Source organism: Pristis pectinata, chromosome 1 (assembly GCF_009764475.1).
Source record: "Pristis pectinata isolate sPriPec2 chromosome 1, sPriPec2.1.pri, whole genome shotgun sequence".
Taxonomy (NCBI): Eukaryota; Metazoa; Chordata; class Chondrichthyes; order Rhinopristiformes; family Pristidae; genus Pristis; species Pristis pectinata.
Window position 1 is genome coordinate 15,423,879 of NC_067405.1, and position 144,179 is coordinate 15,568,057.

Below are 144,179 nucleotides of genomic sequence, written 5' to 3' on the forward strand. Positions count from 1 at the left end.
TTGCTTTCAATGCTTCCCTGTTCAAATTAGTATAATTTGCAGGCTACATTGCAAACGATTATTTATTTAATTAAAACCCCCAATGGTTAAATGGTTCCCCTGAATCTGTCCTCATTGATGTTTGAGTTTGTTGAATTGTTTGTTAGTGTTGAAAGAAAAAGAAAATTATAAAAGATGCCTTTGTAATGTATCAGCTGATGTTTTGTAGGCAAAACTGGAAATTAATTTGTGTGCATCGAAGCTCCACAAAGAGCTTGGTGTTTTAATAAAAAAAATCTGGAGTTTAAATGAAATGTCAGTCACTGGCAATAAAAACAGAAAATGCTGGAAATATTCAACTGGTCAGGCAGCATCTGTGGAGTGTAGAGTTAATGTCTCAGGTCATTGATCATTCCTCAGATTTCCAGACTTTTTCTGGTCATGTCAGTACATTGGACTCAGACCTTGTGGGAAGCTAGCGCAGAAATTGCAGGGGCCCTGGCAGAGATAGTTAAAACGTCCTTATCCACGGGTGAGGTGTGGGAGGACTAGAGGATAGCTAATGTTGTTCCATTGTTCAAGAAAGGATCTAAGAATAAGCTGGGAAATTATAGGCCGATGAGCCTGACATCAGTCATGAGTACATCATTGGAAGGCATTCTAAGGGACAGGATATATAAGTATTCAGATAGACAGGACCTGATTAGGGATAGTCAACATGGTTTTGTGCGTGGTAGGTCACGTCTAACCAATCTTATAGAGTTCTTTGAGGAGGTTACCAGAAGATCCATGAGGGAAGGGCAGTGGACGTTGTCTCCATGGGCTTTAGCAAGGTCTTTGACAAAGTCCCACAATGGAGGTTGCTCCAAATCGCTTGGCATTCAGGATGAAGTAGCCAATTGGAATCAACATTGGCTGAGCGGGAGAAGCCAGAGAGTGGTAGTAGATGGTTGTCTCTCTGATTGGAGGCCTGTGTCTAGTGGTGTGCTGCAGGGATCAGTGCTGGGTCCATTGTCGTTTATCATCTACGTTAATGATTCAGATGATAATGTGGTAAACTGGATCAGCAAATTTGAGGATGACACCAAGATTGGGGGCATAGTGAACAGTGAGGAAGACTATCAAAGCTTGCAGCGTGACCTTGACCAGCTTAGTAAATGGGCTGAAAAATGGCAGATGGAATTTAATGAAGACAAGTGTGAGGTGTTGCACTTTGGGAGGACAAACCAGGGTAAGGCTTACACAGTGAATTGTAGGGCTCTGTGGTGTGCGGTAGAACAAAGGGACCTGGGAATACAGATCCATAGTTCCTTGAAAGTGGAGTCACAGTTAGATAAGGTCATAAAGAGATCTTTTGGTACTTTGGCCTTCATAAATCAGGGCATTGAGTACAGGAGTTGGGATGTTATGCTGAAGTTGTACAAGACGTTGGTGAGGCCAAATTTAGAGTATTGTGTGCAGTTCTGGTCACCTACCTACAGGAAAGATATCAACAACCTTGAAAGAGTGCAGAGAAAATTTACAAGGATTTTGCTGGGACTTGAGGACCTGAATTATAGGGAAAGGTTGAATAGGTTAGGACTTTATTTACTTGCAGGGGAATGAGGGAAGGTCTCATAGAGGTGTACAAAATTGTGAGGGGTATAGAACGGGTGAACGCATGCAGGCTTTTCCCTTAAGGTTGGGTGAGACTAGAACTGGAGGACATAAGTTAAGGGTGAAAGGTGAAATATTTAAGGGGAATCTGAGGGGGAACTTCTTCACAGAGGGTGGTACAAGTGTGGAAAGAGCTGCCAGTGGAAGTGGTAGATGTAGGTTCAATTGTTACATTTAAGAGAAGTTTGGATAGGTACATGGATGGGAGGTGTTTGGAGGGATATGGTCCGAGTGCAGCTAAACAGACTAGGCAGAAGATCAGTTTGGCATGGACTAGATGGGCTGAAGGGCCTGTTTCTGTGCTGTAGACTCTATGACTAAGTGTGTACCCAACCTTTTTTAATCCATATGTTGGTCTTCCATTCCTTCAACTCATTTAGTGTTGAGACACACCCAGGACATTTCCATTAAATTGAATTCTATATCTTCCACTGGAGACACAAGAGACTGCAGATGCTGGAACCTGGAGCAAAAAACAAACTTCCGGGGGAATTCAGCAGGTCAGGCACTGTGGAGGGAAATGGACAGACAACGTTTCGGGTGAAGACCATTCATCTGGACTCATCGACATTTCGGGTTGGGACCCTTCAGATGAAAAGCCTCGACCCAAAACCTTAACTGTCCATTTACCTTCTCAGATGCTGCTTGACCTGCTGAGTTCCTCCAGCAGTTTGTTTTTTGCAACATTATTTACTGATAGAATGCTACTAAAATGCAAAGCCGTATTTTGCAGCTGCTGAGGCACCTCTCACATATTTCTAACATTTTCGTTTTTATTTCAGACCTCCGGCCTTCTTTCTTACTTGCCAAACTATGAGGGCATTGTTAACCAAGCATGCAGCAATATGTAGGATCTTGACCCAAAACAGCAAACATCCCACTGCCTCCACAGGTGCTGGCTGACCTGCTGAGTACCTCTTATTCTTTTGAATTCCAGCGAGTACAGTCCCAGATCTTTCCTCATAGACCAACCCCCCTCATCTCCAGAATCAACTTGGTGAACCTCCTCTGCACCACCTCCAAAGCCAGTATCTCTTTCCTCAAGTAAGGAGACCAGAACTGCACGCAGTAGCTGTGGCCTCACCAGTACCCTGTACAGTTGCAGCAAACCAACCTTTTGTGATTCATGCACAAGCACTCCCGTGTCTCTCTGCACAACTGCATGCTGCAATCTTTCACCATTTAAATAATAATCTGATCTTCTATTTTTCCTTCCAAAGTGGATGACCTTGCATTTACCAACATTGTACTCCATCTGCCAGACCCTTGCTCACTCACTTAACCTACCTATATCTCTCTGTAGACTCTCCACATCCTCTGCTACATTTATTTCTTGGTTTATTGCCTGTGCCACTCTAATGTCATTATTTGGTGGCCTATAGACAACTCCCACCAGTTATCTTTTCCCTTTACTATTTCTAAGAGCAGGCACGGTAGTGTAGCAGTTAGCATAATGTTATTACAGCACCAGCGACCCAGGTTCAATTCCGGCCACCACCTGTAAGGAGTTTGTACGTTCTCCCCATGACCACATGGGTTTCCTCCAGGTGCTCCAGTTTCCTCCCACGTTCCAAAGACGTACAGATTAGGAAGTTGTGAGCATGCTATGTTGGCGCCGGAAGTGTGGTGACACTTGCGGGCTGCCCCCAGAACACGCTATGCAAAAGATGTATTTCACTGTGTGTTTCGATGTACATGTGACTAATAAAGATATCTTGTCTTACCTCCAGCAGTTTTTTTTTGCACGCAGCAATAAATTATGGAACAAGTTTGTGAGTTGGCCTTCTTGGAGGCTTGCTCAATAGAATAGCCAATCTAACAATAAAGGGAAAAATTAGAGCATCTAATCTGCCCATTTGTGTGTGTGTTTGTGTGTGTGCGTGTGCGTGTGTGTGTGTCCAGTTGTCTGACTAGCCCTCTTATTTAGTGAAGCTCCCCTAATTAAAAATTAGCCATGACACAGAATAACAGGTTTGCAGCTTCAACTAATCCTCATCTAATGTTGCAAGGTTTCTTAACATGACAATTTCAATTATCTCATTACATGCTTAAGTCTTGTAAAAAAAAATGCACGATAGCTTATTAGCTGCAGAAATTAAATGCTTAACTTTGTAAAACATGAAGTCGTACCAGAACCACTGAATCGACCCATTATAATTGGAGTGTGGATGACCTTTCGCCAAAGGATTTTCAGCAGTGGCAGAAGGAGAGATGAACAGATGGGGAACCACAGAAGTTCTGTAATGATGGGACAGACAAACAACAGACGAACAGAGTCACTACATTGCAGACTGCAGCTGCAGTTTTAGCCACCAGTAGAATTAAGCTTCTAGAATTTCATATTTTACAATAGTATTGGTTTTGCTCAAAATAAAGAAAGCTGCCCTCTTCCCCTTTAAAATATGATATGCCATGTTTAATTTCAACTAAGCTCTATCTTTGTACAAACTGACTCTGTGAAACATGGGATGGGTGTAACAAATGTCATTGACAAGTGGACAATGGACAAGTGGGACCATTCATAAATGTCATCTTTTCCATAGGATTTCTTTGGCCTTTCCAACTCACAAAACAAAATAATGGAAGTGCATCATTTTGATAGATGTAGAAAGAATACAGATGCGCATCATCCTAGAGTGCCGTATAACCTTATGTAAGTAACATGAATTAGACAAGATTTTTAGTGAAATGCAGTAGATTATACCACTGTGCTAAGATTTCTCTCAGTGTTAATAAAGATTTTCAGTAACTCAGTAACTCAGTGTTAATAAAGATTTTCTTTTAAATTGTGACTAGAAGCTGTCAGGATTTTGGCATTTGGGCATTTTCTTCTGATCTCAGCTATTTTTTGCCCATTTTCCACCAATCACAGTTCTAATTTAGGCAAAGTTATGGTCTTTGGATGAATTGTAGAAGTCTGAATCATCCAACTCATGTTAATCTGGATGAACTCTTTTTGTTTTCTCTCAAAACACAATTCTGAAGATGACCGATTTCAAGAGTAGTAGGAAACAGAATTTCAACAGAGGTCAAGTCCAAATTTGTATCTGGTCAAGAGTAAGATTAATCCCCTCAAACCTTTCCATCTTCAAGGCAGCACAGTGAGCTGGCACCCAGGAGAAGCTACAAGGCAGCATAATTAAGTAGTTCAGCTCCAAGCAGTTAACCCATAAGCTCACCTCTGCCCTTGTAACATAAACCAACTCTCAGCTAGTTCATCTTTGCAGAGCACATAGGCTTAAATTCAGGCCAGCAACTTCTTCACAAAGAATAACATGCCTACAAACTGGAATTCATTCTTTCTCATAATTATGTGAGGATAAGTAACAATAAATGCTATCCAAATCTTATCTGGTAGAATTGCTGTGTATGAGTCAGAATACTGTGAGTTCAATTCCCACAAGAAACTTGAGGGCAAAGAATTTAGGCTGATGTTTCAGTACTGAAAGAGTGCTACACTATCGAAAGTGCAGCCATTTGGATGACAATTTAAGCCATCCCTTTCTGCTCTCTCAAGTAGATGTGAAGAATCCCATGGCACTATTTTGAAGAACAGGGTATGTCACTGTAATGCTAATGATCTAATGTCACTAACACGGATTCAAACATTGCTGGTTATTACCCCATTGCTGTTCATGGGAGCTTGCTGTGTCCAAATTGGCTACTGCATTTATTAGAGTGATTGACTAAGTGAGTTGGGAATGACGGACCTAACTTATGTGAATGTACTGCAGAAATAGGATAGTTCCCCCTGGAACAGAATAGCTTGAGATGCAAACTGATAGAGATATTTAAGATCAGGAAAGGTACAGACAGAATAGATAGAGAGGAAATGTTCCCATTGGAAGAAATGTCATGAACCAGAAAAGATAGAATGAAGGTGATTGGCCAAAAAGCCCTACTGATATGAAAAAAATGCTTATATACAGAGTGTGTCCAGGATCTGGAATGAACGCCCTGGGTGGAAGGTTGGAGGATGAGACTGGCTGAAGATGGGGGTGGTGGAGGCAGTTTCAAACATGGCATTTGAAAGGAAGATGGATAATTACTTGAAAATAATTGCAGGACCATGAGGAGATGTCAGGGAATTGCTTCTTCTTGTGTTGCAACCTGTCTGTGACTCCTTTTGCATACAGTGGTTGTACAGTAATTTGGAGCCTCCTGAAGTGCACTATATGGAAGGGTACTTTGGTTTCAGTCAGTGACAACAATTTTCAACCAGTTTAGGACATTGATTCAATAGCAATCAGATATTAACTATGCCACCTTTATGTAACTCACAGTTCAATGTTGTTTATTTTCCACACTCCCCTGTTTTCATTCCTCTCCATCCATTTACATCTCACCCAGGTGGATCAGCTGGAATTATCAAGCCTTCATCAACCTCTTTCAGTCAACACCACCACCATTTATGTCATTCAGTCTCTTTTGGTGTCCACCATATCACAGAGGCTCTCTTTGGTCTGTCCACCCCTCCCCTTCTTCTATAACCAAAAACATGCTTGATTCCTAACTTTTCCTACTTCTGATGCAAAGTGTATTAAAGCTGGGAAGAATCGACAAGTCAGACAGCGTCTGTAGAGAAAGAAACAGAGTTAGTATCATCACTCTGAAAATGTAATTCTATTTCTCTCGCCTTGGATGCTGTTTGACGTGTCAATTCTTCCCTGCATTTTCTGTTTTTATTCCTTAGCTGTGTTTCTGTTAGTTCTTCATTTACAATTATCTTCTATAATCCTCGCCTACATTTTTCCTTTATAAATACCTTCCAGTTGTTTCTAGCCCAATGGCTAATTGTACTAGGTCAGTCCTTATTCCAATAACATGCACCATGAAAACTATTTTCCAACATATTTCTCTGTTCTTGAGTTCGTAATAAACCTTGTTACAAATTTAAACTTAATGATTATCAATGTAAATTTATAGGCCTGTATGCATATGCTAATAAGGGAACCTGCAGATACCTCAAGCCTAAAGTAAATGTAATGCCCTATCAAATGAGAGCAACATTTACATTATATAAATCAAAATTCTCAGAATGCTTGACTTGGTAAATTTGAATTTAATCAAGATTACCCTTCATGTTATCACTTCCCAATTTTGATACTTATGACGTGCTCATTGTTTTGGTGACTGATTTGAAATAATGCTACTCTGCAAAATTGTGATTTCAAAAAGGAAGCAGGATTTCTTTCCTTGAAAAAAAAACAAATGCTTGCACAACAAGGTACTAGGAAATCTAAAATTGGAAGAGAAAATGCTGGAAACACTCACCAGGTCAGGCAGTTTCTGCAGGAAGGGAAATAGAGTCAACGTTCCAGCTGGGAAAGAGGGGTACAATGGTTTAAAGATGCAGAGAAACAGGGGGAGGGGAAGAGAGGTAGATTGAACATAAGGGTAGGTCTGGGATAGGGTGGAGAGAAGGAAAGATTAAATGGCAAAAAGTTTGACAGTGCAGGTTGAAAGATGACGGTGGTGGGACAGATAAAGAAACAACGATTGGCTCATTGGAGAGCTAAATGGGAGGGGCACAAACAGTATCTGAATATACGAAAGGTTAATGGTCAGGATGCCAGAAATCTGAAAAAAAAGTCTGGTTATCTAAAATTGGGAACTCAGAATCAGAAAGTCCAGAAGGCTGTAGGAAGATGTTGGTGTTCCTTGGGCCTGTACTGAGCTTCATTGGAACAATGTAGAATGCTGAGGATAGTAAGATCAGGGCAGAAGTGGGGTGAAAATTGAAATAATGCCAACTGGAAGCTGTAAGACAAACATTTCAGAATGAATAAAACCAGGAAAATCCTGAGGTATGGCCCCAGTCCTCCTGCCTTCTTCCATAGAATGATTATCAAGATGCTGACTCACGATCTACCTTGTTGTGACCTTGCACCTTATTGCACTGCACTTTCTCTGTAGCTGTGACACTTTACTCTGTACTGTTTTTGTTTTTACCTGTACTACCTCAGTGCAGTCTGTACTAACTCAATGTATCTGCATTGTGTAATGAATTCACCTGTACGATCGGTATGCAAGACAAGTTTTTCACTGTACCTCGGTACATGTGACAATAATAAACCAATACCAATACCAATAGAAGAGATGGGAAATGCATATCAGTTCACTGTTCATGTGGCTGTTCCTGCCAAGATACTCAATCAATGATTCTTGTAGCCTAAACTGCTCCGGTCTGCCAGCTGCAGGAGTCTCCACAGTGATGAGCTAGCAATACCTGCAGACAATGGAGTCTAGATTCGACAAAATCTAGGCAACACTTGTGCTCCTGGGAGTGAAGAATGGCATGTACAAATGTTATCTCCAATACAAAAACATTGAAGCTCTTCTCTCAAAGGTTGTGAAACTTTGGAATTCTCTAACCCAGAAAGATGTGCAAGCTGATCCATTGAATATATTCAAGGCTGTGATAAAGTTTGTTAGATTAGAGGGGATTTGAAGATTAAGGGGAATAAGCAGAGAAGCAAAACTAAGCCCAAGATCAAATCAACCATTATCTATTTAAATAGCAGGTAGACTTGAGGGACTCAGTGGCCTACTTCTGCTTCTTTTTCTTATGGTCAAGGTTTATAGGGGAAAACTCTGCCTTCTGTTGCTACTATGTAAAAGTATTAGCTGGCTATACTCATGTCCATATATTGAATGTGCAGAGACAAGTAACCATTGGAAATGCTCCCATACTCATTTTGTATAAGCATCAAAGATGAATTTCTCTTACGGTGTCCACACAAATATATATCCAATCAAGTATTCTGGCTCGAAGAAGCGGCTCTCGTTTTCATAATCAAAGACCCCACCCACCCAGGTCATTCTCTCTTCTGTCTCCTTCCATTGGGTAGAAGATACAGGAGCCTGAGGGCACATACCACCAGGCTTAAGGACAACTTCTACCCCACTGTGATAAGACTATTGAATGGTTCCTTTATATGATGAGATGGACTATGACCTCATGAACTACCTTGTTGTGACCTTGCACCTTATTGCACTGCACTTTCTCTGTAGCTGTGACACTTTACTCTGCACTGTTATTGTTTTTACCTGTACTACATCAATGCGTTCTGTACTAACCCAGTGTAACTGCACTGTGTAATGAATTGATCTGTATGATCGGTATGCAAGACAAGTTTTTCATTGTACCTCGGTACAAGTGCCAATAATAAACCAATACCAATACCAATATTACATTGTCAGAGCAAAGGACATTTTATTCACCCTGTTTCATTGGTGTCAACATCAGATCAGTAATTGCTGTTCAAGTGTGAATTTTTTCCACTTTTCATAATTGCACATGGCAAATAACAATCACTTGATTATCTGAATCATTTGTGGCATTTGGGCAGTCACACCAGGAGGACTGCTTAAACCAAAGATTTGCTAAATGACATCATTGAATGGCAGAGCAGTCTACTGGCCCCACACTTATTCTTATTTCTTGTGATCTTATGTTCTATTGTCACAGAGCGCATCTATTGCCCTGACACATTGCCTTTCCGCGCCCAAAGAAAAACTCTTAAACCAATTAAAAGAGCAGTCAAACTGTTTCTTTTCCCCATCACCAGTATTTTTAGTGAAGAGTTCAAAGAAAAATTAGAAAAAAAGATCAGCATTTATGTTAATGCATCAGTGACCCTTCTCCTAGGATCTCGCACTATTCTAGAGATTAATTCTCAGTTTCTGGAGACTGCAGAAGAACCTTGGAAGGATGACAAACCTTCATTCATGTGTGTTTGGATGCATGCTATTCCACATAACGTTATGTAAATTTTGCTTGCGTCTTTGCAGGAGCTTAAATCATTCACTCAGGCATATCAAATATATTTCTTTTCTCAGGGTTGTATAAATAGCAAATGGGGGCATGGGGGTGGCTGTGTCAAAAATAACAATAATGGCAAGTAAAATGTCTTTGAACAGAATCAGTAACCATACCGATTAATGCTTTCTCTTAAAGTTATTTTCAAATTTATATCATAATGCAGAAAGACTCTCAGAGAGATATATTCAGTCATTGTGGCAGGGATTTCATTGTGCAACAGGGTGTTGTCATGGTGAAGTGAATGCGTCATTACCACTGAAATTTTAGTCCATTTGACACAGCTTTAAAGCTGTAGCTTCTTATTAAATGGCCACTTGAGTTACTGAATTGACTAATCATTTGCTATGTATTTTGAATTATCCCTGGATATGCCTCACAAAACTAATTTTGCATAATAAGCACATATCTTAGAGAGTTATCACATTTTATAAGCATTTTTACTCAAATAGCCTTCAGGAACACGATAACACCTTTTCCTTTGAATCTACTCACTTCTTCCAATGTAAAATGTCGCTATGGGAACCGATATGAATGCTGGCTTTTCCTGCGATACATGCAACTTTTTGTTTGGGGTTAGCCATAGTTTAGTCCATAGCACTCTTGGCTCTAAGCCAAAAGGTTCTGGGTTAAAATCCAAACTCAATATAAAACGCGGGGTAATACCTTCACTTAGTAACCAATAGACACTCAATGTTAAGTTTTAAGTTTATGTGTCAAGGCTTAAAGTAATGAAATGACAACAACAAGTGGATTCCTTGAGAAGTTTACAGATTTCAGTTTGAAAGGAGGATCATTGGTTCCCCTTGCATTGTCCAAGTACTTAAGGAGTAGACATTGATCCATTGCCAATCCATGCTGAGGGAATGCTTCATTCTTCAATTGACTGAGATGCCAAGCTGAGGCACTTTCTAATCTTTCAGGTGGATGTAAATGATCCCATGGCATCCAGCAAACTGTGACCCCCTAATTTTAAACTCCTTAACTAGGCCAAACATCTTCTTTGCATCTAAGAAGTATATGCATTTCAATGACATCTCCTCTCATTTTTTTAAACTTTCTTCATACAATGTATCTCCCATCCAAGATGGGATCCAGGGTAAGTTAGCAAACTGGACCTAAAATTGAATTGGCAATAGGAGGCACAGGGTGACAGCAGAGGATTGTTCTTGCAATTGGATGCCTGTGACTAGTGGTGTCCCACGAGGATAGATGCTAGGGCTCTTGTTGTTTGTAATCATGTGAATGACTTGGATGTGGATGTGGGAGGCAAGTTTGTGGATGACACAAGGATTGGTGGAGATAGTGAGGAAGATCGTCTTAGGCTGCAAGGAGATAATAATGTTTTGGTGAAATTGGCTAAAAAATTGCAGATAGAGTTTAATCCAGACAAATGTGAGGTGATGTATTTTGTGCACTAATGAGGCTAGGGCATACACCATGAATGGTAGGGTCTAAGGGAGTATTGAGGAATAGAGGGATGTCAGAGTACATCCATAGATCCTTGAAATTGGCAATGTAGGTAGACAATGTGTTAGGAAGGCATACAGGATACTGGCTTTCAATAGTTAGGGTATTGAAAACAGAAGTAGGGAGGTTATGCTCCAAATTTATAAAACCTTGGTCAGACCTCAGCTGGAGTATTGCTCGTAGTTCTGGTCACCAAGGCATAGAAAGGATGTGATAGTGCTGGAGAGGTTGCAGAGGAGATTCACCAGGATGTTGCCTGGGATGGAGCAGTTCGGTTATGAGGAGAGACTGGAGAAGCTGGGTCTGTTCTCCCTGGAGCAGAAGAGGTTGGGGGGGGGGGGGGGGCATGATTTAGATATATAAAAGTATGCGGAATTTGGATAGGGTATACTGCAGGAAACTTTTCCCCATATCAGAGATAGATAAACCTGGAGAACATAAGTTTAGAGCAAAGGGGAAAGGAATTTAGAGGGTGTATGAGGGGGAGCTTTTTCACCCAGAGACTGGTAAGTAGCTGGAATTCACTGCCTGAGAGAGTGGTTGAAGCTGGGTCGCTGACAGCATTTAAGAAGTGCCTAGATGAGCACTTGAATTGGTTAGGCATAGAAGGCCAAGTGCTGAGCGGCGGGGTTAATATGAAAGAGTATCCACTGGTCAGCGTGGATGAGTTGAGCTGAATGGCCTGTTTCCGTGCTGTAGAATTCTACCATTCTATGAAACGTCCGCCACTGCCCCTACCCACACATCAGACACACCCGTACACCGACGTTCTGAATAAGGAAATGGAAATTGCCACCTCACTTTGTTTAACTCTCTTAGTTTGAAGTACTATCAGAGAGACCAATAACTCTTGAGATAAGCAGCTTCAGGAAAAAGGGATTGGAAAGATGCATATTTGATTTCATTATTACTTTTGTTCAATGAATCATTTTACAAATTATTTAGTGGTCACGAAGAGTGCTCATCATTCTTTACAGAGGTGGAAAAGTTTTTTAAAACCCAAAGGGAATACTAAACCAAAGGTAATAATCCTGAGTGTTACTATTAAAACCACTGAGGTGTTCAGGACAAACCTCTCTCCCCCTCAGACTGATTAGATTGTGGAACTTGGTGGTGTTTGGATTAGTTAAGGTGAACAATATGTGTTGAACAGGAAATTAGATAAATACAGATTGGACCAAGGAATAGAAGGCTATGCTGAGAGTGTGAGATAGAGTAAGAGGCTTGTGTGGAATTAAACACGAGCAGAAGGTGATTTGAACAGTCAATTCCTTGATTATATTTGGTGTAATTCTACATAATTCATTTATCTCTTCAAATTCATCTGTTCATGATTTCTACTTCAACAGTCTATCATTTTGTATCAAATTAAAAATAAGGAACGTGCATAAAGCTTTAGTAGTGTGTACAGAGTCAGCCATTGAGGTGGGTGCACAAAATAAAAGAAAATTAATTTGCTTTCCCGGGCAAAAGAGTTTGGACAATTTGCTGAGACAGGGAAGGGGTTGATTTACTAAATAGGACCAACTTTGTCAGGTCGATTAGCTTTCTGTTATTCCAAAATATTCTTATTTCACTATCAATTCTTGATAAGCAAATAAAATATTCAAAAACAGATCATCTTCTCAAATTACCTGCAATTATATAAGGGACACAAAGAAAATGTTTAATAAACAGTTTTAAATGCAGAACTTTATCAGAATTTCATAAAACGGGATCAAATTTGCCTACTGTCTTGTACTAAATGATGATTAAAGAGTTTTATGTAACTTCGATCAAAAAGGGCAACAGTTAGTCACTGCAATGTAATTAAAAGTACAAAAAAAACTTAGTAATAAAAGACAATTATTTATGTATCTTTCTTGTACAAACTCATTGAAAGTGGCTACACAGGTAGACAGGGTGGTTAATGAGGCTTATGGAATGCTTGCATTTATTAATCAGGGTATTGAGTATAGGAGTCAAGAAGTTATGATGCATCTCTATAGAACTCTGGTTAGGCTGCATTTAGAGTATTGCATGCAGTTCTGGTCACCTCACTACAGGAAGAATGTCAAGGCTTCAGAAAGGGTGCAGAGGAGGTTTACTAGGATGCTGCCTGGATTAGAGGGCATGTGCTCTCAGGAGAGGCTGGACAAACTTGGGATCTTTTCTCTGGAGCGGCGGAGGCTGAGGGGTGATCTGTTGGAAGTGTATAAAATGATAAGGAGCACAGATGGGGTGGACAAGCAATATCTTTTTCCCATTATTGAGCGATCCAATACTAGAGGGCATGCATTTAAGGTGAGAGGGGGTAGGTTCAAAACAGACATGAGGGGTACATTTTTTACTGAGAGAGTAGTGGATGCCTGGAATGCATTGCCTGATAGGGTGGTGGTGGCAAATTCATTGGGGGCTTTTAAGAGGGGCTTGGATGAGCACACGAATGAGAGGAAAATGGAGGGATATGTGCATTCTGTAGGTAGGAGGGAATAGCTCTGTCAGCACAACATTGTGGGCCAAAGCACAACATTGTTCTGTGCTATACTGTTCTATGTTCTTAAACCATGCATCACATCAGGAGAGAAAGATTCAGTGCAATATTTCAAGTAAATTAGAATAATGTAAGACCACTAGAAGTATAACAGAGTAATGCTAATAAAATATTTGTATTTGTTCTTTGTTTTTAACTCTAAACTAAATAAGAATGGTGAGGAAAGAGTCCTGGTGGAGACAGATCTAGAATGCTAAAGAGAAGAAATGAGGAAACAGTGAAGGAAATTGAAGAGGGGAAGGTTCCAGATCTGCATGCAAAAAGCTTTCACAATGAGGTGGACACAAAAAGATGTTAACGGATATGATATACTTGTCACTACAGAGACATGGCTGCAGGGTGAAGCTGGAAGCTGAGTAGCAGAGGATATTCAATGCTTAGGAAGGACATGGTAAAAAGAAAAGGAGATTAGATGGTATTCTTAGAAAAGGATAAACATTGAGCAATAGTGAGAAACGGAAATCAAAAAAAAACTGCAGATGTTGGAAATCTGAAATATAAAAATCTCTGGAAGCATTCGGGATGTCAGGCAGCATCCATGGAAAGAGAAACAGCGTTAATGTTTCAAAGTGGAGAGCCTTTGACCTGACAAAGGGTCTTCGACCTTTCCACATGCAAACCGAGACGAAAGAAGTTTCAGATAATATTTGATCCAAAGAGGAGGCATATGAAGTCAACAGAGAAAAAGGTTGGCAGCAGTTTAGAATTCAGCAAGGACCAAGGGTTTGGTTAAAGAGGAGGTGTTAGAGGTCCTGAAATGCATAAAGGTGGATGAATCCCTGGGGCCTGACCAGGTGTATCCTAAGTTGTTATAGGAAGCAAGAGAGGAAGTTGCTGTGACTCTGGCAGAGATTTTTGTAACTTTGTTAGCCATAGGTGAGATTTTGGAAGACTGGAGGATAGCTGATGTTGTGCCTTTATTTAAGAAGGGTAGCAGGGGTAAGCCAGGGCACTACAGGCTGCTGAACCTTACATCAGTTGTGGGGGAGTTATTGGAAGGGATTTTGAGCGACAGGATAAGATAAGATACCTTTATTAGTCACATGTACATCAAAACACACAGTGAAATGCATCTTTTGCGCAGAATGTTCTGGGGGCAGCCGGCAAGTGTCAGCACGCTTCCAGCTTCAACATAGCATGCTCACAACTTCCTAACCTGTACGTCTTTGGAACCAGAGCACCCAGAGGAGACCCACGCAGACATGGGGAGAATGTACAAACTCCTTACAGACAGTGGCCAGAATTGAACCTGGGTCGCTGGCACAGTAATAGCGTTATGCTAACCGCTACACTACCGCATTTGGAAAGGCAAGGACTGATTAGGAATAGTCATCAGGGCTTTGTACATGGGAGATCATGTCTCACGAATTTGATTGAGTTTTTTGAAGAGGCGACCAAGAGGATTGATGAGGGTAGGGCAGCAGATGTGTAGACATGGACCTTAGCAAGGCCTTTGATAAGGTTCTGCATGATTGGCTGGTCCAGATGGTTTGATCACATGGGATCCAGGGTGAGCTAGATTGGATACAAAATTAGCTTGATGGTAGGAGTCAGAGGGTAGTAGCAGAACGTTGTTTTTCAGATTGGAGGCCTGTGACCAGCGGTGCATCACAGGGATGGGTGCTGGGTCCTCTGTTACTTGTCATTTATGTTAGTGATTTTCATGGAGAATGTAGATGGCATGATTACTAAGTTCGCAGATGAACCCAAAAACTGGTGATGTAGTAGACAGGGAAGAAGGTTGTCTAATGTTACACAGGATGTAGATCAACTGGGAAAGTGGGGAATGGAATGGCAGATGGACTTTAACTCAATCAAGTACGAAAGTGATACATTTGGTGAAGTTAAACCAGGCCAGGGCATACACAGTGAATGACAGGGCCCTGGGTAGCTTTGTTGAACAGAGAGACCTTGGGGTACAAGTACATAGTTCCCTGAAAGTGACAGCACAGGTAGACAGGGTGGTGATGAAGGCATATGGCACACTTGCCTTCATCGTCTGAGGCAATGGGGCTGGGACGTCATGTTACAGTAGTACAAAGGTTGGTCAGGCCGCACTTGGAGTACTGTGTGCAGTTCTGGTCACCATGCTACACAAAAGATGTGATTAAGCTTGAGAAGGTACAGAAAAGATTCACAAGGATGTTGCCTGGATTGGAGGGCTTGAGTTATTAAGGAGAGATTGGATAGGCTGGGTCTGCTCTCCCTGAAGCAAAGGAGGCTGAGAGATGCCATGATAGAGGTACATAAAATTATCAGAAATTAAGCAAGTTTCCCATGGTAGGGTGTCTAAAATTAGAGGCCATAGGTTTAAGCTGAGAGAGTGGAGGTTTAAAGGGGATTTAAGGGGTAAATTTTTGATACAAAGAGTAGTTGGTATCTGGAATGAGCTGTCAGAGGACATGGTGGAGGTAGGAACAGTAGCAATAGATAAGAGGCATCTGGGCAGGTACTTGAATGAGCAAGGTATTGAGGGATATGGAATTAATATAGGCAAGTGGCATTTACTATAGATAGGCATGATGGTTATCATGGATGCTGTGGGCTGAAGGGCCTGTGCTGTGTAGCTCTAAAAGCTCAAAAATAGAGAATGAAAATAAACTTGCGAAGAACATAAAAGTGAACTAAAGAAGCTTCTATAAATGTGTAAACAGTAGAGATTAATGAAGACAAATGTAGTCTCTTACAATCAGAAACAGGAAAATTTATAACTGGAACAAGGAAATCTCAGAGTAATTAAATGAGTACTTGATTCTGATTTCCAAAAGTGATAGGGAACCAAGGGTCTAATGAAAAGGAGTATTGAGAGGAATTTAGCGCTAGTAAAAAATCTGCAGGAGAAAGTGAAGGCACCAAAAGCCCAAATCCCAGGTCCTGATAATCTGCATCCCAGGGCACTGAAAGAGTTGCCATGGAAACAGTGGATGCATTGCTCGTCACCTTCCAAGATTCTGCAGATTATGCTACAGTTCCAACACATTGGAGGGTGACAAATGTAACCCAGCTGTTTAAAAAAAAGGAAGGAGAGAAAAAACAAAGAACGACAGAGCAGTTAGCCTAATATTAGTAGTTGGGAAAATGCTAGAGTTGGTTATTCAGGATTATTGAAAGGGGAATAATGCTTGAATGTAACTGGTAGAATAGATAAGGGAGAGCCAGATGCGGTGTATTTGGCTTTTCAGAAGACTTTTGCAAATGTCCCGTATAAAAGATAATGTTCAAAATTAAGTACACATTAGATTGGAAATGAATTGAAAATTGATTGACAAACAGGAAACAGAGAGTAGGAATAAATGGTCTTTCTCAGAGTAGCAGGTGGTAACTAATGGAGTATCACAGGGATCAGTTGTTGGGCCCCAACTATTCACAACATATATCAATGATTTGGATTAGGGAACAAAACATAGTATAGCTGACAACACAAAGCTAGATGAGATGGTCAGTTGTGAAGAGGATGCAGAGAGGCTTCAAGGCAATTAAGGCAAGTTGAGTGAGTGAGCAAAGACATGACTGAGGCAGTATTACATGGACAAATGTAAAGTCATCTACTTCAGGAGGAAAAATGGAAAGATAGAGTATTCTTTAAATAATAACAGGTGCCAAAATGTTGATGGACAAAGGGACACCTAGAACTGAGATGAGGAGAAATTACTTCATTCAGGGGTGGTGAACCTATGGAACTTTCTACCACAACAGGCTGTAGAGACCAGAATACTGAATATATTTCAGAAATATTCCAGACACAAAGAAAGCATCAAGGGATATGGGGGAGAGTGCAGGAATATGGTATTGGGATAGAGGATCAGCCATGATCATATTGAATAGCGGACCAAGGTCAAAGGGCCAAATTGCCTACCCCGTTGCTATTTTCTATGTTTCTATGTTTAAGATGTTACCTGGGCCCTTATTTGTCTTGTCGATTTGCAATGGAACCTCAGGTATCTTTTCTTCCACAGAACAAACCATCAGGTTCCTTACATTGAAAAAACTGGCTGACAAGTGACATGATGGAGGTCAAGACTATGAAGAGATTTGATAGGATTGATTTTTTAAGAAGATATTTATTTATTAGTCACATATACATTGAAACACACAGTGAAATGCGTCTTTTTGCAGTACTGAGAATGTGTTGGGAGCAGCCGGCAAGTGTCGCCACTCTTCTGTCGCCAACATAGCACGCCCACAGCTCCTAACCCGTACGTCTTTTGGAATGTGGGAGGAAACCAGATCACCCGGAGGAAACCCATGCAGACACAGGGAGAACATACAAACTCCTTACAGACAGTGGCCAGAATTGAACCCCGGTCGTTGGCACTGTAATAACGTTACGCTAACCACTACACTACCGTGCTGCCCCTAGTTTTGGTCTTTTCCACATGTAGAGAAGACCAAAACTAGGAATTATACATGTAAGATAACCATTAAAAAATCTTATGACTTGGATAACTCTATCTCCTGCAACAACAGACAATCTGCTGGAGGAACTCAATGGGTCGAGCAGCATCCGCGGAAGGAAAGGAATAGTAAACATTTTAGGTCAAAACTCTGCATCAGTGCCCCATGCAAAACGTCGACAATTCCTTTCCTCCAACGGATGCTGCTCGACCCGTTGAGTTCCTCCAGCAGATTGTCTGTTGCTCCAGATTCCAGCATCTGCAGTCTCTTGTGTCTCCAAACCTATCTCCTTCTGGAGTCAGATATAAGAATGCCACTAACTGAAGCACAGCTAGAATGAGTCACTGGGGCATCTCTTTAACACCAAATCTTGCGCAAGCAAATCTTACAGTTGATTTGCAATTATCTAGGAGACAAATTGAAGTAGAACTTCATCTTCTGTTAGGTGGAGTGAGTGAAAAATATCGTCAATGAAATTTCAGAAGTGGAGTTTGAAGTGAATACATAGCTATATTATGCACACAAAATAGTTATAATTCTAAATCCTAGACCTGCATTTTAAATATAATACCACTATCTATTTTACATGGAGAAGTGTAGCGGTTAGCGTAACGCTATTACAGCACCAGCGACCTGGGTTCAATTCCCGCCACTGTCTGTAAGAAGTTTGTACGTTCAACCCGTGTCTGCGTGGGTTTCCTCCGGGTGCTCCGGTTTCCTCCCACGTTCCAAAGACGTACGGGTTAGGATCTGTGGGCATGCTATGTTGGCGCCAGAAGCATAGCGACACTTGCGGGCTGCCCCCAGAACATTCTACGCAAAAAAAGATGCATTTCACTGTGTGTTTCAATGTACATGTGACTAATAAAGAAATCAAATCAATTTTAAGGAAACCTGAAGTTGCCTGTTTTCAATACCCCTGATTTTGCCACAGTTTGTAGCTTAGTCTAACCTCGTCTTACCTAAGCTTAGTCTTACCTAAGCTTGTAGCTTAGTTGCATGTTGGAACACGAAACAACTAATACACATTAATATTGAAACAAAAAAATTAAAGCTATTGGACATTAATTTTTTTTATCATCAGGTATCTCCTTGAGCTGAGAAATTATTTCCCTGACTGAGGAGGAGAGAAATCCTATTTTGAAAGCTTGGCACTTAAAATTCACCAGCAAATTTGACATTGAAGGAATTAGGTTTATCAAAGAACTTCTGCTAACATTCTCAGATTCCTGTAGTCTGCTTTGATGTGTAGAGTCCATGGTTTAATCGGTTCAGTCTGAGGAACCAGCCACAAGGGATCATGAGAAGAATAACACAGCCAGCCTGGAGCAGGAGTTATCCCCTGTGGATTTTCTTTCCAATTTATGTCTGATTCACTCATGCTTTGCTGTACTGTAAATTGCACTATCCCTTAGTGTGCCTTATTAGCAGCGCATGTTGACTGATTAAATTCATTTAGTTACATTACTTTTCAATAATTGAAGCTACAAGGCTTTATTCCATGGAGGTCTCTTATCACAGGTGACATCTCTACATTAACACAAGAACACACAGATGGTCTAACACCTTGTGAAAGTGAAGGAATTAGTCATGAATTGGGCTGGTTGGTGTGCATTGCTGAGAAGCGGCGTCACTATTATTTAATAATATAACAATGATACAATTCTCAGAACTTTCAAGCAATGTGAAAGCAAATGACAACTGCAGATGCTGGGAATCTGAAATAAAAAAAGAAAATGTTGGAGATATTCTGAAGGTCAGATAGCATCTGTAGAGAGAGAGAAACAGAGTTATTGTTCGGGTCAATGTCTTTTCATTCAATGACTGGAAGAGTGAGAAAACAAGTACGTTTTAAATTGGTATTGGTATTGGTTTATTATTGTCACTTGTACCGAGGTACAGTGAAAAACTTGTCTTGTATACTGATCGTACAGATCAATTCATTACACAGTGCAGTTACAATGAGTTAGTACAAGAGTGCATTGAGGTAGTACAGGTAAAAACAATAACAGTACAGAGCAAAGTGTCACAGCTACAGAGAAAGTGCAGTGCAATAAGGTGCAAGGTCACAACAAGGTAGTTCGTGAGGTCAGAGTCCATCTCATTGTATAAGGGAACCGTTCAATAGTCTTATCACAGTGGGGTAGAAGCTGTCTTTAAGCCTGGTGGTACGTGCCCTCAGGCTCCTGTATCTTCTACCTGATGGAAGAGTGGAGAAGAGAGAATGACGTGGGTGGGTGGTGTCTTTGATTATGCAGTCCTTGTAGACTGAACAGAACCACCCTAGTGCTTTTGCAAAGCAGTCATCCAATCTGCATTTGACTTTTCCAATGTAGAGGAGACCACATTGTGTGGACACTAAATTGGAAGAAGTGCAAGTGAATCACTGCTTCATATGGTATATTGGTCCCTTGATGGGACGAAGGCAAGAGGGAAAAAGGCAGCTGTTGCATCTCCATGATTGCATGGAAAAGTGACACGAGAAGGGGCTTGGTTCTTGGTGATGCTGGTAGAGAGACCCAGAGAGAACAATCCTGAGAGGGGAGAAGAGGGCAATGTGTGTCTGCTTGCAGAATCTCATTGAAGGTGTCGGAAATTACAGAAGTGTAGCTACCGCGGAATGAACACAAGACACGAGTCGTAGAGTTTCAGAACAGAACTGGTTTACTTTCCCGCCTTGTGCGGGCCTTTTAAGGGAGACTGTTCCCGCCCAATGCAACCAGCAATGACGTATATGCTACATCATCAAGTCTTTCCTGCGAGCGGGTTCTCCCTGTCGCTCGGAGAAGACTAAGGCCCACCGCCATCTTGGGCCTCACCGCTCCGACGCCGTGCGACCCAACTGCCGAGCCGGTTCGCTTGCCCGGACAGTGAGTCGCTACACAACCCCCCCCCCCCCCCCCCCCCAGAACCAGCGATACAGTCCCCAAGGTCCGCAGGCTGTGCCAGTCGCCGCTTAGGGGGTTGGCCTCTGCGTCGCGGTGTTGAAACCTCGACCGGTTGTTGCAGATCTAAATGGGCCGGTTTGAGGCGGTCCGTCGTGAAAACCTGTTCCCTGCCCCCTACGTCCAAAATAAAGGTGGATCCATTATTCCTGATGACTCGGAACGGTCCCTCATATGACTGTTGCAACGGCGCCCGAGGAGTGCCCCTGCGAACGAAAACAAACTTACAGTCTCGTAGTTCTTTGGGCTGACAGGATGGGGCTTGACCGTGCCGTGAGGTGGGGATCGGGGCCAAGTTGCCGAGCTTCTTGCACAGTCTTTGTAGGACTGCTGGGGGTTGTTCCCCCTGGTCTCGAAGGGCAGGTATGAAATCCCCGGGGACAACTAGGGGCACCCCGTACACAAGCTCAGCTGACGAAGCACGGAGGTCTTCTTTGGGGGCAGTGCATATGCCGAGCAGGACCCAAGGCAGTTCGTCAACCCAGTTAGGACCCTTCAGGTGGGCCATCAAGGCTGATTTCAGATGGCGGTGAAAACATTCCACTAACCCGTTTGATTGAGGGTGGTAGGCCGTGGTGGTGTGCAGCTGCGTCCCCAGTATGTTCGCTAATGCAGACCAGAGGCTGGAGGTAAGTTGTGTGCCTCTGTCTGAAGTGATGTGAGCTGGAACACCAAAACGTGAGATCCAAGTTGTGAGCAGCACCCGGGCACAGGAATCAGTTGTGATGTCAGATAGAGGGGTTGCCTCTGGCCGCCTCGTGAACCGGTCCACGATGGTAAGGAGGTACCGAGCCCCTCTTGAAACCAGCAGAGGGCCTACGAGGTCGACATGGATGTGGTTGAACCTTCTACGGGTAGGCTCAAATTGCTGTGGCGGAACCTTAGTGTGTCATTGGATTTTTGATGTCTGGCAGTGCTGACAATTCCTGGCCCACTCTCTGACCTGTTTGCGCAGGCCATGCCAGATGAACTTGCTGGCAACCAGCCAGACAGTGGATCTGATGGACGGGTGCGCCAACCCATGTATCGAATCAAAAACGCATTTCCGCCAGGCTGCAGAAACTATAGGGCGGGGTTGACCTGCTACGATGTCGCAAAGGAGGGTCTGCTGACCAGGACCAACCAAGAAATCTTAGAGCTGCAGGCCCGTGATTGCGGTTTTGTAGCTGGGCAGTTCGTCATCGGCTTGCTGTGCGACAGCCAGGGCCTTGTAGTCGATACCCAGGGACAAGCTGTGGATGGTTGGTCTGGAAAGTGCGTCACCAACAACACTGTCCTTCCCAGAGACATGCTGGACATCCGTTGTGAACTCGGAAATATAGGACAAATGTCTCTGCTGACGAGCTGACCAGGGATCAGAGGCTTTGGAGAAGGCGAAGGACAAAGGCTTATGGTCGGTGAAGGCGGTGAAAGGCCTGCCTTCCAAAAAGTACCGGAAATGCCGGACTGCCAGGTACAGCGCTAGAAGTTCCCACTCAAAAGCGCTGTATTTCAGTTTGGGTGGTCTAAGGTGCTTGCTGAAAAATGCTAAGGGTTGCCAACTGCCTTCGATTAGTTGTTCCCGTACCCCACCAACCACGGAGTTGGATGCGTCCACCATGAGGGCAGTTGGGATGTCTGTCCTAGGGTGTACAAGCATCGTGGCATTTGCTAGGGTGTCCTTGGCCTTAATGAAGGCAGCCGCAGCCTCGTCGTTCCAGGTGATGTCCTTGCCCTTGCCAGACATCAGCGAGAACAGAGGGCGCATGATACGGACTGCTGCAGGGATGAACCGATGGTAAAAGTTGACCATTCCCAGGAATTCCTGTAGGCCTTTGACCGTGCTGGGGCAGGCAAAATGGCGGATAGCGTCCACCTTGGCAGGTAGAGGTGTTGCTCCGTCGCTGGTGGTTCTGTGGCCGAGGAAATTGATAGAGTCAAGCCCGAACTGGCACTTGGCCGGGTTGATTGTGAGGCCGAAATCACGGAGACGGGAATACAGCTGGTGGAGGTGGGAAAGGTGTTCTTGGCGGTCACGGCTGGTGATTAGTATGTCATCTAAGTAAATGAACACGAAGTCCAGGTCTCAGCCTACCACGTCCATCAGCCGCTGGAAGGTCTGCGCTGCGTTCTTAAGGCAAAATGGCATTCGAAGGAATTCGAACAGGCCGAATGGGGTGATAATTGCAGTTTTGCGGACGTCATCCGGATGGACCGGGATTTGGTAGTATCCCCGAACAAGGTCCACTTTGGAAAAGATGCGGGCCCCATGTAGGTTCGCTGCGAAGTCCTGAATGTGAGGGATGGGATAGCGGTCCGGGGTGGTGGCGTCATTCAGCCTGCAGTAGTCGCCGCAGGGCCTCCACCTGCCGGTGGCTTTGGGGACCATGTGCAGGGGGGAGGCCCAGGGGCTGTCTGACCTGCAAACAATCCCCAGCTCCTCCATGCAACGGAACTCTTCCTTTGCCAGGCGGAGCTTGTCTGGAGGTAGGCGTCGAGCTCGGGCATGAAGTGGTGGCCCTGTGGTAATGATGTGATGTTGGACCCCGTGTTTGGGCATAGAATTCGTAAACTGAGGTGCCAAAACTGATGGGAATTCGGCTAGGAGCTTAGTGAACTCGTAGCCAGACAGGAAAATGGAGTCCAAGCGCGGGGCTGGTAGGCTGGTTTCTCCCAGGGGGTAGGTCTGGAAGGTTGTGGAGTGGACTAGCCGTTTCCCTCGCAGGTCAACTAACAGGTTGTGGGCCCAAAGGAAATCAGCTCCTAGGAGTGATCTGGTGATGGTAGCAAGGGTGAAGGTCCAGGTGAAACGGCTGCCGCTGAATTGTAACTGAAGTGTACCGGTACCGAAAGTCTGTATCATTGTGCCGTTTGCGGCATTGAGTACCAGACCTTGTTGCCTGTTACGAGTGTCGCGGCCGGTCGGGGGCAAAATACTGACCTCTGCTCCAGTATCGACGAGGAAACATCGCCTGGACTGCTTGTCCTGAACGAATAGGAGGCTTTGTCGGTGGCCAGCCACCGTAGCTGTTAGTGGCGGCTGGCGCTGGCATTTCCCTGACTTGCAGGGTGGGCAGCATCGACAGGCCTCCGCGCCCCACCTCTGATGGTAGAAACACAGTTGGTTGGCAGTGTCATCGTCTGTGTTTCTGGAGTGTGGTCACCCAGTTGCTGAGGCTGGTTCAGGCGGGCGTTGGGCTTGCCGCCTGGCGATTTGGCCGACGGATGAACCACACTTGCGTTTGACCTTCCACAGGACGTCTGCCCGGGCAGCCACCTCACGAGGGTTGCTGAAATCAGTGTCGGCCAACAGCAGGTGAATGTCATCGGGTAGTCATTCGAGGAAGGCCTGTGCGAACATTAGGCAGGGCTTGTGCCCCTCGGCCAATGTCAGCATCTCATTCATTAGCGCGGATGGGGATCTGTCCCCCAGGTCATCGAAATGAAGGAGGCGGGTGGCGCAGTCTCGACGGGAGAGGCTGAAGGTCCGAATCAGAAGGTCTTTGAAAGCCGGGTACTTATGTTCCTCCGGAGGGGACTGGATGAAATCGCTGACCTGGGTGGCTGTCTCCTGGTCCAGAGAGCTGACCACGTGGTAGTACTTTGTGGAGTTGGAGGTGATCCGCCGAAGGTGGAATTGCTCTTCGGCCTGGTGAAACCAGACACTGGGACGAAGCATCCAAAAGGTGGGCAGCTTGAGTGCCACTGCGTTGGATGCTGCATTGCCGTCCATTGTGCAGGTCCAAAATCCGTTTGGACCATCGGGGTCACCAATGTAGCGGTTGCTACCACGGAATGAACACAAGACGCGAGTCGTAGAGTTTCAGAACAGAACTGGTTTATTTTCCTGCCTTGCACGGGCCTTTTAAGGGAGACTGTTCCCGCCCAATGCAACCAGAAATGACGTATATGTTACATCATCAAGTTTTTCCTGCGCGTGGGTTCTCCCCGTCGTTCGGGGAAGACGAAGGCCCGCCGCCATCTTGGGCCTCGCCGCTCCGACGCCGTGCGACCCGACTGCCGAGCCGGTTCACTTGCCCGGACGGTGAGTTGCTACAGAAATAAGTTAAACTAATCTTTTGAATGTGGAGACTGATGCAGTGGACAAGAAGAATTCTATCCTTGCTCTGGATGGGAGAATGGATGAAAGTAGAAGTGCAAGCAATACAGTTGAGAACCCTGTCAACTATGCTTCAGAGGAAGCCACCGCAAAGGAGAAAGGAAGACATTTCAAACCTGTGGTATGGAAAGTCTCGTCGTCAGAATAAGAAATGTACGTTGTCATACATATTAAGATAAGATAAGATAAGATATTTATTTATTAGTCATGTGTACATCGAAACACACAGTGTAATGTGTCTTTTTGCATCACTGAGAATGCGCTGGGGGCAGCCCGCAAATGTCGCCACTCTTCCGGCGTCAACATAGCATGCCCACAATTCCTAACCTGTGCTTCTTTGGAATGTGGGAGGAAACCGGAGCAGCCAGAGGAAACCCACACAGACACACAGGGAGAATGTACAAACTCCTTACAGACAGCAGCCAGAATTGAACCCGGGTCACTGGTGCTGTAATAGCATTACGCTAACCGCTACACTACTGCGCCGCCATGCAAAGGAAATTGATGGTATTGCAGGGGGAAAAAATGTAGGTAGTGGCATTATTGAGCTCTGCAAAAAATATGTACTGATTCCAGAATAATTTGCATAATTGCATGTCTTCATTTGCAGTTTGCTTCACAAAGTACAGAACAGAGTATTGATGAAGATTTGGAAGTGTTGGTGATTTCTGTAATGTTCTTTCAGGCTGACAGGATCAAGACATGTTATTCACTTCACAGCTTAGTGGTATGTGAAATCAAGGTGAGGTGGGACTTGAGTATTTAATCACATGTGGACGAGAACCAAGGAAACAGGAACTTTCCTTTGCCTCCTGAGTTTTTAGCACTTGAAGTCAGCTCGAATATGAAGTTAAAACTTGATCCAACACAAGTATAGCCAATCCAAACTCAACATGAGCACAAAGACTTGCAATGTTTTGATGCCTGACCCAATTCAAATTGACACATATAGTTAGGTCCTGCAGCAGGTCAGGCAGCACCTGCAGAGAGAGAAACACAATAAATGTTCAGGTCATTGACCTTTCATCAGATGATAGATCACTGACTTGAAAGTTTAATTCTGTTTCTCTCTGTCCTACTGCATACTTCCCACATTATCTGTTTCCATTTTAGATTTCCAACTTCTGCAGCTTTTCTTGTTTTTACACCATCTTTAGACTAAAAAGCTCAGTCATTGTTGTGGACATTACCATAGTGAGCACACAATACTCCAGTGTGGTCTCAGTAATGCCTTGCACAATTGTAACATGACACCTCAACTCTTGTACTCAGTGCCCTGACTAATGAAGGCAAGCACGCCAAATGCCTTCTTCACCACCTTGTCTACCTGTGTCACCACGTTAAAGAAACTAGGTCTCCCTGTTCTACACATTCTCCAGGCCCTGCCATTTACTGTGCACTTCCTGCCCTGGTTTAACTTATCAAGATGCAACACTTCACGAGTGTCTGATTTAAACTCCATCTGCCATTCTTTGGCCCAGTTTCCCAGTTGATCTAGATCATGTCGTAATATTAGATAACCTTCTTCACTGTCCGGTATGCCACCAATTTTGGCTTCATCTGCAAACTTAATTACCATGCTAACTACATTCTCATAGAAATCATTAATATCGATGATGAACAACAGTGGAGCTAGCACCAAAACCAACAGCACACTGCTGGTCACAGGCCTCCAATCTGAAACACAACCTTCCACTACCACCCTCTGATTCCTTCCACCAAGGCAATTTTGTTTCCAGTTGGCCAGCTCACCCCAGATTCTATGAGATTTAACCTTCCAGACCTGCCTCTCTTGCAAGACCTTGTAAGAGGCTTTGCTATCCTTTAGTACATTACTCCCTTTCCTCTTGGACCAACAGCTTACTGTCGTGCACAAAGAATTAGATTTATTTCCCTTTCAACTTGTGGAATATCCATCTTCAACTAAGTCTTTCTGTGGTGGTGGCTTTAATTGTCTGAAGAAAATAATGTACAAGGAATTTAATGGTAAGAACCGAATACAAGTTGTCATGGTCAGGAATTAGCAGGTCCCAAGCAAACAAAATGTAATAATCTTTTCTGCGACAAAGGATATTAATTCAGCTTCAAATAACTAAAGAGATCTTTATTAATTCTTTTAGAAATCAAACACATGTCAAGAATTGTGATTCTTGCTAGAATTTTGATATTTCATTCTATTAACTTTGGGCAACCTTTTATTTGAGCAGTGATCGATGTTCCATATTGCACACTCTAATTTAAAGGGACTTGAAAGTCTGACTATGCAAAAAATCCAAATTAATGTTAACAGAATTGCAGCAATTAACCTAATGGCACTCCAACATTGATTGGCATTGATCAATGTTCTTGCTCTTGTTAATGCATGGGGAAATGTACTTTATGCTTCTGTGAACTTTCCAGAAAATTACCAGTGAGAAATATTTGTGTGTTATATATTAATGCTTAAGATTTAGCAGATTTTCCAAACCAGTGTTTCTGAAACTATTCTATGAAGAAAGAAAAACATAGTGTTAAATGTTGACCATATTTCTTTCTATTTAATATTAAATCTATTTGTTGACTCCACTAAAAAACTCATTTATTTTATAACATCCAGCAAAAAGATCCAAATCACATTTGCACATCAAAAAATAATGGTACATCATTTTATTCAAATAAACAAGTCTTTGCAGTTCTCCAGGATAAAACATCAGATAGAAAGGCAGAATAATATAGGAATGGTAAGGATAACTAATAATTTTAATCAAGGAAAAATAACTGACTAAGATTAATTACTAGTCCTTGTAGCATTAGTTGATCTCCGTTAGGGTTAATCTGCAATCAAAACTGCAGTCGAACTTTGGAGCAATCTCTATCATTTGGTGCACTACAAATGTAAGGGCAAGGAAAACTCCCAACTGGTGAGACTTGGGAATCAAAAATCTAAAATTACCATTTATTCTCCATGGCACACACACCCTGACAACTAGCAGGTCTCAGGTTATTCACATTTTGTGTCCCAAAGAGTTATTTTCTGAAAGAAGTCATTCGGTTTGCATTTCAACCTCAATGCTTACTGCTTTCATTGCTTTCCTCATCTGTCCGTACCAGAATCATTCATTCCATATTAAAATACTAGAGCAGAATATTTTCTTTAGACTCATTTGTTAAATGCATGTTGAAACGTTATAAGTACAGGGTGCAATACATTTACACCACTTTAGCGTTAACTGTTGAGGGTGATTTTCTGCTCCACAGTCTTTGGGGATTTATCTCGAACACACCCTCCTTCAAAGAGAAATTGCATACTCTGCTGAATCAGAATCAGAATCAGAATCACGTTTATATTATCACTGTTTATATGACATGAAATTTGTTGTCTTGCAGCAGCAGTACAGTGCAAAGACATAAAATCACTATAAATTACAAAATAAATAAATAATGCGAGCAAAGGAATAGAGGTAGTGTTCATGGGCTGTTCAGAAATCTGATGACGGAGGGAAGAAGCTGGATAAATTTCTTGCAAGCAGTGAGCTACCTGTGCTTCATGGACAGCTGACATTTTGGGATGAGACCCTTCATCTGGACTGTCCCTTCAAATGGCTATCAGTCCATTTCCCTCCATAGATGCTACTGACTCACTGAGATCCTCCAGCTCCTTTGTGTGTTGCTCCAGATTTCCAGCATCTGCAGTCTCTTGTGTCTCAATATTAACTGACTTGATAAGTGCACACTTACACCCAGTGCTGAATTCCCGTTAGAAACATGCTGGGCAAAACCATCTCACTCCTCATTAACAAGGCTCTTTGTTGCGATAGGGCCTTCACAGGAAGGGCAGAACAGACCTGCCCGTGAAAATCTTTGACAAGCAATGAAGCCACAGCTTAGTCAACTGATAAACATAGAACAGTAGAGCACAGAAACAAGCCCTGATAAAGCTCTATGAACATTTCAAAAAATATATAAAAACTTTAAAAACACTGATAAAATTGTTAAAAGATCAAGCATTCTAGAGAAATTTAAAAAATGCAAAACATTTAATAAATAAATTAAGTTAAGCAATTCAAATTTGTAACTGAACTTAGAAATTTAAAAATCACAATACTGGAAACACACAATCATCAGGCACAATCCATGGGAACGAAAACAAGTAATTTTTCTACTCAATGAATTTTCTTAGGAATCACGGTTATTGTGTTATATGACCTCATCTAAAAAGTAGCCGTGTAAATGTATGCAAATCTTCTGAGTAAAATGATACATTGACCACACTCAGAAATATAATTTCATGATATGGTAAAACCACATCCCACTACAAAAATGGAAAGGTTTGTAATGTAGCCAAAGTAATTGTCAATCCAAACAGTAAACTCATAATTGTTTTTTTGTATTGCAGCAGTTCCACGAATTCATAACCTCTCCATTGGATAAAATAACTTCTAGAAATTGTAATAAGAGTAAGTTAACAGAAACCCTTCCCAGTCTTCTTACCAGGTGTTGGCTGTCTCTGGTGTCCTAAATAACCAAGCCATTTAAAATAAAAAAAACTCAGAGCAGCTGTATGATTAGGTAAAGTGAATCAGCCAAATAGGCATTGGTTTTGCAAGATAAAGTGCTCACGATCAGAAAATCTCATGTTGGAACAATCACTAAACAAACCTTGTGAATTAATCAGCAATGCATTGTTTTTCTTTCTCCCAGGATTTTAATGATTACCCCACCGTAAATGATGCCCTTCCATCTGGTATTTCTATCAATAATGGCAGTTCAATGAATGACTTGTACATTTCCACTTGTCAAGCAAGTATGAGTTGCTCTTGATTTACCACATCCTTACAGGAAGGAGATTGACTCCCTTCAGGCTTTTCTCACCACCCATGACAGCTCGTAGCCAGGGGCAGGCACGGTAGTGAAGCGGTTAGAGTAACACTATTCCAGCGCCAGCGACCGGGGTTCAATTCCAGCCGCTGTCTGTAAGGAATTTGTACGTTCTCCCTGTGACTGTGTGGGTTTCTTCCTGGTGCTCCGGTTTCCTCCCACATTCCAAAGACGTACGGGCTAGGAAGTTGTGGGCTATGTTGGCGCCGGAAGCATGGCGACACTTGCGGGCTGCCCCAGAACACTCTATGCAAAGGATACATTTCACTGTGTGTTTCAATGTACATGTGACTAATAAAGATATCTTATCTTATCACTGATGAAGCAAACAGCAGTCTTACCAACACAATACATGATCATAGTAGGGAATTTATCAATACACATTAACATTAGCTTGTATACATTAACATTATTATTTATTACATTTTACATACTACACTTACATTTTTTTTACTTCTGTACTTAAGTAAAAATGGTAATTGCAATTTTCAGGACGTGGCCAATTCAGGAAGGCATCCACCATTAGAGCTAAGGGTTTAGACTCGTTAATGCAGAAATGTACCAATACTTGTCTTAGTCTCTTGAAGCCTCCATCTCCACTGAAATGAACAGAAATGATGTTTGTGGTCTGGGTCCAACCTGATGCAGGTTGGTCAATGTGAATTCATAAGCAAGGGAGACTTACAGGAACTCCGCACTTCTGCATTGGACAGCAGCTGCAGACCATGGAGGTGAAATGCTGGCTAGCAGCTTTCAGGAAGTGTCAGACTTGCTGGCAGCTTGGCAGGGAAGTGCCAGCAACTATCCCCAAATTTAGGCCCACACTTAATTCCCCCTTCCTCCTCCTGGTTGGATCCACTCACTACCCACATAATTCACCCCCAGGCATTTCCATACCCCCCCCCCCCCCCCCCCTACCATCTGATCCTGGTTTTGGTTCCATCTGCCATTCACCTTTCCCCTAATGGTTCCCATTATCACCACCTCTACTTATCAGATTCCAATACTGGTAGCCCTTTGAGTTCCTCCAACAGTTGTCTCCAACCTTCACCCTCCTCTCCACCCACCGCGCTCCATCTGCATTCGTTTGTCTGCCACAATCTAATTCCCCTTTTTTGCTTTCATTAATTGAGGTATTGAGTCATGAAGTTATGATGCATCTCCATAGAACTCAGGTTAGGCCGCACTTAGAGTACAAAAAAAACGTAGTAATAAAAGGCATAATTACTTATGCATCTTTCTTGTACAAACTCATTGAAAGTGGCTACACCGGTAGACAGGGTGGTTAAGAACGTTTATGGAATGCTTGCATTTATTGATTGGGGTATTGAGTACAGGAGTCAAGAAGTTATGATGCATCTCTATAGAACTCTGGTTAGGCTGCATTTAGAGTATTACATGCAATTCTGGTCACCTCACTACAGGAAGGATGGCGAGGCTTTAGAGAGGGTGCAGAGGAGGTTTACTAAGATGCTGCCTGGATTAGAGGGAATGTGCTATCAGGAAAGGCTGGATAAACTTGGGTTCTTTTCTCTGAAGTGGTGGAGGCTGAGGGGTGATCTGTTGTAAGTGTATAAAATTATGAGGGGCATAGATAGGGTGGACAAGCAATATCTTTTTTCCCATTATTGAGCAATCCAATACCAGAGGGCATGCATTTAAGGTGAGAGGGGGTAGATTCAGAAGAGAGGTGAGGGGTAAGTTTTTTACTGAGAGAGTGGTGAATGCTTGGAATGTGTTGCCTGATAGGGTGGTGGAGGCAAATTCATTGGGGGTTTTTAAGAGGGGCTTGGATGGGCACATGAATTAGAGGAAAATAGAGGGATATGGGCATTCTGTAGGTAGGAGGGATTAGCTATGTCGGCACAACATTGTGGGCTGAAGGGCCTGTTCTGTGTTGTACTGTTCTATGTTCTAACCACCCATCATCTTTCACCTCTCTTCAGTCCACCAATCACCTCATGTTCCTCTCTCACCACTCCCTCTCACCCCTTTATACTGGCCATCTTCCCTCTCCACTCTCAGTCCTAATGCAGGGTTTTAACCCAAAACGTCGACAACTACTTTCCCCCATAGATGCTGCCTGACCAGCTGAGTTCCTCCAGCAGATTGTTTACTGCTCCAGATTCCAGCATCTGCAGTCTCTTGTGTCTCTGTGTCAACATTTAATTCCACTAAAAACCTGAAAATACCAATTATATAATTTTTCATCCTCCTCATTTCCAGAGAGAATGTGTACAATTTAACATTCACACATAATCCATTTGCTTCATCCCTCCAATCAATGGAAGAAAACATCTGCAACATCTTACATTTATACTGCATCTTTGATGTAGTGAAAGCAAGCCAGGAGCATTATCAAAAGAAAGATAATCACAAAAGAAGATGTTACTGTAGGTTGTGCAGGAGCTTTATCGTTGAAGTGGATTTAGCAGTTGTCAAGAGAGATAAATATATAACATAAAGGTTTTTATGAAGCAACTCCAGAGCTTAGGGACATGGGAGCCTGAGGCATGGCCACCAATGTTGGAGTAACTAAATGCCCCAGTGCTCGAGAGACCAGAGCTGAAGGAGGTGCCAAGTGGAAGGAATTAGAAAGACAGGGAGGTGTCAGATAATGAGCGATTTGAAGTGTAGAATGAGAATTTTAAAACAGATGAACTAATCGCCAATGTAGTATACATTGTACGCGAGTATAGGGTTCACAAGACTGTGCAAGAAACATAGGCAACAGATTTTTGGATGAGCTCAGTGTCATGGAGAGTATAATGAGGGAGCCAGCAGAGTATTCATTGAAGTAGGCAAAGGTAGGGGGACGAAGATATTCAGGTTGGTTTGAGCAGCAGATCAAATAAGGCAGCAACAAACAATCTGCTGGAGGAACTCAGCGGGTCAAGCAGCATCTGCGGGGCGGTGGGGGTGGGGGGGGGCAAAGGATTTGATGATGTTTTGGGTCGAAACCCTGTATCAGGACTGAGAATGGAGAGGAAAAGTAGCCAGCATAGAGAGGGGAATTAAGGCAGGCTTGGAGTAAGTGAGATTATGGAGGTGGGAATAGGGATTCATAAATATAGTGGAGGGTAAGATGACGCCGGAGCGTGGTGACACGTTGCAAGCTGCTCCCTACAGATCTACTCATTACCTCTACTATAACCGTTCTACATTTTTAAATTTAAACTCTATGTCACTAACTATTACCTGTACTACATCAATGCACTCTGTACTGACTCAATGTAATTGCACTGTGTAATGAATTGACCTGTACGATCGGTTTGTAAGACAAGTTTTTCACTGTACCTCGGTACAAGTGACAATAATAAACCAATACCAATACCAATGAGGTCCAAAAGTCAGTTCAGGTCCGAATAAGATTAAGGTTTCTTTATTAGTCACATGTACATTGAAACACACAGTGAAATGCATCTTTTGCGTAGAGTGTTTTGGGGGCAGCCCACAAGTGTCGCCACGCTTCCAGCACCAACATAGCATGCCCACAGCTTCCTAACCTGTACGTCTTTGGAATGTGGGAGGAAACCAGAGCACCGGGAGGAAACCCACGCAGACACAAGTTGAACGTACAAACTCCTTACAGACAGTGGCCAGAATTGAACCTGGGTCGCTGGCACTGTAATGGCATTATGCTAACCACTACACTACCGTGCCTGCCCCTACACTACCATGAATATTACACCAGGTTTGTGAAAAATTCAGTTTCGGGCAGTTAACAGGGAGGGACGTAAGTCAGTGACTGGGAAACAGAGGTGAAAACCTTTATTCAGATTTTCTGTTTTCAATTGCCATTGACATTGGTATCCAGATACTATGGCTGGAAATTGTGCACACTTATCTATTCAAGAGAGATATAGGATTAGGTAGCTGGTACCATTCCAACAACCCACCTTCCCATTCATGAGAAATGGTCCAACAAACCTCACTAGTTCTATAGGAATTATAGTTCAGGTGAGAGAGCAGAGAATAACTCCAGCCTGCAAAATAAAAACAGAAAATGCTGGAAACACTCAGCAAGTCAGGCAGCCACTGTGGAAGCAGAAAGAGAATCAAAGTTTCAGGTCAGAGATCCTTTGTCAGAACTGGGAAAGGGGGATAAAGGAACGGTGGTTCAAGATGCCAAGAAGCTCATGGACAGGAGAAATCTGTGAAAGGATGAGGCTAGGCAAATAGGTTAATGGGGGCAGTTCGAGGGTGATTATGTTTATTTATCTGTGTCATGTGTTGCTAATAGCAGGGCTGTGGGACCACAGATAGCTTAGGGTGGGAATGGGGCAACCACTATAATTCTTCATTCCCACTTCCATTTTGCCACTTTAATTCTCTGTCCCATCCTCACTCTGGCCTATCTACCTGTGGCCTCCTACACTGTCACAATGAGGCCCAATGCAAGCTTCAGGAGCAACATCTCATCTTGTGTTGCAGCCTTCTGGACTCAATCCAATTTAGCTGACATCCTCCCTCTGTGTCAGAACTGGCCAATTCTGCTACTAGTCATCCATCTGTGATTTTAACTCGGTTTTTCTCTCTATGTTACTACAGCCTGATGGTTGGACATGCCTCACAACCCTGCAGTTAGCAACACAGACAAAGAAGCATAGTCACACTCTAACTGCCCATAATAAGCCGTTCAAAGTGGCCTCATCCTATCACTGATATTCCCTTTGTCCTATCCATCCCTTCTGCCACCACCTCTCTTTCCCAGCTCTGATGAAGGGTCCCTTATCTAAAACATTCATGTTTTTCCGCATGCTGCCTGAGCATTCCAACATTTGCTGATTTTATTTCAGATTTCTAGGAACTGCAGTTTATTTTTATTAACTGCCTTATCCTTTAACACAGGCTTCCGGAGAAGCTGAGAGGGGAAAATTAGCTCTTTGTTAATGCTTCAAGTCAACGATCAGTAACTAATACATGACAAGCCATAGAAAGTTACGTAATGCTGTGTCAACAAAAAACTCTCATGAGCAGTATAGAATTACATAGCAACAGACCATTCAGTCCAGCTCTTCAAGTGTTCATACTACACACAAATATCCTCCAATTCAACCTATCATCTATATGTTTAACAGAACATTAGAAATAACCTTAATTTGTTCCAATAACAATGAAAAATTGTTTTTGTTACAGTACTGTGCTACAGAGGCATTAGAAATTAAAGTAGAAGAATGCATGTAATTCACACAGAAAACACAAAGAAATTCATGTGCAAATTATGATTGAGGATAATTCTGTTTGTGGAGATGTTTTTGACTGAAGGCTACTGGAGGCAAATTAGATTGGTAATTTTCTATACACATTAGTCATGTGTGTAATGGTTGAGTTAGTTTTGGGTGGATATATCTGATCTGAATCATGCTACTAACAGCCTGTCAGTTTGTCTATGATGAGTCCTACTGTGCTATGCTATCTCTGGGTGGGGAGGGGTTATTCTATTCTTCCTAAAGCCATTGTAGTTTTCAGCTTGACAAAGTCATTTAGACCTTTGAGACCATGCAGGCTCTTTGTTAAAGTAAGGCAAAACAAATTCCAAACCTTCCCTGTAGCCCCTTATCATTTACTGCTTCAAATATTGATCCCAATTTTCCAAGAAACCATGCTCTCTCCCGTAACAACCTCACCCCATTGCGATAAAGCATTTTCTACACAAATTTGCAGAAAAGAAAATTCCTCCCATCCTTTCACCACACACAATTTTAAATCACTGGCCCTTTGTCAACAATATCCCAACCACTGCCTCCCTTTTTATTCTATCAATATACATGATAATTTTAAATAAACATCATTCACTCTTCTCTTCTGGTAAAAATATTTCCAGTAAATTCAGTCTCCAGTCATACTTTATTTATGGATCCACGGGATGAGGACATTGCTAATAATACTGGTATTTATTCCTGCCCCAAGCTGAACAAAAAAATGGTTAATGGACAACAGCATTATGAGACTGGAGTCATATATAGGCCATACTTTGTAAGGATCACAGACCTTCTTCTCTGAAAATATTAATGAGCTGGATAAGCTTTCAGGTTTTGTTAATTACCTGAATTTAGATTTCCCAACCATCATGTTGGGATTTGAACATGTCTCTCGATCCACAGTCTGAGCCCTTGGACACCAGCATACTACTAGACCCAATGTAATATTTTATGTCATTTAGGACCTTCAGAATCTTTGGTGAATTGCTGTATTGTGGAGGGTCGTGGCTGTCACATGACAGCACTGCCCACTACCTGGTCGGAAGACACACCACTGCCAATCAAGGTTTGGTCCCACCCCACCCATCAGCGCACACCTGACCATTGGTCCCTTTAAGTACCTTTGTACTTGGCCTTGGGCCATTGGCCTTTGTAATTGATTAGTCCTTGCTGGCACCGAGCCATTGGCCCCCTGTAAATTACCTGGGCTGGACCCCCCAGCTCTCCAGCACTATAAAGGGTGTCACGTGTGCTCAGCTCGCTCCCTTTGCCATCTTCGAGGGACCACCCTGCTTCACTCCAGGCCAAGCACTGTGGAACAGCACTGGAGAAACTGTTGGTGTGCACAACATATCAGCACTCTCACAATCTTCAGAAACTTTATCAACTCAACCTTCAGTCTTCTGTTTACCAAGAAATGTTCCCTATTATCATAATCCACCCATGACAAGCCCAACATTATCATCACTTCTTTATTCAAACTCATTGTCCCTAGTTATGATACAAAATGTATTGGTCTTTTTTAAGACTTTACATCAAACATCAAGGGAGTTAGGGAATTGAATTCGTGTGCTTTTCTGTTTATCTATACCCGTTGGTGTCCTTCCAATGAAATATATACACTTACCTTTGCTTTTTCCATTCAGATATATACATGGACACTAATTGAAAATTGCATTCAATCTGTAAGCATCTCCCTGGGGCAAATTACGTTAGACTTCCGCACACATTATCATACGTCCAAAGGTAACATCTTCCTGTCAAATTAGCCCTTCAAGTCTTCTCTGGACAAAAGTGTCCCAGTCTCAATCTTTCCATGTGGCATGGCATTGCAGCTGCTATCATTCTAGTGCGGTTTTCTTGCACCTTCTCCTCCAACTCTACAACAGGGACACTCTCCTAAAGTGATGTGGTAGGAGCTGGGGCCAGAGGTTCTAAAGAGAAACTATTTCCAGTGGCAAAAGTTGCAAATGGCACAAATTTAAAGGAGTAGCAGAATAACCAGATATGGCCTGACGAAAAAATATTCGGCAAAATAAGTTCTCATGATCTGGAAAACGTTTTCTGAAAAGCTAGTGGAAGTAGATTCAATAGCAAATGTCAATAGGAATTGTAACAGTACATGAAAGGGAATATATTGCAGGGCTATGTGAAACAGAAGGGGTATAGGACTAAATGAATAGCTCTGACATAAAGCTAACCTAGTCATAGGGGCTGAATCATCTTTCACTATGGTTCTAGATTTGATGGTTTAATGAGAATAAAAAGTTGCATTCATAAGAAAAAGAATAGCAGAAGCAGCCTACATGGTCTCTCGAGCCTGCTCCACCGTTCAATAAGATCACTGCTAATCTGATCTTTGGCCTCATCTTCTCTTTCCAACTTGATCCCCATCCCCCTTGGTCACACTGTAGCCCAAGAGTCTGACTATTTTAGCCTTGAGTACATTTAAAACCTCAATCTGTGATACTCTTGGATGGAGAATTCTAATGACACACAATCTCAGCTCCTTCTCCTGAGATTATATCCCAGGTTTTAAACTTCCTCCCCTTTGCCAACACCCCCCTACCAAGAGAAATATAATATCCTCACCTACCTATCAATCATCCTCAGAATCATATATATCGCAAAGAGCTTTCTTCTCATTCTTCTGAATTCCAGAGAGTAATAGCCCAATCTACTCAAAAATTCTTCAAAAAGCAGTTATTCCATTTGGTGTAAAGACCAATATTTTCCCTTCACTCTATAACACCAGAAAAAATGACTAGTTATTAATCTTAGTTGCCACTTTTGAAACTTTGTTGTTTGTAGATTGCCTTTGCATTTATCCAGGTAACAACAATGATCATAATTGATTGATTGTAACCCACTGTGATTAAGTGACTGCCCTAAGTTAATGACCTTGAGGTATGAATTCAAATCCCACCATAGCAGCAGGGGGTAATAGAATCAGTTAATAAGTCATTAATTTGATAAGTCATGGAATTAACTCATTACAGTCAGTAGTGGTGAAGATTAAATTACTAGGTAGCTATGAAAGCACATTCAATTCACTAATGTCCTTCAAGCAAAGACATCCTTAGATTTTTGTTCCTTTAGGGGAGGAAATCTATCAACCTTACCTGGCGTGACCTAGAGGTGACTCTAGATCCACAACAAATGTGGTTAACTTTTAACTGCTCTCTGAAATAAGTAAACCATTCAGTTCAAGACAATCATTGCTGGCTTTGCTAATGGTATTGGTATTGGTATTGGTTTATTATTGTCACTTGTACCGAGGTACAGTGAAAAACTTGTCTTGCATACCGTTCGTACAGATCAATTCATTATGCAGTGCAGATACATTGAGTTAGTACAGAGTGCATTGAGGTAGTACAGGGTAAAAACAATAACAGAATACAGAGTAAAGTGTCACAGCTACAGAGAAGTGCATTTCAGGTAGACAAAAGGTGCAAGGTCAAACAAGGTAGATTGTGAGGTCAAGAGTCCATCTCAACATATAAGGGAACCGTTCAATAGTCTTATCACCGTGGGATAGAAGCTGTCCTTGAGCCTGGTGGTATGTGCCCTCAGGCTCCTGTATCTTCTGCCTGATGGGAGAGGAGACAAGAGAGAATGACCCGGGTGGGTGGGGTCTTTGATTATGCTGGCTGCTTCACCAAGGCAGCGAGAGGTATAGACAGAGTCCATGGAAGGGAGGCTAGTTTCCGTGATGCACTGGGCTGTGTCCACAACTCTCTACAGTTTCTTGTGGTCATAAGCAGAGCAGTTGCCATACCAAGCCGTGCATGGCATCCATATCCCAAGGATGAATAAAGAAAACTTAAGAATAATGTATGTGTATAAATGCATTCTTTTTTCTATATATCATGTGATGTTGTTTCTGATTCTGATTTATATTTTTGTTAATATTCTATTGAGCATTTTCTTCAAAATTAGCACCATTGAAGTTATACTAAAAATATCAATCTTAATTCAACACAGTTGATCAAAGTTTTGAATAAGGAATTGGCTCGGCATTTGAGAGAGAATAATTTGCTGGGTTATGAGGAAAGAACAGAGGAATGGGACTGACTGGATCATTCTAGGAGATCTCAAGTTGATCCAGACAATAATCTGTTCTGTCCTTTACGTTAAAAAATAATGTCACCCAAAGCCAATCTTTAGTTCATAATGGAGTGCCTATTCAAACAATGAAAAATACATTTTTCCTGAATAAGGCATTACAAGGTTATGTTCCAATTTCCTGCTTCTATGGGGTCCTATTCAATGGCCTGGATTTGACACTAAACAGACCCCATTTTCTCTAATGTCTGCTCATCGCTGTGCCCTCTGATCTGAACATTGATCAGCTTTACATCTGTTCCCTGACCTCCCTCCAAGGCGTGAATATTTCTCTCCTGCCTCAGTTGCAAAACCACAAGGGTCAAGGTGGGATCAAGCCAAAACACTCTATAGTTTTAGCTGATCTTCTCCAACTTACAATCTGTGTAAATGGTAAAATGGTTCATTATTTTGTTTGTTCTTGGTACCTTGAGAATTAAGACTTACATTTTAGAATCAAAACTTCTCCATGATTATAATGAAATTGGCATTTACTTTCAGTCTTTTCTTGGTGGCTGGGTAACTATCCAGGAAATCCTCTCCTAGCAACATTGTGGGAGTACATGCATCAGACAGTGAGAGTTCAGTTCAACTTTCTGAGGGCAACTGGAGAAGGGCAATTAAATAAAATGACAATCACATCCTGAGAATGATTTTTAAAATGCCAGACGTGAATGTAGTTTCTTGCAAAGACCCAATTCCTCTACATCCTCAAGTCTCTGAGCTCACCGGCAGAATTTCTAGCCAGTTACTCTAGAAATTTTAAAGCTTCCCCCAAAATGTTTGTGGTTTCCTGCTTCTGAACATTCCCCTATCTCAGCAAGGTAGCTGGGAAAGGAGAAGGTATGCTGAGAATTGGTTCATTCAGTGGTGGATTTCTGATTTAATTTGGGAAATTGTGTAGATTTGGAATAAGGGAATTCCATAATGTAGAGATGAGTGAAAACAGGAGTTTTCCCTCTATCGCAGAACAAAGGGGTGTTTAAAAGGGAGGCTTCTGAGTTACGAATAGTTTTGACAGAATAAATAAAAAAAGCTTTCTGCTGACTGGAGGGTTGGTAATAAAAGAACACAGCTTTAAGATAGAGACACAAGAAACTGCAAATGTGGGAAACTGGAGTAAACAACAAACTGCTGGAGGAACTCAGCAGATCAGGCAACAAGTGTAGAGAGAAATGGACAGTTGTAGTTTTGGGTCAAGAACCAGACGGGAGAAGATTTTAATGGAATAAGACCTGCAAAGCAAGTAGAAGTTGATTCCTTAGTAACTTTAAACAGGCGTATGCTTGAAAGGGAAATGTACATTTGTGCATCAGGGAAGCAACAGATAGTTTAGCAGCTTTCCACAAGTAGCTAGATAGCACCAGTCGGCTCCAGAGGACTGACATAAAGATTATAGTAGTGCAAATGCGGGCTCATGTACATCCACACTGAAAGTCCAGGGAATTGTCAGACCTGCTTGAAAGCATGAGGAGCTTTAGGAAGTTCACTTCCATCCTTGCATCCAACATTGTCCAGGCCTGGATTCCACCATGGTGTAGCGGCTGATGGTAGACATCTCAGCTTCTGCTACAACGCAGGAAGAAGCCAGCCAATGTCTGTGTCAAGACTATTGTCCTGCAGGTTATGTTGCTGCAAAGCAAGCTCAAACTGCTGCCATTGTGGCTCTGGATATCAGTTTCTGGAGGGACTTTGAACATGTCACAGCATTGCAGCAATGTCAGCTTGCTATGATTGCTGATGCCATGCCTTGAAAAGTCACACTGCCTCCATTCAGTACAAACCTTCTGTCTTCTGTGTGGTTGACAGCACTTGGGCTCCAACAGTCCCATCACTGCTTCCTCTCAGCCAATTAGCCCAGACCACTGCTATGTATACCAAGACAGTGCAGTCCAGGTCTTCTAGACACAGTGATGCCCACAGTTGCTCCTCATATCCATCTGCAACCTCCTCCACAACAAGGCAGCAACCACCCCCAGCTTGGCTATAGCCACTCATTGAGGGAGCATCACATAGAAGTAATAGGTTAGGCAGAAGCAAAAGGTAAGTGCTAAGGAAATGCTTAAGAATGATTAGTCACTCATGTATAATTTTGCTATCAATTCAGTCGAAATTTCCCAAAAAGGCAGATGGAATACAGCATAAGGAAATGTATGGTCATGCACTTTGGTAGAAGGACTAAAGGCATAGACTATTTTCTAAATGGGGAGAGAATTCAGAAATTAGAAGTGCAAAGGGACTTAGTGCAGGATTCTTAAAGGTTAACTTGCAGGTTGAGTCAGTAGTAAGGAAGGCAAATGCAATGTTAGCATTCATTACGAGAGGACTAGAATATAAATCAAGGATGTAATGCTGAGGCGTTATAAGGTGTTGGTTGGACCACATTTGGAGTATTGTGCACAGTTTTGGGCCCCATATCCAAGTAAGGATGTGCTGGAGTTGGATAGGGTGCAGAGGAGGTTTACAAGAATGACCCTGGGGATGAAAGGGTTAACGTATGAGGAGCATTTGATGGCTCTGGGCCTGTATTCACTGGAGTTTAGAAGGATGAAGGGGGATCTTAATGAAACCTACCGAATACTGAGAGGCCTGAATAGAGTGGAAACAGAGAAGATATTTCCAGTAGTGGGAGAGTTCAGGGCCAGAGGGCACAACCTCAGAATAGAAGGACATCCCTTCAGAACAGAGATGAGAAGGAATTTCTTTAATCAGAGGGTGGTGAATCTGTGGAATTCATCGTCACAGACAGCTGTGGAGGCCAAGTCATTGAGTATATTTAAAGCAGAGTTTGATAGGTTCTTGATTAATAAGGGCATCAAAGGTTACAGGGAGAAGGCAGGAGAATGGGGTGGAGGGGGAAATATAAATCAGTCGTGATCAAATGGCAGAGCAGACTCAATGGGCCGAATGTCCTAATCCAGACCATATGTCTTATGGTCATATGGTCTTGGTATTGAACGTGAGTCACTGGAAGCTGTGTCACTGTGACATTTTTCTTCATTATACCTGGTAGGAGGTGGAAATCATGCCCACCACTGAAGACGGTGAGGACCCACCTTGTTGCAGCACTAATGACTCAGGTTCAATCCTGATCTTAGGTGTTACCTGTTTTCACGTTCTCCCTGTGACCTTGTGGGTTTGCTCCATCTTCCTCCCACATCCCAAAGACATGCAGGTTCGTAGGCCACTAAATTTCCCCTAGTGCACAGGTAATTGGTATATGGAGAGAATAAAAATGGGATTAATATAGGGTTAGTGTAAAAGGGTTGTTGATGGTCGGTATGGACTCGGTGGATCAAAGGACCTGTTTCTATGCTGTATCTCTGTATGACTCTATGGCTCTGATAATTTCAGAGTTAAGACAGCTGAACCACGATTTCTTCCTTTCCCGACGTTGGGGGAGAGAAATAAATCATCGTTGTACAAGAGGACAGAGGAGGAAGGATACGGTGTCCTCGGTGAGTTGTAGGACTAGAGGAGATAACCAAAATAGGGAGCTTGAAAGCCCGGACGTCCAGACTTAAGAACAGCTTCTTCCCCACTGCTATCAGACTTCTGAACCAATCACCACTTTCACACACCCCTTCCCAGCAGTGCTGCTACATTCTCATACACTTAATTCTACCTCCCTTGGTTACTCTATTATTGCCACTTTAGCTTTTCTTTTTGTAGTATTTCAGGATGCACTACAATCCTTGCACCATTCTGCTCTTCCGTGCTCATTGTTGTACTTACTGTTAGTATGTATTATTACCATGTATACTGTTTACTCTGTGAGTTTCATGTGAACAAGGAGTTTCATTGCACCCTGCTATATCTGACAATGAACTAATCTAATCTAAACTAAATTTGAAAACAAAGCTGTGGATATTATAATTATGTATATTTTTAATTGGGAGTAAAGTAGATAACAAACATATGAAGCTCTGTGTAAAATACAATGACGGAAGCATTTGGCACAGTATTAATTTCCCAATCTCTCTACTGGTTGCAAATGTAGCACCAGTTGTTCTGCACTTATCCTCACAATAGATTCCAGTGCTGAACAGTGCAAGACATTACCAAATTTTTCAAATGGTATCAGCAGTCCTAAGGTTAGGTACAGCAGAATTCAATCACTTTAGTTCTACCAACACCAGTCCAGTGGTATGTGCTCGAAACTTGCAATCAATCATCTTGATGCAGTCTACACATTGTGAGGCAACATATGTTAACTTGTTTTTGATCATTGTCACTGAAAACACCAACTGTTACATGACAGCACTGGAGTCCACAAGCTGTTTACCATGTAAAGTTACTTTCTAACTTTGGTTACATTTTCTTGTTTACATATGTGTAGGCTTGTGAAGAATTTCTTCATTATGAGCATGCGACTTTGATAGCACCTTCCAAACCCACAACCTCTACCACCAAGGAGGCAAAGGCAGCAGAAACATAGGCACACTCCTGCCTGCAAATTCCCCTCTAAATTGCACACCGTGCTGAATTGGAAATATATTATCATTCTTCCATTGTTGTTATGTTGAAATTCTGGAATTTCTTATTCTGTGGGACTACCGTCATCATCAGGACTGCAGTGGTTCAAGTTGGCTCACCATATCAAGGTCAATCAGGTTTCACCAATAAACCTGGCCTTGCCAGTGACACCCACATCATGCAGGCACGGTAGTGTAGTGGTTAGCGTAACGCTATTACAGCATCAGCAAACCGGGTTCAATTCTGGCCACTGTCTGTAAGGAGTTTGTACATTCTCCCTGTGTCTGCATGGGTTTCCGCCGGGTGCTCCGGTTTCCTCCCACATTTCAAAGACATATGGGTTAGGAAGTTGTGGGCACGCTATGTTGACACCGGAAGCGTGGCGGCACTTGCGGGCTGCCCCCAGAACACTCTACGCAAAAGATGCATTTCACTGTGTGTTTCGATGTACATGTGACTAATAAAAATATCTTATCGAATCTTAAATGAATAAGTGATAAATAAGTCTCCCAGATTATGCATGGCACTATTAGGTGTGGACTGGCATCCCCTCTATACTACTAATATCAACCACAGCCTCAGAAATCCATGCCCTGCTGCATCAGTACCCATTTCAATATCTACATCTGCTTTCTTCACTTTCTTTAGAATATTATTACTTTGTCAAATGTTCCTATTATTGTGTGGAACTTCAACAGACAATTCTCTGAGTCAAGTTTCTTGAGATAGCAACAATTACATTTCGTGCTGACATAAACTGCCTATTAATAGAAGACCATTCTGTTGGCTGCAGTATAAAAAAATGCCATGTGGTGTGCACTGTACACAGAAGCATGAGGGTATATGAAAAAAATAACTTGACGTAACACTCCAACTGATTCAGCCCAAAATGTATAATCAATTCATCTGTTGGTCCAGATTCCCCCAGAATGATGCCAAAGTGTGGGAGGTCAGATTTGATGAACAATGATTTTATTATTCTCACCCTTTTCAAGTCAGTCTATGGCTTCACTCCCCCCATCCATCCACTTCCAATCTCCTTCATTCCTCCAAGATATGTGCTCCTTCAATTCTGCTCTCTTGATCATCCTGAGTCTAATTGTTCCGCTACTGGCAGCCACGAATTCAGCTGCGGAGCTCAGGAATTCCCTCTGCAAACCTCTCTGACTATTTACTTATTTCTCCCTTAAGGCACTTTTTAAACCCTACTTATATGACAAAGCTTTGGAGGTCTTTTGCTACAAGTAATTGTATCTGTACTCCCTTGAGTTTAGAAGACCATTTGGAGGACTTGCTAACCAAAGAGCAACTAGTTCCCGCTGTTGGGGGTTTAATAAGAATCTGACATGATCTTAGAATTAGAAGCAAGCCAATCAGGAGCAAAATCAGGAACCACCTGTTTACACAAGGGATGGTGTAATTCTGCAGCTTTTTCCTACAAAAGCCTCTGGATGCTATGACAACAGGAGATCGACACAAGTAAATATATGGAGCAGACACAAACCAAATGAAAAGAGGAACAGCCCCAAAGGACTGAATAGCCTCCTCCTGCTCCTAATGTGCATGTGTTCCCATGTCACCTCCTGAAAGGAAAATTCTTCATCAAAAGCCAATGGTCAGAAACAGTTATGCAAAACTCCACAATATGCACCTACCTGTCCATCTCTTTCCTTTCCATCTCTTTCCTCCACAGTTGCAAAATCCACTCATATCCAAAAGAAGATTAAAGCCCATCCGTATATTAACAGGAACTGCTGCAAACAGTCAGCAGCTCATCCAGTGTCTGTTGAAGACCCTTCAACTAGTTGAGAGTCGTTCGACCTAAAATGTCAGCAAAAAACAAGCTTCTGGAGGAATTCAGCGGGTCAACCAGCATCTGTGAAGGAAAGTGGACAATCCAGATGAAGGATCTCAACCCAAAACATCTACTGTCCATTCCCCCCCACTCCCCCCCCCCAACAGATGCTGCTCGACCCGCTGAGTTCCTCCAGCATCTTGTTTGTTACACTAGATTCCAGCATCTGCAGTCTCTTGAGTCTCTGATTGGAAATGTTAACTCTGCTCCCCTTTCCATAGATGCTTCTTGACCTAAGGAGTGTTTCTAGTATTTTCTAATTTTGTTTCAGATTTCCAGCATCTGTAGTTTTTTTTGGATTTTCACCTGTCCATTCAACCTTTTTTCTGTTGTGGTACTTGTAGAGTGCCTTACTTAAAATATCCCTGGGTACAGCATCTGCTGCATTTGTTGACAATCATTACTATGTTATCATTTACTCAACAGCAGGTATGGAAAGTTCAAATGTTTCTCCTCTCTTTGATCTCCTCTATTCATTTATTTCCACCATTGTGATTAACAATATACTCTAGACAGATATGATACAATAGTAAGGTATAATATTAACGTATTATTAAGCATGGATACATCAAACAAATAGAGGGAGATACCATGATTGAATCAAACCAAAAATTTTTCCAGCTGGATTCACAATCATTTAATTTTGCAGAAGCCTTGTCTAGTGAGCATGTAATCAATTTCAGAAATAACTTGCATTTCTTGACAACACTACAATCAGCTTTCCAGTTCATGTGATACCTTTTGCAGAATCTTTCTGGTGTGGGAAAATGACAAGAAAAAGAGAAGCCATCACCAAAAATCACAACAAATTGCCAAATGATTTGCAACACATCATTTCCCTTGCAATGACAATTTCAAGAAATTGCTGAATGTTTGCACCAAAAAAATGAAACAAACTTACTGCGGAAAATTAGAGGTGGCACTGCACAATTTAAGGACCTTTTTAATGTGAAAGTTATGTTCCTACGATGTAATTTTGGAGGCCTAGAAAGGCGACAGTTGAAACTACAGAATCTCACTCTTGCTGGTACCATATTCTTCCTGGAGGATTTAACATTTTCAATATTAATAATGTTATAATTTTCTCCCTCTCTCTCCCTCTCTCCCTCTCTCCCTCTCCGGCTAAATTATTTCTTCCTTTATATTTCTGTGTCTATTTTATTTGGGATCAATTGTTTATCTCCCAAATCAATATAATTTCACAATAAAAAGCAAAGGAATAAGAAAATATGCTGAATTGCAAAGAATCCTTGAATCTGAACATCTTAAGAACATACCTAGTTTTGCAGAATTCATCCGGTTTTCTACAATTCACTCAAAAGTTCTATTTCAAATTTCTCTGGGTCATTTGTTACCTTCTCATTTCATTGTGAAGGAACTGATCATTGTCCCAGGTCTGCCATGGAAAACATATGCATTTGATGTTGTCTGATTGGAATTGGAATTGGTTTATTATTGTCACTTGTACCGAGGTTGCCTTGCATACCATTCATACAGATCAATTCATTACAACAGTGCATTGAGGTAGTACAAGGTAAAACAATACAGAATGCAGAGTAAAAGTGTCACAGCTACAGAGAAAGTGCAGTGCAGGTAAACAATAAGGTGCAAAGTCATAACGAGGTAGACTGTGAGGTCAAGAGTCCATCTTATCATACTAGGGAACCGTTCAATAGTCTTATAGAAGCTGTCCTTGAGCCTGGTGGTACATGCTTTCAGACCTTTGTATATTCTGCCTGATGGGAGAGGGGAGAAGAGAGAATGACCCGGTTAGGTGGTGTCTTTGATTATGCTGGCTGCTTTATCGAGGCAGTAAGAAGTAAAGACAGAGTCCATGGAGGGGAGACTGGTTTCCATGATATGCTGAGCTGTGTCCACAACTCACTGCAGTTTCTTGCAGTCCCAGGCAGAGCAGTTGCCATACCAAGCCGTGATGTATCCGGATAGGATGCTTTCTGTGGTGCATCGATAGCAGTTGGTGAGTGATCAAGCTGATCCAGTGGACGCTGGGCCAGTCTGTTTTGGAGACAAGCAATTGCAGATGCTGGTATCTAGAACCAAAGTTAAGCTGCTGATGGAACCCAGCATGTTAGGCAGCAACGACAGAGGGAAATGGACAGTCGACATTTCGGGTAGAGACCCTTCATCTGGACTGAAAGCAAAAAACAAGCTGCTTGGAGGAACTCAGTGGGTGAGGCTTTGGTCTGATTCTATTTTCTGACTTACACAAGCAGAATGTGATTCCCAAAGGGCAACTACGGAACTGCAGCAACAAAGAAGATGCTGGAGCAACTCATTGGGTCAGGATCTGTGGAGGGAAATGGACAGTCAAAATTTCGGGTCAAGACCCTTCGTCTGGACTGAAAGAAAGAGGGGAAGAGCCAGTATAAAAGGGTGAAGGGATCAAGATCTGGCAAGTGATAGGTGGATCCAGGTAAGGAGGGGTGATAGGCAGATCGAGGAGGGAAGAGTGGAGATAGTAACAGAGGGTAGGAGGTGAGAGGTGGAGGCAACAAAAGACTGCAGATGATGGAATCTGATCGGAGAGATATGGATGAGATGTGTCACAAACCAGCAACAAAAGAAACACACTGAGCATGATTCAGTGTTAAAAACTATTTTATTAATCACTACTTATGATAATACGTAAAATAAAAGTTTAAAAAAAATGTTAGTATGTTAGAATTCAAAAATGTTAAACCTCGAACGTTAACCCCAAAACTAAACTCTTCGTGTGTGTGTGTGACAAAGTCCAAAACTCCCAGTTCCTGAATGGTTCTTAAAGTTCAGTTCCGCAAGCCATAAGGTGAAACATGAGCAAGGGCTTCTTCAACAACCACCGTTGTCTGAAGATAAGATGTAGATGTAGAAAAACATAGAGAGAGTACATACGAAATCCAAATGTTCCACGATGGAACCCAAACGACACTTCAGTGTTTACTCGGTAGTGACTTCCTCACCCCGAAAAGCATCCGAACCGTGGTCGTCCACACACAAATACCTGTTTCCTTCTACAGGTCAGCAACAAAGTGAACTCCACCGGATTACTTCCAACTTCCATACATGGATTTCAGTGGCAAACACAGTTATTGTTTCTCATCCATCGATAGAGAAAACAAGCAGGCTGGTGTCTCTCTCCCTTCTCTCTTTCTCTTTCTCCTTCTTCTTCTGACTTCTTCAACAACGTCATTACGTCCTTTATCTTCTATTGACGTAAGCACGCCCCACACACACATACACACACACTCTCTATCTTAAAGGGACTTTCACTGAGTCCGTAACAGATGTTGAACCTGGAGCCCTCTGTTGGAAGAATATTATTTTTTGAGGTCTTCCAAAATTGTGTTGGTGGTATCTTGGGTTACACCAGGTCTTTTTCATCCCTCACCCCAGTGTTAACATTGGCCTCTGATTAAGCAACACCTCAATTTCAAAATTCTCACCCAGATTTTCAAATAATGCATGGTTACACCCTTCCCTTTTGACATCTCTGTATAATCTTCACCTACAAATCCTTTCTCATCTCTGCACCGCTTCCAATTCTGGCCCATTGCTCACCCAATCCCCTCAATAAAGGTGTATAAAATCATGAGAGGCATAGATAGGGTGAATGTACACAGTCTTTTTCCCAGGGTTGGGGAATCAAGAACTAGAAGACATAGGTTTAAGGCGAGAGGGAAAAGACTTAAAAAGGACCTGATGAACAACTTCTTCATGCAGAAGGTGCTGCGTATAAGGAACGAGCAGCTGGAGAAAGTGGTTGAGGGGGGTACGCTAACAACATTTAAAAGGCACTTGGATAGGGACATGGATAGGAAAGTTTAGAGGGATATAGGCCAAACTGAAGCAAATGGGACTAGCTTACATGGGAATCTTGACCAGTATTGGGCTGAATGGTCTGTTTCCGTGCTGTATTGCTCTATGACTCTAACTCCCTCATTAAACCTCTTCCCCTCTGCAACCTGAGACACACCTTTCCAAGCTTTTGGAATTGGAAGTGGAATTGGTTTATTATTGTCACTTGTACCAAGGTACAGCGTAAAACTTGTCCTGCATATCATTCACACAGATCAATTCATTACACAGTGCATTGAGGTAGTACAAGGTAAAACAACACAAAATGCAGAGTAAAAGTGTCACAGCTACAGAGAAAGTGCAGTGCAGGTAGACAATAAGGTGCAAGGTCGTAACAAGGTAGGTTGTGAGGTCAAGAATCCATCTTATCATACTAGGGAACCATTTGATAGTCTTATAACAGCGGGATAGAAGCTGTCCTTGAGTTTGGTGGTACGCGCTTTCAGGCTTTTGTATCTTCTGCCCAATGGGATTTGGAAGAAGAGAAAATATCCCAGGTGGGGGGTGGGGTCTTTGATTATGTTGGCTGCTTTACCGAGGCAACGAGAAGTATAGACAGAGTCCATGGAGGGGAGGCTGGTTTCCGTGATGTGCTGAGCTGTGTCCACAACTCTCTGCAGTTTCTTGCAGTCCCGGGCAGAGCAGTTGCCGTACCAAGCAGTGATGCATCCAGATAGGATGCTTTCTGTGGTGCATCGATAAAAATTGGTGAGGGTCGACGGGGACATGCCAAATTTCTTTGGCCTCCTGAGGAAGTAGAGACACTGGAGAGCTTCCTTGGCCATGGTGTCTACGTGGTTGGACTAGGACAGGCTATTAGTGATGTTTACTCCTAGGAACTTGAAGCTCTCAACCGTCTTGACCTCAGTACCGTTGATGTAGACAGGTGCATGTGTACTGCCCCCCTTCCTGAAGTCAATTTTTGGTCATCACCCTTAGATGTTGGGTCAGATTCTGTGTGAAAAGAGAGACACAAGAGACTGCAGATGCTGGAATCTGGCGCAACAATCTACTGGAGGAACTTAGCGGGTCCGGCAGCATCTGCGGGAGGGGTGTAGGGTTTCGACTCCAACCCTCCACAATTCTACCTCCCCTACCCCCCCCCCCCCCACACACACACACACACACATACAGATGCTGCTCGACCTGCTGAGTACCTCCGGCAGATTGTTTGTTGCTTTGTGTGAAAAGATTCTGTGTGACGCCTTGGGACAATAACCCCTCAGATAAGTGGAAATAGCTTCTGTTCCACTTGCCAGGGGTGAATTCAAATCCAGTCGATTGGGGAGGGGGAATGCAAGTTTGCTCCCAGGGCGAAAAGTGTCCGCGTTTTGAAGTAGATCACACAACGAAAACACGTTCACACGCAGACTTGACAGTGAAACCAGGAACTACCAACAAGGCTGACGTACGTGGGACTCGGCTGTGATCAAAAGCATCCGTCCGCCAGAGCCACGGCGCATTGCAACCATCGGTCACTGGAAACACAGGAAGAAAAGAGGGGGAGAGAGAGGGAAGTCCCAGCCCAGCGGCTCCTGTGTGTGAATCATTGTGGGAGATACAATGCAAACAGCGTTCTCAACCACCTGACTACTCGCTGGATCAGTCCATTTGCGAGTATAAGACTGTGCTGTCAGCATAAAAACCAAGGCAACAGGGGCAGGCGCAGCATTGAGGAGAACAACCTCATCCAAGCAAAAGCTGAGGGTAGCGGAGCTGGAAGTTGGACGCTCGCCTGCTATTTTTAGCACCAACTGTTGGAATATAAAGCACGGATTTAGAGAGTTAAGTCAGGGCATGTTGGCTCAGTGATCAGAAAGACGACGGTGGAGCTTTCTTTTGTATCGTAAAAAAAGGAAGGAGGGGAATTTACAAGGGCTGCGTGTTATAGGGGGAAATAGGCAGAGGGGATGACACAAAGACTGGCCCTAGGGGGGCTCACTACAGTCTTGACATGTTGACCAGCGAGGTGTAGCAAGAGGTGCGGCTTCAACGGCGGTAAGTGACCGGGTGAGTGCCAGTTCCTGCCTTGTGTATTAACCTCGCTTGACCCTTCACGTTGGATTTCACCCCTTTAACAAAAAAAATTCAAACTCTGTGCCTTTAATTCCTTTCTTTAACGTTCTTGTTATTTAATGCCCAAAGTAACCCAATAACCTGTTTCTGCTTCCACAGCCCTGACTCTGTTCCAAATTGCAATCGACATATTGTACAATACTAATAACACATTCGAGACACTGTACAGTGTGAAATGGGTTCTCAGAGATTAACGCCCATACTGTGTTTGTCTGAATGTGACATGGAATGTGATATTTAATTCATCAAAATTCAGTGGTTTGAAACTTTTTTTATGGCAAATCTGTTGTCTGCCTGAGTTAATTTTGATTTGGGAGCACTTTGCATTATTGAAAATATACTGCTTGTATTAAGAGAGGGCACTTTAAGATTCAGAAGTAATGGATTATTTCTGCCTGTTTTCAATCCAAGTCAGCAGTGTGTGAGAGAGAGAGATTTCTGCTGGAGGTCAGCTTTGCTTTCTGCTCATTGCAGTTGTCAGCCCTTTGGGGCCTCCATTTTAAGGCTTTTCTGATAATACACACAACTTTTTTTTTCTTTTGGCAAGTACTTCAGACTTTTTCTCACAGTTAACCAAGAACTCCTTGTGCTTCCAAACTTGCCCTACTTCACTTCAATGAGTCAGTAATAAACCCAAGGACACAGGGCTGATTTACACTGGATCTGTGCATCATAGAAACATACAGCACAGAAGTGGGCCCTATTGGCCCACCTCATCCATGGTGCCTATCTACACTAATCCCATTTGCCCACATTTGGCCCGTATCCCTCTGTTCCTTTCCTGTCCAAGTACCTGTTCAAATGCCTTTTTAAATGTTGTAATTGCATCCACTTCCTCTACTTCTTCTGGCAGCTCATTCCAGATATTCACCACTGGATGAAAACAAAATTGCCCCTCTGTTATCTGGTTCTACTTATATCCTCCTGCCTCTGTTTTTACCTCCTTCCCTCCTCCCACTTGGCTCCATCTGCCCATCATTCACCTGATTCACCTATCACCTAGCAGCCCCTGTCTCACCTCTCACCTCTCTATACTGGCTATCTTCCCTTGACACTCTCAGTCCTGATGACAAGAAACATCAACCTGCCCTCTTCCACCACTGCATGACCCACTGAGTTCCTCCAGCTGTTTATTACCCCTCAGATCTCCTTTAAACTTCTCCCCTCTCACCTTTGCTTCTAGTTTTAGACTCTCCTGCCCTGGGAAGAAGATTCAGACTATCTATGCCCCTCATAGTTTTTTAAACTTCTATAAGGTCACCCTTTGGCCTCCTATATTCCAATGAGAATAAACTGGTGAAGGTCCCGTTAAAATGTACACCAGAAGGTAACCTGACACTACCACATAAAACTGGATTTACTGTTAAAGCAAATCAGTCACGTTTATTATATATGGTGGCTGTCACTGTAATGCGCTGTGGAAATTGAAGAACTAATACTGATGATCCTGAGTTGTAAGATTGATAACCCTCTGTTGCTACTTCCCTCTTAGATTCTAGGGAGGGGCGGGCAAATCTATCAAGGGTATTCCCATTCCAGGAGGAACAATGAACTGAAAGAACACTGCCTGATTTGTATTTCAAATGTGAATAATGTAACAATGATTTATAAGATAGTGGTATGGTCTTGGGGTTCAGATAAAAAAAACCTGAGCCGTTCAGGTTTTGCTCATGCTTAATGATCTGAGGCCGTCAATTAGATTACTGTTCTGTGATTCAGTTATGGAGTTATCAATTCAAGATTGCTGTTCTTTGTGGCAAGTGAGGGTAAATGATCAGATTAGAGATTTTGTTAACTTCTATCTGGAGGAATTAGTCCAGCTCAAAATTAGGTCAAGGAACAGTAATACATCAATTGGATTCTGATTAAATTGTTCTGCTTGATATGGTAGTTAATTGACACTTAAATAACATAATACAATGAGCAATTGGGCAATGTAATCTTTTGTTGATTATCAACAATTAGTTATACAAAATTTAACACCTAATCTCTATATATTTATATTTCTGCTTATCTATCATGGAAAATTGAAAATTATATTCTCAGCCAGGCCAAATATTATTTTGTTTTTCCATCCACTTTGAAATAGAAAAAGGAAAGTAATATTTTTAAATATTTTCTTTGTTGTTTAAATATATTGCCACATCCTAGTTCTTTGTTTTCTTTAACCAAAGAGATCCAATGTGAATTAAGATTAGATTTTCTCTATAATCAGTAATCTTGGCCCCATTCAGTGACTAATTGGACCTGTTAAATTGTACAAGTATAAATGTTCTGTTTCTAAAATGAATGTGCAGAGTTTAATCACCTTTTCCTGGGTAAGGCAAAGGGAAAAGAGTATTCACCTATAGCCAAAATAAAAAGGCAACTGTTCTAACTGCAATGAGGGTACAATTGTGTGGTGATTATGTTACTGGATTAACAGCTAGAGTTCTGGACCATTGATTCAGAAACTTGTTTGAAGCCCACCCTGACGGCTGGGGAATTTAAATTCAGGTAATTAAACAAATCTGGAATTAAATCTACTATCAGTAATGATATCCACGAAACCATCAAATTGTTGTAAAAATCTGTCTGGTATTATTCAGGGAAGGAAATTTACCATCCTTCTCCAGTCTGACCTTTATTTAACTACAGACCCACAAGTGATTCATTTTTAACTACCTCCTGCATTCAGGAGTAATTAGGGGATGGACAATGAATGCTGGCATTGCAAGTGTCCACATCCTGTGAGCAAATACATACAGAAATGGATGCAACAGGATTGGCTTTACCACAAGTGACCAAACAAAGATCAAAGTCAAGTTTATTGTTACATGCACAAATACATGTATGCACAGGTGCAATGGAAAACTTATTTGCAGCAGCATCACAGGCACATAGCATCATACAAGCAGCATTCACAAGAAAAACATAAAGTAAACATAAATCATACACAATTTTTACAAGTAAGAACACAATTAGAACAAAAAAACCACAAAGTCCATTTTAGTGCTGCTAAACTATAGTGATTAGGGTTGTGCCGGTCGGTTCAAGAACTGAATGGTTGAAGAGAAGTATTTTTCCTTGAACCTGGTGGTGTGGGACTTTGGGCTTCTGTACCTCCTGCTCAACGGTAGCTGTGAAAAGATAGCATGGCCCAGATGATGGGGATCTTTGATGGCTGTTGCCTCCTTGAGGCCGCGCCTCCTGTAGATACTACTGGATACGATTGCAGGTAAAAATTGATGCTCAGTTTGGATTTCTGAAACCAGGCCAAATGAGTTATAAAACAGTGCAGCTTTGTGAACATCTCTTCAAATTCTGGTTTCAGATCAGCATTTAATTAAGGAAGAAAAATTCTTCTTTCGAATGAGAAAGGCAGAGTGTGAGATCATTGACATTCAGTTTTTCTGGGGGGGAAAGAAACAGGAAGCTGTCTTTTTCCGAGAATTGTAACAAGGAGGTTGGGGGAGGGAGTTGTTACTTTGGCCTACAGGATCATCTAAAGCTGCTTTTTTTTTTCGGCAGTTTGTAAGGTCATTTAGGGTCATTGTCTTTTCTGTATTGTCCATAGCTACATTTATTTGCCTTCAATTTTTTTGAAAAGGTCTTAACTGTTAAAAGAAATTATCTTTAAGCATAATGCTATGAATCATTATCAGACATAGAACAAAATGTAAAGTCTGCTGAGTCCTTCTCAGCTGTTTCTTTTACACTAGTTGTTTTTGCTTGACCAGTGTCAGATTTCACTGGTTAAAATGATGACTGAGTATTGAGTCATTGTGTGCCAAAGTATACAGTAGTGTATGTCTATAAAAGCTTCATTAAATAATGAAACAATGGTGCAGAAAGAAAAACAATCACCATAATAATTAAGACACAATATTCTGAATAAATTTCAGAGCCCACAGTGTTTCTCTAATCCACATATTCTGGATATTGCCATTAACATGGAATGTAGAGCACTGTGAAAGTCTGTCAAATTCAACATGCATCTTGTCAATCCTGACTGGAATGAAGACAGAATTCGACCAAACAGTGAAAACAAAATGCTGGAAACACTCAGCAGGTCAAGCCAGCATCTGTGGAAAGAGAAGCAGAGTTAACATTTCAGGTATTCGGTAATTTAAAATAAAATTAATCTTGACTAAAGACCCTTCAGGGGAACAAATCTGCTGTTCTTAGCAGATGTGGCCCATAGGTGACTCCAAGCAAACAGAAATGTCATTGACTTTTAACTGCCCTCTGAAATGGTCTGTAAGCTATTTGTAGCTTAACAACTATGTTTAAAATAGCCAGATGATAAAATCAGGCTGACCACAAAGCATGAAGTGAGGCATTGAAACTTGACACTGCAGCATTGCTCCCAGACCACTCAACCTTCCAAAGTCTTCCTGCAAAGATCTGGGGGCTGGAGTCTTGAATAGGGAGAGCTGTCCCATAGACTAGTCAAGCAACAAGCTGACACAGTCATGCTTGGAATCATTGGTTACAGACCATGCACCAAACTCTTCTTTCACAATCCCTGGGGTCGTCCGATCTCCGGGTGGTGGGACAGGACACACCTGAGGATTGGGCTGGAGCCACAACTGTACACAGGTGAAAGGAAGTAGCTTTGAGAATTATCTTTCAAAGAAACCTCCCCCCGATCACACTTGCTATCCTCCAACTGATGAATCAGTATTCTTCCACTTTGAGCATCATTTGGAAGAAGCATTGAATGTAGCAAGGGAACAGAATGTACTCTGGTCGGGAGATCAGTGTTCATCACCAGGAGTCATTTGAAGGCACCATAACTGACTGGGCTGACTGAGTCATGAAGGACACTGCTGCTGCACTGGGTCTGTGGCAGGCAGTGAACAAATCAACATGAGGGATGAACCTACTGGACCTCACCCTCACCAAACTACCTATGGCAGATCCATCTGTCTATGGCCGAATAGGCTGGAGAGACTGCTGGACACTCTTTGCAGAGACAAAGTCCCACCTTCAGACTGAGACCATCCTCCTTGTTACGTGGCACTATAATTCATGCTAAATGAGATAAATATGGAACAGATCTGGCTGCTGAAAACTGGCCATCGATGCGGTGCTGTGGACCCCCAGCAGCAGCAGAAGGGTACACCACCACAATCTGGAAGCTCGTGGCCCAGTATGTCCCATGCTTTAATCATTGGATTCAAGCCAGGAGATCATAAGAACATGAAAAATAGAAGCCAGAATAGGCTATCTGGCCCCACGTGCCTGCTCTGCTTTTCAATTCTGCTGATCAAGAATCGTGAAGGTCAAGGGTAGCTAGTTAAATTCTTTCTTGTTGGAGATGGTCATTATCTAGAAATTTTGAAGCCCTGATATTATTTGCTGCTTATTAGCCCAAATTGGGTAAGTCTTGCTGGATGCAAGGATGAGCTACTTCACTTGCTGAGGATGAATGGAATTGAACATCGTGCAGTCATTAGTAAACATCTCCACTTCTGACCCTATGATGAAAGGAAGGTCATTGATGAAGCAGCTATAGATGGCTGGGTCTAGGACACTGCCCTGAAGAACTCCTGCAGTGATTGACCACTGATAACCATAACCATCTTGCTTTGTGCGGGTATGACTCCAGCCATTGGAGTGTTTTTTCTTTGATGCTCATTGAGCTCAGTTTACCAGGAAGACTTGATACCACATTCTGTCAAATGCTGCCTCAATGTCAAGGGCAGTCACTTTCAAATTGCCTCTTCTCTTCCTACATCAGTAGAAGCTGAAATCCTTCAAGTGTTGTTTGTGTGTTTGAGTGAAGGCTTTCTGGTGTACTGGAAAATTGGATATTTGTTTGGTGTTCCTGTTGCCTGAAGTTCTGGCATAGAGGAGATTATATCCTTAACTTCCCCATTTTCTTTCAGTTAGGATGTACTGATATTAAACAAGTATATTTGAGGAACTCCCACACACCTCAAATAGATTGATATGCGTGATCTACAGATAGCTGCAGTTTAAAGCCCCAAGCTACGTTCTATCCTTTCAACATCTAAATTCCATCACAGGCAGATAGTCCCTGGCTATGTTCATAAATATAGGCTTGATTGCGTAACTCATTTCAAGTATTGTGTTGGAATAACCACTCTGGATATAATAGGCCAATTCCAGCCTATGCACTTTCAAAGAGTGTACTACTCTTCCAAGTGGCTGTTCCCATGAGATGTATCACATCGAGTGAATAGTTATCTTCGCTTTTTTTTTAAATAAAGGCAAGTTAGAGCAATGACTCACTGTTCTAATCTAAAATTATGTAAGAAAGCCAGCTGCCTATCTTCAGTTTAAGATTCTACTTGAAGGAAGAGAGATCTGTCCAGTATCAGTGTGCTATTTCCATCTGTGTACAGCAACGCCAAAATCAACTTGTACTTATGACATTTAATGTAGAATGTTCCTAAGGTGCTGCTCCTTCCATTACAAGATTCAATTTAGAATTATGTTTGATGCAAACCAAGAGCCTTATTTGCTTTTTAATCATTCCAATTATGAATCTATGGTGACTGATTAAATTGTCCCAACAGCAGAATAGGATGAAATTTGTGTGTTGAATAGAGTAGTTTATTATTGATTCTTGTTTCTTAAATTCTAGTTACTTCAGTAGCCTGATTTTATTTCAAAAGTCCTTTTTTTAAAAATATTCTGAGGTGCATCAAGGCACTGGGAGAAAAAGGAGGCAGCAAAAAAAGTCTAAATATTTGAAGACTGCAATTTTTTTTATATAGTCTGTGTAACTTTGTTCTTTGCATTCTGCATAATGGATGCAAGCCCATGAGATTCCTTTGTGCTGTGCTCCGTGGCTGAGTTTGCGTGCAATCGGCAAAATGGTTTTAAAAACATGGCCCCTCCTTGTATTACAAAGGAGGAGTTTAATGAGGAGGGGAATAGTAATTTGTAAAGTGCATGAGGAAATGAAAAGAAAACTGTCCCCCAATGGTAATCAACAATTTGTTTGAAAGCTTTGAGCAGGGACTGGGAGCACCAGAACTTGAAGGATGGCCAACCCTTGGGGAACCATATAAAAGTATCAGTCAATGCCTTCAGGAGAAGTGGGAGGTATGGGGTTATGCAGAAATAGGACTGTATTTATTTCCCCTGTTACAAAGAATATTCAATTACTTGCTAACATCTTCTTTTGCACATTTACAAGCTTGTGTTACCTGAGCAATGAATGGGAAGAGTGATTGTCTTGTTTTCTCCAGAAAATTAGTTTTCTTATTGTGATTAATCCTTGAATTGGTGTTCCAGGTCCTCTAAATGACTTGTATTTTTTTTCTTTCTATGTTATTGCAAGAGAAAGCTTATTACAGCTTTGTATGCAGTGTAACCTTTCTTTGGCTCATAAATTAACTGTTAAGGAAAACTCTTTTTATATAAGTTAGACTGATTGGCCTTTTTTGTTGTTAAGCCCATGGATGTGACACTGTAGTTTCTGAATCACTACAGTGATCTGCTTTGTTTTAAATGTGTTCGTTTTAGATTAATGCTGATATGTAAAGGTAGATTCTTCTTGGTATTTAACAGTACTGAAGAATTCTGAAGTTTGCTCGGAGCCAGTTTTTGATGCTTGGACATCCCAAACATTGTACATTATTTGCTACCTTCAAGTTTGCTTATTACTAATCGAGTTGAGTTTATTGTCATGTGCACAAGTATGGTGAGGTACAGGTACAATGAAAAACTTGCTTGCAGCAGAATCACAGGCTTGTAGGTTCAGACAACACAGAACATAAATTATACATAAATTACAAAAGGCTGCAAAGAGAATAAAAAGACTAGTGCAAAAAATACACACAATCAGAGACAAGTCCATTGTAGTGCAAAAGGTGGTCCATAGTGTTCCGTTGTTGAAGTAGGATTAGGGTTGTGCAGGTCGGTTCAAGATCCTGATGGTTGTAGGAAAGTGGCTGTTCCTGAACTTGGTGGTGTGGGACATCAGGCTTCCGTGCCTCCTGCCTGATGGTAGCAGTGACAAGAGGGCATGATCCAGATGGTGGGTTCCTTGACGATAGATGCCACCTTCCTGAGGTAGCACGTCCTGCAGATGCTGTCAATGGTGGGGAGGGCTGTGCCCAAACTTTGTACTATGAACAATCACTTACTATTTTTAGAGAGGTATTTAAAGAGAGATTTGCTTTTTGTATGCAACTCCTAACAATGAAGTAGTTCCAGATACTCAATTTTTTTTTCTAGTCAGAAACTTGTGGTCACATTCTGAAAAGAATTTGCTGCACCAGAAGTTCTTTGATATTCGTTATGTCAACAGTCACACTGAAATTATAAATTCTGACCACCAGGTGATAATGTCCGGATAGAGTGGAGGTGGAGAGGATGTTTCCATTAGTAGGAGAGTCCAGGATCTGAGGGCACAACCTCAGAATAAAGTGACATCACTTTAAAACTAAGATGAGGAGGAATTTCTTCAGCCAGAGGGTGGTGAATCTTGTGAATTCATTGCCACAGAGGTCTGTGGAGGCCAAGTCACCGGGTGTATTTAAGGCAGAGACTGATAGATTGGTAAGGGGGTTAAGGGTTACCGGGAGAAGGCTGGAGAATGGGGTTTAGAAAAAATCAGCTATGGTGGAGCAGACCCGATGGGCTGAATGGCCTAATTCTGCTCTTCTCTCTGGTCTTATGTGGAGTGAGCTTCTGAAATTGATTTGCCACCATTTTGTATTTATAAAGTGATTATGGGCAACCTTGGTCACAATCCCTCAAAATTCACAAAAATCACAAATGATTTTTCTCCTAATCTCAGCATCCTGTACATTTTCTCATGCACAGAAATGTATGAAATAGGACCGGAAAGGCTGGAAGTACTCAACAGGTCAGGCAACCTCTTTGGAGAGAGAGATAAACATTACTGGTTGATGGCCTTTCATCAGAACGCGGAACAGTTAGAAATAAAGCAGAGAACACAAAGAGAAACGTCTGCGATAAGAAGGAGACCCAGAGATTAAATGATAAGTGGTGGTGTTGACTGAAGGAGGAATCTAAAGGTTTGTCTTGAGGAGACGTAAATAAGAAGAAGTGAATGAACTGGGAAGCACCAGAAGCAGAATTAGAGAAATGGCCAGTGAACAGTGGAAACTGAGTGCTGTGAAGGCGAAATACAAGCAGTCAGCTGGCCTGACTGATTATCTGAGACTGTTGAATTTAATATTCAGTCTTGAAGGCTGTAATGTGTCAAGTCAGAAGACAAGCTGAATCTCATCGGATTGGTGTGAAAGGTCAGATTGGGAGTAGGATGGCAAAATTACAGCTATGGGTAGAATTCCTTTTGTTTTGTACTATTTATTTATTTTTGTAATTCATAGATTTTTATGTCTTTTCACTGTACTGCTGCAGCAATACAAAAAATTTCACATGAAATGTCAGTGACAATAATTCTGAACCGAAACAGAGGAATTTTGTGAAGTGGAAAACAAACTGCTGGAGGATGTCAGCAGGTCAGGCAGCGTCTGTGGAGGGAAATGGACAGGTCACGACCATTCGTCTGGACTGAAAGGGTAGAGGAGAGAGAGCCAGTACAGCGAGGTAGGAGAGAGGGGTGGGGTGAGAGCTGGCAAGTGATAGGTGGGTCCAGGTGAAGCGGTGGGAATGGCAGGTGGAGGGGGAAGGGTGAAAATAGTGAGATGCTGGGAGGTGGTAGTTGGAGGCAACAAAAGGTATCTTCAGTCTCTTGTCTCCAATTCTATAAAGTAGTCACCCATGCTGCATTTGTGTAGAGGAGACCATATCGTGAGCACTGATGATAGTAAACTGAAAGAGTACAGGTGGATCACCTAACCTGCTGAGTACTTCCTGCACTTTCAGCTATTTCAGATCTTGGCATCTGCAGTATTTTATTTTCAGAAACGTTTGAACTGGACTTCATAGTTTTATTATTAATTCTTAATATCAGTGCTAGGTCTCCAAAAGTTAAATTCTTAAAACCTTCATAAGCCAACCAAGCATCTGTAATGTATTTGGTTCTGCTGCTCTTTAAGAAAAAAACAACCTCTTTGGTTAGACTGCATTAATTCCTCCCAAAAGGGGTCAATTAGTTTCCTTTTTCAGGGATTAACTTGCACTGTCCTTTATCTGTTTGTGTAATTGTGTGACTCAAGTGTGTAACAATGGAACTTGTGACCTGAAATGGGAAGATTTAGCCGAGGAGTTGATGGAGTTAAATTTTAGGGAGAGTCCTTAAAGGTGGGGAATTCAGGGAAAGATCAGCATTTTTGGGAAGGGATTCCAAGTTCAAGGATAAGCTGAAGACACTGCTAAAGGAGAGGGACAGAAAAGTGGCTGAAATAATATAAACACAGGCGTTCTGGAGCCAATGAGTTGTGGGGCTGGAAGATGTGATAAGCAAAAGTGTAGATGATAAAGTTTGACAAGGTGGAAGATAAGTAGAGATCTTTCTTTCTTTTTCAATCTTTTTATTAGTTTTCAAATTAATATAGATTGATATATAGCATCAATATTTATACATGTAATACAAAGAGATCAGGGTAACAATCATAGCCTATATAATCATAAAGAACAATAAAATATTTTTTAAAAAGTCTGTAGATCCAACGATCTCTTAGTAAATGAATATAATATAAAATAAAGGAAAGAAAAAGATTTATTATATAAGTTTTAAAAAAACCCAAATCAATAAAAATATTTATAAACAATATAAACTAAACAAAAAAAAACTTTTGAAAAGAAAAACAAACAACAAAAAAAAAGGAAAAAAAACTGGGCTAAAATTTCTCAGTAGAAACAGAGCAATATTATGTCGTCAAGTCCGTTCCTCCAAGTTGGAAAGTTATTGAAAGGGAATCTACATCATGTGAAAATATTGAATAAATGGACTCCAAATATCTTCAACTATAAGTGAAGGATCAACAGTACCACTCCTAATTTTTTCCAAGTTTAAACATGATATAGTTTGAGAAAGTAGAGAACTTTATAGAGGGAATGCATGGACCTTGAAGAAATGGCAGACAGTGGTGGAAAACCAAGGATGTGCTAAAGGCAAAAGTTGTGAGGATCGCAGAGATCTGTGGGTTGAGGGGTTACCAGGGAAAGTTACAGAGATGAGTAGGGTGAGGCAGTGGATTGATTTTGAAAACCCCAGGGTGAGAATTTAAAGTTTGTTATGATCAACAAGCACCACTTCACAATGTTAACGATGGAGGAAAACTGTTTTCATTTTCTGGTTTCCTAAATGTCTTAACCCTTCAGATCATTAAAAAAAAAACTTGCATAAGGCACCCTTCATGATAGGTAAAGGTTTAATGTTGTTTTGTCTCTTTTCTTAAAACAGGTTAAATTGTGACATGGCAGCAAGTGCAGTACCAAGTGACAATCTCCCCACGTACAAACTGGTGGTAGTCGGGGATGGTGGTGTTGGGAAAAGTGCTCTCACCATCCAGTTCTTCCAAAAGATTTTTGTGCCGGATTATGACCCAACAATTGAAGATTCTTACTTGAAACACACAGAAATTGATGGTCAATGGGCAATTCTAGATGGTAAGTTGGTAGCATGTCAATTATACCTTTGACAAAGCTTTATAATCTTTTCCATCTAATGTGTCAAAGTTGCAGAAAGAGCATTGATGTATTATGTTGTTTTATATAGAGGAAAAGCTTTTTGAAACCAGGAGAACATGAATTTAAACACATTCTAGATAGCCTGCAGTATCTGGTTTCCCATTCTACAAACACCAAGGTGAAGAATCATAGAAATTTACAGGATTGGTAGGAAGCCAGTTGGCCCATGTCCTGCAGCCAAAAAAGAGCTAAGTATGTTAATACCACTTCCCAGCCCCAGGCCTGTAGCTTTGTAGGTCAAGGCTTCACAGGGCTTAAAATGGATACTTTTTAAATGTGACGAGCATCATATAATGAGCAACATTATTCTATCTCATCAAGTTAAAATTCATCCATGACTCCTTCAACTCATTCTCCTGCCCACATAGGAGCTATGTGCTAGGCATGCACTCCAGTTGACAAATTTTCCCAAACTTGTGGTCATATTTTTTAACGTTTTGCTTTGCAAACAATTCCAATTGAATTTTTGTAATGGCATCAGTCAAGCTGTTGGATATCGATGAAGTCAAAAAGTTGAGTTTATTGTCATGTGCACAAGCACGTGTGCACAGGTGCAATGAAAAACATTCTGGCAGCAGCATCACGGGCACATAGCATCAGATAAGCAGCAAACCGCAGAAACAACATATATCACTAACCGAGACATTACTTCACAGACTATTGGCAAAAGACTGGTACTGGAGATGTTAAAGGAACCAAAAGCTGCTAAATCCCCAGGAACTTCTGATCTGCATTTTAGGGTTATGTCCAAAGGCAAAGTCAAGTTTATTATCATATGTACAAGTATATGTGTGCACAGGTGCAATGAAAAACTTACTTGCAGCACCATTGCAGGCACATAGCATCAGATAAGCAGCATTCACAAGAAAAACATAAATTATACACAATTTTTACAAGAATGAACACAATTAGAACAAAAAAAAAACCATTTTAATGCAAAGTAATCAAAGTGGTCATAATGTTGCTGTACTGAGGTAGTGATTAGGGTTGTGCTGCTTGTTTCAAGAACCGTATGGTTGAAAAGAAGTAGGTGTTCTTGAAGCTGGTGCTGTGGGACTTCATGCTTCTGTACCTCCTGCTCGATGGTAGCTGCAAGACGATGGCATGGCCTGTATGGCGGGGATCTTTGATAATGATGGAACCTTCTTGAGGTAGCTCCTCCTGTAGATATTACCTATGGTGGGGAGGGATGTGCCCGTGAAAGAGGTGACTGGAGAAAGAGAATTAACTGATTGTCATCCTACAAAATTCTGTAGATTGCAGAACTGTTCCCGCTAGTAAGAAAGGAGAGAAAGCAACTGGAAATGAAAGACCATTTAGCCTGGGAAAATGCTGGAATCTACTATTAGGGAAGTGGAACAGGATACTTTTTAAAAAAAAATAATGAGAAGCAGAGTTAACATGGATTTGTGAAAGGGAAATCATCCTTGGCAAGACTATTCTAAATTTTTGAACAAAATAAATAGGGTGAGCCAGTTGATGTAGTGTATTTGAACATGTAGATGACCTTCAATAAGATGCCATGCAAAAGATTGAACAAAGTTAGGTGCATGGTATTGGGGCTAATAAACGGACATGGACTGAGCATTCGGAGGTTGTGACCACTTGGTGGTGCAGGGGTTCCAGTTCAGATTTTTGGCTGCACGGCACGGGGCAACTGGCCTCCAACCAATGCCATAACTTTGTATGATTCTACACCCTGTTTCTTGTAGAACCGGTGATTTAGATAGGGCATCAAATGAGGGTCTCTAGGATCACAGAGTAACGGGGTCATTCTTTGAATTTTATTACCTATGTAAAAACCCTCAGCGGTTTCAGGCTTTTTACTTTTTGGTTGCATTTTAGTGCCCAAAACAAGATTAGGAGGTCTGAACATAAGAGAAACTCAGGTTAATTATTACTGGCACTCAGCCCCTAATACAATTAACAGAGGAATTAAAATAAGGTGCAGTTTGAAAGGACTGAAAGTCCATAATTATTTCCACAACCCCCAAGTAGAAGTTGTATAAATCTGCTGAGACATTGTTCTAAATAACTATAGAAACCAAAATTTGAGTCTACTTTAAGTCAGAGCAGTACAGACCTGAAGTTTATGTCAAGTATAATTGTAACCAATTTCCATTTAAATTCTATTTGGCTTGAATGAAAAGCTTGTCAAATTACAAGTCAAATCAAATTTCAGTTTGTTGAACCAAGTTGATGTTACTTCCGTGTGTCTCTTAGCCTTTGCAAATCACAAACGTTGAACTTGTCTCAGTGCATTATTCAGTGGAACCTGCAACTGTAAATTGTTTGAGATGCATGGGCATTTAATTTTTGACAGCAAGGACTTTGCATCCTGTACACATTGTGTGGCATACAGAAGATGCAAAGTGATTGCTGTTAGTATGACACCTTCTTCAACTGCTGCAGTTCATTTCTGGTGTCAGTATTCCCACTCTGCTGTTAAGAAGCTTCAGGATTTTGACTCCGTAACAAAGAGATTGATATTGGTTTATTATTGTCATGTGTACCAAGATACAGTGAAAAACTTTTGTTTTGCATACCATCCACACATTTATGCCATACATAATTACATCGAGGTAGTAAAGAGAAAACAGAAGGCAGAATATAGTGTTGCAGTCACAGAGAAAGTGCAGTGCAGGTAGAGAGATGAAGTGCAAGGGCCAAGACAAGGTAGATTGGGAGATCAAGAGTTCAGGTGTTCAACTTCCAGTGTATGAGAGACCTGTTCAAGTTTTCCTCCTCTATTCTGGTTTCTGCCCTCTTCTTTTTCAGTCCAGATGAAGGGTCTCAGCCCTGTTTATTTCCCTCTAGAGATGCTGCCTGACCTGCTGAGTTCCTCCAGCACTTTTTGTGTATTGCTCTGATAACAGTGGGATAGCTGTCCTTGAGTCTGCCGGTCTGTACTGTTGGGCTTTTATAGCTCCTGCCCAACAGAGGAGGAGAGAAAGCGAATGACTAGGGTGAGAGAGGTCCTGGATTATGTTAGCTGCTTTCCCAAGGCAGCAGAAAGTGAAGACAGGGTCAATGGAGGGAAGGTTGGTTTGCGTGATGGGCTGGGCTGCGTTCACAACTCTCTGCAATTTCTTGCAGTCTTGGGCAGAGCAGTTGCCGTACCAAGCTGTGATACATCTGGATAAGATACTTGCTGTGGTGCGTCCATAAAAATTAGTAAGAGTCATTGGCAACATGTCGAATTTCCTTAGTCTTCTGAGGAAATAAAGGCATCGGTGTGCTTTCTTGGCCGTAGCAGCTACATGGTTGGACCGGACAAATTGTTGGTGATATTTACACCTGGAACTTGAAGCTCTCAACCATCTCTACCTCGGCACCACTAATACAGACATGTACTCCACCCTGCTTCCTGAACTGAATGATCAGCTCCTTTATTTTGCTGATGTTGAAGGAAAGGTTGTCAGTCCAGATGAAGAGTCTCAACCTGAAACGTCGACTGTCCATTTCCCTCCATAGATGCTGCCTGACCCACTGAGTTCCTCCAGTATCTTGTGTGTTGCTCCAGATTCCAGCATCTGCAGTCTCTTGTGTCTCCATTGAGGGAAAGTTTGTTGCGCAACAAGATGTTTGATCAAGATGTTGATGATGTGCTTTCACTGCACAGAACCCAGCAAGAAGGCAACTCACCACCACCACTATATTGAGGGCAATTATGAATGGATCATGAATCTTGTTCTTGCTTTGAAAGATCTTTTTCAAAACAAAATAATGGAGCCTTATAGCTTCATATAATATATAGAAGTCAGTGTTGTATTTTTGGTTGGAACAATCAAAGCAATAAGATAAGATATCTTTATTTGTCACATGTACATCGAAACACAGTGAAATACATCTTTTTGTGTAGAATGTTCCGGGGGCAGCCCACAAATGTCACCACGCTCCTGGCACCAACGTAACATGCCCACAACTTCCTAACCCGTACGTCTTTGGAATGTGGGAGGAAACCAGAGCACCCAGAGGAAACCCATGCAGACACTGGGAGAACGTACAAACTCATTACAGGCAGCAGCTGGACTTGAACCCGGGTCGCTGGTGCTGTAAAGCATTACGCTAACTGCTACACTACAGTATATTTAATGAATGAAAAATTAACCTAAGCACCATAATAGCTATCAAAGCCATCATTGCAAGAGATCTGCAAGGAATGGTTTGTATCCTGGCAACCAGCAATGCATCTTCTTTGTGTAAGGAATGTGAGTAGCATGAATACATCATTTAGTGTCTCAAGCCTGCTCCACCATTCAAAACAAACAATGCTGGTTTCTTCATTTTCCCACCATTTCCCTTGATCCAGATGCTAAACAAGGCATTAAAACGAAAAGTAAGAACAAAAATTGTTCTTGGCCAATTAACAACTTGAAATTTTTGCGAAGTGTGGTTTAAATCTGAAATGCAAAGACTTAGAGATTTTTGTTCCCAAAATCTATCTAGGGGTGTGGAGAAAAGACAGATACAACGCAGATCATCCATGACTTTGAGTGATGGAATATACTCTTCGGTTTCTGAAAGGAAAGTATTGCAGGACTGTGGGTCAAGAACAGCAGCGCTGGACTAATTGGATGGCTCTTTTTAAGAGCAGGCGCAATATGATGGCTCCAATATTATCCTTGTTTTTACATGAGGGAGACAGACAGGATCATAACACTGAAGTATTTAAATTTCCTGAGGAATGGCTGAGGTTTTTGCTGCAGATTTTTATCCTTGCACTCTACTTTTAAAACCGAGCTAAGGTTGGCATGTAATTTTCAATTGTTGCCTTGCAGCTCTTGCTGCTTCCTCATCTACACTTGCCAATGTTGCAATACTATTTCCATGGCAACAGTAGTTCTTTTTTTTAATGCAATGTGTTTCACTGTCTTTGAAAATCCCTGATTTGGGTAACCTAAAGTCAGTGACAAATCTGACACAAATGATTTTACCTTGCAATATTCAGCCTTCACTGGGATGGCCTTCAGAGATTTGGTAAAATAGTATATTATAACATAACCTTTTACCTCCCAAGTATTTGAATCTAACCAAGGATAATGAGAAAATAAGAGGCCAGAGTACTTGTGATTTAATCCTATTCCTGGCTGAAATTATAAAATTGCCCATCTGACACAATTGGCAACCTTGCTGAGATCACCCTGGATAGATCAAGTGTTCAAGGGAAATGCACTGTGTTTATCCAAGGTTGTAATTGAAGTGCATTGTTGTTGCAAAGGAAAACTCGGGCAAAAGCATAAAAGGGAATGAAACCTTCATTTTGGGTACTTATGCTCTTGGTAGAGAGCAGAAATGCAGTTATCACACTAGCAGAATAATCTCACTGTTTCAAAATGGCTAATTTTTTTTTATTGAGTACCAGAAGTCCCCGACTTATGAAAGCCCAACTTACGAACGTCCGTACTTACGAACCGACCTTCGTGGTCGGTTCATAAGCTGGCCCTGCCCCCGATCCTACCACAGTGGCGGTACACCTTCTTTGGCCCAACCCCAGGCCAAGTGTGCATGTGCGGCCGGGGCCGTGTGTGGCCGAGATCCCTGGCCAAAGTGCGCATGCGCGGACACTGTTCCAAGTTACACGCAAAGTCGGGTTACGAACAGTCTCAAAAATGGAACTCGTTCGTTACCCGGGGACTTCTTGTATATGTAAGTATGTGATAACCTACAAAGAGTAAATTCTTTCCATTTGCAACCTTGCTTTTACATTCATCCACATAACTATAATGGAGACATTGCCTGAAATAGGCTTCGTTCCTGCTATTAGATTAAGTCCCTGGCATTCTCAGCTTTTTGGTTTCTTTCCCCATTTGAAAGAAGCTATTCAGCTTTATTGGGTCCAAGGCAGCTTGAGCATGAAGGCTGCACCAGGAGAGCTGTGGCCAATGACCACAAATCGGCAAAGCTGTTGCCACAGGAATTGGGGCAAGCAAACATTTCATCCTTTTTCCTGTTTGCATTGGAGACTTGGGTAAATCTCTTTAATTGAATTCATGTGGCACAGTCTTGGTATTATAGTTGTGATATTAATGACTGAGTGAATGCACTATTGAGATGTTTACCTGTTGACTCGCATCAGCATAATTCACGTACAGGTCAGTTTCTGCATGTAGGCTGAGCTCTCTGTCTACCACCACCCTCTACATAAAGCTCCCTTTAACCAACATCAGAACTTTAACTCACTTCTGAAAGTCAAAACCATTCTATTTCTTAGAACTATAGAATACTGTACAGAAGGAGGCCATTCAGCCCATGAAGTCTGTGCCACCTACAAAGAGAACAATCCCATCCTGTTCTCCTGCTCTTCCCACCCCACCCCCTGCCCCCCAGCCAAAGTCCTACCATATTTCCTTACGGCATATAGAGAGGTCATTTTTGACTCATCACGTCAATGCCAGCCCACAGAACCATCCCATTCCCCACTAATTTTCCCTGTGATCTATTCTCCCACATTTCCATCAACCTCCCCACCACTCCCCACCCCAAATTCTATCTTCCGTCCAGTGCCCATCGAATTCCCTCATGTGAGCTCTGACTCTGAAACACCATTGTGTTCTGCGATTCACTGCCTATAAGAGTGGTAGAGACAAAGTCTTGTCCATCTTTTAATCAAAATTGGAAAGTGTGACCCCTGGTTCCTAGACCACTCACAAATGGGGACAGTTTCCCTTTATTTACCCTGCCTCAACCCATCATGATCTAAAACACCTCCTTCGAACTACTCTTCCCTCCGCCTTCTTTGGTCCAAGGAAAACTGTCCCAGAAGCCATATCGCTGAATCCTCTGCACTTACACCGGCATAGTGGTACAATAAGCACATTTGCATCAGATGAGGTGCAAAGCCAATCTATTGAAAACCTAGACTAGTCCCATGCCTCTTTAGCATCTAGTTGGGAAAGATCTGGATAAGGTGGAATAAACTGGTGTACTGGTGGAAACCAAGAACAGTAAGTGAACCACACTGATGGTGGCTGTGACTGAGGAAGGAGAAAAAACCCTGTATAGCCATATGGTGACTACAAAGGCACAATAAGTCAAGCTGCAGATGATGAATGATATCTACTCCCCACTTTGTAAGACATAGCAGAATCAAAAGTACTCACAAAATTGGACCTCTCCATGTCAATTCACAGTGAAATGATGACAAAAGCAAAATAGTGCCTGACCAGCAACAAAGGGCTCTTCTCATACACAAGGCTACCCTATATGGAGTTTGAATCTATGCCAACATTTTCCAAGCCACTGTGGATAAATGCTGCAAGGACTGGATCATCGCTTGTGTAATCAAAATGATCTGTTAATTCCCACCAGTACAGAAGAAGAGCATCTTCTGATTTTGGAAGAAGTATTCATGAGCTTAAATGAGCACGATGTGATATTATAGTGAAGTAAGTTTCAAATGAAATGGTGAAGCATGACTTGAAAATTGTTGCCAATGGACAAACATCTCCAAAGGGGGAAAGAAAAGCAGAAGCTCTCAGCAGTAGACTGAAGCCTGAAAGTAGAGCAGTTCCTGACATCAACCTCAGGAACTAAGGTCTGATTCCTTGTGACAGTGCTTAGATTTGTTTAAAAGAGATGTGGAGCAAGAAATAATGCCATGCATATGCTGAATGGATGAAAAGCTCAACATTTGAAGTTCTCCTTATTATGATAACATGTGAATTATGGTTGGTATGTAGCAGGCACAGCAATAAATCACATGATGGATGATGGGCAAGACCCATCACTTTTGCTTCTCACACACATAATTACACACAAATTGAATGCAGCAGTTGGGACTGTTCAGAATCAAAAACCTCCATCGGTTTTTAATGAGCATACCATTATTGAGCGATCCAATACCAGAGGGCATGCACTTAAGGTGAGAGGGGGTAAGTTCAGAAAAGACGTGAGGGGTACATTTTTTACTGAGAGAGTACTGGATGCCTGGAATGCGTTGCCTGATAGGGTAGTGGAGCAAACTCATTGGGGGCTTTCAAGAAGGGTGGAAAATGAGAGGAAAAGAGAGGGATATGGGCATTCTGTAGGCAGGAGGGAATAGCTATGTCGGCACAACATTGTGGGCCGAAGGGCCTGTTCTGTGCTGTACTGTTCTATGTTCTATATCCTTTACCCTAGTAACAGGGCATAAGCCTCCATGAAAGACAATGAGTCCCAAATCCACAGCATCAATGATGTGAAGGTGAATGATCTTTCTATTATAGTTTGACTTTTATCATCTAGAGCAGGAGTTCTAAGCAGAACTTCATCGAGGATGTTTAGTTACAGCTAGCACACAAGCAGTGATGTTGGGAGTAAAAAATGTGATCTGCATGTTAAATGCAGTGGATGAGGTCTTTCCAGTAACTACATTGGAAGTCATAGACTAGACCAAACATTGAAAGGGTTTATTAAACAAACCATGAACAGGACCGACAGAAGTTGACCAATGCACAGATAGGAACCATGTGAGAAAGCTGCATCAAATCTGGTCATAAGTGCTACTTTGAGAGAGAGTATTTTGAGCTAAACTTCATTCTGAACACACAATTTTCTGCATGAAAGCAATTGCAAGAAGCTTTGGAGACACAAGAGACTGAAGATACTGGAATCTGTAGCATCAGACAAAAAGCTGGAGGAACTCAGCGGGTCAGACAGCATCTGTGGAGGGAAATGGACAGTTGATGCTTTGGGTCAAGGCTCTTTATCTGTACTGGGAAAGACAGCAGTCCAGATGAAGGGTCTCAATCCGAAATGTCGACTGTCCATTTCCCTCCACAGGTTTTTGATGAAAAACTTGGGCTGCCTGACCTGCTGAGTTCCTCCATTTTTTTTTGTGTGTTGCTGCAAGAAGCTTTGTTTGCTGGCCCTATTTGGATATTTGCCTCTAATCTAAAGATGTATAACACAATAGAATGTCTGTGTGTCCCATGCATAGCTCAGTAATGAAACAACCTAGAAATCTGACATTTTGCATATAAGTTGGGTTTGGCACAAGCATGTGCACCACACTCTTATTTTTTAAACCCCCACGTAGGAAGCCCTCCATATCCCAAACGGGTCCTGATTTTAATTTTCCCCATTGAAATTCAGAACACTTTCAGATCTATTTTTGAGGTACTAAGCAACTGACCTAACTACTGTTGGTCCACCTGAACCGCAAAGAGAAATTTGTGCACCGAGTTTCTGTGGGAGACCAGCTACAGTTCAAACCAGTGAGATGAATATATCCAAAAGAAAGAACCCAGTGAATTACAAAGGAAATGCCTTAGATACTAGTACAGGGGCTGATTATAATGACCAAGGAATTTTTTTTGTTTGGATGCTTCTGGTGGAATGGGAAAGACTATCCTTACTAATCTACTTTTGGCTAATGCTCAAAGTCAAAACATGATTGCTCTAGCCAAGGTGTCATCTTATGGAGATGATACCATTGATGGGGGGGGGGGGGGGGGGGAGAACTCCACACTCAGCTTTTAAACTACCTTTAAATTTGACATATGTGGAGACTCCAACATCTAACATTGGTTGGGGAACTGCAAAGGAAAAATACTAAAAGATTGTAAACAATGGCTCACAAAGCAGCCATTGAAGCACTAGATCCAACATTGCAAAATATTAGACACAATAATAAATTAATGGGAGGTGTTACTTTAGTACTAGCTGAAGATTTTTGTCAAACACCACCAGTGATTCCACAAGGTATTAAAATAGATGAATTAAAACCCTGTATTAAAGCATCATATATTTTGGAAAACATTAAATGATTACACTTGAAAACTAATATGCAGCACATTTGATAGGTGATCTATCTGCAAGAGAGCTTGATTCAAATTGACTCAAATTAGGAAGTGAAGAAATTAAACATGAAGGTTCACCCAGAATTATTTTGATGAGAAACGGGCTGAATTGTTGCATCACTGCATGATCTGATGCAAGCTATTTTTGCAAATGTCACTCAACACTATTTGAATTAGCTGTTGTTGTGTGAAAGAGCAATTTTAGCACTAAAAAATGCCACAGTGCAGGCCATGAATAAAGACCTTTTGAAACTTCCCAGATAACCTGTACAATGTAAGTCTGTTAACAGTGTGATAGGCATTGATGAGGCTGTACATTTTCCTGTTGAATTTTTAAACTCTGTCACTGCTCTGTGTGCCACCATGCTCCAGTCATGCTACTCAGGAATTTGGATCCACCAATACTATATAAAGGCACAAAATTACCAGTTCTAAAATTACTAACACATATAATTGAGGCTATAATAATGACTGGTAATGTTGTTGGGGTAAATATCATCATCCTTGGATACCAATTACCCCATCTGATCTACCTTTTCAATTCAAGCAACTTCAGTTCTCTGTTCAACTTAGTTTTGCTGTTAGCATTCATAAGGTGCAATTGCTAAAAGTTGTTGGACTTAATCTTGAAACTCAATGCTTTTATAATGGTCAGCTATGTGTTAGTTACTTTAGAGTTGGAGATAAAAATAATCTTTGCATTTTTACACCAAATTTGAAAGAAAAATAATATTTTTTTGAAGCACTTCAATATTGAAATCAAGTACATTTACACATTCTAAATAGGTTCATCACTACTTAAAGAGAACTATATTAAATGCAATTTTGTATACATGTTTATTTTCAGTGTGTAGGTTTTTGTTGATAGCTTTAGTTAAGCTACATAATTTTAACCCCTAATTATACTATTCATGGAATAATTATATATTTAAATTTGATTTTATTTCATTTGAAAGGAATATTATAAAATCCTGTTTGCATGGAAATAAATGATGAATCGTGAATGCCAGCATTATAACATGAGCCACACCAGGCATATCACCTAATCATTGATAAAAAAAAGTCAGGATTTGCCAAAGTTCTAGAAATAAGAGAACAAAAACTCTTATTGCAACCATAGCCATGACAGACAGATCTTTTTCAGAAGGCATACACAGAATCAAATTTTCTGTTACTGAATGATAGTTACTAGAAGAGGTCATTTCTGACAATAATTCACATTTCAGTTATAGTCATACAGCATGTGAACTGGCCCTTCAGCCCACCAAGACCATGCTGACTGATTCTACACTAATCCTTTGCTAATCCCAATTTATTCTCCCTTAATTTCCCTAAAATTCCCTGAGATTCTACCACTCACCTACACACTAGAGGCACTTTACAGTGGTTAATTAACCCCTCCAACCTGCACATCTTTAGGATGTAGGAGGAGACAGGAGTACCCAGGAAAAAAAGCAAACATTCACAGGGAAAACACTCAAACTCAACACAGGCAACACCAGAGGTGAGGCTTGAACTCGGGTCACTAGTGTGTGAGGCAGCAGCTCTAGTAGTTATGCCACTGTGCTGCCCAGAGACCTACTCTGCAAACTTTTTGAAGTAGGAAAGTAACTGTCTTGCCAAGTGGGCCCCTGTAATCTATTTACTACATTAAAGTTCTCTTGTGAACACATTAAATTTCTCTGTCCAATATTAACCAACATTAACTCATGTAAAATAAATAGGTAGCTGACTCATTGAATTGCAGACATATATGTCTTAAGAATGTGTTCGCCTGACAAAATTACAAACAATAATTTTTAAAATTTTTGACTCTGATTTTTATTTATAATAAAATTAGACACTTTGTTGTGAAATGTTTGGCTGTAAGTGTTCGGGTGGTTGGATTTGTTTTAAACAAGTGACATGTAATTTTGTACACCATTGGAGTTAGTAGTTTTACATTTGGCTGGCAGAGGCTTCCTTTCCAAAGCCACAGATCAGGGTCAATCACCTGGGGCCCTTTTGATGTAGAAATGCAGTATGACTCAAGATATAAGCACACTAGGACTGGAGCAATTTGGGTTGTGGCAATCCCTTAACTATAATGTATGTGCAGCCTCACTGTGATGTCTGGGGCCAGTTGTTACTGGAACGAACTAAACTCAGATTCTCTGCAGGAAAAAGTCTTGTTTGTGTTTAAGCTGGAGTCTAGTTCAGTCTTCATGCTTTACATAAGGCTTGCTGTTGGCACTGACTGGTTTTGCAATTGTGCTGATGCTTACCTCGTGAAATCTAAACATGCCATTGGAGTATCGCCCACGTGTAGTATACAGGAGAAAACTATTCATGATTTTTTTTCCCCTCTCTCTGTTTTTCATCCTACTCAGAGCTAAGAGTGATCCGGCCATAAATTGAAGCCATTTAAAAAGTACTCTTGCTTAAGAAAATAAATAATAATGTATTAATTATTGTTCTGTCCTCCCTGCCCCTCCCACACCTTCAATTCCTCCTCTTCCTTGCATGAAAAATTTCACTTTTGCAGCCCATCAAAGTGCTTCTCTCGGGGACCCTAACCAGCATGCAGCTACATTTGTTTTGTGTTAGTCCAGATATTTTATCTAGATGAGACTTAAGTAAAAAGAAAGACTTCCATTAAAAGTACGTTTCTCTCTTTTGGCCATTAAGTATATTAAAGAGCAACAGGAAAGATAATTGCTTTTAAATGTTTTGAAAAAGAGAAATTGCTTTGCATAAATCAGTTCTACATAGGATAAGATGGTCACTAAGTTGGATTCCTGAAATGGGAGTAATTGCATGATGTCATGTAGACTCAGTGTAATCTATCCTGCAGGTTAAAGTTGAGGGTGGATGCAGTTTTTTTGGCTGTGGGGAGTGGTACAAGTTTATTTTTCTAACATAATGTGACTTAATTGCCTGGTTTGAATAAGAGCCAGATGTTGTGAGGTCAGAATGAGAAGCTTGGGAATGTCAGCTTTTTCACTTAATCAAAACAAGAATCCCACTCTGTGAAAGAGTATGAAGGATTTTGTGACCATTTCTTCCCTTTAAATCACAATGTGGTGAGGGGCGAATGTGACACCACAACCATTTGTAAACTGTTTTGTAACTTCCTGTGCCAAATTAATCAATCAGCAGCAAACTATGCTCGGCTGTTGGTTGGGGGAATAAATATTTCTCAGGACTCAAGGAGAACACAGTGATACAGGGGTAGAGAGAGAAGAGTTGCTTCCTCACTGCTCCAGTAGCCCAGGTTCAATCCTGACCTCCGGTGGAGTCTTTGTGGCGTTTGCACGTTCTCCCTGTGACTGAGTGGGTTTCCCCCAAGTGTTCAGGCTTCCTCCCACATCCCAGTGATGCACTGGTTGGTGGGTTAATTGGCCACAGCAAATTGTCCTTATTGTGGGGAGGTGAGTGGTGGTATCCTGGAGGAAGCGATGGGAATGTCGGGGGAATAGGATATGGAGTAAGTTAGGTGGAGAAATGAGATTGCTCTGTGAGCCAGTGTAGATTTGATGAGCCGAAACAGCCTCCAATGTTGAAAGGAAACATAAAATGCACAGGCCCGGGTCTTGCTGAGCAGCATCTGCTGCTGGTACTTCTTGTGCAAGTTCCCCATTGTCTTGCAGTTCCCTGGTTTGGATCTGGAAGATCGATCTTGCAGGGTGAGAACATCCAGGGTTTGCTTGCCAAGGCCTCACCCAAAGTAGGTCAAACAAGAGTGTCAAAATAAACCCCACCCACAAACAGCTGAGAAATCTTTGACAGACGGCAAACCCACGACCCCACCTTTGCCGTATGCCAAAGCTGTCCAGCTTTTGGACTGTTTCTGGCTGTCCCTAACGTATCAAAACTATTAAAAATAATATAAAAGTTTTAATAACTTTAAAAAAAAATAAAATCACATTAAAACATTAGTGCAAAACAAAAATAATTTGAAGATGTAACAACTTATTCTTACTCACAGCTGTAAATCTCCCCCAAAATGAATGGGCTCACTGATCTAATGTCAGGTCTAACCTGGTGCAGCAGGTTCATGCTCTGTTTTTGAGGTCTTGTAGCAGAGCACAACGACAGTTAACTGGCTGCAATCTGTCAACAAGTTTGGGACTTCCACATGTCAAAATCCCATTACCAGTATTTACCAGTGAGATTCACAGGCCACGCAAAGAACTTCAGTTCAAGAAAGCATGCTCAGTGCTTCAGTAAAATGTTAAGCTGGATTTTGTGCTTGAGGCGAGTGTTGGTCTTGAACCTACAACCCTCCAAATCCGAGATGAAAGCACAAACAAGCTGCATGTTTGTCCTGTAATGTTAGCAGCTCACTGGTTAGCTGTGGGGTACAGTAATTCTTGTTCAGTGTTGCATTGAATAGTTGGCTCTTTACCCTATTGCTGACCTTCTCCAGCTGAAAGTCTGAGGGAACATTGCCTACTGACTGATCACTGATTCCCGTATTGCTACATGGTTCAGCTGTTCCAACATGAACTTCTATGAACCCTGTCTACATTAATTTGTTGGGCAGCATGCAGTTTGTTTGTAATTGTTTTTTTTTACTTAACCACTGGTTCATGGATTGGGCACTGAAATTGTTTACTTGTTACCTGCTTATCCAAATCCCAAAACATTTTGAGAATTTAATGTTAATTCTTGATCTCCTGGCATGTTCAGAGAATGTTAGTCCTTGAGCTGCTTTTAAAATTGATTGCACAGCAGTACCACACACAATAATCACTGCCTTTTATCTAAATTTAAACACTTGGTTCCTTTTATTGTCCAATTCTCTTTTTTCTTTTAACACTGTTGTAGAACTAATGGAAGTTGTGATTTTTTTCTTATTTGTTTATAAAGTTAAACTCAAAATGAGAAAATCTTAATCCCACAGCAATCCAACAAGTTCCTATTTCTGAGAACAAGTTCTCTTCAGATTCTGGTAGTAAATTGCAACTAAGGCAGTCTTGCTAGAGTAACTTTAATCATTGCCACCATAGGCACAGCTCAGCAATCCAATTATAGAAAATCTATTTATTTCCAATTTATCAAAATGATGCTGCTGTTATATACTGACATCTGTGCAAAGGCATAATGCTCACCCCCTATTCACTGCAGAGCTGAACTGGACTTTTAAGCAGCAAACTAGCATGTTAAAGCCTCTACTCCCTGTTCTGCCAATGGTCTTTATTAACTTTTCAAAATTAACAGCAAAGCAGCAGGGAGCTCTTTTAACTTTAAATCTTTACACCAATAAAATCTTTCATTTTCCATTCCCCTTGCCATAACTTATCCAGACCAGATCCAATTGAGCTGAAACTATGCTGGTGTTAAAATGCCTTCTCTGAACAGTCTCATACTTTTTTTTCTATTGAATTAGTCGGTTTGAAAACTCCAGAAACATTTTTTTTAATACGGCCAATACTACTCCAGATTGTATATTACTGTATTGCAGCATGAAAGCATCAAGAAATTGCTTTAAAGGTGTCTTTTTGACCAAAGAAAAAACAGAAGCAGAGAAACAAAGGACTGCTGATGCTGGAATCTGGATGAAAAACACGATGATGCTGGAGGGAATCAGCAGGCCAGGCAGCATCCGTGGAGAAAAGCAGATGGTCAATGTTTCGGGTCAGGACAGAAACAGAAGCAGAGTTGTGAACTGAGCTGGGTGAATGGGTTGCTTGAGGGCTCTGTTTGAAATGGTGAAATTAATTTCACTGTGTCAAGCAAATTCAGAGATAACTGTTTCCCACAAGTTCTATGAAATCAGAAGATTTCCCTCATTGATAATCTTTTTAATCAGAGGTGTTGAAACTACAAGTTTCAAAAGCTACATCTGGGGAAGTTATAGGCAGTTCCTGTTGAGATAATATCTGAAGAGGAGGTGATGAATACAATTTTTTTTGGTTCCATTTTGGGAGTTTGATCATGGGGCAACATTAATTTTAAACCGACAGAAAATTAAAAGCTATGGACCCCTCTTCCCCCTTGAGCCCTGAACAAGGTTACAAGAGAAACTTCTTGCAAGGACATTATAGAATTACCTTCCAAGATAAATTTTTGTGGGGGAAGATCTGAAGTAAGATAACAGCCATCAAGTGCTCTAATTTTTATCAAGTTATCTTTGAATCATGTAATAAAAAATGCCGTTCATCTGCTTTAAGTGTGATGTTACCTGAGAAGTGACTGGAAATTAGATGTCAGAGACTTCAGTTCAGGCACAATGACAAAGAGATGGCTCTTTTTGCCTGCATGACTTAATCTGCCAACAGCAGAGTTTTAAACAAAAGCACAAATGACTCAAGTAAAAGCATGGAGAGTGGGTGGATCACAACCAGTAAATGACGTCCATTGGAAAGACTGCACTGCTTTTGACACTGTAGAGGGTAAACTGTGTTTTCTAAAATTTCACATCACCAATCTTATGAGTAGCAGGAGAGCTACAAGTGTTGTGTAAATCATATATCAATCATATATGTATTATATATATAAATTATATATACATCAGCAGAAGAGATTTCGTTTAGTGTAGAAAAGATTTAATTTGGCATCATGTTTGGCACAGACATCGTGGGCCAAAGTGCCTGTTCCTCTGTTGCATTGTTCTATGTTCTACAGAAGTTTCATTTCTGGAAAAGTTTAAGGTGTTCGATGCTGCCTGCAACCATGTAAAGTCTGACGTAACATTATGTTTGCTTTAAGAATGAGATGCATGTCGAACAACTTGGGGTGAATCCATCATTGACTCTTTGAAGGTCAGGCAGGCCAAAAAGACCAATCACAGCCAGCACGATTTGGCCCATGCTATATGGAAACACTAGTCTTTAGCTGTTGAAAATGAAGTGACGTGAGAGTGTGGGACTTGCTGATAAACGTTGTCAGTATCACGTCTCAGACCACTGGACTATCCTTAAAGACCAGCAGCAGAGCCCAATCTTGCCAGGATTATCCCAGTGTTCCCATGGGGAATCACCACTCTAATCCTGAGCCAGGTTAGATGTAGAGCAGATTCCAAGACTTTTTTGGGATTTGTAGGGCACAGATTAGGATGTAACAGGGAGAGTGAGATCTTTTAAATTATTTCCCTCCGTTTAATCTTAGTTATTTCTGTGTTGTTGTGCTAATTAATAAAATAATTCATATTTAATGATTTACTTCAACGTTCGTAATTTTTAAAATCAATTGCTGCTTCTACAGCTGGTAAAACCCTACCTTTGTTGCCTGTCAGATTGTTTTTGTAGTTGGAGTCTCTGCACTGCCCACAGCCCAAGTGACATGTTAAAGCAAGAGCGAGTGGACCACACTGTGTGGAGGGCCAGTCAGATTGACTCTCAATGTCTGGGCCAAGTCAGTGCAAGCATGCAGGAAATGTGGGTGGCGCTTCCAGGCAGGGAGACAGGCTTGGAATACTCTGGCCAATGTGTGTGGCATGACGCTAATTTTACAGATAATTCTTCTTCCCAGAAGGGTAGTGGAAATCTGGGTCAATCTTTAACAAAAACAGAAAATGCTGGAAATACTCAGCAAGTCAGACAGCATCTTTGGCAAGGGAAACTGAGTTAATCTTTCAGGTTGAAAACCTTTTGTCAGAACTGGAAGGGAGAGAAAAGAGGCTCATTAAGCTGGTGGGAGACGAGATGTCTCTGATAGGGTAAAACCAGGATGAGTGGATTTATATTGATCTTTCTGTAGCCCTCATCTGTAAATGGGTGGTTGCAATTGGAATTCCAGAACCGAGACTGATCATTAGAATCCTGTGCAGTTAGATGGAGGTGCCATTAAGCGGGAAAGAGAGCAAAAAAGATTTACGAGGATGTTGCCAAGACTTGAAGGGCTGAGTTATAGAGAGAGGTTGAGCAGGCTAGAACTTTCTTTCTTGGAGTATAGGAGAATGAGGGGTGGTCTTGTAGAGGTACATATAACCACGAGGGGCATAGATAGGGTGAATGCACACAGTCTTTTTCCCAGGGTTGGGGAATCAAGAACTAGAGGACATAGGTTTAAAGTGAGAGGGGAGAGATTTAATAGGAACCTGAGGAGCAGCTTTTTCACTGGTATTCACTGGAGTTTAGAAGGATGAGGGAGAATCTCGTTGAAACCTACCGGATATTGACAGGCCTGGATAGAGTGGATGTGGAGAGGATGTTTCCAATAGCGGGAGAGTCTAGGACCAGAGGGCACAGCCTCAGAATAGAAGGACGTCCTTTTAGAACTGAGATAAGGAGGAATTTCTTTAGCCAGAGGGTGGTGAATTTGTGGAATTCATTGCCACAGATGGCTGTGGAGGCCAAGTCATTGGGCCTACTTAAAGGTAGATAGGTTCTTGAATAGTAAGGGCATCAAAGGTTACAGGGAGAAGGCAGGAGAATGGGATTGAGAGGGAAAAATAAATCAGCCACAATCAAATGACAGAGCAGACTCGATGGGCCAAATGGCCTAATTCTGCTCCAATGTCTTATGGTCTTATCCAGAGGGCGATCCCTAAATGGAATGAACTGCCAGAGTAACTGATTGAGGCAGGTACATTAACAACACTTAAAAGGCACTTGGACAGGTGCATGGATAGGAAAGGTTTAGAGGGATATGGGCTAATTGTGGTCATGTGGGACTAGCTCAGATGGGAATCTTGGTTGGCATGGACCAGTTGGGCTGAAGGGCCTGTTTCCACGGTGTATGACTCTGTGAGATCCAGCATGGTAGGACAGCTTTGAGGGATTGAGTGGCCTCCTTCTGTTCCTGGCCATGCAATTTGTCATCCATACTGCGATTACCCTTGCTTGCACTCTTCAGAGAAAAGCCTCAGTGTTCACAAAACAACTGAGACTGCATTGTCATGTGAGCTTGTGATGCAATTTACATGGAACTGGGTGATTGGCTTAATCTATTTCCGACATCCAAGGTGATATGACAACTTTCAAGCTTTTGTTGTTAATTTTCCTCAAATTTTCCTCAAAATTTTGCATATGTTGGAGATTTTTGTTTTGAACACTGTAGACATGCACAAGGCCACCAAAACCATGAAGGGGCCTTGCTCTGGTGCGGGTGTGTTAGCAAGTTTGCAGGTGAGATTATTTTTTTCAATGAGCTAAAAGAATTGTGAGAAATTTGTTGCTCTTCCAGCACAGCGAGATGTCCTTAAGGGAATGCTGCCGACTAGCACATTCCAGACTGCAGGAGTACGTACTGAGGGATGCATTGAAGCTTAATGCAGCCAACACAAAGTCTCTGTGGGGAAGGACCAGAGTCTAGTCTCCTGCTACCGCACATGGTGGGGCCAAGTCAGGTGGGGAAATCTCTCAAACAGTGAAAGGGTGTATCACCCCAGGGGGGCATATGAGTGGCAATGGTGCAATGGTTTAAAAGAAAGTGTTAACACTACTGAATTTATTGACCAAATGATGCTAAGAATGTAAAAAGTCTTGCACTGTATTTTTCTTTTCATTTATGTATTTTATTATGAATACATTTTATTTTTGAAATTTAAAAAATTAGTTTGGAAATATCAAAATCCAAAGTTTTAGCTCTCACACTGCAGTTAATGCAGTTGTGAACAATTTCTATCTCAATAATTATTTGTTGTCTTCTCTTCATAGTGCTGGATACTGCAGGTCAGGAGGAGTTCAGTGCCATGAGGGAGCAGTACATGAGGACAGGGGATGGGTTTCTCATAGTTTATTCAGTGACGGACAAAGCCAGCTTTGAACACGTGGACAGATTCCACCAGCTCATCCTTCGGGTCAAAGACAGGTACGTTTCAGTAATGTTGAGTGAGCTCTGCTTCCTCAGACTCTGCCCCCTTCACTTGGACTTGCTATAGCCTGAGGACAACTACTTGGTCAGGATTTGCACTGTTAGCTTCTAAACTTTTTAATGTATATTTGATCTTTGGGCTGCTACTTCAAACAGATCCATTTATGCAGCATTCCATTGGATGCCCCAAAGCTCTCTACAACTGATGAAGTTGTAATGTAGAAAATGCAACAGCAAATTTGTCCACAGCAAGCTCCCACAACAGCAGTGTAACATTGACCATGTAGTGTTTGCTTTTTGATTGAGGGAATGAGTACTGGACAGGACATTGGGATAACTCAACTGCTCCATCTACAATAATGCTGTGGGCTCTTTTGCATCCACCAAAGTTCAAATAAACAAAAGCATCAATTCACTAAACTTGCAGTGATTTAATTCTTCCTTTTGGAATACAAAACAAGGAAATGTTATCGATGATGAATATAACAGCAGAAGGATATGAAAGTGTTTGTCATTGAAAACTAAAGTGTATAGGAATTTCTTCTTAAAGAGGGTGATGAATCTTTGGAAGTCTATACCCCAGAAGGTTGTGGGTGTATTTAGAGAGGAGGCAGATAAATTCAAAAGATCAGGGAATTGAGGGTCATGTGGAGCAGGCACAGAAGAGGTGAGGCCTGGCGCAAATCAGCCTTGATCAGATTGAATGGCATAGCAGACTTGTGGGACCTGTTCTTCTTAACTGCGTAGCATACTTCATTGTCAAGCAAAAATTTCAGCGTTGATACAGTGCAGGCTCCATCGGGAAAGACAGCAGCAAATATGTGCACGGCAAATTCCTACATATAGCACTGAGCTAAATGGTCAAGTCCTCTGATTTAGTCAATATGTGTTGAGAGCTAAATGTTGGTGAAGACATGGAGGAGTGTTCACCTGCTTATCTTGGAATAGTGCAAGGATTTTTATTTTTCCATCTAGATCAGGTGAGATGAATCACTATTTGACATCATTTCTGAAAGAAAGCATATCCAGAGATGCACATTCCTGGGGCAGAACCTGAATCCATGGACTTCATTTTGTAAACAGGGAGTGTTTAGGATCCAAAATGGGCTACTGAGGTGGGGTAATGGGGGTAGATTTTGTCGTGGCATTTGGAGGAACGGAGGGATCTTAGGGTCCTAGTCCATAGATCCCTCAAAGTTGCCGTGCAAGTTGGTAGGGTTGTTAAGAAGGTGTATGGCATGTTGGCCTTCATTAGTCGGGAGATTGAGTTCAAGAACCATGATGTAATGTTGCAGCTCTATAAAACTCTGGTTAGACCACACTTAGAATATTGCATTCAATTCTGCTCACCTCACTGTAGGAAGGATGTGGAAGCTTTAGAAAGGATGCAGAGGAGATTTACCAGGATACTACCTGGATTGGAGAGCATGTCTTATGAGGGCAGGTTGAGTGAGCTAGGGCTTTTCTCTTTGGAGCGAAGGAGGATGAGAGGTGACCTTATAGGGGTGTACAAGATGATAAGAGGCATAGATCGAGTGGACAGCCAGAGACATTTGCCCTAGGGTGGAAATGGCTGACACAAGGGGGCATAATTTTAAGGTGATTGGAGGAAAGTACAGGGGGGGATAACAGAGGTAAGTTTTTTACGCAGAGAGTGGTGGGCGCATGGAACACACTGCCAGGGTGCTGGTAGAGGCAGATACATTAGGGACATTTAAGAAAGATGGGCACATGGATGATAGAAAAATGGAGGGGTATGTGGGAGAGAATGGTTAGATTGATCTTAGAGTAGGTTAAAAGATCAGGACAACATCGTGGACCAAAGGGCCTGTATTGTGCTGTAATGTCTATGTTCTATGAAAGCAAATTCGATGTACCAGAAAGGAAAAAAATGCAGGACAATGAGGAGAGGGCAGGAGAAGTGAAATTACTTTTGCAGAAAGCAGATCCGTACTCTGAGCCCAATGGCTCCTTCCTATCATAACCCTTTTGTGAAAGAATAAGAGAGATGCACCATACTGAGGCTGTTAAACCAACCAATATCACAAGGACTGATATCCAGCCACTCTATGAATAGTGTTCTTGTCGGAAAATACCCCAAAATTCTTTTATGGTTGTGCTGCCTTTTGGTTTGATGTGTTTCTGATTTTTACTACGCCTGCAGCAAACTATCAACTTGTCAATATTATCAGCTGAATACAACCCGCTTGGACGTCATTCCTCCATCCACGACTTTAACACATTCATTAATCTGATTTATTTTATTGGAAGGTAATGACGTTACCAGAATACATTGACTGTTTGATCTAAACTTATTGATAGCAGGAGTAGCTTTAATTTTATCCTATTGAGGTTTTTTTTTATTAAAACAAGGTGCATTTTGGGCTCATTATTATTGGTTTTGCAGAAGAAGTCTACTAGATGCTGAATGATTCCAGATATCTAGTCGGAGACCCAGAGTGACTACTGCCACTCATCTTGACTGACTGATGACTTTGCATAAGTTTCCAGTTCACCCTACCTCGTCCTTTTCCCATGCCTTCAGTTGCTTCAATGTAAATTTAAAATACTGGATGTGGCACCGTTCTTCCCTCCACCAATCTGAAAGAGAGAGCTGCACCCCATTAAACCAACCAACATTACAAGGACCAATATCCAGTCTACACAATCATTTTATGATTACTGGTACCTAGTGATGCCTTAATTAATTCTTTCTCACCAGGTCCAGAGTTCGATCCAGATGTGCTCTTCCAAGAAACAAGCTCCTCATCCTCTCTACTGTTTCCCATCTGTTATTTGTTCCCCAGTCTATCTAGATTATACTCCCCTATGATTATCACACCTTTCTTAAAAACTCCTATTACTACTTTGTAATAACCTCAAAGCTCACCTACTGATCTACTCTCATATATGTACTCCCTGCCCAATTGTCATAGACTGTTTATCGTTTCCTGTGTTAATACCTTTCTCTCTAACCTTATCCCTACTACTTGATTTACCAGATCTTTGCAATTTTGATCTCTCACCCCTGCTACAGTATATAGTTTAAAATCCCCTCTCCTTCCTTATTCATGCGGTCACTAGAACACTGGTCCCAGCTCAGTTCAGCTGTAGACCATTTCCAACGGCACAGCTCTCACTTTCTCCAGTGACAGTGTCCATGAATCAAATGAAAATCAAAGGCTGGAAATCTGAAATGGCCAGGCAGCATTAGTGGAAAGGGAAACAAGTCGAGTTTATTGTCATGTGCACAAGCACGGTGAGGTACAGGCACAAAGAAAAACTTGCTTGCAGCAGCATCACAGGCGCATAGGTTCAGACAACACATGGAACATAAATTATGCATAAATTGCACATGGTAGTGAAAAGAAAAAAAAAGACTACAAAACAAAACATTAGTGCAAAACAAAAACACAATCAGAGTCAAGTCCATTGTAGTGCATGAAGTGGTCCGTTGCGTTCCATTGCTGAGGTAGGGTTGTGCAGGTCAGTTTAAGAACCTGATGGTTGCAGGAATGTAACTGTTCCTGAACCTGGTGGTGTGGGACTTCAGGCTTCTGTAGCTCTTGCCTGACGGTAGCAGTGAGAAGAGGGCATAGACTGGATGGTGGGGATCTTTGATGATCAATGCCACCTTCTTAAGACAGCGCCTCCTGTAGGCGCTGTCAATGGCGGAGAGGCTTAGCCTGTGATGGACCAGTCTATGTCCATTACTCTCTGCAGCCTCTTGCATTGTGCATTAGAATTGCCGTACCAAGATGCAACCAGTCAGTCAGTCAAACAGTTAACATTTCAGGTCCAAAACTTCACTAGAATGGGGAAGGAGGGAAAACAACTTAGATTTATGTAGCAGGGAAGGCAGAGGAGGGGTAGTTAGAACAATCTCTCATATGGGGAGACCATATGAGTTAATGTAGCAGTTAGAGGAGCAGTTAGAAGCACCTTATGCTTCTTTGTGTGTGTGATATGCTGCTAATAGCCAAGCTGTGGACATGCCCAGCAGACCAGATGTACAAGAAGCAAAAGAAAAAACTGTGCCAAAATGGTAAAAGGCAGAATGTCCACTACTGAACATGCAAAGAAAGTGAGTTAACTAACGTTGGGGAATTCTATATTTGGTCCAGAAGGCTACAAGTTGTCCAGAAGCCAGATGAGGTGTTGTTCCTCGAGCTTGCATTGGGCTTCATTATACCACTGCAGGAGAATAAAGGCAGAGTGAGAATGAGAGGGGCATTAAGGTGTCAGATAGCTGGAAGCTCAAGATCACTGCTGCAAACTGAACGCAGGTACTCTGCAAACCGACCACCTCATCTATGTTTGGTTTCTTCAATGTAGAGAAGACTACATGTGAGCACCAAATGCAGTACACTAGATTGGAAGAAATGCAAGTTGATCGCTATTTCACCTGGAAGGACTGTTTCCAACCTTGGATGGTGCAAAGGGAAGTGTGAGGACAGGTGTCGCATAAGATGGTGAATAGTTGGTGGGGATGGAAGGGTAGACCAGAAGTTGAGAAGGGAGTGAACCCTGACAAGAGGAATGTGTCTGATGGTGGAATCTTATGGAGCTAGGAACCATAGAACAATACAGCACAATACAGGCCCTTCGGCCCACCATGTTGTGCCGACCTTTAAACCACACCTAAGACTATCTAACCCCTTCCTCCCACATATCCCTCTATTTTAAATTTCTCCTTATGCTTATCTAACAATCTCTTGAACTTGACCAACATATCAGCCTCCACCACCACCCCAGGCAGCGAATTCCATGCACCAACGACTCTCTTTGGTGAATACTGAAGAGAAGTATTCATTGAGAACCTCACCCACTTCCACAGCTTCCAGGCACATCTTCCTACCTTTGTCTCTAATCAATCCTACCTTTACTCTCGTCATCCTCTGTTCTTCACGTACGTGGAAAAAAGCCTTAGGATTCTCCTCAACCCTACTCGCCAAAGCCTTTTCATGTCCCCTTCTTGCTCTCCTCAGTCCCTTCTTAAGTTCCTTCCTTGCTACTCTATATTCCTCATGAGCCCTATCTAATCCTTGCTGCTTACACCTTATGTATGCTGCTGCCTTCTTCCTACCTAGTTGTTCCACCTCTCTTGTCACCCATGGTTCCTTCACCCTGCCATTCTTTCCTAGCCTCACCAGGACAAATTTATCCCTAACATCCTGCAACAGATCCCTGAACATCGACCACATCTCCATAGTACATTCCCCCTCAAAAATGTCATCCCAATTTACACTCTCAAATTCTAGCCTTATAGCCTCATAATTTGCCCTTCCCCAATTAAATATCTTCCTGTCCTCTTTGCTCCTATCCTTGTCCATGACAATGCTAAAGGTTAGGGAGCAGTGGTCACTGTCCCCCAAATGCTCACCCACCAAGAGATCTGTCACCTGACCTGGTTCATGACGTAATACTAGATCTAATATGGCATTCCCTCTAGTCGGCTTGTCAATATACTGTGACAGGAATCCGTCCTGGACACACTTAACAAACTCTGCCCTGTCTAAACCTTGGCACTAAGCAGGTGCCAATATCATGCTTTGCAAAAGATGATCCATTGAATGTGGAGACTGGTGAGGTGGAAAGTAAAGACCAGGGGATTTTTTATCTTGTCAGGACTGGAGAATTTTAGTGTAGAAATATATTTTTCTCTCCATCAAATTCATGAGATGTGATCTCCCATGCACAAACCCTTGCTGACTATTCCTAATCAGTTCTTGCCTTTCCAAATGCAACAGATACGGTAGTGTAGTGGTTAGCATAACGCTATTACAGCGCCAGCGACCCGGGTTCAATTCCGGCCGCTGTGTGTAAGGAGTTTGTACGTTCTCCCCGTGTCTGCGTGGGTTTCCTTTGGGTGCTCCAGTTTCCTCCCACATTCCAAAGATGTACAGGTTAGGAAGTTGTGGCCATGCTATGTTGATGCCGGAAGCACGGCGACACTCATGGGCTACCCCTAGAACACTCGATGCAAGAGATGTATTTCACTGTGTGTTTCAATGTACAGGTGACTAATAAAGATATCTTAAATAATCCATAGAGAGAGAAACAGAGTTAATGTTTCAGGTTGATACATTGCAACTACTGAATTTTCATCAGAATATTTCATTGGCCTGGATAGTTCCTTCGTGGACCAGCACTGATATAATGGGCTGAAGGATTCTCCTCCTCTGCTCCAAATTTCTCCTGATTCTATGACCACTGATACCAATGTCAGAGAAATGTCATCATCAGACATTTGTTCTTTGAGGAGGTGACCTGGAAGATTGATGAAGGTAATGCAGTAGATGTGGTCTACATGGATTTTAGTAAGGCATTTGACAAGTTTCCACATGGTAGGCTTCTTCAGAAGGTCAGAGGGCATGAGATCCAGGGAGGCTTGGCCATGCGGATTCAGAATTGGCTTGCCTGTAGAAAGCAGAGGGTTGTGGTGGAGGGAGTGCATTCAGATTAGAGGGCTGTGACTAGTGGTGTCCCACAAGGATCAGTTCTGGGACCTCTACTTTTTGTGATTTTTATTAATGACTTGGATGAGAGGGTAGAAGGGTGGGTTGGCAAGTTTGCAGATGACACAAAGGTTGGTGGTGTTGTGGACAGTGTAGGGGATTGTCGAAGATTGCAAAGGGACATTGGTAGGATGCAGAGCTGGGCTGAGAAGTGGCAGATGGAGTTCAATCCGGAGAAGTGTGAAGTGGTACACTTTGGAAGGACAAAGTTAATGGCAGGATCCTGGGTAGTGTGGAGGAGCAGAGGGATCCGGGGGTCCATATCCACAGATCCCTAAAAATTGTCTCACAGGTAGATAGGGTAGTTAAGAAAGTTTATGGGATGTTAGCTTTCATAAGTAGAGGGATCGAGTTTAAGAGCCACGAGGTAATGATGCAGCTCTATAAAACTCTGGTTAGACCACACTTAGAGTACTGTGTCCAGTTCTGGTCGCCTCATTATAGGAAGGATGTGGAAGCGTTGGAAAGGGTGCAGAGGAGATTTACCAGGATGCTGCCTGGTTTAGAGAGTATGCAATATGAGGAGAGGCTAAGGGAGCTAGGGCTTTACTCTTTGGAGAGAAGGAGGATGAGGGGAGACATGATAGAGGTGTCCAAAATATTAAGAGCAATAGATAGAGTGGATAGCCAGCGCCTCTTTCCCAGGGCACCGATGCTCAATACAAGAGGGCATGCCTTTAAAGTAATGGGTGGGAAGTTCAAGGGAGATATCAGAGGCAGGTTCTTTACCCAGAGAGTGGTTGGGGCATGGAATGCGCTGCCTGGGGTGGTGGTGGAGGTAGGTACATTGGTCAAATTCATGAGATTACTAGATAAGCATATGGAAGAATTTAAAATAGAGGGATATGTGGGAGGAAGGGGTTAGATAGTCTCAGGAGAGGTTTAAAGGTCGGCACAACATGGTGGGCCGAAGGGCCTGTATTGTGCTCTACTGTTCTATGTTTTATGTTTAGACTGTGGCAGTTGAATCATCGCCATCTTCTTAAGGGTAGTAAGCGATGGGCAATAAATACTGGCCTTGCCAGCAATGTCGGTATTCTCGAAACAAATATAGTAACTGAGCTCACTAATGCCTATATCATTTGAGTCATGTTTTTAAGAATACTCGATCCAAATTCTAAATTTACTGATTATTAAAACTGCTATTCCTGTCACTGTCTAAGCTATTCTCTGGATGATACATTTATTGAAATGAAGACATACTTGATGCTGAAATTGCAGAGCTGAGACTGAACATCAGTTCTGATTTATTCTAAAGTAAACCTGTCATAGCACTTTACAGACAGTGAATTAATTTGAAGAGTCGGCACTGTCTGAATCTTAAACACATAATTCTCAGCAGTTGTAATGCATTTTTCTTGTTTTTCCAATAATTGTATTGTTTTAATGCAGTAGAAATATTGTTCTGGGTTTCCTGTACTATAGCAGCAGCTATGTGTGTCACCATGCTTCCAAAATATGGTGCAGATGCTGCCCGTCCCACTGAGTTCCTCCAGCATCTTGTGTGTTGCTCCAGATTACAGCATCTGCAATCTCTCATGTTTCCAAATTATGGTTCTCCGGAAGTCAGTGGAATGAATTTTGGCATCAGACTACAACATTTAGATGGAGTTGTATTGTGCATTTGCAACAGCTTCTCACCCACGGTTTTTTGGCTCTGAATCAGAAGACTTGAGTTCAAGGCCTACCCTAGAGAATCAAGCGCATAATGTAGGATAACACTATAGTGCAGCACCATGGGAGCGCTATATGTTTGAAGGTACTGGGTGTAACATTTTAGTCAGATGTTCTATCCAATATGTCAGGTACTGCTATGTTATTTGCAGAACTGAACATTTCTCCCCAATGTCCAGCCACCACTTATCCCTGAAGCTACTTCAATAAAACACATCATCAGCTAATTTACCTCATTCCTTTTTTGGGTCAAATTGTCCACCCATATGTGGTGACTCACTGCCTGAAAGGATGGCTAAGGTAGAACCCCTCACCACATTTGAATTCTACTTGGAAGAGATGATGCCCTGTGACCAGTAACACTGCAGACTGAGAGCCAGGTGTTTGGATTGGACTGGATTGATCTAAGATTGGCCAGTGTGGGTTTAATAGGCTGAGTGGCCTCGTTTGTGTCAACAATTAATATGATTTTGTGATAAGGAAGTTCAGTTGAAGCCTGTGAGCTGGAAACCCATTGAGGATGATAATACAAGTGGTTTTCTCAGTTAAATGAAAAACACATAAAATCAATTATTGAATGAGCAGGCTTAAAGCTGGGGATCGAAGGGTCTTGTTCTTTGTTCGGCTTTGACTGCCAGTTAAGGCCAAACAAAGAACAAAACCCTTCAATTACTAAATTACTTGGCAAAGAGAAAGGCCAAATTGACAAGAATCTCTACCTGCCAACTTAATGGCTGATGTCTTACACAGATAAGAAGCATTTGATTGATTTTAATGCAGTTGAATTTGACCACTAACTGGCTAAATTGCTTTGATAATTTAGAAGCTCTGCTAAAGATTTTAGTGTCTTTTATAATGGCACCTTCACTTCCCAACGTACCATCAGAAGTTAGATGTATAGCAACGACATGAGTGTGATAACAGTAATGACAAAAACATATTTCTTGGATATCTCCAGTGAAGCTACCCAATGTAGGATAAATTAATGGTATCCAGCTGGTTAATTGGAAATGTTCATCTTTAAAAAGGAAAGACCTGAATTTTACATCCCTGCTAGAATGTGTCAAAGTCTTTTAGTGCAGTACTTTTGAAGGGCAACCATTATTATAATCCAGCTAATTAATATACAGCAATCTCCCATAAATGGCAATGAGATAATACCTTACTGTCTGTTTTAAGTGTTGATTGAAGGATAAATATTGGCCAGAAGACCAGGGACAACACCCCAGCTCTTCTACTGAATAGTGGAAGGGTTTTTCTTTAATATCCAACGCAGAGGGTAGACTGGGTATTGATTTAATGTCTCGTTCAAAACAAGGCACCTTTGGCAATGCAGCTCTCCTTCAGTACTACACTATAGAACCTCCCTGTCTTGGAAGTGAGACTTGAGCCGAGAAACAGAGGGGACTCAGCAAAGATAATGCTGTCAACTGTCCCATAGCTGGCATCTTCTATCTTTTAAAATGATTAATTAGACCAAACTATATTCTCCAAAAAAAATTCTCACAATTTTTTGCTAGGGTCAACAATTTTTGGAACTTGTCAAGGTAGATAACATGCCCTGCTTGATGTGCTGGATGAGTAATTTATACAAAGTTATTTCTGTGACTTTTATAATGTTGTTTCTCTTGTTTCTCAGTTGATCATGTTTGTGATGATGTACAGGATAAAAGCATTGTTTTCCCCTGTCCATAACCTGCTTTACATCCTCCTCTCTCATGGCCTTTAACATTGGTTGGTTGTGGTTCCATATGTAAATTCTGATCCTCACAAAGACCTCTTGCTGATTACTCTAAACTGGAGAGAAAGTTGGAACGCTAATTGCCTTGGTCTTCACATCTTGTCCTTGGTGATCATCTCTGATCTTGCCCAGTTTCCACATACATGGCCTACTGGCTGGGTCATTAACTAGCAGAACAATTAACAGTAGTCCTTATGCCTTCAGAGGATGGCATCAGTAATTGTACCAGCCTGCTCTGTGGATTAACCCAATGGGCTTGTCCATTAAACTGCACATGATGAACTTACCTATCAATTTATTAAATGGTGGAAGGACTGAATTTGTTTTATTGATCAATGAATTGAAGTTGGGTGTAAATTTTTGCCAATGTAATAGCCTTTCAAATACACATCCAAGGTTTTCTAAAAGGTTTTTGAGATATTTTGACGTGAAACATGCTCTGTAAATGGCATTTAGTTGTCCTTATGAATCAGAAGGAAGTGGTCAGCAGGTTTATAGATGACCCTTAGTTTGGAGTGTTGTTGAGTGTAATGCTGCTACACTAGTTTAATCTTGGTTACTGTCCAACTGTTACAGGGAGTCTTTCCCCATGATTCTGGTGGCCAACAAGGTTGACTTGATGCACTTACGTAAGGTCACAGGTGAACAAGGGAGAGAGATGGCAGCCAAATACAATGTAAGTATTGTCAAAGGAAACTTCATTAAACTTTTTCAGTGTAAGACTATGATTAATGAGGTTATCATTCTATCAATTATCAGTATCATCTTGCCCTGTATGAGAAGTTCTTTAACATGAAGCCTGGACACTGCTGTGTTTTTTTTTCACCCTGACCTTTTTATATTTCATCTTAGTTCTGACCATGTTATTTAAATGGGAAGAACTTCTGGCACCTTGCAATATAGATGAGAGAAAATTGGGAGGCTCATCCTTGAGTGTTACCAGTGCTCTAATTTTAAATTGTTCCAGGCCTGACAGTGTAAATAAGCATTAAATCAGGATACATACAAACATGTGCATGTGCACATCCTCCTCTACATCTCCATAACTCTTCCTCTGTCTCACAGTTTCTACTAATCAGTCATGTGATAGAAATTGTCACGTCTTCTCAATTTTGCAGCCTACAACCTTTTATTTGGGAGTGCTAGGTAGACTGATAGACAGAATGGAAAGTAAGTATGTAGGTAGGGGGCTAAGTAGATTTTGCTATTGCCCTATTGTTTAGTACCAAGTTTTAGCTCTCTTTAAATGCATCAGTCCTTAAGATCCTTCACCAAAGGACACTGAGACCTTTAGAGCTCAGTGTGCAATGGTCCAGTTCTATTGCCACCCTCCTTCTGCCTCTTTTTCTCTGCCTTTTTGAAACTTATTTATCCCTAATCTTTTCCGGTTCTAATGCAGACCTTTGACCTGAGATGGTTTCTGTTTCATCCACTTCTGCTACCTGACTGCTGAGAATTTTTATGCTCTTACTTCTAACACCCTTGCTTGTAATGTAGTACTGCCTTTTTGGAGATTGCACTGTTCTTAAATGTCACCACGCATGTGCTTTTGCAACACCAACTTTGTTCCTCGCCTTTAATTATAAAATGCCACCAGTAGCAAAAGTAAAAGGGATACCTATCAAGTATACAACAGTTCAAATATAGCTTGGAGCCACAAGAGACTGCAGATCACAGGTATAGCATGGGTTCGATATAGAGTAATCCACTCCTTGCTTCACTTCAAAAATTGTCTTCTTTCTTGTTTCACGTCATGGGCTTTTCTGCATGGAATTCCCAATTTTGTCAAAAATACATTCTCCCACTTACACATCTGCACTTGGGGAGGCAGTTACCTGTATTGAGTAAATAGCACTAACTTTTGCCAATTTCCATTGATGTTAATTACAAAAGTGGTGGATATAACACATTGCTTATTCTTGTAACTCTTCTCCCATTCCCGATGCCTGAGGTAACAATATAAGGTTCAGACCTTGAATTTTGCAGCGTAATCGTGTTTTACCTTTTTGTGTCTCACTGTTGGTAATTAAGAAATCCTTTTCTTTTGCTCAAGATACCTTACATTGAGACTAGTGCTAAGGATCCACCTCTGAATGTTGACAAAGCCTTTCACGATCTTGTCAGAGTCATAAGGTAAGTACCTGCAGCTCAATCATACTCCAGTAGCATTTTGTATTTTGCCAGAATCTTTCTAATGCAGAGACATGTCAGCGTGTAAATGAGAGGACATCCTCTGGGAACTTGTGGGTGTTGTCACTAGATTTGGAAGAATATTGCAAGGATTGCTCGGGTTAAGTTCAGACTCATGGACAGTCCCTCAGAAGCTGCCAGAAGGGATGGAAAATTGACATTTAATTTGCCTTTTAAATCCTTAGAGTCATAGAGTCATACAGCATGAAAACAGGACCTTCGGTCCAACTGGTCCATGCCGACCAAGATGCTCCATTGAAACATCCCATTTGCCAGCATTTGACCCATAACCTTCTAAACCTTTCCAATCCATGTACCTGTCCAACTGTCTTTTAAAAGTCGTTATTATACCTGCCTCAACCACTTCCTCTTGCAGCTCATTCCACATACATACCACCCTTTGTGTAAAAAAAAGTTTCCCCTCAAGTTCCTGTTAAATCTTTCCCTTCTCACCTTAAATCTATGCCCCCTCGTTCTTGATTCCCCAACCCTGGGAAAAAGACTGAGTGCACTCACCCTATCTATACCCCTCATGATTTTATTCACATCTTGTGGGAAAATCCTGGACATTCAATTTTCTCCATGAAGTGTCTTCAACTGAGCGGTGTTATTTCATGACAATAATCCCTTCCATGTCTTCAGCACTGAGTAAAACCAGAAGATCATTATACAAATAAGTTAATTCACAGCCCACCCCAATAATCATACATGGGAAAAAGTTGTGTGATACTATTTTTTGTATTGGCTGCTCTTGACACATGTCGAAACTACACCATTGTCTAATTTCTACACTCTGGAATTCCCCTTCCAACTCTCCTACCTATCTTTCTCCTTTCCAACAAAAAATTGTCGCAACCTGCCCCTAATTATGTGATTCAGTATAAAATTTTGTCTGATAAAATTAATGTAAATGCACATTGTTGTTGAGTGTGTCTCTCAATATTAATGAATTGAGGTCATTGCTCTTTCCATATAAAGAAAGAACATCCATTTATATAACACATCAGTGGGTCAGAAATAGTTTGCAACCCGTGAATTATATCTGAAGTGTAGACACTGTTGTTTTGGACAGATGAGGTAGCAATTTGTGGATAGCAACCCCTACAAACATAGAAACACAGAAAACCTACAGCACAATTCAAGCCCTTCGGCCCACAAAGCCGTGCCGAACATGTCCCTACCTTAGAAATTACTAGGCTTACCCATAGCCCTCTATTTTTCTCAGCTCCATTGATTCAAATTATTTTGTTTTTGTTGGCTGAGGAAAAATTTTGGCAAGTACCCCAAGAAAACAGCCAGTTCATTTTTCAATATCATCTCAGGATTTTTTATTGCATGTATTGAACAGAAAGTTAGTACCACTGTGTAAGTTAACACATAAAGGACAACTGAGGGAATGACCTGTTCAACCTTAAACTTTTAGGGACTGGAGATTGTGATAGCTTAGACAGCGGTCTTTCACTAATAGGGTCAAGGATCAGAACCACCTCAAATTGTTTGATGAGAGTTCTGGTTTCATCCTTGCAAGCACTCTTTGTCATTTGCAATTATCGCTTCTGTCAATATCAATAGGCATATAACCGTAAATCAGCAATCTTGATCAGAGAAGCCACAAGATGGATGATGGGGGAAGTGCAAATTTGACATATTGGTGGACTGCTTCCTGTTTAAACTTGGGATTTTAGTTCCTTCGTTTTATATTACCCATCCCAATGACCACTTTGCAACAGAGGGGACACTCCAGGGGGTTTTAAGAATCAACCACCCACTGTGACACTGGAGTCGCACAAAGCGCAGTGAATCAGTTGGGTTTTTAAACATCATCGTTAGATTGATTTCACTGTTGGATGAGTGCCGTGACTATTGAGGCACCGTTTCACTATTGCTCAGGAGGAGCAGGGGAACTGTCATTCTGTATGTCCTTGTGTTGTGCCTAAACTGGCAGTACTGAGTACCTAAACGTAAGAGATACCAACATTAGTGGTTATGAAATTCACCCAGCAAAGTAAAACAAGTTGTAAATTGTCACAATAATAATGAGAACTTTTATGATTTGACTCAACAATTTTTCTTTTAATTCAAAAAAAATCTGTAAAGTTAGTCAGTCAATAAGATGATAAGATTTCTTTATTAGTCACATGTACATCGAAACACACAGTGAAAAGCATCTATGCGTAGAATGATCTGCGGGCAGCCCGCAAGTGTCGCCACTCTTTCGGCGCTAACATAGCATGCCCACAACTTCCTAAGCCGTACATCTTTGGAATGTGAGAGGAAACCAGAGCACCCGGAGGAAACCCACACAGTCACTGGGAGAATGTACAAACTCTTTACAGACAGCAGCTGGAATTAAACCCTGGTCACTGGCTCTGTAATAGCATTACGCTAACCACTACGCTATCGTCCACCACTACACCCTGATTTATCCTATGATGTGAAATTTACCGTATAAGAATAGTCCATTCAACCCAATGAGATCAACCTGTGCTTCATCCAAGCTTCCTACCACTTTTTTTCATCTGTTTGTCCTTTTCTTTCTCTCTTATATGTATCTCTAAATGCACCTACATTATTCACTTCAACAGCTTCTCACAGTATCAGTTTCCAGACTTTTTTTTCCTGGTAAAAGTTTTTTCCATGACTCTTTATTGAGTTGATCACACCCACAAGGGTAGTTCTGTGGCAAGACCAAAAGCCAATCTGTCTTTGTTGCCTCCATCTCCTGCCCCTTCCCCTCTGTCCAGGAATGAAACAAAAGCATTCATTTGCTTGATGTTTGAGAATAGTGGAACACTTGGCAAAAGCAAGGCATTAATTAAAGATGTGCTGTTTCTTTGTGTCTAATTCCAAACAGGCAACAAATTCCAGAGAAGAGTCAGAAAAAGAAGAAGAAAACAAAATGGCGTGGGGACAGGACAGCTGGGTCAAACAAACTGCAGTGCTCAGTCATGTGATCAACCTCTCGCCTTTTTTGAAAGCTGCTATTGTTCAAGTTAAGAGAACGTTGAATCCAATGCTAAGTTATGTACCCCCTGTACGTGTCACAAGGACATTGAAGCCTGTGCACAGTAAACTGTAGCAGTGTTATTTATAGTGTGACGAAGGCTCTTCTCTCCATGGAGCAGGTTTGCACGCTTGATTAGAGACCAATCTTGTGAAATGCAAAGGCCTGGTCGAGCACCTCACCGGACTTTGATCGAACTGAACTTGGTAGCGAAGCCACTTCAAAGAAAAAACTTGTTTTTGTTTCCTTGCCTTTCACTTTCAAGCCATGCATCAAACTAAACAGCTGCACCAGACTGAATTATCATACATCCATGTCTGTCAGCAACGTGGCACCTTGACTTTTTTAACTGAGACACAGGGCAACGTCATGAAAACTGAATAAGAGAAGGACAGACTGGAATGTGAACGAGAGAATTAAATCCATCTGCAGTTGTCTTCTGGACTTTGCTTCAAACTTGACATGAAACAATCTTGCTGGCCACAAAATGAAAAACTGCAGTTCTTTCTCTTTACACACACGCACGCACGCACGCACGCACGCACACACACACACACACACACACACACACACACTTGAATGTATAAAGAAAGGTTTTGTAAGGAGTGTGGCTGCACAAGGGTTCACTGACGAGTGACACCTGGAAAAAGACCCTCAAAGAGATGTGCTAAAAGTATTTTTTCTTTTAGTAATGGTTAAGTTATCTGCACTTTTGTTAGGGTTTCAAACCTATTTTATATGTGCATTCTCTGTTAAAACTGCACTGCAATTATTTTTTTTAAGTCAGTGTTTGGGTAAATGACAGCTTTTTTTCTTGTACCAGGCATGCGAAAAGAGATTTTTTTAACTGATCAAAAAAGGAAATTCTCCCCTTCCCAAGATAGGAAACAACAGTCATTGTTCTCATGTTTTCTGTGGCCACAGAAATGGGATCAGCAAACCACTGGCTGGTCTGTGATGAACTAGGTGAAAATAAGCTTGAAAATAAGTGAGGTGGAAATGGCTGTAATTGTCAGTGCACGGTGTGAGAGGAGAGAACTTACAATTGTTTAAATTCAATTTTCAGTTCTGGCTTTTCTTTGCATTGCAAGTAAGAACTTGATAATTCTGAACTTCAGTGGAAAGACCTCCTGCTAGATCAATGTACATGAAAAGCTGCATAGCTGGCTCTCCCTATACGTAATGTTTGTATTGGCCCCTCACACTGATTAAGACTTCAGCTGCTTTCCTACGGAGCTTACACTCCAAATAGATCCATGGATTGGTCATTTTTTTAAGTGAATTGTTTGCTGATCCATTGGAAGTGACTCTGGTGACAACCTATGGTCTCACCTTGGATTGTCACAACATTCAATGTAACGTGAGCAGGGCTATATCAAACTTCTGCCTGTGGCTGGTATCATTCCAGAGATGTCCAGTTATTGCCCTTGAAGCCATCATTGCCTAATTGTGAAGTCGGGTAATTGCTATTGAACTGCTATAAGCAGCAATAGAATTACAAGAATATTGTTGCCCCATCGGGGCTCAGTTATAAAACAGCCTTGAACCCAAGGTTTCTGCCACTTGAGAGCTGGGAAAGTTTACATTGCAGTGGACTGACCTTAGGTGTATTGCTTTTGGCTGAGGAATGCTTTGTGTGTCTTGCACAGTAGTTGTTAGATGATTGACAGTCATTGGATGCCCATTAAGGAACAAACGCTAGTGAGGAATTAAGTGACATCCCAAGAGTGTTTCTGGCAATGAAGCATCTTTAAGTGTAGTTATTGTGGTGATGTAGATAAAAGCAGCAGTCAGTTTATGCATGGCAAGTTCCTTAAACTGAAATAAATATCTTGTCAATCCATTGGTTAGTGTTGATGTGAGGGGATGAATGAACACGAGAACTCTTTCTCTTTCTTTAAATAGTGTATGGTATCACTTCTTCTTTTCACTAAAAAGGGCTATCTTTGTTTAACGTCTGAATGGTGGCACCTCTGCCCTTCAATGTACAGGCTATCAGCATAGAATATGTGTATAGGCCAGTGGAGCAAAGTGCTAAGCAGTGACCAATTGACTGAAGAGAGAGTGCAGCCTCTGAGCCAAGGTGGGCCCCTCGCTGAACTTCAGCATCTGAAACCACAATTCAAATCCAGCCTAGACTGATGAGGAAACTCTCATCAGCCCATTGAGGGGGAGAGGGGTTCTGATTGAAGTGAAACTAAACTGCCTCAAACCACTTCATAGGTGTCAGCGTAAAATTGTCCCTAACTAAGTAGCCTTGCTCTGCATTATGATTTGATGTGGGGTGATCAAAGCAGCAAATTACAGAATACTTTTATGATGTCCGAGCAGAGCTCTAATGTTGGAGCAGTTGGACTTGCTCCCCAATAACAAAGGTTGGGAACCACATCCTCTCACAGTCGGTAAGAACCTGTACAGTTGGCACATTGTGGCCAGAATAGTTCAAGACTTGTGAAGTTGTTGCTTATGTGGGTTAATGTGTTGCCTGTATCAGAAAAGTTGTTTGCAGATGTTATGTATACAATCAGGCATTCCTTGTCTTTTCTAAAGCCCACATGGTTATCAGCTGACATGAACTACTGGCACCAGCCAATTAATTGTTGCAATATTTCAAGGTATGTCAGTAATGGCATCTTCAGAACACCAACACTTTAAGTGCAATTTGGCATATGCATTTATGCATTAACATGTTTGCGCAACAGTTTAAAGGGATAGCAACCACCCTCCGATGTGTGGTACCAGAGAGGTTAAGGGTTGTAATTTATACCTTGACCATGTGATTACCATCCTGATGGTATACCATGCAGAAGGTCACAATTTTGATCCTTTGCCCCTACTACCACAATTGTTTCTGTTGTTTTGGTGAAACGGTGCATTTAAGGGTTAACTACAGAACCATGTGAAGGGCAATCATTGTACAGTGAATTCAAATTTCCAAGTCAACAGCCAACTAAAAATATTGACAACTGCTGTACTTAATGTTAATTGGAATCTTGGGTTTCATGTGTGGTAATTTGTACAATGTGACCTTAATTGCAACAAAAAAAGGATTTTAAACAAGTTTTAATAAAATTCTAGCTGAAGGATTGCCATCTGCAATGTTGTTTTGAGTAAGATATGTATGTGGAGAAATGGATAGTGTGGATAAACTCTACATCATGGATTTTGACCAAACATGTTTTTATTTGTGAGTTTACTCATGTAATATCAAGTTTACAGTCTAAAGTCCCAAGGACTATTATATCCAGGAGTTCAGTCTGAATTCAGCAACTGCATGTAACTCACTTTCTCTGTTTATGTCGGGTCTGACCATTCATCCTGTGGGTCATCCATCTGCACTGGCTAAGTTTCCTTTCTCCACCAGCATGGTTTGACCTGCTGGACATCTCCTACTGCTCTGCTCTTCACTGCTCTTATGTGTCCATTTGTTTCTGTTCTTTCTCTCAATCCCATCACCCAAATGGCTTCACCAACAGAGAATGAGAACGTATGAGGATGTACGAAGATGAGAATGTGCAAGGCACGGTTAGTAAGTTGCAGATGACACTAAAGTAGCTGGTGTCACTGACAGTGATTTTACAAAGGGACCTTCGTCAGTTGGGTAAGTGGGCTGAGGAATGGCAGATGGAGTTTAATTCGGATAAATGTGAGGTGTTGCATTTTGGGAAGACAAATGAGGGTAGGACTTTCACAGTGAATGGTAGGGCCCTGGGAAGAGTTGTAGAACAGAGGGGTCTAAGGGGTACAAGTAATGGTCCCCTGAAACTGACGGCACAGGTAGACAGGGTGGTGAAAAGAGCTTTTGGCACGCTGGCCTTCATCAGTCAGGGCGTTGAGTATAGGAGTTGGGATGTTATGTTGCAGTTGTACAAGATGTTGGTGAGGCCACATTAGGAATATTGTGTTCAGTTTTGGTCACCCTGCTTTAGGAAAGATGCCACTAAGCTGGAAAGAGTGCAGAGGAGATTTACAAGGATGTTTCTGGGACTCAAGGGACTGAGTTATGGAGAGAGGTTGAGCAGGTTGGGACTTTTTTCATTCGAGCGTAGGAGAATGAGGGGTGATCACGGGGAGGTGTATAAAACTATGGACGGCATAGATAGGCTGAATGCGCACAGTCTTTTCTCCCAGGGTTGGGGAATCAAGAAGGCATGGGTTCAGGGTAAGAGGAGAGAGGTTTAACAGGAACCTGAGGGGCAATTTTTTCACCCAGAGAGTGGTCAATATTTGGAATGAGCTGCCAAAGGCTGTGGTTGAGGCAGGTACATTAACAACATTTAAAAGGTACTAGGACAGGTACATGGATAGGAAAGGTTTAAAGGGATATGGGCCAAACACGGGCAAATGGGACTATCTTAGATGGGAATCTTGGTTGGCATGGACCAGTTGGGTCGAGGGGCCTCTTTCCATGCTGTATGACTGTACAACTCTATGACTCTATAACAGGTTATCACCATGGCAACCCTGGCCTCTTCCTTTCAGAAGGATTCCCTTTATTCTATCTCATTGCAACTTGAAACTAGCTTATTTCTCACGTTTTCCCAGCTGCTGAAATGTTAAACTGCTTCACTTTCCACAGTTGCTGCCTGACCTTGTTTCCAGCAATTTTTTTTCTCTTATTGGAAAATTGTTGTTTGTGCAGAGGGCCAATGCAAACAAAAGTTGAGAATGAAGTAAAGCAGACTGTCAACTCACTGTCACTTGCTTTATTTTATCACAGGATTTTTAAACAGAGTCACAGAGCACAAAAACACGCCATTTTGTCCACCATGCCCATCCTAAGCATCGCGTAACTATCCATACTAATCCCATTTACTGGCACTTGGACCATAGCCATCTATGTGTTGACAATTTAAGTGCTTCTCTAGATACTTGAATGTTGACACTACCTGCCTACACCATCAACGCAGTGTGTTTCAGAGCATTCAAGGAGCAAGGGCTCAGTACTGCTTCATCCCATTCCTCCTGATACTGGGATGGTCTTCCCTGGACTAGGAAAGATCCACTTTTAATGGCATCTGACACAGTACTCTTAGTCAAGTGAAAGTTGCAGACTAAATTCTTTAAAGGCAGCAATATGTACTTTCAAATTAAAGTGCAAAGGTCGGTTGTACCTTGCTTTGTCTGCAGAGGGATTCTACATGTTGCTTGGTCTTTTGTTACTGTTGCCCAGTAACACTCTCTGTCTTGTCTATAATTTGGGTAAGGAGCCAGTGTAGCAAGCAGTCACGTGTGTTAAGCTATTGCACACAGCCTGGGAAACTAGCCCAGGTTCCAAGTGCTGGGAATGTACAGTGACAATCACTGTTTCAGCTTGTGTCTAAAGTGATGGTCTGAGTAAGCAAGCGAAAAGGCATTTGCCAGATAACCATTTGAACCACTGTGCCATTAGCTGACCAGTTAGTGCAAAGTTTCCAACTTTTTTTAAGCTTAACTTTTACTTGAAAGTAACATTAAGCAGGAGATTATTTTTCATGTCTAACATTCTTGCTGTATCTGCCAACAGTTTTCTTTATGTGATGCAAGGGAGTCTGCTTTATTCCATTTGCCTCTTGCTTTTGTGTTGGCATCAACATAAAATAGTTCAAAATAATGGACAAGGTATTACATTTTGTGCTAAATAAATAATTTTGGTGACTCTGAGTCAAATAGAAATGAAATTCTCTGCACTCAGTGGGAGGATACTTTGGTAGAGCCGACTGCACAAAGGATGGAGATCCACTAGCAAACACAAATAGATTTTTATTGTTGAGCGAATTAGTGATTTACATCAAGACTCTTTAAAATGTTGGCAGTCAGCACTATTACACAACGTCAGTCTTAACACAATTAGCTGTGTGTGGAGCAGCAGTGGTGTTAGAATGCATTGATATCTCTGGTCTTTCCTCCTGCTATTAATGGGGATACGAAAAATTTAAAGGAGAGCTTAGGTAAATAGGAAAGCAGTCTCTTTCCATTGTAAGATGGTGACCTTTTTGCATCATCTGTAGATCCCTCCTGGCTGAATGTAGAGGGCTGATGATGATTTTGTTAATAATTTACATCACTTTTCAGCTTAGCATTACTCATTTCTTCATCTGTTGTTGTGGCCCTTTCAAGTGATAGACAGATCATAGAGTCATAGAGTGATATGGCACAGAAACAGGCCCTTCAGTCCAACTCATCCATGCCAACCAAGGTGCCCACTTAAGCTTGTCCCATTTGCCTGCATTTGGCCCATATCGCTCCAAACCTTTCCTATCCATATACCTATCCAAATATCTCTTGAATGTTGTTATTGTACCCACCTCAACTACTTTCTCTGGCAGCTCATTCCATGTATGCATCACCCTCTGCCAGAAGTAGTTGCCCCTCAGGTCCCTTTGTAAATCTTTCCCCTCTCACCTTAAACCTATGCCCTCTAGTTTTTGGTTCCCTTTCCCTGGGAAAAAGATTGTGTGCATTTACCCTATCTATCCCCCTCTTGATTTTATACACCTCCATAATGTCACCCCATCAATCTCCTACGAGTCTCCATTAAAGATGTTGTTCTCCAGTTTCCTCTTGGAAAGGCAGTTGAACTTTGAAAGCCATTGTTCATGGATTATTTGAATACAAACCTGATGTGCGAATGGGATGCATTGCCTCCTACCTGCGTCTAAATAACCGTTGAATATGACTAACAGCTCCATGTCTCCTCCTGTCTGAAGTTCTCTGCAGTCATTCCAAGAAGCGTGTGTACTTTCAGTTGGTTTTGTGGATTGGAGCCAAGAGTATTCCCATCAGCACAGACAGTATTTCTGTACTACAGTCAAGATATTCCAAGATCACTGGAAAAATTAGTTTGATTTTTTCATCTGTGAAAAGATACTGTGCATGGTTGTGTGCTTTTGATCAATAATGATTCATACATATTTTGTTAGTCTTTAAACTATCAAATTATGACCAGGTGATGTTTTCAACATTATCCAGTACAAAGCAGGCTGCTTGGATAGCATCCTATCCACCATTCCAAATTCCTTCCTCCATCACCTCGTCACACAGGGTGACGACATCTTTAAAAGAAATGAAGCACAGCAATTCAGGAAGCCTTCCTTAATATGAACTCCAAAGCTCACGTCCCACCTTATTGAAAGTGAGGGCTACAGGGTACATGGAAATCCGCAGTGGACAGTTCCTGTCCAAGTCATACACTGTCCTAATGTGAAAGTAAGAGCTGATTCTTCATATTGACTGGGTTAAAATACTGGAACCACCAACACAACAGCACTGTGAGAATATTTCCACAAGTACTGCAATACTGCAAGAAGACAAAGAGGAAGTTAGGAATGATGAATAGATGTTGGCCTTGCTAGTCATGTCTGAAACCTGTGAATAACGAGACAAAGCCATTCAAAATATGATATGATATGATGTCTTTATTAGTCACATGTACATCGAAATATACAGTGAAATGCATCTTTTTGCGTAGAATGTTCTGGGGGCAGCCCGCAAGTGTCGCCACACTTCTGGCGCCAACATAGCATTCCCACAGCTTCCTAACCTGTACGTCTTTGGAATGTGGGAAGAAACTGGAGCACCCGGAGGAAACCCATGCAGACACGGGGAGAATGTACAAACTCCTTACAGACAGTGGCCGGAATTGAACCCAGGTCACTCGCACTGAAATGGTGTTATGCTAACCGCTATACCACCGTGCCTGCTGTGTGTATCTGTGGGTGGGCGAAAGGGAGAAGTGCCAGGGCTCCTACCAGTAGAGCAAACTTAGTCATAGAGAGATAGAACATGAAACAGTGGTAGTGTGTGGGGCAGGTACGGTAGTGTAGCGGTTAGCATAACGCTTTACAGCGCAAGCGACCCGGGTTCAATTCCGGCTGCTGTCTGTAAGGAGTTTGTACGTTCAACTTGTGTCTGTGTGGGTTTCCTCCGGGTGCTCCGGTTTCCTCCCACATTCCAAAGTCAAACAGGTTAGGAAGTTGTGGGCATGCTATGTTGGTGCCAGGAGCGTGGCGACACTTGCGGGCTGCCCCCAGAACATTCTCCGCAAAGATGCATTTCACTCTGTGTTTCGATGTACATGTGACTAATAAGGATGTCTTATCTTATCCTATCCTTTGGTCCACTGTCCATTCCAACCATCAACTATCCACTTATGCTAATCCTACCCTGACCCATTTTGTTCTCCCCACAAACTCTCCCAGATTTTATCACGCACCTACACACCAGAGGCAGCTTACAGCAGCCTATTGAATAGCAAACCACACAACTTCAGGATGTAGGAGGAAATCAGAACACTCAGAGGAAACTCACATGATCACGGAGAATGTGTAAACTTCATACAGACAGTAGCGGAGGTTAGGATTGAACATAGATCAATGGCTCTCTGAAGCAGTGGTTCTACTTGTGGCACCACTGTGCAACCCAGATAGTTTTATTCTGGAACCTGGAGCTCAGGCAGCTGAAGGATGGCCAATTCTTGATTACATTTCTGGTTGACAATATCAAGAGGTCAGATTTGGATGAATGCTGGTACCTAAGAGGACCATAGGTCTAGGGAAGGGCACTTCAACCTTGTATCTTTCTGCACATCAAAAATGTGTACCGTGTGGATTTCCCACTGCTGAGCCATGCTGCCTTACAAATTAACAGGCTGTAATTTCAACCTGTAACATGAATCATCCTGTAACTGTTGGTTCAACTTTCCAATGGTCTAAACTAAATTGTCACAAGTAAAATTGTTCCCCCACCCCCTCCAAAAACAAATGTATATAATAAGAGCAAGGATGGAATTTAAAATGTAGCGGTTAGTGTAACGCTTTACAGCGCTAGTGACCCGGGTTCAATTCCCACTGCTGTCTGTAAGGAGTTTGTATGTTCTCCCTGTGACTGCATGGGTTTACTCCGGGGTGCTCTGGTTTCCTCCCACATTCCAAAGATGTATGGGTTAGGAAGTTGCGGGCATGCTATGTTGGTGCTGGAAGAATGGCGGCACTTTTGCACTCTACGCAAAAGATGCATTTCATTGTATGTTTTGATGTACATGTAACTAATAAAGATATCTTATCTTACCTTATGAGTTCACCTAGCCACCAGGTTTAGAGGTACTGAACTGACTGTGAGTATACCTTACAGTTGTGTCTCAGCCAATCAGGTGATATTTACACAGCAATGACTAAAATTAAACATAGGGGCCCAGCACGCAGGCAAACTGAAATAATATTTAAACCCTGTAATGAACTCTGATGACAGCAACATCTCTCTATTTTTCAACATAGAGAGAAAGACCCCTGCAAAGTTTCCTTGTCATACATGCAAATGGAAACAAGGCAAACACATCATGTTGCAAAGACGAATCTATTTGCAACCATATGAATGCTATGAATAAAGACAGTGCAAGCTAGCAGTGGCAGAGCTGTCATTCAATAATCCAATGTAGAACAGTAAATCTGCCTTCTCTGGAGAGTTGTTTGACCCAAATGACGGAGAAGGTTAATGGGCATACGGCTCCTGCTGTGTAATAGTGTTGGGTTGAGTACAACCTCAGAGGTTTGTGTTTTCAGCCACAGAAGAAAAGAGTATAATGTAGAGCGGAATCTTGATCAGTCCTGACCCCCATCCACTCCCTACGCTCAGGGGCATGGGGACGGGGAGGTAGGAACATAACTGTTCTCATGTTCAAACTCAAACACACCTGAGCCCATGCGATCTAATCATGCGACTCTAATCTCCAGAGGATGGAAATTGATTCTTCAGATGAAGAATTTTAAAATGGGTCATGACCTACATTTCTGTTTTGATGTGTTTTCCAGCACTGGATAGGTTTATTCATTCTAGCGCCAATGTTAGTACTGATGCCCATGACATAACCCCAGCTCAGCACTCAAATCCATATCCATGGATTATGTGAGGCTGCTATCTTTCAAATGATTCACTGTTAATAGTGCTGCTGCATGCTAATAAAACTGATAACAATTCAATGTTCGTACATGGGCATCTCCCACTTTTCACTTGAGTCTTTCTTGCACAGCAAGTTTGGAATCTGTGGTGTACTACAGGGTCCTCCCAGGTTACAGCACGGTTCCGTTCCTGTACACTGTTCATAACCCGAACAGTCCGCAAGTCAGAAAAGATAAGAGATAAGATATCTTTATTAGTCACAAGTACACCGAAACGCACAGTGAAATGCATCTTTTGCGTAGAGTGTTCTGGGGGCAGCCCGCAAGTGTCGCCACACTTCCGGCGCCAACAATAGCATGCCCACAACTAAAAGCAGCTGCAAACCGAGTTCCCACATGGCAGATGATGCCTGCAGCCTTGCAGCAGCCAGCAAATCCACACCATCGTTCTCAAAATGTTCGTTCATATGTACGGGCTGTACATAAGTCACCTGTACCTGCAGGTGCAGTGGAGGCAGCTTCTGTTGTCTTCGAGAGGGAATCCCATAAATTATACAGTGGAAGAAAATTTGTAAGTCTACCAAGATAGGGCCAGGGGCTGGAATTAGTGACTTGCTCTGGTAGGGTTGGCGTAGACACGGCCTCATAGAGTCATAGAATCACAAGCCCTCTGGCCCACCGAGCCTGCATCGACCATTAAGCAACCATTTACACTGATCCTACCTTAACCCCTTTTCTTCATTCCCTCCAAATTCTCATCAACTCCCCTGGATTCTACCACTCACCTAAACTCCACACGTTTTTGGGATGCAGGAGGAATCCGGAGAACATAGAGGAAGCCCACACAGTCACAGAGAGAACATGAAAACTCCACACACATTGACTACCTGAGGTCAGGATTGAACCCAGATCTCTGGAGCTGTAAAGCAATGGCTCTCCAAGCTGCACCACTGTGCCACCTCCTTCGCTGCTGTCACCGTTCTGTGATTCTATGTTTATTGTTCTCATATATTGGAACTGGTTTATTATTGTCACTTGTACAGAGGTACAGTGAAAAGCTTGTCTTGCATACTATACATACAGATCAATTCATTCCCCAGTGCATTGAAGTAGTACAAGGCAAAACAATAACAGAATGCAGAATAAAGTGTAAAAGCTGCAAAGAAAGTGCAGTGCAGGTAGACAATACGGTGCAAGGACATAACAAAGTAGATTGTGAGGTCAAGAGTCCATCTTATGGTACTAGGGAACCATTCAATAGTCTTATAATAGTGGGACAGAAGCTGTCCTTGAGCCTGGTGATATCTGCTTTCAGGCTTTTGTATCTCCTGCCCGAAGGGAGAGGGAAGAAGAGAGAATGTCTGGGGTGGGTGGGGTCTTTGATTATGTTGGTTGCTTTACCAAGGCAGCGAGAGGTATAGACAGAGTCCATGGAGGGGATGCTGTTTTCCATGATGTGCTGGGCTGTCTGCAGTGGTCACGGGCAGAACAGTTGCCACACCAACTCGTGATGCACCTGGATAGGATGTAAATCAAATATTCTTTAACAGGCTTCTTCTTAATAAAAATAAAAGTACAGGGAGAGGCAGGAAGTTGTGAAGTACTGCCAAAGTGGTTGCTTGGAGATTGTTGATGTGAGAATGGATGAATTAATTGAAACAAAACCATTCGGGATTAGGGAGTATTTACATCAAATTTATCTTTGGGAAAAACAAATGATGAAGGCAAAAGATGGAAGCTGTGGATCTTTTTATACCCCAGCAATGGACTGTTGGTGAAACCTCATCACCAAGGAATGGAATTCATTCAGGCAAGTGGGATTAGTAGAGATAGGCATGGTGGTCGGCATAGAAATAGTGGGCCAAAGGGCTGGGTTCTATGCTGTACAGCTCTGTGACTCTAAAGGTGTTTGGATCATTCCTGCCCAACAGGATCATGGACTGGGAATTGGGAAGTGAAATTAGCCTGTATAGCTTTTTTTATGGCTGGCATGACAATATCGGGTTCCTTCTGTGCTGTCACTTGAAGCTTCAATCAGAACTGCCATGGTCTGATTTAATGGAGGAGCCGGCTCAAGTGGCTGAGTGATCTACTCAGTCTTAATTAACATGTTTGAAAATCCCCATGATTTTTATGTGCATCTAAAGGAGGAGAATCTTCCTTGAGGACATTGCAGACAAAACCTCCTTATGTTAGAAGCTTGCTTTTGACCTGAATCTGCAGGGAGACCCTGAACTTAATCAAAATAAAATTCAACTGGAATCCAGTTAAAGACACAGAATTGGTAGGAAATAAGCTAAGATGTATTTGGCAGTGCTTATAAAATCCATAAGTACTCCATTGGAATTATCCCAAAGAAACCTCCAGCTTTGTTTATGAATGTAAATATGCTGGATATTAAAATTAAATAAAGAATAACTTCTCTATGGAAAGAATCAGACACAGATGTTACGATTTGTAAATCAATTGCATTGTTGTGTAATGGAGAGATTGATTGCATATATTAGTACAGGGTCTAAAATTTAAGTCTATGGTTACTCTCATCAGCACAAGGACATTTGGGAAAAAAGCCAAGAGCGGCAGTAAGGGTGAGTCCTGATGAAGGGTCTCAGCCCAAAACGTCTACTGTTCATTTCCCTCCATAGATGCTGCCTGATCCGCTGATTTCCTCCAACATTTTGTGTGGGTTACACCTTGAAGTTAATTTGGATGGACCAAGTCAGGGCTTTGCTGGTGTTAGATAAGAACTGGAGAATAGGTTAGATGGCTTTGTGAACCGAGTGGTTGTACACAGCATTTCACAGCACTTAGGAGGAGCAGAAGGAGGACTTGCTACTGAATCCAAAATTGTTATTAGTCTGATCCTGTGTCAAATTTCTCACCTTCATGTGAGGTTCCAGCCACAGTTGGAATGTCCTCCATAAAACTGGAAGCCGTTCTCAGACAGGAAACTTCTTAAAGGAAGATGGGATTTTCACTTGCAAACAAAATATGCACCGTTCATTTACCTTGTTACATGACTGGATTGTCCTCTGATGTTGGAGTCACCCTAGGCCACACCCTTCAACAGCAGTCCCAACTGCAATCCTCCACATGGTGCCTGGCTCCCAGAACTACACCCTGCTGCACCCATAGAATAGCACCGGCAACGGTGAGTCTCTGTCCCCACTACCCCAAACCGACTCAATCCCAACCCCAACCCCCAGACTCAGACTCATTAGCTGACAAAGCTGTCAGTGTTATTGAATATTCATGAATGCCTTTGTCATTCACAAGCATGCTTTGGACCAGTTAAAGAATACAAATAGGATTGAAAAGACAAAAATTATTTTAAAAGTTTCTGATCTTTACTTAGCCTCATCGGTGCTGGTGACTTGTGTTGGGATTAAATGGGACAGTGTAATTGGATGGGGATTAAGTGAGGGTCCAAACATCACATTAATGAGATGCATTTTAGTCTAAGAGAACTCTCTTTAACACTCCCATTGCATAATTCAGCATAGCCTGCTCACTGTGGGCCAACTCAGCTAACCACAAGGGTAGAGACAGGGTGAGCGCAGGGGAGAACGTCTTTAGCTGTTTCATAATCAGCTCTGCAAAATTTAATGGGTCGTAAAACTGCAATCTGATTTGATCTCATCAGTCCCCTACTCACTAGACTGGTTTAAAATTACCTTCTCGGACTAAAATGCTGAAAGCTATCCTCTATTTCCTATTTCATGTTGAGTTTGCAATTTTTGCTCTCTTCAGTCCACCTGGATAAACATAATTGAAGTTTCAGACTTCACAAAAGGCAAAAGAATGAGCTTTAGTCAATGAGTTGAAATGAGACTCATGTGCCTGATCAAGTGGATTCAAACGATCCATTAGGACTATCGCAAAGAAGAGCAAGAGAGTTCTTTGTGCTGTCCATCAAAACAAGTTATCAGCTCATTATCTCATAGCTTCATATAAGGAACTTTGCGGTCTGCATATTTCCTGTATTTCATACATTACAACAATACCTATCACTTAAAAGTTGCTTCACTGCTTAGAGAGTGCTTTAGGATGTCCTGAGACCACAAAAAGAATTATGAGTTTTATTTTTTCCTAATGAAATATTCATCTTTGCTGTAATTTATTTTATTACAGAGTTTGCCTCTTTTTAATACATTACTTCAGATAAATAGTTTGGAGCGGCAAGTTCCAGTTACCTACTGTATTAAGTCTATTATTTCAGTGCCTGGAATTAATCACCCTGCATTACTCCCTGGGCAGCAAATCATAAAAAAGCATGTGGGGGAGGAGGTTCCTGCAAGACAGAATGTAATGAAAATGTAATGCAGAGACTCATTTTCAATTCCAACCCTCTGTGACTGTAGGAAGCCTCAAGGTATCAAAGTGCAGTATGGAGCGATTGAGAGGGGTGTTGTGGAAGATATCAGATTGTTTAAGAACAAGCTTCAGACTCTGCCTGCTTGAGGGGAGTCAGCAGAGGTGGAAGAAAATTAGTTTTGAGCATGCATGTGCTGCGCTTTATTGTAAATTGGTGCAAACAAAGGAGGAATGCTCTAAGGAGCAATACCAGGTTTAGTAACAGGCCCTGCATTGACATCCACTCCACCCAGGCTGATCTATGTTGCTTAGAGTGAAGCTTGCCTCTTCCTCCAGTATTCTTTTGCATATGTGCTGATATATCATAGGGATAACAGTGGCTAGAATGAGGAACGTCATCAAAAGCAGATGAGGCAAACATCATAGATCCAATTAAGGGGCAGCTTGATAAACAAACTGGGGAGAAAAGAACAGAAGGTTTTGTTGATGCAGTTGATTGATGAAGGTTGAGAGTAGTTTCATATGGAGTATTAATCTATTGGGCTGAATGGCCTGTGATTGTGCTGTACAGCTATGTAATTTTGATTGTACATGGCAACAAAGCAAGCACTTCCATTATCCAGTACTCTGGCATGTCTACCCCAATGCCATGGCACTCCAGTACTACCCCAAGATAAGAACACTCTGTAGCTCATCCTGAGAGGTCATAAATTATCCATGATTCTGATCTTGTGGGAAGCTCCTTGAACATGTAAATGTGGTTGTAGCTTGAATATTTGCCTTGCTGGAAAATGCATGTACATAATAAGCAATGAGAAAGGTAAGGTTTCCACTGTAATGCAAGAAAGGCAGTGGCTAATTTAAACACAAAAGCTCTTACAAGCAACAATATGACAATGACCTGATAAACACCTAGAAATTTATCCTTGGATCAATAGAACCAAATTTTGGATGCAGACCACAACATGCAAATGCTTGTATATCGTAGATTTAAAACTCCTAATCCAAGAATGAATTTCTTCCCCCAAACTGTTTTTAGCCTGCGCTGTGGAATAAATATGGACCAAAATAGCCAAGAGAACCTCACTTTAACATTTGATTCAAAAAACAAAGCATCATCCCTTCAGTAATGCATTTTCCCTATGTTTTGTGCTCAAGTGTGGTTGAGTACCTGATCTAACCGGTGATTCAGATGATTAGAGGCATTAATAGTGTGAATGCAGAAAAACTACTCCAATAGGATAAAAGTTCCCAACTATCTACCCAATATATGCCCCTCATAATATTGTATTCTTCAATTAGGTCTCCCCTCAGCCTCCTCCATTTCATGTTCCTCAAGATCTGACCTTTCAATGTCCATCACTTCCTTCACCCCATCATTGGCCCTTCAGGTTTGTGGCACAAGCCAACGTCCCAGGTTTGTGCCATTCTTTCCCTAAAACTCTCAATGTAAGCAACTGTCTAGCCCCACCTTTGGCTCCATTGAGTCACTCCATAAAATTTACCCTTTGACTTGCCCTTTGGCCACCCGTGCACACATACCCCTCATTGGGATGACGTGACCGTGTGTCTAATTTTACAGCTGTGAAGCATTGCATTGTTGTAATGGGAGGATGATTGGGTGATACAGTGATACAGCAGGGAGTGCTGCTGCATCTCATTTCTAACAACCTGGGTTCAGTCCTCACTACTGGTGCTACCCAAATGATTGTGTAGATTTTCTGGATGCTCTGGCTTCCTCCTACATTCCAAAAACATGCTGATTGGTAGGTTACTTGGTTAACTGGGTAGTAGGAGAATCAGGGTGCAATTGATGGGCACTGTGAGAGACTATGTTTGAGGGAAAAATGAGTGAGTGAACGAGAACCAGCAAGGACTCTTTCCATATTATAAAGAAATATTGCAAATCCAGTCAGTGAATGGCATTTTTTTTTGTAAAAAGCAAAACTATTTTATAGGGGGAAAGGAAATTGTCCCGGGCAGAAATCTTGTCAGTCATTATCTTAAAGTATTCTTTCAAAGCATTACAGAGCAAAAAAGTAAAATTATATCTTTTTTCTGTTTTTCTGTCATTTGAAATCACACAGCCCTGGGAATGTTTTATATAAAATTTCTTCTGTGACTGAAAGTGACTGATGACCATCTACTGATTTTTTTGCAGGTTGTTAGCTCTACAGGTTACATTTTTGAAAAGAGGGGGGTTTACAGATTCTGCACAGAAGAACACAAGCTGATAAATATTCAGAGACATTATATGAAACATTCTGAACAGTTTCCAAGATTTGGATCCAGATGGGGGTTGGGGGGAGGAGGGGCAGCTATATCACCATAGCAATGCAAGCAAAGCCAGTGTTTATACAAGGAGGTTGGGATCAGGATTTGTGTCTGTGATGAAGTCTTTAAAAATTGACCTCAAAGAGTGGAGCCACAGCTCAAAATAAGCCTGAGCCACTTCATTTCAGTGTCCAAACTGTCCCAATAATTGAGGTTCTCAGTGTTAATATCTCTTCAATATTGAGCAATTGAGCCATTGGCAATTTCTGCTCTTATGTGCCTGGATTTCATTAGCTCAAAGTAGTTTGGAATCCACAAAGATGCCTCCAAAGTGCAGCTCTCATTTTCCCATGGGCACAATTGTGAGTCAATTTTACAGCTACAATCATAATTCATAATTTAAACTGCTGCACAAAGTCCATAGGATAATATATTATCTCATCACTGCAGGTAACACAACAGCCTACGAAATATTTACTCTTTTAAATACATGTCTTGCTATACTATCTGCTATAGCTGTGTATTGAAGGGAGAAGTTGAAGTGTAATATAACAAGAGTTTCTAAAAGGCTGCAATGAGCCTCAAGCTGTGCATTTATTGAGCTGATGTTATATGGCACCATAAATGGAACTATTTACACAGTCATATGTAGCCTAGACAGTAACGTACTGTTTAGTGTGTCCTTTGAGATTTGCCATAACCTTGCTTTTCATAGCTAAGCATTAAATAGTAGCTTCTGAGAATTGACCTCCCCCCATTCCCTTCCCTACCTCACCTCACAGTCCATCAGCTTCCATTGAATGGCACAGAAGAGCAGAGCATGAAGAAAGACCCTTCACTCCATAATGCTGATTCCTTTCACAGACACTGTACAATTCACACTCCCATAGACTGTTCCTCAGTCATTTAGACTGTACTAGAAAAATTCCTCCCAATGACAGCAAGCGAAGAAAACATTAACTATTTGTATTTATATTCTATCTTTAACACGGCAAAATGTCCCAAGGAACTTCACAGGAGTGATATCAAACAAATTCGACAAAGATCAAAACCACCTGGCTACTCCACCATTAGCCATCTGAAGCAGTTACCTTCCTTGTGGTGAAAGAGCTAATTTTCAAAGGCTGATTGTCTGTAGGAGACCAATTAGACTAGAGTTTAGGCCCAATACTATTGTAGCAATTTTTCACACAGTGCTTTCAATTGGCTTATCTTCTAGGACTGCAGGATTGCTGAATAAATGATGCTGGAAGACTGTTTGCCTTTGTGGAGGAATCTAGGACATAAGACATAGTTTCAGAATAAGGGATCACTCATTTGAGACTGAGGTGATGAGGAAGTTCTTCTCTTAAGAGTGTCTGAATCTTTTGCTATTCTCTGTCCAGGAGAACTGAGCTATTGAATACATTCAGAGCTGCCTTTTAGACAATAGGGGAGACAAGGGTTATGTGAAACAGGCAGGAAAGTGGAGGTCAAGATCAGATCAGCCATGGTCTTATTGTTCTAATCTTCTAAATCCAGATATTCTGGTCAGAAAAGATCATAATCTGCCCAATATCAGTAAGATTGAAAGAGTGCAGAGGAGATTTACTAGAATGTTGCCGGGTCTTCAGGAGTTGAGATACAGGGAAAGATTGAATAGGTTAGGACTTTATTCCTTGGAGCGCAGAAGAATGAGGGGAGACTTGATAGAGGTTTACAAAATTATGAGGGGTATAGACAGAGTTAATGTGAGTAGGCTCTTTCCACCAAGAATATGAGAGATAAGTACGAGTGGACATAGCTTTAGGGTGAAAGGAGAAAGGTTTAGGGGGAACATTAGGGGAAACTTCTTCACTCAAAGAGTGGTAGGAGTATGGAACGGGCTGCCATCTGATGTAGTAAATGGGGGCTCACTCTTAAGTTTAAAGAATAAATTGGATAGATACATGGACGGGAGAGGTATAGACTGGGTGCAGGTAAATGGGACGAGCGGAATAACGTTTCGGTACAGACTAGAAGAGCCAAATGGCCTGTTTTCTGTGCTGTAGTGTTCTATGGTTCTATGGTTCTATTCAGTTCTTTTTCCCTTCACTTACCCATTTAAATTTTAACCCATTATCATTTAAATATTCATCTGTTTTTCTTTGGTAAAGATGCAAACTATTGCAGCATTAACTGCCTTAATTACTGATTATCCATTAACTCCTAATTATCACTTCCCCCTTTATAGAGAAGAGACCTTCAAATCTCTAGTTCATGGCTAGAGATAGCTTATTAATATAGGAATTACCATATACTAAATTCTTTGCTCACAGAATAATTTAGAACTAAATTATTCAGTTTGTTATCAAATGAATACAAATGTATTTTAGTATGTCTGTTTACCAAAACTCAGACTCTGAGTCAAGTCATCTTCCACATCACTGTTCTAGTAACTGTCTGGCATTGTACTTTGGAAAACAATGTACAAACATTATTCACTTTTTAACTTTGAGGCCATGGATAAGATTTGGATTCCTGTTCCTATTAACTTACAGTACGTGGATCTCAGGTTGCTGCAATGCACACTAGATGCTGGTGGTTCAATTTCAGATTTATCTGGCAATGGGATAGGGGAACAAGTTCCACAACAGTGTCATTGATGTATGTCTATGTGCCTTCCTCAGTATCCACCGCCTGTTTAATATGGACTACCAATCCAGATGAAGAGTCTCGACCTGAAATGTCAACTGTCTATTTCCCTCCACGGATGCTGGCTGACCTGCTGAGTTCCTCCAACATTTTGTTTTTTGATCCAGATTCCAGCAAATGCTGTCTCTTGTGTGTCCTCTGGTGGTGTGGCATTGGGATACAGGAATTTTAGGAGTAAAGAAGGAAGCTGCGGGAGATGTTTCATTTACGAAAGAGGGAAAGGATAGTTTGAAGCCAGGATATGTGTAGGTTGGGGCAGGGTTGAATGATGTTAAGGATACAGCTGTGTTTGCATATACACATTTTATGTGTATGTTTTTTACCTGCATCTCCAAAAACATCAGCTTTACGATGTACACTCCCCTGTAGGAAGGTATCTGAAATGCAATTATACTCTTGATGTGGGAAGGAAATGGGGAATTCCAATGAGTGGGCAATTTAACAGCCTATTCTAACAGTAGCGTTGTGGTTAAGTTACAAGATTAGTAACCCAGATGCTTGGATTTATGTTCTGTGTTCAAATCCCACCATGGTAGCTGGTTTTTAAGTCAGCCAATAACAAACAAAATAGTTATTGGTAATGAAGACCAGAATGCTACCAGATTGTTATAAAAGCCCACCCATTTCTGGAACTATGACCTCCTTACTCAGATTATCCTATAGTGACCCACTGACATGACTGACTCTTAGATGGCCCAACAACGCATTCAGTTGAACAGCAGTTAGGGATAGGCAACAAATGCTATCTTGCTAGCGATACCTAGATTCTGATCTTTCAGTGTTACTTTCAAAAGTTGTGCTTATATTAATTGCAACACTGAGATGTGGTCCACATGTATGATTTAAAGAAAGAGAATTATCTACCTGTTGATTTATGTTCTGCCAGCAAAATTGCAGGAACTCTCATTATAATGGTGAAATTACTGACATTGCAATTTCATTTGCAGGATGAAGCAGGTGTTTTCAATGCCTCTGAATATAAATGTCAAATAGAACAATAGGCTATATAAGGTAAGATATCTTTATTAGTCACATGTACATCAAAACACAGTGAAATGATTCTTTTGCATAGAGTGTTCTGGGGGCAGCCCGCAAGTGTCGCCACGCTTCTGGCACCAACGTAGCATGCCCACAACTTCCTAACTCGTACATCGTTGGAATGTGGGAGGAAACTGGAGCACCCGGAGGAAACCCACGCAGACACAGGGAGAATGTACAAACTCCTTACAGACAGCGGCCAGAATTGAACCCGGGTCGCTGGTGCTGTAGTAGTCACGGACTTGAAGAAACGTATTTTGTTAAAAAGATTGGCAAAAACTGTTCAAAATACATACAACTACAAAAAACATACAAACGTAAAACATAAAGTTGCTAAACATACAATGTAAAGTGGGGAAAAGTATGTACAGGCCATCCTTGGGTTAAGAATGTCCAATTTATGGACACCCATACATATGAACAAGCTTACATAATATTATTAAATCCATTAGTCCGACATACATTCATATGTTCATTCCTATGAGTGGCAGAACTAGATTCCATTCTCTCTCTTACTTTTAGTAATTGTTCTTTCTTATCAGCCTTATGTGCTTTCAATGCCATTCATTACAATACTATGGAGGTACGGTTACCATATTGAGTGATTTTTGTGTATTTTCCGACTTATGGACAAAATCAATTTATGAAATCCGTAAATATGGAACCAGTTCGTTACCCAGGGAGGCCTGTATTATGCTGTATATTCAATACACCATAATGGCAAATGAAAAGATTATGGCTTTTGAAGAGTAGTGAAGTTGTAAGAATGAAACAGCTCACCTCTTATAAAGAAAGAATTGTCGAGCTCAAAATTTCCAGAATTGGAGGTGGCAAAAAACTTAAGGAATGCATAAGTAAGAAAAAGTCCTGTATTTATTAAAGCATTCAAAGGCATTTCAATGCGCTTCACAAATAATGAGCTATACAGCTAAACTATGACTTGCAGTTGATGTTCCAACAACATATTTACCCACTGTCCTTCAATCTTTCACTGCAGTATGATCCCACCCCTCTGCACATTGAAAAAAGAACTCTGACAGCTGAATTTCATACTCATGATTGTTTTTCTGATCGATTTTATATCAAAGCTTCTCTTCAGAAAGTATGAAGAGATAAATGCCAAGCTGCCATTTTCTCTTTCTCAAATAATGTCAATATCTTTGAATTTTGTGATTCAGTTTGACTTAAAATTCTTTCATTATCCGGGTGCAGCTTGTTGAGCTTTTACCGAAGTGTTAGTTATGTGTTCCAACCATGAATTCTGTTTCCCATTATGCTAACCAAAGCCTAAGTAGGAATTAAACCAAGTAACCCACTGATGGCAAGAAGCTAAAATGATAGAATGCAAAATAATTGCTTTATAAAACAGTAATTTTCAGTAATAAAACACTCAGATGGTTTCAATAGAAAGGAGAAATAAAGTTAAAGGTCACTACAAGGATCCGTGCTGGGACTTCTGTTGTTTTTAATATATATAAATGATTTGGATGAGAATGCAAAATGGTAAATTGGTAAATTGGTTTATTATTGTCACATGTACCAAGGTACAGTGAAAAATTTTGTTTTACATGCCATCCAGACAGATCATTTCATCACATCAGTGTATTGAGGTAGTACAAGGGAAAAGCAATAACAGAATGCAGAATATAGAGTTACAGTTATAGAAACAGTGCAGTGCAGGCAGACAATAAGGTGTGAGGCCATAATGAGGTAAATTGTGAGTCCATCAGGTTAAAAGTCCATCTTATCGTACAAGAGGTCCATTCAATAGTCTTATAACAGCGAGATAGAAGCTGTCCTTGAGCCTGGTGGTACGTGCTGTCAGGCTTTTGTATCTTCTGCCTGATGGGAGTGGGGAGAAGAGAGAATGTCCTGGATGGGTGGGGTCTTTGATTACACTGGCTGCTTTACCAAAGCAGCGAGAAGTATACAGTGGACAGAGTCCATGGAGGGGAGGCTAGTTTCCGTGATGTACTGAGTTGTGTCCACAACTCTCTGCAGTTTCTTACAGTCCTGGGCAGAGCAGTTGCCATACCAAGCCATGATGCATCCAGATAGAATGCTTTCTATGGTGCACCGATAAAAATTGGTGAGGGCCAATGGGGACATGCTGAATTTCTTTAGCCACCTGAGCAAGTGAAAGCACTGGTGTGCTTTCTTGGCCATGGGATCTACATGGTTAGACCATGACAGGCTATTGGTGATGTTTTCTCCTGGGAACTTGAAGCTCTCAACCATCTCAACCTCAGCACCACTGATGTAAATAGGGGCATGTGCACTGCCCCACTTCCTGAAGTCAATGACCAGCTCTTTTGTTTTGCTGACATTAAGGGAGAGGTTGTTGACATGATACCATGTGACTAGGCTCTCTATCACCTTCCTGTACTCTGACATCATTATTAAAGATTCAGACCACCACAGTGGTGTCACCTGCAAATTTACAGATGGGATTAGAGCAGAATTTGTCTATGCAGTCATCAGTGTATAGGGATTAAAGTAGGAGACTGAGCTGATTAGTAAATTTGCAGACAACACAAACATTGGTGGAGTTGTAGATAGTGAAGAAGGTTATCTAAGGATACAGTGGGAAAGTTAGGTAGAGCGCTGGCAGATGGAATTTAATCCAGACAAGTGTGGGGTAATGCACTTTAGGAGGTCAAACTCTGGTAGGACATGTAAAGTAAACAACAACTACATTAATAGCATTGAGAGACTTTGGGGTGCAAGTCCATAGCTCCCTGAAAGTAGCAACACAGGTGGATAGGGTAGTGAAAAAGGCATTTTTGTATGTTTGCCTTCATAAGCCAAGGGGTATAAGAGTTGGGATGTCATGTTGCAGCTGTACAAAGCACTGGTAAGACCACACTTAGAATACTGTGTACAGTTCTGTTGGCCACACTACAAGAAGAATGTGGTAACAATTAGATAGAGTGCAGAAGAGATTCCCCAGCATGTTGCCTGGAATGGAGGGCTGTTGTTATAAGGAAAGGTTGGATACACTGGGTTTATTCTCTCTGGAATGTAGGATGCTGAGGGGTGACCTTATAGAGGTTTACAAAGGGGCATGGATAGAATAGTCAGAATATTTTTCCCAGGGCAGAAAAGTCTAGAATAAGAGGACACAGGTTTAAGGTGAGATGGGAGAACCTTAATTGGGATCTGAGAGGTAGCGGTAAGTATCTGGAACAAGCTGCCAGAGAAGGTGGCGGAAACAGATGCAATTCAACATTTAAAAGGCATCTGGACAGGTGCTCAGATGGGAAAGGTGAAGAGAGGTATGGGCCTAATGCAGGCAAATGGGATTAACGTAGATGGACATCACAGTCGGCATAGAGGAGATGGGCCAAAAGGGCCCATTTTGTGTAGTGTACAATTCTATGATCTAATAAATGTGATGTACTCAATAATGCATAAGTGAAGATAAAAATGGGAAACACAAAAACATACAAAATTCTTAAAGATTTGACAGGCTAAATGCCAGATAAACGTTTCCCCTGACAAAGGATTCTAGAACTATTTAAGAGTATGAGATAAACTGTTTAAGACTTAAGATGAAGAAAATTTCTTCACTCAGAGGGTGGTGAACCATTGGAATTCTTTACCCCAAGGGATTGTGAAGGCATATTCGGTTCATTTGAAAAAAAAGGTTGATAGATTTTCGGACGTTAGCAGAATTAAGGGATCTGCAAACAGTGCAGGAAAATGGCACTGAGGTAAATGAGCAGCCATGATGAATGTTGAAGAAGGCTCGAAGGGCCAGATGGATATCTCATAGAGTTATAGAGTTATAGAGCCATACAGTGTGGTAACATACCAATTTTACTTTTTTTATTTTTTATTTATTATTTACAGCGTGGTAACAGGCCCTTCCGGCCCAACAAGTCCGCGCCGCCCATTTTAAACCCAAGTTAACCTACCCGTACGTCTTTGCAATGTGGGAGGAAACCGGAGCACCTGGAGGAAACCCACGCAGACACGGGAGAACGTACAAACTGCTTACAGACAGTGATGGGAATCAAACCCCGATCGCTGGCACTGTAATAGCGTCACGCTAACCGCTATGCTACCGTGCTGCCCATTGACCCGGCACTTCCAGCACTTCCACAGCGACCAGTGGGCACCCATCCTTTCTGCTGCTCCTCTTTCTTCTGTTCTTATGTTTTACTATTTGGATTCTTCTCTCATCCCACCAATGGCTAGCCTGATTAATAAATTGGCTAACCATCTCTATCAAGCTCCTACATTCGGCATTTCTAGGATGCTAGCTGGTCCATCCTGGATCTATTGATACTCATTTCCACCAGGATGGTTTGGAGATCCAGTCGGTAAAATTATGGATGCCTGCCTGCCTGTTTGGCTGCAGGTTCCAGATGATCCTGTGGTAGAGATTCTTGAAGATGACTAATGAGGTGTGCATTGAAATTAGCTGGATATCTAACCAATGAGAAAGCTTTGCTCTTTTCTCATTTGCATGCAATGACCACCCCACAGGTTAGCTGGAATTAGTAGTAAAATGCTCTTATTTCCATGCACTGCAGCAGATTTGCACTCATCTGCACAGAATTCATGCAACCACTACTCAAGTGGATATGGAAATGGACAGCACAGCTGCACAGCTGGTAGAGGTGCTGCCTCACAGTTCCAGCGATCTGGGTTCAATCCCAACCTCGGGTGCTGTCTGTGCATTCTCCCTGTAACCACTTGGTTTCCTTCAAGTGCCCTGGTTTCCTCTCATATCCCCAAAATGTGCAGTGTGGTAATAGGCCGCTGAAAATTCCCCCTAGGGTGTAGGTGAGTGGCAGAATTGGGAGGAGGGGGAGTTGATGGGAATGTGGAGAGAATAAAAAGGGTTAGGGTAAGTTTACTGTAAAAATAGGTGCTTGGTGGTCGGCATGGACTAGGTAAGCAAAGGGCCTGTTTCCATGGTGTATCTCTCTATGATTCTATGACTCGAGGGTTATCTGCTTGGCATGAGTCTTATCCCAACGGGATAAAAGACTGCAAGAAAATTCATCTGCTCTTTGAAAGTCAAGTTGTTCCGAATCACACAGTTGGTAATGCAGATATCAACATTAAGCCTTCTCATCCATCACTTCCTAGTTTAGAACAATCCTCCATCTTAACCCCAATGGGTTCAACACAGTGATGTAATCACGAAGAAGGCACACCAGTGGCTCTACTTCTAATGAAGTTTGAGGAGATTTGGTATGTCATCAAAGACTCTTGCAAATTTCTACAGATGTGCAGTGGAGAGCATTCTGACTGGTTGCATCACCGCCTGGTATGGAGACTCCAATGTGCAGGATTGAAAGATGCTGCAGAGGGTTGTAGATTCCACCAGCTCCATCACGGGCACAACCCTTCCCGCCATCAGGGACATCTTCAAGAGGCGGTGCCTCAAGAAGGTGGCATCCATCATTAAGGACCCTCACCCTCTGGGAAGAGCTACAGGGGCCTGAGGAACCACACTCAACAATTTAGGAACAGCCTCTTCACCTCCACCATCAGATTTCTGAATGCTCCATGAACCCATGAACACTATTTCGTTATTCCTGTCTTGAACTATTTATTTATTTTTGTAACTTATAGTAGTCTTATGTCTTTGCACTGTACTGTTGACGCAAAACAACAAATTTCACAACATGCAAGTCGGTGACAATAAACCTGATTCTGATTCTGATTCTGATTTTGATTCTGATTCTGATCTACAAACATCACACTATTAGTCAATTGGTCTACCACCTTCAGTGAAGATTCAGTTCCCAAATCTAGCATGGTTATTAAATCAAGTGTGGCAGAAGCAGTTATTTTTCAAAGTGGATGTGGGTCAAGGAAATGTCACAGAGCTTTCTGTCTTTTGCTGTCAGTGAAACATGAATAATCAGTGAGACCCAGGTGACAGTGTTCCCACTCTGTACATTCAGTAATAACTCCCTGAAAACTGAACATACCAAGACGTCACATACTGTGTCAGAGTTATTGTACACATCAAGCTCCAACGTAACACAAAGTGCAACTTGTTTCTGGATTTTTGGTAAGAAAATCCATGCCTGCAATGCTTTGAAAGAGATAACAGAACTAAAAGGCCTGTCTCCTATTTCTTAGGCTCCAATGTCATGATCTGGCATGAATTTAAAAGTAACTTGGCCAACTTTAACTTTAATTACATTGCCTGGGAACTTTTGGCTCTAATTGTAATGCAGTACCCCTCTTTAGATTTTATTCCTCTAATATTTTTGACATTTATGGGCTTGCAGCTAAATCCAAGCTGGATATATTTTACTCTTATTTTGGGCTTTTCCCTACCTGAAGAAACAGAGTAATTCAGAACAGAAATCCCAATGAGCCTCAGACTCCCCTAATGAGGCCAGAACTTAATGGAACATGTTGTATGCTGTGGAGGATTCTGGGCTCATGTGAGGCAGCAATTTACTTGTACACACTTATATTTAATATGCAGCATTTGCTGCTCGCAAAGTCGTTGCCTCTGTGTTGGACTAACGCACATTACAGCAATCTCCATTCAGTGCAGAACCGTGGCCCCTAACTTCCAGTCATCTACCATTTAAAATCTCTGCCTCACTCTCATTCTGACTTCTTGCTTTTGACATCCAACAGTTTCTAATGGAGCTCTGCGCCAGCTTGTCCTGATGCAGGGTTCTGACCCAAAACGTCGACAATTCCTGTCCTCCCACAGATGCTGCTGGATGCACTTCTTGTGTCTCCGTGCTGCTTGGCCCACTGAGTTCCTCCAGCAGATTGTTTGTAGCGTGACGAACACGTGGTCTTTCATCTCAGCACATAATAGCCCTCTGGATCCAACACCCAGCTGAATACTTTAGAGTCATACAGTATGGAAATAAGACCATAAGACAAAGGAGCTGAAGTCAGCCATTCGGCCCATCGAGTCTGCTCCGCCATTCTATCATGAGCTGATCCATTCTCCCATTTAGCCCCGCTACCCCGCCCTCTCACCATAACCTTTGATGCCCTGGCTACTCAGATACCTATTAATCTCTGCCTTAAATACCCCAAATGACTTTGCCTCCACAGCCGCCCATGGCAATGGACCCTTCTGCCCATCGTACCCATGCTGGTCTGCACTTTTTCCTGAAATAATTTTCCTGCACTTGGTCTATAGCCTCTTATACCATGGCATTACCTCTTACCTTAAACTTATGTGGTCTGGTTACAGACATCTCCGCCAAGGTGAAAGGTTTCCTACTATCAACCCCATATATCGCCATCATAAATTTGTGTGCTCAATCTGGTTCCTCCCCAACCCCCTCAGACTGCTCCGCTCTGTGGAAAACATTCCCAGACCATCCAATCTCTTCTCAAAGCTGAAACATTCCATCCTAAGCAACATCCTGGTGAATCTGGAGGCACAGGAGACTGCAGATGCTGGAATCCGGAGCAACAAACAAACTGCTGGAAGAACTCAGCGGGTCGATCAGCATCTGAGGGGCAAAAGGAATTGTCGACGTTTCGGGTCGAAACCCTGCATCAAGACTCAAGATGCAGTTCCGTTAGAAAAGCAAAATATTGCAGATATAGGAAATCCAAAATGAAAACCACAATGCTGGAAATATTCAGCAGTGCAGATAACATCTGTGGAGACAGAAACAGACATAACCTGTCAGGTTCATGGCCTTTCATCAGAACCCTGAGAATATCACTGCATGATATGTGATTCATTAGCCTTAACTGCTGTTAAATATCCACTTTGACTCACAAAAGCTAACCGTGCATCTATGAATTGTCATTCCCTTACATAAATACTTCAAAATTCCACATCCATTTAATATGATACCTGTTTAATCAGAACCAGAGAAAAAGAATGAAGGTTTTTGGCAAAAGAACCAAACCTGAGGAGAGGAAAAAGCTTTCACAAAGTAAGTAGTTAGATTCTGGAATGTACTGCCAGAAGGTACAGTAGAGATGGATTCAGTTAAGGTGTTGAAAAGGAAATTGGATAAGTACCTTCAAAGAAAAAAGTTCCAGTGCTATTGGCGGAAGGCAGGAGAGTTGAATTTACATAATTCTTCCTGCAGAGAGCCAGAATAGACTCAATGGGCCAAATGGCCTCCCTCTGTGCTGTGGCCTTCCTGTGATCTGTCATACTGATTCTATTAAAAAGAAAATAGTTTTTTAAAGTTTGTTCATGGAATTTCAACATCTGTCTTAAACTCGTATGTATCTTCAAAACATTATTTCATGCTTTGTGAAAAGTTAGTTGAAAGTTTTGCTTTTTACTTCCCAGTTACGATCTGTGAAAATTTTACAGTGTATATATCATCACTGTTCTTGGATGCCAATCTTAAAATATCCCCTGGAACTAGCGCCTAACGGGAACTGGCATTGGTGAAGATAAAATCCACACCACTGAAGTCACTAGATCTTTGTGGGCAGTTCTCTCCGAGGTCTGCAGCAAGACTTGGACTGAGTGTAAAATGCAGACCAAAGATCAGAGGTTGGACAAACTTGGGTTGTTTTCTCTGGAGCGGGGAGGCTGAGGGGAGACCTGATATAAACTTCTGAGTTTATTTATATCAGAAGCAGTTTCTGTGGCACATCTCCTCACTGGGAATTGAGGAGCCACATTTCAGTGGTTCCATTGGACCAGCAGAATCTACCATCTTTTTGCTTCAAACAAGAGTGGGAACACTTACCTTCATCTGTCAACTTTTTCTAAGTCTTCCGAGCTGCTTTCCCATACTGCAGACTCCCAGTCATCAACTCATCACTTCATGCAAATAACATCTTCAACAAATGATAACATTTTGAGAAGGAGCCAGTTACAAGAATGGTCTGGGTGTTTGCAGAACATTTCTGGGCACAAAATAATTATGGTGCTTTCTACTTTACAATGATAATGGTATTTCAAAAGTTCTTTATTGTCAAGGTGAGATCATAAAAGGAGCTATATGAGCAAGTTCTTTATTTACAATGATTTTTCCAAACAAAAGAATAAGGAAAGCTTTGCTGTATACAGTACTTTTCACAAGCTCATTACATCCCAAGGTCCTTTAGGGTGATAGAATCATAGAATTTATACTGCACAGAAACAGGCCCTTCAGCCCAACTTGTCCATGCCGACCAAGTTGCTGACCTGAGATAGTCCCATTTGCCTGCATTTGGTCCATATCCACCTGACCTTTTCCAATCCGTGTATCTGTCTAAATGCCTTTTAAACATTGTAACTGTACCTGCCTCCACCACTCCCTCTGGCAGCTTGTTCCACATAGCCACCATCCTCTGTGGAAAAAAAGCTGCCCCTCACATCCCCTTTAAATTTTCCCCCTCTCACCTGAAATCTATGCTCTCTAGTTTTAGAGCCAATAAAATACAAATTATAGAATCTTTACGGTAGAGAAGGAAGTCATTTAGCCAATCATGTTGATGAAGGTCCCTAGTAGAGCGATGTAGTCAGTCCCATTCTCCTGCCCTTTCTCCACTGACGTGACAGTTATTTTCCCTGAAGTGTCCAATGCCCTTTTGAAAGCCTTGACTGATTCTGTTTCCATCACCTTTACAGGCAGTGAGATCCAGATTATAACTATGGATAAAAAATGATTTTCCTCACACCCCGCTTGCAGTTTCTGTTTAAATCTGTTTAACAGAAGGTGAAAGGAACATCTTTTTTATACAGAGAATGGTTATGATCTGGAGCCCACTGCCTGCAGAGGTGATGAAGCATGAAATAATATTTGGAAGATGCGTATGAGTTTAAGACAGATGTTGAAATTCCATGAACAAAAAAAAAATCTGTCTCTTATTATAGAGTCAGACTGACAGAAACACAGGAAGGCCACAGCACAGGGGGAGGCCATTTGGCCCATTGAGTCTGTTCGGACTCGATGCAAGAAGAATTATGTAAGCCCCTCTCCCCTGCCTTCTTCCACTAGCCCTAGAACTTTCTTCTTTGCAGGTACTTATCCAATTTCCTTTTCAACATCTTAACTGAAGATGTCACTGTCAATTTAAATCTGCACCTCCTGGTCCTTGAGCAGATTGCTAAGAGAAACAACTTCTCTTTCTATACATCTGATCTAAACGAGTGACGATCTTATACACAGGGTGGCACAGTGGCACAGCTAGTAGAGCCACAGCCTTGCAGTGCCACAGACTCGAGTTCAATTCTGACCTCGGGTACTGTCTGTGTGGACATTGCGTATTCTCCCTGTGAATATGTGGGTTTCCTTCAGGTGCTCCAAAGAGGTGCGGGTTGGTCGAGCCATTAGCTACTGTAAGATGCCCCGAATGTGTAGGTAAGGGATAGATTCTGGAGGGAGTTGATGAGAATGTGGGGAGAATAAAAAATAGATTTAATGCAGAAACAGTGTAAATGGGTTCTTGATGGTCAGCATGGACTCAGTGGGCTGAAGGGCCTGCTTCTGTGCTGTATGACTCAAGGATACTTTGACACCTCCACCAAATTGTCTTTCAAACTACAGGGAGAACAATCCCAGCTCCTCTAATCAAAACAGGAAACACTGGAGATATTCAGACGTAAGAATTTCCAGCATTTTCCATTTTTATTCCAGATTTCCAACATCTGCAAATTTTTGCTTTTGGATTCTAGCCTCTTCAGTCTAATCTTGTACCTGAAATCTCTCTTTCCTGGAACCTTTCGAGTAAATCTCTTCTGTGTTTTCTTCAGAAATCTCACGTCCTTCCCAAAGGAACCAGACCTGGACACAATGTTCCAGTGACCTAAAACATGTTTTACAGAGGTTCAACTAACTCTCTGTCTTTGTACTGTCTGGCTCGAGGAGGGTGTTTGCAGAATTCCATCTGCTTTACTAACTGCTGCTTTGTCTCTCCCCTAATGCTTCCCCTTATCACCTTCCTTACTTATCAGATTCCAGCACTTGTAATCTTTGTGTCCCTGCTTATCACCCTCCAACTTCTGGTTCCAGCCTCACCCTCCCATTCCCATGCCTGGCTCCACCTGACTTTGTTTTCCTTGTCTGCTTCTCCCCAGCACCCACCTGCCTCTGTCTCCCCACTCCACCCCTTCCTCCTTTCCCACCTGGCTCTACCTGCCCATCATCCCTCACCCCTGCTGATAGAATACACATCAGCTAGATGGACTGAATAGTCTCTTTCTGTGCTGTTATGATCCTATGCACAAACATACAAGCATACACACACAAATAGATACACACACACACACGCACACACACATGCACGCTCACACATGCACGCTCACGCACACACACACACACTCTCCCATTTTCCCATAAATGATAGGGGAGCTGAGACCCTCTGGCTGACTTCACTCTCCCTAAATAACCCTGCCTTCACTACCACAGAACATAGACTGATGAGTGACCCTGGAACCTTACTATTGTCTCTGAATAAACTCCTTGAACCATTGGGAATGCTAACTAATAATAAGGAATGATAATGACCCCCTAATTGATTCGACTTACAGATACAGCTCCCATTTCTCTCTTTATCTCCCTACCTTCTGGCCCCACCTTATGGTCTTGCTCCTTCAAAGAAGAGCTCTCCTTTCTGTGTGACCCTACCCAGTTTAAGTTATAAATTTATTCCAGTCTGCAGGTTGCCAGAGCTGAGCCAATCCAGGCATGACATTTCTCATGGACCATGATCTGTCTCCCTGTTCAAGTTAAAAGAAGTTCCAAAGATTCCATTTCATGAACAATTCACAATAATTAACAAATGTAAGCTATCTGACGGTGGAGACGTTTTTAACTAGAACAGGGTTTACTTGGAAAGCAGGAACCACGAAGCTCTATAGTGTCAGACAAGATCCCACTTCTTTTTGCGCTGAGAGTATTCAGGTTGGCAGTGATGTGAGTGTACTAAAATCATGCACCTGCTGTTAATCAAGCAAACAGCTGTCTCCAATTTTCAGTGTCAGATAAAACACTCAATCACATCAGACAAGAAAGATCGCCTCTCCTGATTCCCAAGAAATACTGGGAAACACTTGCCTCGGCTACGTTAAGTGATCCTATCATTTACTCAGGTGGGACAGCAGCTTGACCTATCAGCTCAGCAGTGACTGAAGCCATGGGTCCAGCCCATCATTCTTCTTCCCCTTCCTCTTCCTCTTCTTCCTCTTCTCCTTTTTCTTCTTCCTCTTCTTCCTCTTTTTCTTCCTCTTCCTCTTCTTCCTCTTCCCCTTCCTCTTCCTCTTCTTCTTCTTCTACTTTTTCTTCTTCCTCTTCTTCCTCTTCCTCTTCCTCTTCTTCTTCTTCTTCTTCTTCTTCTTCTTCTTCCTCTTCCCCTTCCTCTTCCTCTTCCTCTTCTTCTCCTTTTTCTTCTTCTTCTTCCTCTTCCTCTTTTTCTCTTTCTTCTTCTTCCTCTTCTTCTTCCCTTTCCTCTTCCCCTTCTTCCTCTTCCCCTTCCTCTTCTTCCTCTTCTCCTTTTTCTTCTTCTTCTTCCTCTTCCTCTTTTTCTCCTCTTTCTTCTTCTTCCTCTTCCTCTTCCCCTTCCTCTTCCTCTTCTTCCTCTTCTCCTTTTTCTTCTTCTTCTTCCTCTTCCTCTTTTTCTCCTCTTTCTTCTTCCTCTTCTTCGTCCTCCTCTTCTGAAATCACTCGGGATCAAGGATGACTTGCTTCTACCCCATTCTGTGGGTTCTGAGATGGTTGATTAGGGCAATATGGGGCCCACAGGCGGTTTGCTCCTTCCTTCCTCTATTTACGTGGACATGCTCCTGGTGAGAGGAATGATAGTTTTCAATGCCATCCCAGTACTCCTTTGCCATTTTAAGCAGTCATAGGCCAGGGATTTCTGTGAATTAATGTGGATATTACACACTTTTATGGAGGATTTGAGAACATCCTTGAACCTTTTGCCCTATCTTCCTGGTAATCCCCTGGTATGGAGGAGCTCAGAACAGAATACCTGTTGTTGAAAATGCATATCACATGAAAATCTGGTCCATTGTAGCCTGCTGAATGTAATTAGGGCTTCAGTGATGACAACAGGTCAGGCACGGTAGTGTAGTGGTTAGCAGAACACTATTACAGCGCCAGCAACCCTGGTTCAATTCCACCCGCTGTCTGTGAGGAGTTTGTACGTTCTCCCCGCGTCTGCGTGGGTTTCCTCCGGGTCCTCCTGTTTCCTCCCACATTCCAAAGACCTACGGGTTAGGAAGTTGTGGGCATGCTGTGTTGGCGCCGGAAGCGTGGCGACACTTGCGGGCTGCCCCCAGAACACTCTACGCAAAAGATGCATTTCACTGTGTGTTTCGATGTACATGTGACTAATAAAGACATCTTATCTTAACAGTGGCTTGGGTTACGATGCTGGCTTACCCTACGAATGAATTTGGAGGATTTTGCAGAGACAACATTTCTCCAGTACTTTGATGTGTCTGCTGTCAGTAGTCCATGGATCAGAGGAGTACAGGAGGGCAGGGATCACTGCTGCTTGATACACCTTGAGCATTGTGCTGATGTTGACATCTTGATTTCCAAACACTCTGTTCCTCAGCCAGCCAAAGCCTCTGCGGGTGTACAGAAGGAAAAGGTGAGTTTGATCGTGGATATCTACTTTCATTGACAGTTGGCTCCCAAATTATGGGAAGTTGTCATGGACATTTATTGTCAAAGAATAGTGTTGAACAGCATAATGGAGATACCAGAGATTCTGCAGATGCTGGAGAAAGCAGGTCAGCAACTCAACAACTCACCCTGAATCCTGATGAAGGGTCTCAACCCGAAACACGACTGTTTATTTCCCTTCATAGATGCTGCCTGACCTGCTGAGTTCCTCCAGCATTTTGTGTGTGTGTTGAACAGCATGGTAGGTTAATAAAAGACCTCGACTGTGTGGATGTTAAATGTGAGGCCCATTCTTTGGCACACTTCAGTTCTTCAGTGAAGATGTCACTGACAACCTAGACTTGTCTTCCAAACATGTGCTTTCACAAGCTTCATCTGCATGCTGCACTTCAGTGACTGAAGCTGTGGTGGCCTTTATTCTAGAGCAAAGAGAATGCAGGTTAAATACTTTCCCATTTGTTGTGTAGATTAGCTCCACTCCAGCAGAAACCTTGGTAGAAGTGAGGGGAAATATTGAAGTGGGAAAGATAGGAAAAAGTGCTGGGGTGATGACTTTGCTTGATTGACAGTACTCTACATTAACTTTGGGTTATTGTGCCTGAGACCAGCACCTAAGGAATGAACAGATGAGGTTAAAGGGTCTCAAGTAGTATGGAGATACTTTGAGCACCACAGGTATTGTGTTTGAAAGGTCACTCGGAGCCCAGAGCTGTGGATGTAAAAGACCTTTATTCAGTAAAGCAAATGCACGGGGAAGATCAGTTAGAAGAATTTCCTGAACCCAATTACATTGAGTAATATACTTTTTTAGATGCAATGACAACAATGGCTAATGATTGACAGCCTATTAAGTGTGACCTTGGCCATTTTTGGTGAGACCACATGCCAGGTATCATCTGGGACCTCCCACGCATTCATTTGAGACAGAAGGCATTTATGTTTCATTGGTGACAAGTACCTTCACACCAAATGTCCAGTGATTTTAATGCCTGGGCTACTCAGCTACCTGGTTTCGCATCTCTCCATAGTACATTGATCTCCTTATCCTGATCTTATCAGTGTGACATGGCTTGGTGCTTCAATGTGTCTTTCAAGGAGGTGTTTGGAATCCAATTGTCTCAGCTGTCTTGATGTGGCCTCATTATGTACCTTTAGCCAACCATCCCAAAATGCCTGTTGGTCATGTCATGTTGCAGTATTGCAATATTGGACAAGTATACATGTGCATGTTGAGTAACCAATCATTGTTCATACAAATATGATGAACAGTTTCCAAATCACTTATGTCGAATGTCTGCCTGCTGTATGTGATAATCACAGTGGTTGTCTTTGTTTATGCAGCAGATCTTTGTAATTTCAAAATTGACCACTGCTTATGAATATTAATGCATTTGGAAGTAGTTTAAAGGCTGCCTCTTGCTTTTATCAGTAGTTCTAATATTAACTATATGCACTCTGACTATGTGTTTCTACATTCAAACATAAAGCTGCAATCTGGCACCTATTATAGAGAATGTGGACTTACTAGAGGAGAGTTGGAGGTGGTCCATGGATCTGTCCTGCTCCAAAGGACTCAGATGGGATGACAAAGCTGATACAGGTGCAGAGAGAGAGCGTCTGTCAGCTGTTGAACCTGTCTCATCAAGAGTTGACAAGGACCATGAGGGTGTCCATCTCCAGTCTCTCACAGGAAGGTGTATCAAGTCAGAAGACCACAGCCACAACACCAGATGTCATGGTCACTACTTTGCTTGGTATCAGTGACATCCTGTCACACAGCACCCACATGTTCAGGTGACTGCTGCTGAGGAGACATAGAAGATGACCACACAAAATCTTTTGATTTCTTTGCAGCATTGATGTATAGAGCAATCTTGGGGTCCAAGTCCATACCTCCTTGAAAGTGGCAACACAAGTAGAGAAGGTGGTAAAGAAGGCATTTGGCATGCTTGCCTTCATTGGTCGGGCTTTTGAGTAAAAGAGTCATGTTGCACTTGTATAAAATTTTGGTTAGGCTGCATCTGGAGTATTATGTTCAGTTCTGGTCACCCCATTACAAGAAGGATGTGGAGGCTTTAGAGCGGGTCCAGAGGAGGTTCACCATGTTGCTGCCTGGATTAGACAGTATTAGCTGCAAGGAGAGGTTGAACAGACTTGGATTGTTTTCTCTGGAGCATCGGAGGCTGACGTTTATAAAACTATGAGAGGCATTGATAGGATAGATAGTCAGAGTGTCCTTCCCAGGGTAGAAATGTCAAAGACTAGAGGATATAGCTTTGAGGTGAGTGGGAGAAAGTTTAAGGGAGATGTGTAAGGCAAGGTTTTTTTACACAGAGTGGTGGGTGCCCAGAATGTCCAGCCAGTCATGGTGGTGGAAGCAGACATGATAGTGGTGTTTAAGAGGCATTTGGACAGACACATGAAGATGAAGGGAATGGAGAGATATAGATCATGTGCATGCAGATGGGATTAGTTTCATTTGGCATGGTCAGCACAGACACTGTGGGCCAAAGGGCCTATTCCTGTGCTGTACTGTTCTATGTTCTATGACTGGATTTAAGTTGAAAGAATTGTACCACAGCCTAGTTAAGTAACAGCAGAACACGCACACTGAGATTACACCAAAGTCTAGAAGAATTTTAGTGATGAAAATTCCATAAATGGAAACATCTTGTTTTTTTTAAAATAACAAAAATGCTTGAATTCTGAGGGCTTAGCCTAACATTCTTGGCACATACTAAAATCAAGAAAAATATGCAACACATTTTATGGTAAATGCTTCATAACATATTTGAAATATTGAAAAGCTGCCATGGATTAAAAACTGCAGGAGGTGAGCCAGCTGTAATGTGCATTAGTCTGATTGCAGCTTTTGCTAACCTCAAAGCTTTTACTTCAACTGATTAGCAGAAAATGCAAGTTGGCGGATTCATTCCATTAGCTGTCTAGTCATGATACATTAACTCAGAAAATTACACTTGCATTAAAATTATTAATCTTTTTAAAAGCTCAGTAATCCCATTTGGAATTTCTGTAACACCATTTATTTAATAAGAGTTAAAAATAACACTAAGCCATTCCTATATTGTCAATAAGTATAATTGGACATTTTCATAGTGGATATTTGTGACCTAGACATAAGGAATCATGTATTGTTCTCCAGGAGTCCGCAATCTGAAAACAATCTATTATATTTATGTGGCCTTTTAAATTCTACAACTCCTTGGCACATTTGGATGCTGTACTCACAATGAACAATGTGAAACTGAATGCTTTACTGTTCTGAAAGTAACTCTTGCACCCCTGTTTAGAGAAAAGGTAGCCCAGATGTGGTTCAGATCTCCTTCTGGACTGCCTCTTACAATACCCTTTAACCTCTGTTCACACAACAGCATTATTGACAGCTAAAGCCTGACATTTTCCCCTTTCTATCCCATCCATTCTGATGGCCATTCTGAGTCTACTTCATGCCAATTAGTATCAAATTCTGTTCAATTTTGTGCCAACATCCATTAAGAATTGCATTTAAAGCCAGACCAGACACACTAAGCTAACAGACTGTAAAAGCTGTTAAAGAAAAAAATAATGTCATCATGTTTAGAGAATCACAGAGATCCATGGCACAAAAGAATCACAGAGATCCATGAATCACAGAGAATCATAGGGAATCACAGAGATCCATGGCACAAAAGGAGACTCTTCTACCCATCCTGTCCATGCCATTTGAGTAAAGGTTTAATCAGACTTATCCCACCTTCTAGGTCTGTACGAGACGTTGGGTGAAGCCATATTTGGAATACTGTGTTCAGTTTTGGTCACCCTGCTATAGGAAAGATATCATTAAGCTGCAAAGAGTACAGAGGAAATTTAGAAGGATATTGCTGGGACTCAAGGGCCTGAGTTAGGGAGAGAGGTTAAGCAGGTGGGGACTTTATTCATTGGAGTGTAGGAGAATAAGGAGTGATCTTATAGTGTATATATCTTATATACTATGGAGAGATCTTATTGTATATAAAATAATGAGGGACGTTGAAAGGGTCAGTTCCATAGTCTTTTTCCCAGACTTGGGGAATCAAAAACTAGAGGGCATAGGTTTTAAAGTGAGAGGGGAGAGATTTAATAGGAACCTGAGGGGCAACTTTTTCACTGAGAAAATGATCAGATTATGGAATAAGATGCCAAAGGAAGTGGTTGAGGCAGGTACATTAACCACATTTAAAAGGCACTTGGACAAGTACATGAATAGGAAAGGTTTAGAGATATATGGGCCAAATGCGGGCAAATGGGACTTAGCTTAGATGGGAATCTTGGTCAACAAGGACCAGTTGGGCCGAAGGGCCTGTTTCTGTGCTGTATGACATATGACTCTATGACTCAAGGGCCCAAGGTTTGTAAAGTGCTTGGTCAGATACATTTTAAATATGCTGAAAATTTCTGCCTCCCTCAACCTAAGACTTTTTCCCAGGGCGACAATGGCTAACACGAGGGGACATCATTTTAAGGTGATTGGAGGAAGGTATAAGGGGGATGCCAGGGGTAAGTTTTTTACACAGAGCGTGGTGGGTGCATGGAACGCACTGCCTGCAGAGGTTGTGGGGACAGATACATTAGAGACATTTAAGAGACTCTCAGATGGACACATGAATGATAAAAAAATAGGGGGCTATGTGGGAGGGAAGGGCGAGATAGATCTTAGAGCAGGATAAAATGTTGGCACAACATTGTGGGCTGCAGGGCCTGTACTGTGTTGTAGTGTTCTATGTTCTATGTTCTAAGTTCTTACTGTGACTACAGGTCACTACATCCCTGTGGGTGAAAAATATTGTTTCTCAACTCTCCCCTAATTGTTCTCCCAGTCAAGTTACTGACTGCTCTACTGAGGGAAATAGATCCTTCCTATTCACCTCATCCTAATGTTATACACCTAGATTTAATTACTCCTCGTCCTTCCCTGTAGCAAACAGTTCAAGATTCTTCCACCAGTGGAGACATTTCATCAACCCTGTCGTGCCACCTCAGGATTTATATGTTTCAATAAGATTACCCCACATTCTTCTAAACTCCAAATGTAGATCAAATTTTTGAGCCACTCATGATGGACAAGCCTCTCACCACAGGAATTAGCTATGTGAATCTCTTTTGGACTGCCTCAAATGCCAGTATATACTTTCTTAAATGAAAGGACCAAAATTATACACAGAACTCCAAAAGTGGTCTCACCAGTACCCATTCAACTGTAATAAAACTGACTTGTTTCTAAACTCCAACCCTCTTGCAATAAAGGCAAATGGCACATTTGCCTTCCTAACCATTTGCACACCAGCCTGTTAACTCGGGACTCGAGGCACTGAGTAATGGAGAGAGATTAAGCAGGTTGGAACTTTATTCACTGGAGTGTAGGAGAATGAGGGGTGATCTTATAGAGGCGTATAAAATCATGAGAGGCATAGATAGGGTGAAATACACACAGTCTTTTTCCCAGGGTTGGGGAATCAAGAACTGGAGGATACAGGTTTAGAGCGAGGGGAGAGATTTACTAGGAATCTGAGGGGCATGAGCTGCCAGCGGAAGTAGTTGAGGCAGGTACATTAACAACATTTAAAAGGAATTTGAACAGGTACTTGGATAGGAAATGTTTCAAGGAATATGGGCCAAACATGCGCAAATGGGACTAGTTTAGATAGGACTCTTGGTTAGCATGGACCAGTTGGGCCAAAGGGCCTGTTTCCATACTGTATTACCTGCCTCCCTTTTCTCTCATATCCTTTAAATCATTGGTTAACAAAATGCTGCTAACCTTACATTTAAAATTCTCAATTGACCCAGCATCAATTGCCATTTGAAGAAAAGCATTTCAAACTTTTCCCACTCTCTGTCTGCCACATCCATTCTCCTTAATCTCATGGGAATTTCTATCAATCCTCCAACCTTCAAAATTCCAGGGAATGCAATTATTATTTCAATAACCCTGCCTCTTAATTTAAGTCCTATATAAGACTAATTAAGAATTATATAAGACTGAGAAGAAAAAAGACTGTGCAAAACAAGACGTTAGTTCAAAAAAAATACAGAGACAGGTCCACGCTAGTGCAAAAGGTGGTCTGTAGTGTTCAATTGCTGAGGTAGGATCAGGGTTTTGTATGTTGGTTCAAGAACCTTATGGTTGTAGGATAGTAGTTGTGGGCGCTGGTGAGCTTTCTTGGCCGTGGCGTCTACGTGATTGGACCAGGACAGGCTATTGGTGATGTTCACTCCTAGGAACTTGAAGCTTTCAACCCTCTTGACCTCAGCACCGTTGATGTAGACAGGAGCATGTGCACCACCCCCCTTCCTGAAGTCAATTTCTCCTTTGACCCTCACTAATTTTTATCGATGCACTGTAGAAAGCATCCTATCTGGATACATCACAGCTTGGTATGGCAACTGCTCTGCCCGTGATCGCAAAAAACTGCAGACAGTTGTGGACACAGCTCAGCATATCACGGAATCCAGCCTCCCCTCCATGGACTCTGACTATACTTCTTGCTGCCTTGATAAAGCAGCCAACATAATCAAAAACGCCACCCACCCGGGACATTCTCTCTTCTCCCTTCTCCCATCAGGTAGAATATACAAAATTCTGAAAGCATGTACCACCAGGCTCAAGGACAGCTTCTATCCTGCTGTCATAAGACTATTGAATGGTTCCTGAGTATGATAAGATGGACTCTTGACCTCACAATCTACCTCGTTATGATTTTGCACCTTATTGTCTACCTGCACTACACTTTCTCTGTAGCTGTTACACTTTATTCTGAATTCTGTATTGTTTTACCTTATACTACCTCAATGAATTAACCTGTATGAACAGTGTACATGACAAGTTTTTCACTGTAACTCGGTACAAGTGATAATAATAAACAATTCCAGTTCCAATTCCTGAACCTGGTGGTGTCAGACATCAGACTTCTGTGTCTTCTGCCCAACAGTAGCAGTGAGAAGAGGTCATGACTCAGATGGTGAGGGATCCTTGATGATAGATGCCACCTTCTTGAGGCAGCGTCTTCTGTAGATGCTGTCAATGGTGGGGAGGGCTATGCCCATGACGGACCATGCTGTGTCCACTAGTCTCTGCAGCCTCTTGCATTCCTGTGCATTGGAATTGCTGTACCAGGCCATGATGCAACCAGTCAGGATACTTCCAACAGTCCTTTTGAAAATTATTAGCTTGGCTATCCGATCATCTGTGCAAACTACTTTTTAAAAGATATACAGAACTTATGGCATATTATGTCCTTGTACATTAGTCAGTTTAAGAAAAAAATATTCAAAATCCTTTAAAACTTTCCATTTGCTCACAGAAAAAAACATCTGAAGTCTTGGACCTTCCACAAAGCCTTGCAACAGGCATTTGGGAGACATTCCTCCAGAAGTGATCTGCCCGAGCATGTGACCAGTCTTGTGGGCAGACCCTGCTTCTAGTGTACTGGTTCCAAAACAAATGCAGAAGATTGCAGAAACCCAGATTGCGCTGTATGCAATTTATGAAATAAATCTGCAACCTTCAGGCCGATTTTAGTCAAACTGCACCGAGGAATCAACGCAAACACGAGGAAACTACAAGCTTCAGCAGGACACAGTAAACACAGGGAAACAACCATTACATCTCATTGAGTCATATGGTCATTCACTCCAGAAACAGGTCCTCTGGCCCAGCATGTCCATGGTGACCATCACGTTCCCATCTAAACTAATTCCATTGGACAGCACACAGTCTATAGTCTTCTACACCTTGATGTTTCAAGTGCTCATCCAGACACTTCTTAAATGTTGTGTGAATACCTACCTCCTCCACCAGTTAATCTCCAATTAATGGATTATTAAAGTTGATGGAGAAGAGTTAAACCCACGGTTTCAAAAATAGTAACTTCAGTGTGACAATAACACGGTTTATTTTTATGTACTTAACAACCCTGCCCACCCCATCAACTGGCAAATTGATTAAATTAAGTCTCTCCTGCAGCTGCACAGACTGCTTGCCACAAGAGCTGTTGAAAGCATCATTGCAATATCTCCTGTGTTTTCCACATGGGTCCAAGAGCTCACTATTTCCTAACTGCAACTATCTTCTTTCCCAAGAAGAGCAATGATGCGTTCAGAAATGTGATTTTAAGCTTCCCAAAAGTTGTCTGTCTTATAACCAAAAGATTACATAAAATGGGATTCTGATTAAGTTAAGATTCATCAAAGCTGGATTCCTTTGAAAAGATAATTGGAATTAAATTGGTTTACTGTTGTCACTTGTACCGAGGTACTGTGAAAAACTTGTCTTGCATACCGTTCATATAGATCAATTCATTACACAGTGCATTGAGGTAGTACAAGGTAAAACAATGACAGAACGCAGAATGAAGCGTAACAGCTACAGATAAAGTGCAGTGCAGGTAGACAATAAGATGCAAGGTCACAACGAGGTAGATTGTGAGGTCAAGAGTCCACCTGATCGTATTAGGCAAAGTGGAAAGTGGAAAGTTTACACCTGGAATACATTTAAAATAATACCCATCCATCTTTGATTATTATTGTGAAAAAGAGTGTAATCATTTAATTAACTGCAGAGAATACAGTGATCCTTATCTTTTGCAGCCTTTGCGAATTTGCTCTCTCTTGGCTGCTCAGCACCAATAAGGATGACATTCCCTATAAGAATTGAAAGCGTTTTATTGTGAGTAGCAGAGTATCCCACCAGATAGTACGGCTGCCTCACAGCTCCAGCAATCCAGTCTGATCCTGATCTCCAGTGCTGTCTGTTTGGAATTTGCATGTTCTCCCTGCGATCGCATGGGTTGCCCCCAGGAGTTCCAGTTTCTTCCCACATCCTAAATCATGCTGGTTGGCAAGTTAATTGTCTAATGCAGGTTACCTCTAATGCAGGTGGGTGGTTGGAGAGTCAGGGTGGGGGGTGTTTGATGGGCATGTGAGAGAGATTATGTTACAGGGAGGTATATACTAATAATGTCGAGTCTATTGTCACATGCACAAGTTTATGTATGCACGGGTGCAATGAAAAACTTACTTGCAGACAATGATGATCTTACCTGCATCACAGGCACATAGCATTATATAAGAAGCATTCACTAGAGAAACATAAATTAATCATAAATTACACACAATTTTTAAAAGAAAAAACACAATTAGAACAAAAAAAAAGTCCATTTTAGTACAAAGTGCTCAAACTGGTCATAGTGTTGCTAAGCTGTAGTGATTAGAGTTATGAAGGTTGGTTCAAGAAACAAATGGAATAAGATTGATTAGATTGCTCTGAGAGCTGGCAGAGATTCAATGGACCAAATAGCTTCCTTCTCTTTCATAAGGAAATATTACCTCAGTGAGGTGCATTAATACAGGTTTTTCTGGCATCCCATTGCTCTATCTTTCTGTAATGTTAAGGCATTAATGCTTAGAAATTGGATTTCACTCTTTTCTCCCCACTAAAAATGTGCTGTGTGTAGTGCTAATCCCCAATTGGATCCTCTGCAAAGATTATGAAATTGGCCAAAACTATGGCAGAAGTAGCACTCTGGTACTTTATGACCAGAATCATGCATTAAGATGGCACCTGTGACTTTCCCAATGGGAACTGTTCTCCCAAACATCTGCACCATTACTACACAGATAAATGAAAACTGACTTGAAGGTATTCTCCCCATGGTAACCACTGAGTAGCTACATGAAAGGTTGTCATGATGGTGAGGGCAAAAATTGGGAGAGAGGTGATTGGGAGAGAGGTGAGAGCATTCTTCATGTGATCACCCTCCCTTAGTGAGTCCTGTGCCACAAGTAGTCCCAACACTGCAGCAGGATGTGAGCCAGAAATTGCATCTTACAGCTCTGCTGTCAAGAGTATGAAAAGGCTGAAAAATAGTAATTTACAACCAACGTCGAGGTTTCAAATATCCTGAGCATTACAATGTGAGGTGGTAAATGCTAAGTGTAAGACATTAACGGTAAGATGGAGATCTGTAATTATGTTTCAGCGACAATCTCAGCATGAGATATTCTTAGTTCTTTTGTAGGTGTTCAACAAAAGTCAAAGGTTTCATCCAAGAACTCTAGTTTATATTGCTAGGGAAGGAAATGTGTGGTGCACACATCATGAGGTACGCAGCCAATGCTGGGAGTATGTTGGATCCACAGAGTGGAATAGCACACAGAAGTCCTCAAGCCACTGGCTGCAAATTTCCTTTGAAGTGATTGCTAGTTGGATCCAGTCTGGGTTAAGTTACTTCTATGTGCAAGGTAGCAGGTGCTAATGGATCCAGTTTCTAGCCTTAGAAGTCCACAGTTTGCCAGCAGAAGACTGATAAACTAGTTATGCAACACCCTTTATGTCAACCCAAGCTGGTATCAGCTTCACACCAATGCAAAGTGCTAAGAAATCAAGACTTCTATTCAAAAGTAATGAGGCAATTCCATATCAGCATATTAGTTCTGCCTTTATTTATAATCACCTGCGAACAAAATGAGACAAAAATATTTTTTCACTATACTCAGCCTTTGGAGAATATGACTTCAATAAATATGTATGCTTTAACAAAAAAGAAATCAATACAGACAACTGGCGGCTTGACTGGTGGTCCAGAGACATGGGTCTTGACCTTGGGTGCGATCTGTGTGAAGTTTACATATCTCCCTGTTTTCTCCCACATCCCAAGACATGTGGGTTGGTAGGTTAATTGGCCACTGTAAATTGCCCCTGACGTGTAGGTGAGTGGTAGAATCTGGGAGGAGTTAGTAAAAAGATTAAAAATATAGGATTAGTGTAAATATGTGGTTGAAGGTCATCTTGGATTCAATGGGGTGAAGGCCTTGTTCCCTTGTTATATCTTTCTATGACTCTATAAAGTAGATTTTGTTTCAGTATGCATTAGAGCAAAGCTTAATTCTATGACTTCACCTAGAACATAGAACATAGAAGAGTACAGTACAGAACAGGCCCTTCGGCCCACAATGTTGTGCCAACATAGTTAATCCCTCCTACCTACAGAATGCCCATATCTCTCCATTTCCCTCCCACTCATGTGTACATCCAAGCCCCTCTTAAAATCCCCCAATGAATTTGCCTCCACCATCCTATCAGGCAACGCATTCCAGGCGTCCACCACTCTCTGAGTAAAAAACTTACCCCTCATGTCTCTTCTGAACCTACCCCCTCTCACCTTAAATGCATGCCCTACTAAAATACTAAACTATGTTGAACTTGCTGGCTGGTACTTTATTTGGAAAGGAAAGAAAAAATAAACCTGATGCCAGATACATAAGGAAAATCTCTTGTATAATATTGTATAATTTATGTTTAAGTTTTTCTTATGAATGTTGCGCATCTGATGCTATGTGCCTGTGATGCTACTGCAAAGAAGTTTCTCATTGCACCTGTGCATACATGTACTTGTGCATATGACAATAAACTCGACTTTGACTTTACATATCAGAATTACGAAATGAGGAGGAAAAATATATAGCCTCCTTTTTGAAAATACACCAGCCTCCCCTCCTTGGACTCTGTCTTTACCTCTCGCTGCCTTAGTGAAGCAGCCAGCATAATCAAATACCCCACCCACCCGGGTCATTCTCTCTTCTCTCCTCTTCCATCAGGTAGAAGATACAGGAGCCTGAAGGCACGTACCACCAGGCTTAGGGACAGCTTCTATCCCACTGTGATAAGACCATTGAACGGTTCCCTTATTCAATGAGATGGACTCTGACCTCACGACCTACCTTGTTGTGACCTTGCACCTTATTGTCTACCTGCACTGCATTTTCTCTGTAGCTGTGACACTTTACTCTGTACTGTTATTGCTTTGACCTGTACTACCTCAATGCACACTTTCAACTAATTAAAATCATTACCAGAGGAACAAATAATTAAAGAAAAGAACTTAACTTATTCTACCTTTCTACCTTGCTGCTGTGAAACTTCTATCAAAATCAATGGTCTATCAGCTAGTTTGTCAAGTTTTAACCTGGTGCAGAATCTGGGAGCATTTTCCCTGTGTGAATCGCCCCAGGTTCATGGTTCAGTGCTGGAGAGTGTACCAGCAAATTTTCCAGCTGGGGTCTTTCAGCAAATTTGGGGCTTTGGATATGAATATGTCAACATCTTGAACATGCTTGCACTTACAGGAGTCCGGGCAGCTTGGGTAACAAAAATTTGTTCTTACGGAATTCACAAATCACAGAAAATCTGGGATGTGGAAGAAAATAATCACTCTTACAAAATCTGTGTTAAAACAGTAAATAAATAAACACAATTTTTTTCAACTGGCATTTCTTGATGCATGCACAGATAATGCAGCTTCGCATTATGGTAAATCGCATTACGGATAATTTTCTAGGAATGCAACCGCCCCCACCCCACCCCCACCACTGTAACATCGTTGGCTAACAATTTTCACCTGTGAAGCAGCAAGTGAAAGTGAGATTGCCAATACAGCAAAATCCACTACCTTTTCTTAAATTCAGTCCAGGGGATATGCACTTCGCAGGCTGAGCCAGCATTTATTTGCCCATCCCTAGCTGTCCTTGAGAAGGTGTTGGTGAGCTGCCTTCTTGAACCGCTGCAGTCCTTAAGGTGTGGGTATACCCACAGTGCTGTTAGGGAGGGAGCTCCAGGGTTTTGACCCAGCGACAGTGATAATTGTAAATAGAATGATGCATTTAAATAGAATGATGATTTGATACCTGGCCAGTTAGACAAGTCCAGTTATTTTTCAATAGGGTAATGTAAATGCTTAAGAGAGAATCTATACCTTCCGGGCTTGTTTATAAACAGGCCCGGAAGATGCAGTTACCAACAGTAATCAGCAAATGGCAGCTTGTCAATATTCATTTATCCACCGGTTTAGTTAACGTTTTTA

General features: G+C 41.8%; 1 protein-coding gene across 3 annotated transcripts; it reads left to right on the plus strand.

Annotated features, from left to right (window-relative positions):
- Nucleotides 1–50,657: 50,657 nt before the first annotated feature.
- LOC127567830 (ras-related protein M-Ras) lies at nucleotides 50,658–100,651 on the plus strand. Of its 3 annotated transcripts, none has more exons than XM_052010957.1 (6): nucleotides 50,658–51,260; nucleotides 62,629–62,834; nucleotides 82,282–82,435; nucleotides 92,948–93,047; nucleotides 94,425–94,504; nucleotides 97,416–100,651. In XM_052010957.1, exons 2-6 carry the CDS (start codon nucleotides 62,642–62,644, stop codon nucleotides 97,513–97,515), a joined length of 627 nt encoding a protein of 208 aa, XP_051866917.1. In that variant the 5' UTR covers nucleotides 50,658–51,260; nucleotides 62,629–62,641; the 3' UTR covers nucleotides 97,516–100,651. The 3 variants fall into 3 exon arrangements, with proteins under 3 accessions (XP_051866917.1, XP_051866907.1, XP_051866924.1); XM_052010947.1 differs by having other exon boundaries at nucleotides 50,658–51,248; XM_052010964.1 differs by lacking the exons at nucleotides 50,658–51,260; nucleotides 62,629–62,834 and adding an exon at nucleotides 81,896–81,971.
- The last annotated feature ends 43,528 nt before the right edge of the window (nucleotides 100,652–144,179 follow it).

Excerpts from the sequence above, each read along its gene's own strand:
- LOC127567830 (XM_052010957.1), top strand. The coding sequence starts at position 62,642 with ATGGCAGCAAGTGCAGTACCAAGTGACAATCTCCCCACGTACAAACTG. Across the intron at positions 62,835-82,281 it reads TCAATGGGCAATTCTAGATG|TGCTGGATACTGCAGGTCAG; the intron begins GTAAGTTGGTAG and ends TTCTCTTCATAG. Across the intron at positions 94,505-97,415 it reads GATCTTGTCAGAGTCATAAG|GCAACAAATTCCAGAGAAGA; the intron begins GTAAGTACCTGC and ends AATTCCAAACAG.